Genomic DNA, 144,179 nt, shown 5'->3' with positions numbered 1-144,179 from the left:
AGATAAGAATGGAAAAGAAAAGTGGAGTCTAATCAAGAAGGGTCAGTTTGTAAGTCAAGCACTAGCCTTCACAATCTAAATATTAAAAGGCCTAAACACCATATCTTTATGGGTCAAATAAGGATAATGGGTTGTTCTATTGTAAAATGCAATGTAGAGAACACAAAAGGTTGCCAGGCAATTGAAGATATGTCTTTCAAAAGTGAAGTTATACAAACATTTTGCCTATGTATTTACACAATTCAAACAGAAATTACTAATAATTGGATCAGCTCTACAACAGAATGGAATGTCTTGTAAAGGAAGTTAGTTCTCTGTTACTTGCAGTATTATTCAAGCTGGTCTAGAAACTTATAAATAGAATTAACTGGGTTGGAATTTAGGTAACATGAACTTTAAGATATATACTATTTATTTAGCTTTCTACTATTCTTTCTATTGGTTTTGTTGCTGACATATTTGTGTCCTTAGGTAGGAAGCTCTATTGTTCATACAATACTGTCTCTTAAGATTCTGTGTCAATAGCAGCAGCCAGTGAAACTACCACTCCTCTCTCTTTTAAGGAAAATATGTTTAGGTCTCAGAAAAGAATACAGATTTGCAATCACAGTTTTAGATCAATTATTACTCCAGTGATTTTTACTTTCATTGTATTTTAATAATCAACTCCTTTCTATCTTCTCATTTTCCATAATTATTCTAACTTTGAAGGAATAAAAATCCATATATTGGTGTCTGTCCATAATTACTTTTTCCACCACAAAGTAAGTTCCTTTACCCCCCTTCAATTTTTGTCCAGTTTATTTTGACTTGCTTTCTTTCTTGCCACACCTACTCCACATCTGCATTTTCAGAATAGGCATTTTCAATCATTCTCATCATCAAATTTTGAATGAAATTACCCTACAACCAAACCCATATGGTAAATGCCCACACCTAAATTAAGCCTAAATTTTACTTTCTATACTCCTCTATCCTAACTGACAAGAAGAGTTTCTTTTCACAGGTATATCAGCTAATGCTGCAACACTTTCTGTAGTTGTCAATCTTGGCTGAATCCACATCATGGTAACTACTTAATTTTCCTTAGCCAGCTCATAGTTCCCTCAGTGGATATTCCAAAACTTCTATCTCCCCAAGACTATTTCAAATCTCACGAGATTATCTTGCCTTCTACCTCACAGGCAAGTGTGAAAGCATCTAGTACCCCTCATTTTCTTACCACAACTTTTAAAATTATTTATATTCATCTTCATTCTTCCTCTTTGCCTTTTGACTAGGCTATTCCCTTAAATTACGCTCTTAATTCCCTCCCATGTCCCATGTCATTGTGAATCTTGAATCATTAACTAACATCTCCCTACTATATCTTCTCTCTCCTCTGAGCTGAGAAATATTCTAGCAATTTTTTTTCATTTTTATATAGATCACATAATATGTTACCGATTATGAAGAGAATAGACTTGGGGATATAAAAATACAGGTAAGGGAAATTTATATTGCTTCAGGAAGAAATCATAAAGATATGAACAAGAAAACAGTAGTAGTGATAGGGAGGTTAGAAAAGTTCAATAAATAATTAGGAGATAAAGTAAGTATAGTGATTAATATTATTACATATTATAAGTACATGCTGTTACTGCCACTGAAAGTGAATGGCTCCTACTAAAACCACTGATGCTAATTATCTCAGATACCACCATACCCCCTGCAAGATTAAACCTTCACTGTCTTTTATTCCTGAGTTACTAACTTCAGATTTAAAGTCTTATACTAGCACATCTGATTGGTCAAGACAAGGTCATATATCTATTTTCGAGCTGCTCAGGAACATTGCCCCAGGAAAGCAAGTTATTTGGTATTATGAGCTTCTGTTTGGAGGAAAATGAGCTCACCATTTTGGGAGAGGGATTAGATCTCAGGGAGAAAATACAAATGCGAATTATACTCATGCTAGGGCTTTTTGAACACAAAGGCAATTTTTTCAATCAATTCCTATTCAGCAGATATTTCAGTATTTTACCCTGTTTTAACCTCTTTATCCTTCTTCACCTTAAATATGTCCCAACATTTTAGTTATCCCCCAAGATTTAAACCACTCACAGATTCAACAAAAATGCCTATCCTAACACAAGCCTCTGGCAGAATTGTGTATGGCAGAGACCAGAGCAAAGGTCTGTGAAATACCAAGATAAAGACCTTCAAATTTGAAGTTAATCAACTCCCACTGAGAGACCTGTTCAATGGGCTATAAAGATGCTTAACTGTGCTTTCCATTTTTTACGTTGTTTCTAATCACGCAACCAGAATTCTTCTGACATTGTGGCCAGCTATAATCTAAGTGCACTATGTCCACAGTATTCTCTTGAATTACCAGGATGGTGAAACTATAAAAAATGGGGAAGAGGTCATTTTATCTTAGTATTTTTTTTAATTGGTAAACCAAGGATGGAAAATAAAAATGAAAAGATGGAGAAATGTCTCCTAGGTGAAGTGGAAAATAGGAACAGTCCCAGAGTAGCTATTAAAGAACATTAGAAAGAAATTAGGTAATCCACCAATAGATAAGCAAGATGATACTGTATGATTAATGATCTATCAATTTATCTATTGGTGAAAAGTGCTATGAAAGAGGATGTGTCAAATATAAAATGTGGCTAGAAGCCGTGCAACAAAATGTCCACCATAAATAATTTGCCCCAAACTTATTGCTTTGAAAACCAACAGGTGTCAACTAATTCATAACTTCAGAGAAGAACCCAGAACTGCTGGCAAAAGGCCCTATACCTTTAGAGTCACAATTTTTCCCAACCGGGGTCCCCTGCAGCTTCAGAACTGGCACACCAGGCAACAGCTCTGTAGCAAAAGGCTTTTTCAAACTGCATTTTTTTCAGCAGTTAAATCTGAGCTGTAACATTTGGCAGGTTTCCTTGCTAACATTTGGCAATAATTGTTTATCAAATGCTAACAAGGAATGCTGCCAAATGTAACAGCTCCGACTAAACCATCTAAAATATAATACTGAGGCAAAAGTCTACAGACATGTGCTCAATTCTTTCTGACTAATCCTAGAAATAGGATCCTGTGCCCTTGGTCATCAGACCACGCTGCACCACAGCAGGGAGGCACAAGGGACCAGATTCTCTTTCCTCTGCACAGTGTATTATTTCCCTTGATTTCCAAGTGAGCTTCTGAGAGAAAGATGCCTGATAAACAGAGATGGAAATTTACAACAGGACATACAGTGTAACTTCATCAATTTGGATACAAATTTGTGAAATATCAGGCAGCAAAACAAAGGCAGAATTACCTTTGATGGACAAACCATTTTTCATTCATATTGGTCCCCCAACTATGCCTTGTTATCCACATTGAAGGCGTCATTCCTGTGCCCATTCAGTCTCCTCATTCTAGCTCTTTGGGCAGTCTAGGTCTAACCTCCCCTGCCTTTGCTGATGAAAATCTTTACAGTTCTAGCTCAAATTCCACTTTCTGTAGGAAGACTTCCCTGCTCCACCTTCCCATTATTCTTGTCCTGCCTTCTTAAGTTACTTTTGTTTTAAACCTGTATTGCCTAAAGCCTTATTTGGCCCTTGATACTATTCCTTATTACTAGCATTGTTCCCCAGGCAGTTCAGTACCTTAAGTCCTTCCTTCCCCAATAAGCTCACAGAATTTCTAACAAAGAGCTGCATACAATACTGTACTCAGGACTCTTCAGGGCACAAATTATAGATCAAATGATTTTCAAATGGTTTATAAGTACTCATTTACATAGTGATATCTGATATGCTAACTGGAAGGTATACTCAGTTATTCACCAAAATAGGTCATTTCAGATACTTTCCCAGGTAATTTTAGCTTACGTTAGCTAAATTTGGGTAGGTACATATGTTTGAAAGGAATCATACTGCTTTTCTTCAGAATTCTAATTGAAAATTTTAAACATTCAGTAATTCTTTATTGAGTCTGAACTATGTGCTACTTAGCAAGGCTCTTGGAATACAAAAACAGGAAAGATACTGCCTTATTCTTCACTGTCCCACTCCCCTCCCCTCAAAAAAACATGCTGGAAAATGTCAAAATATTATTTAAATAAAAAAATAACCCAATGTTATTTGAGGAATAAAAATAAATAACTCACCATTTGTAAATGTTGATTGAAGAAAATTTTCATTAAAGATATCGCCTATAGGCTTTTGACAATATTTCTCATTTTATATAAATACGTACTCACATGAGACATACATACAAGTCACACATAGTACTACAAGCCAAAGGATTTAAAAAGTAGTTCATGGGAATAGCACAGTTAGAAAAAGCAAAATCAAGGTTCTCATCTCTACTATAAATACATGGCAAAAGTACTTCCAAATGCAAGATTTTGATATCACAGGAAAAGTATCTAGATTCTAAGCACTCTCTGCTTTGCCATTTAACAGCCAAGAGTCATTAGATAATTTTATTAAGTTCTCAGCTATTCAAATCCCTTATATAGAAAATGAGGATAACAATGCCTTCCTTGATTTATGTCAAAGGCCTCCGCCAAATACTCTCTCTCTGAGTCTACATATAAAACCAATGAATCTCTTATTTAGGAAACTTAGATAACAAGAGTTATAAAGCAGTTAAGAGTAAACTAGAACATATAGTAATAATTTTGAGCCTTTAGATTTTTCACTTAAAATACATAATTCTACTCTAGTCTTAAATTGTGCCCAGGAATGCAATCAGATTCCCCTTAACTACATAAAAGGAGACACAGGTAGAGTTTTCCTCATAATATTCCAAAAGATTGTTGGACATGAGACACATAGAGTTACCAGCAACAGGGATGTCTGCCCTGTGCCTTCCTCAACCTTAAGTTCCAGTTAGAAGGCCCCAATATTTAAACGGTAACCAGGCAGAAGAGTGAACCTTCGCACAAAGATTTTCAACCAATAAAGCACCAAATTGGGGCAAGCCTTCTTGGATAGGTGCCAACATAGACTAATTCATAAATTCGTCAGGGCTTGGGCCTTCTCCCAGCTGTGCAAGTTAAACCTTTTTAGTGCCTCTCTATGTTATTCCTTCCTCCTGAACCTCACAATGTCCAGCTGACATTCAGGCTGTGGAAAACTGTATTGCCTTTCTTGATGGAGGAGAATGGAGTCTGCACTAACCCAAGGACACTGAGGATATGCCTTTTTGCTGTAAAAAGAGGCCATCACAGCTTACACAGTGCTTCTGCTCAGAAGAACACCTCCTCACTATTATTTCAGCAGATATCTTGGTGAAGCATATTTTACTATTTATGTTAGCCTTCTGTAAAACATCTGAGAAAATTCAGAATAACAGTAAAAAATGATTGTGTTCACAAAATCAAGTAAATCCAATAATATTTCTGACAGAATTGATTACAATAATGTCAAACGCCCCCCTCCACTCTCTTTGAAAGTTATTTCAAACATAAAGATAATGAAATATGTTGCCTGTCACTTGTAAATTGTGTGCTGAAAGTCTAAAGAGATAATTTAAAGATTTCCAGGTAGAACAATACACTTGCTTTATTTTATTTGTCAAGTAAATATATTAGTGGGAACTTTCTACTGTGGAAGTTGGAAACCCCACAAGAGAAGCAGACATTTAAATTACAATATGAAATTTTTTCACAGATCACATTCCTGAATTGTAGAGGCTTCTTTACAATTGGTGCTGGCGGTGAGTGGAGAGAGAAGCAGATACTTAGTTAATATTTCCATAAAATTTAGATATAGGTTTTGTTATGGTGGCATAGCATAGTGGTTAAATGCATGAACGTTTAGTATTAAAACACCTGGGATCAGGGTCCAATTCCATTACTCACTATCTGTGTGACCTAAGAAAATCACTTCACCTCACTGTGCTTAAATTTCCTGCTCTGTAAAAGGAGACAATACTAATTACCTCATTGGTGTATAAAGTGAACAAAATGAGATATATAAATAATTTTATGGCATGAAACACATAATAATTGCTCAATAATGATAGCTATTTTATTACTGAATGCACTGATAGCTATAGTTGTTATCAGATATAGTCCTCTATGTATATTCCTTCAGCTCTATTTCTTTCTAGTCCCCCTTTTTATTATTTTAATCTCATAATTACATCACACTTCTCATAGTCTATACCCCTTCCTCATTGATTGCTCACTAAATTTTGTAATGAGGGGCTTATGATCTTATTTCTGAACTGGTTGATTTTTTTTATTCTTTGCTTTCCCCACTATATGTAAACCCTGCACAGGTATGTCTTGATCCTCACTGGCTCCTCCAAATCTAGCACTTATCTGTCATGTGGCAAGTGCTCAACACACACAGTTAAATAAATGAGCGCATCATTGTGCTTCATTTACAGATAAGGAAAGTGAGGCCCTGAATATTTCAGGAAATTGCTTAAAATCAAAGTCAGTTCAACTAGCAAATGGAGGAGCTAAGATGTGGAGACTGGTTTTCACTATCCGAGCTCACGCTCATTTCCGTGCACTCACTGCCTTGTTGAACCTAGAGCTGCATGTGGCAGAGCTCTAGAAACCTGACTCACACGTTTTCCTAACAATTTTTCAGAGCACACTTTCCCTCTACAATATTTTTAATGGAATATCAAAGGGGGCTACTTGTAAATCTCAGTTAGTGGAGTCCTTTTGAACACCAACCACTGACATTCAAGCAGTTAGGCAATTATTGCTGCTGGAAATCCAAAGGCCCAACCTGCATGCTACCAGTACTTCCATCTCCAGTGAATTTACCACCAGGGACAATAAAAAAGAAAGTAGTGAAATGGTAAAGTAAGTGTCTGATGGTTAAATGTCACAATAACAGATTTCTACAGCTTAATTGTTGTTTGGGGGGTGAAAGGGAATGTTCCTTGGGAAACAGTAGGGAACAGTTGGTAGTAAAGCCAATTTATGCTCATATATTTTGCTGTCATCAACAAAAGACATCGCCTAGATCTGGCTGAGACAGCATTTTATTGCTTAGCTCTTTTAGATACATCAAATTTGATATTCATTTTAACACCTTTATCTCTAGATAGTAATAATAATAATACACATTTTGTAGCGTTTCAAAATTCTTCTCACTGCTAGTATACATCAATTATCTTTGATAGTTACAGTATCCTCAGGTTGGCCAAGGAAAGACTTATTTCCCCATTTTCCACATGAGGTCATTGAAACAGATCAAAAGCTAAGAGATTTCTGTGCCATCACACAGACTATGACTGACTCAGGACTAGAGCTCATCCCTGACTCGAAGTCCAATGCTCCTTCTTTAGCGAATATACAAATATGTTTGGGAGCTCCACTGACATTCTGACTTAATTCCAAGCCATTTCAGATATGTCAAAGTCTGGTATTCATCAAAGAGCGAGGAAACTGACACAATGCAGCTTTTGCATTAGCCCTTTTTTTTTTTTTTCTTTTTCTGCAGTAAATTTCAGTTTCTATCAGTACACAGGCCACTTAATATTCTTCCCATGCTTATTTGGGAGATTCCATTTTTCTCACTTTCATTAAAATCCCATAGATTTTTTAAAAAAACTTAAAACAAAACACAATAATGAGAATACTTAAGGACCGGTATCCAAATCTGATTAGCATCCCCAAAAGGGTACTTCCACTTATTTCATAGCCCAGCCTTAACTGTATTTACCTTGTTCAGAGCTAGAATGTCAACATTACTCGAGTTGCTGGTGTGTGGAGTCTGCTGTGAAATCACAGTGAACACATAAGGGACCGATTAGCATGACCTGCTATTTATTAGGCAACCATGGCATTTTGACCACATCATAAAAAATCCTTCCGAAGAAAACAGTTTTCTGGCCCTTTGCTACTTAAATCAGGAGAGGGCTTCTTAGACAAATGTGTACTTTGCCTAAATATCTACATTTCGTAGTCAGAAAGACATGATAGGCTTCTGAATTTTAAACATCAGAATGCATGGCTGTGAAACATGTAAGTAGCTCACCTTTATGACAAAGCAGGGGGTTCTATTTGGACCCTTTTGTTCCTTTCAGAGTAAGACAGCACTTGTTAACAGAACTCTTCCCTTTGTTACCAATACTTTGCTAGGCACAAGAGGGGGAAATAAGATTAAGGTTAAAAGTCTTGACCTGAAAGAAACTGCAGTGTCACCGGGAAGAAAACATCGAAACACTAAGTGCACTCAGAAGATGTTGTCAAGTTAGTAGCCACTTGATGAAATTTCTAGAAATGTCCCACCCAGCAAAGGTGCTTCCTACTTCAAGGTACATTTTGTTAATAATTCTTGGTTTTCCTGCAGCCAAGAAATTCCTTAAGGGAACCAGTATAACCCAGAGGGGAAGATCCTCTGTTATAGGGTTGAACAGCTCTAAATTTGAAACCTGATTTCCACTTTATATGCTGAGGAATCTTAAGCAATTTATTTAACCTCTCTGTGCTCAGGTACTTCGTCTTCAAAGGTGTAGACAGGAGAGTGCCACGCTGGATATACACAAACCAGAGGTGCCACAGAATGTTAATCTTCCTACTTTCTTACATCATATATTTTTGTATCCCAAGATACCTTGCACCCTGCATTTGTAATTGCTGACCTTGACGTAAAGCAAAGGAACAAGAATGCTATTAGGCATCCACAAGAGTTAAATAGCAATTTTAACCCAAGGAGGAGGCCCTAATTAGATTAATTTGTAGATATGAATGTAGACCATTCTGTTGAGATGGTCAATTAATTCAAAAGAAGATCTTCCTTTGCAGAAAGACAGAACCCTACCAGAAAACAAATCCCCTTTCATGTTGTTCTTAGCCAAGAGCAGATGTCTGGCAATATGAAAACATAGTGGTTATTTTCACAAATGAGATCTTTCTTTCTGCAGGCAGCATTGCAAAGCTAACTCTGGCTCCTATTTGAGGCTCAAAGATTACTATCTGTGCAGTGTTTATAGCAGTATTCCTGCAGCTGCATTAAAAGGTACCATGACCTCTTTAAGTACATGAATAATCTTCTTCAATGTGCAGTTGTACAGGTTCGGAATTCATTGCTCTTAAACAACCAGCAGGTTCCCAAACTTGACTCCCTTAGGAGGTTCAATTAGCCTCCGATTATTTGCATATTGATCATTTCTTTCCCTACCCCCCTTTTATTTTTAACCCTACATCCTTATTCTACTAGTGTGAAACATATATTGAGTTTGTCAAACCACTTTTCCTCCTGATACTTTACACCAGTATTTATTTGGAAGATGCCCCAGTTTACCTATGCCCACTTGCTCCTTATGATAGTAAAGGGTTGTTATATCTAGCATTAATTATATGGTAATTTCAGGAACTTTATGAACATGCATAATTCAATATTGCCTTTCTCATTGTTTTGCAGACCAAATTACTCATTGCCTAGGCTGGAGAAAACAGTTCAAAAGCACCAGCCCTGACTCAATTTAGGATGCGGCTCCAGCAAGTTCATCAACCTACTCTTTAGATATTGATCATCACTGCTGGTAGACACAATGCTGTTTTCTTTTCTTTTCTTTTCTTTTTTTCTTTCCATGTTGGGCCCAGCCTTTGGTACAGTTTGTTTACAGAAGCAAAATAATTGTGGAATAAATCAGGGAGCACAAGTTATATGGACTTCATAGAAGGATCCAGATAATTTAGATCAGAAAGCTAAGTAAACCTGAGGCAAAACCCAGTTTTTATACTCTATCCATTTTGTATTTCAGTTTCAGATCACCTCAATTTACAAATCTTGACTTTTGCCATCATATTCCCTATCCTAATCCCCAAACTTCCCAAGCTTCCACTGCCTATCTTTTCTACTTCTAGGTATAGAGCTGTGAAAATTTAAAAATTTGTAAATACTCTATGGGTTTCATCTTTACAACTTTGAAGTTAAAATAGTCTAAGGAGCTAACTCTAAAGCTAAAGCTATCTACCTCAGGAAGTGCCACCTCTATTTAAAAATATCTTCTCTAAATCACAAAAAAAAAGTTTACTTCATTCTTCATACTGCCTGAAAGCCCAACATTCATTCATTCATTCAACAAATAATATTGAAAGCTTAACATATGCCAAGCCCTATGTGAGGTGCTCTTATACATTTACACATGAAAAATTAATTTGAAATAATAAACCTTCTTTTTAAGGATGAAAATATTGGATCCCTGGCAGGCATGAACTATTTTCCAGCCATTTAAACACTTGTGTGAATTAATTCAATCAGTACACTTTCTACTATCAACAGCTTAGATCCGTGGTATTGATGTGAATTGCGGTTATGAAAAGGGAAGGTGAATTGGGAATGTAGGAAACTCAGAACAGAAAGCTTGGCTTTGGACAGAGAGAAAAATTAGAACACAGGGTCAACAAATATCTGTTGTAAAGTAAAAACAGTAAAACGATTACTATATGAAGCAAATACATCCATCATCTCATATAGTTATACATTATTTTATAATTTTGTTGCAAGAATGGCTAAAATCCAATCTACACATTTAGCATGAATCCCAAATATAATACAATTGTATTACCCTATAGTTCTCATGTTTGTCATTAGATCACTAGACTCTTCAGCCCACATGTCTGCTACTTTGTATCCTCTAACCTATAATAGCTATTTAAACATTTTGTCCAATTCAGTATAAGATAGAAACTTAAAAATCCGTCACTTCTGCCAGGATCACAGCTGTAATTTCAGCACTTTGGGAAGGGGAGGCTGGCACACCACTTGAGGCCGAGAGTTCAAGACCAGCCTGGCCAACATGGTGAAACCCTGTTTTTACTAAGAATACAAAAATTAGCCAGGCGTGATGACATACCCTGTAATCTCAGCTACTAGGGAAGATGAGGCACAAGGATCACTTGAACTCCAGAGGCAGAGGTTGAAGTGAGCTGAGATTGCCCCACCGCACTCCACCCTGGCAGCAGAGTGAGACTCTGTCTCATTAAAAAAACAAAGCCGAGCATGGTGACTCATGCCTGTAATTCCAGCACTTTGGGAGGCTGAGGTGGGTGGATCACCTAAGGTCAGGAGTTCGAGGCCACCTTGGCCAATATGATGAAACCCTGTATCTACTAAAAATACAAAAAAATAGCCAGGCGTAGAGGCAGGTGCCTGTAATCCCAGCTACTTGGGAGGCTGAGGCAGGAGGATCACTTGAACCTGAGAGACAGAGGTTGCACTGAGCCAAGATCGTGCCACTACACTCCAGCCTGGGAAACAAGCGTGAAACTTCATCTCAAAAAAACCAAAAACCAAAAACAAAAACAAATCCTCATTTTTGCCACCAAGGCCATATGTCCCGTTTGTGCTCTTGGGATTCAGATCATAGGCTAATGCTTTGAGGGACATTATTGAGTTCCTCTAGAGCTAGCCTAGATATCTAATCATGGTTTAATTCAACTATAAATCTATTGTGAACTACTGCTATGGTTTGACTATGTCTGCCAGAGTTCATGTATTGGAAACCTGATTCCCAATACAGTAGTGTGGAAAGTGGGGCCTAATAAGAAGTGATTAGCCGATGAGGGCTCTCCTCTCATAAACAGATTAATACAGAAGTGAGTTAGTTATCACAAGAGGGAACTTGTTATAAAAGCTAGTTTGCCCCCCTCTTGCTCTCACCTTATCTCTTGCCTTTCTGCCTTCCACCACGTGATGATGCTTTATGAAAGCCCTCACCAGAAGCAAGTCCGTCGGTCTTGGACTTCCCAGACTCTGGAACAATGAGAAATAAATCTCTGCTCTTTGTAAACTACCCAGTCTCATTTATTCTGTTATTGTAGCACAATACGGACAAAGCAACTATTTATAGCACTCCATAAGTAAATACCTTCCTGGTTCCAAATAAACACATACATGTATATGTTACAATCCAATCCACTTACTATCTAGAGGATTTTTGAAGAATAATTAAAATCCACACGTTCACTTCTTCACTCACTAGGCCTGTGAGTGGTTCAAGATAAGATCTACATTATAAGTATAAAGAACAATAAATTTATTTGTTACTTAGGGCCCTCTACACAGATCATTAATACTAAATTCATATGTAAAAGTCAATAACGTCTATCAGTGAAAGATAACACATTCAAGTCTCTTAATATAACCATTTTGTGAATATTTACTTTGGTAACAAGAATTTAAATCGGAAGTTTCACCAAGTCAGATACTAAGATACAACAAAGGGTGAATTCCATGCCCAGAATTTAAAAATGAATGGGTGAAAAGTGGTTATTGGACTCTTGAAAGCCTTCACCCCCACCAAGGATATAAAATGGCCAAGATTTTGAAAACTGAAAGAAGATTTGTAAGGAAAGCCATTCTTTAGAGACAGCCTTCAGTGTGCTATGAGTAGACAGGGGAGGAGATACCTTCCTCTCAGCTCAAGCTTAGACAATAGGGCTAAATGTATGCCCTGACACGTGCTAACTGGATTTTGAGGGGCACAGTGGACTGGTGTCTGGCATACGCCTGAGAAATCTAAAGGAAAAAGGCTCTGCTATCAATCTGAGGTAGCAGGCAGTGAAATAGATTGACATGGGCTACACCAGTGTGGCTACCGGGATTCAAAAGTGTGGCCCAGGGAAGCGAGAGCCAGCCTGATGTCTGTGGAAAAACTGGATAAAGAGGATGATCTGGCAGGCAAGGTAAGCCCACCTGGGGTAGATCCATCTGGGGCTGATAATGGAACAGCCAAGCAGAGGAAAATGCATCATATGAGTTCCAAATTACCCACTTCTAGGGAAGTGGGGTCAGAGAGGCTCCCATCGAGGGTCTCTGAAGAAATGACAGAAAGCTCATGAGGGAAAGAACAGATTTAAACCTCCAATGCCACTGCACAGCAGTGTAAGCCCAGTAAAACCTTCTCGGCCTCTTCCCCACCCTCTCTTCTGGAATTTCAACGCTGGTAGTATCAAATAGAACAACTTGCCAGAGAGAAGGAAGGAAGAAAGACAACAGAAAGTGCTGCTGTGCATCCAGCCCTCTGTGAGGACAAAGAATTCCTCCAACTGTGAATGAAATTACAAGTTTTGGTTATTACATAGGACCCTATGCATTTCTAATTATTCAGTGAAGGCTATGTTTTTGACTTAAAATGGCTATAGGCCTTTTTATTACCCAAGAATAAACAAAATTTTAGACTGTGTGAGTTTTTACCCAGGGTCAGAGGAGGAACTTCTCCCCACTGAATAAATTTCATTAGAGTATGGGAGAAAAAATACAGTTGCCTTTGATTACATCCCATGAGTCTTGCTCATTGAGCATATCAGTTAAACTTCTTAAGATAGAGGGAATTGCTTAAGGGAATACACGATGATTCTTCTCAGCAACTTATAAACAGACTCTAATTCATAAATTTGCTAACGGCTCTTTCCTGCTAGACATTAACAGATAAAAAAAAATATCTCTGTTTGGTCATTAGCGTTAATTTAGATATAGCCTTAGAGTTACAAGGAACATCTTGAGGACAAGCAAATGGCTCTAGACTTTATTAAAACCACACTCCAATGAAACACTCTTGAAGCAGTGCCCTTTAGAAAGGATTGCTTGAAATAGATGAAATGTAGTTCTTTGAAAATTTGTCCAATTCTGGTTGCCCTTTGTTTTCCCAGTGCGTGTGCATGATCTGCCTCTTTCCCCCTCACCAGTAGCAAGAAGTCTTCATGATCAAATTTAGGGCCACTAAACATTCTCTGATGTTCATCTCCACCATTCTTTACCCAAAATGACTTATTAAGCACATTTTTTCTTTTTAGATAGGGTCTCACTGTTTTGGCTCAGGTTAGACTCAAACTCCTGGGCTATAAGGAGTTCTTCCACCTCTGCCTCCTGAGTACCTGGGACTACAGGCATGAACCACCATACCCAGCTTATATTTCTTTTCTTCTTTCTTTCTTTCTTTCTTTCTCTCTTTCTTTCTTTCTTTCTTTCTTCCTTTCTTTCTTTCTTTCTTTCCTTCTTTCTTTCCTTCTTTCTTTCCTTCTTTCTTTCTCTCTCTCTCTTTCTTTCTTTCTCTTTCTTTCTTTCCTTCCTTCCTTCCTTCCTTCTTTCCTTCCTTCCTTCCTTCTTTCCTTTTTGTATTGTTTTGAGATGGAGTCTCACTCTGTCACCCAGACTGGAGTGCAGTGGTGTGTTCTAGGCTTACTGCAGCTTCCACGTCTTAAGTTCAACTGATTCTCATGCCTCAGCCTCCCAGGTAGCTGGGATTGCAGGTGCATGCCAACACACCTGGCTAATTTTTTTGTATTTTTAGTAGAGATAGGGTTTCGCCATGTTGGCCAGGCTGGTCTTGAATTCCTGACCCCAAGTGGTCCACCCACCTCTACCTCCCAAAGTTCTGGGATTACAGGAATGAGCCACTGCACCCAGACTTATATTTCTTAAACATCAAGTATAGACCAGGCTCCAGGTAGTGATACTAGGACGACTAGAATCTGCCATCCCAGGACTACCAATATAGAAATGGAGCTAGACAGTTAAATAAGAAAATCACTAATGGAGAACAAAAAAATACACTGTTGGAGCAGAGAAGCAGAGATGATAAACTCCACTTAGAGAGGTCGGGGAAGCCCTCCCAGAAGAGGTGACAATTTGATCTGAGTCTTGACAAGTGAGTAAGGGCTCACCAGGCAAAGAGCAGGCAGAATAGCATTTCAGGCATTACGTGAATGAGGGACAGTGAGAAGGAGCATGGATATTATGGGAATTTGATAGAATTTAGAAAGTGATGAGGGCGGAAAATGACTCTCGGTGATGGCAGGGATCAGAAGAGATTATCTGTGTGGTTTGTCTTGTTGGGTGACCTGTAAATGAAAGGGAACCAATGAAGAATATTCAAGCTACTAGATGCCTGACTGGAAGAAGACAGAAACTGAAAGAAGGAAGTTATGATGACTTTCCGTACATACACAAGAACCATATCTTTCTCTTGTTCTTCCTGAGCTAACAGATTGTGCACATGATATCAAACTGTCTGGGTATTTTAGTGAAACTGCGCAGTGGCATCCACCTCAAATTTAACTCAGAGAAAATTCTTCCAGTTTCTGAATTAAATGCAAAAGAAGATAGATGTATCATACCGCTAAAAGAATAAAGTCTTTTAAAAAGGTAACCCTGTGTTACCCCTTAGCGTTCTCATGACACTGAGACAAGGTATTGAATCAGATATATAAAATTGTTGAAAACTTTCTGTATGTGATAATAATCTGTTCAAAAATGTAAGTGAGTTATGATATGTACTTTTCTTTTTTATTGTGTTTCCTTCAGTTTGTGTCTCTCCCCACACCTCTTGCATTTTGGTACTATGAGTTATACTTTGCTGTTTTTAATGTCAATTATTGTGAATGAAGTCAAGATTAGATTCTACTCTGGATTTACAAAGTTATTATTTATTCCAGCACTATTTTCTCCAGAGAACCAAAGAACATGGTTTTAAAAATTGAAGATGAGGCCAGACGCAGTGGCTCATGCCTGCAATCCCAGAAGTTTGGGAGGCGAAGGTGGGTTCAAGACCAGCCTGGCCAACATGGCAAAACCTCGTCTCTACTACAAAAAAAAAAACCAAAAATTCGCCAGGTACGGTGGCAAGTACCTGTAGTTCCAGCTAGTTGGGAGGCTGAGACTGGAGAATCACCTTAACCCAGGAGATAGAGGTTGCAGTGAGCCAAGATTGTGCCACTGCACTCTAGCATGGGGCAATAGAACAAGACCCTGTCTCAAAAAATAAATAAATAAATAAAGATAATATTTATCACTTCTATATGAAAGTTTTGAAAGGTGAACATCAAAAAAACAACAAGAAACTTAGATGTTTGGGTTTTATTTTCAAGTTTTGTAAAACTATGATTGAGTTTAAGAATGTTAAGATTTAAATGAAGAATAAGGTAAACTGTTTTATTATATAACTAGTATCACAAAATATTGTGGGATTTTTAGCCCTATTATATTTAAAAGATATTTTATTCTGTAGTCCTTGACATTATATAATTATAAATATTATTAATACTATAAATATTATTTATAATTATTTTAACTGAATAATTTATGTGAATCAAAAGTAAATAGTTTATTCTATTCTAGTTATAGCCTTTCATAGTCCCAATTTTTGTCACTATACATGAGATCGAGTAATTCATAAAGAATAGAAATTTATTTCTTACAGTCCTGTAAGCTGGAAAGTCAAAAAGCATGGTGCCAACATCTGGTGAGGATCTTCATGCTGCATAATTCCGTGGTGGAAGGAGGAAGTGCAAGAGAGGCCATGGGAGCAAGAGAGCAAGAGGGGAATGACCTCATATTTAAAAAAAGTTCAAGCTCATGATAATGAACCCACTCCCTAGTTAATGACATTAACCCACTGATGAGGGCAGAAACCTCATGACTTAATCTCCTTTTATTAAGTCCCACCTCCTAACATTGTGGGATTGTAGATTAAGTTTCCAATGCATGAGTTTTGAGTGACACATTCAAACCACAGGACAGCCCATAGCACATTTGATTATAGCTTATTTTCTCAGTTTAGAATTTTGTTTCTACTTGTAGATAGCATTTGCCTGTTGCAACATCTCTTGTAATCATAATGATTTACTGAATCTCTTTCCCTCAAAAGACTACAGCCATTATGAGGCCAAAGGTCATATCAATCTTATTCATCCTTTTATTTCTACACCTAGATCAATGCCTAATGCAAGATAGGTGCTCAATAAACATCTGGTGAATGACATTTGAATCTGGAATGTGCCATTAGCCATTTTTAAAGCATGGACAAGATAACCTAAAGACCTGTTTCCTTAACAGGGAGTGGAAATCATAACATAAAGTTCACAGGATGGTTTTAAGATTAAATTAGATAGCTACATATAGGGTCTTACTTAGAACTCTAAGAATTCTGATCTAGTCTATCTGTTCTAATCTATCAGTACTTCCACGCAGTAGAGAAATAGTTGAAAAGGGAAGATATGTAAGGTAATGAAGAAGGTGGTTAAATATTTCTGTTGAGTGTTGCTTGACATTACTCTGAAGTATGAAAATGGAAATCCAAAAGGAATTGAGGACCAGATGCATCATCACTGTTAGGTCTTTAACCCACACGAGTAATTCTCTCCCTGTCTTTGCATCATCAATATTCCCCTCTCTAATCTGTGAGTGAATTATTAACATCAGTGCATGGTGAATTACTCATATCATTATACAACCTAACAATATTTTTTCCATTGGCCTCACATCATCTTCTAGCTACCATTCCATATATCTCCTCCCCTTTCAACACAACTTCTAGAAGATGTTGTATTTTTTTAAATCTCTCTTATGCCAAACCTAATGGGCAATTTCAGAGCTCATCTGGCAACCTATTAGCAGCATTTGAGAGAGTTGATCTGCCTCTCCTTCTTGAACCCTTTATCAAGAAAAAAGTTAACCAAATATCAAAATAATTGTTTTTTGTTTGTTTGTTTTAGACGGAGTTTCACTCTGTTGCCCAGGCTGGAGTGCAGTAGTGCGATCTTGGCTCACTGCAACCTCTGCCTCTCAGGTTCAAGCAATTCTCTGCCTTAGCTTCCCAAGTGGCTGGGATTACAGGCGCCCACCACCACACCAGGCTATTTTGTGTGTGTGTGTGTGTGTGTGTTTTTAGTAGACTCAGAGTTTCACCATTTTGGCAAGGCTGATCTTGAACTCCTGACCTTGTGATCCACTCGCCTCAGCCTCCCAAAGTGCTGGTATTGCAGGCGTGAGCCACCACGCCTGGCCTCAAAATGATTTTTAAAGTGTACATACACAAACACACACACACAACTATGGATATGTATCATTAGTCCCTCCCTTTATTATAGATAAAGTAGCATACTATACATTTTTTACTTTATAATACAACATGGAGATTTTTTCATATTAGTTCTGTAAAGAGACTCCTCACCCTTTTCTAAAACTGCATAATATTCCATCATGTGGATGCACTTTAGTTTGAGTAATCAGCTTCCTATAGATGAACATCAGGTTATATCCAATTTTTTACTGCTATATAAAATGTTTCAACGAATAGTGATATTCAGTCACAACTTCATATTAGTGCATTTTATATGCATTGTGTATGTAGTAGAAGTTTCTGGCAGTGGGATTACTGAATTATAAGGTAAATTCACTTATAATTTTTTATATATATTATCAAGTTGCTGTCCAATATAATACATGAGAAACAGTAGTTTTATGTTGCATTGCTCTTATTCAAAATCACTCCATGCTTGTCAAATATACTGTTTTCACTAGGCTTCCAGAAGACAATTTCTCTCTTGATTCTCTCCGTGGGCTAATGATTCTCTCTTTTTCTGACTTCTTTCTATGGCCCAACCTCTAAATGTGGCATGCCCTCACAGCTCAGCCTTTGTTTTCTCCAATGTAGCATCCCTAGAATCCAGAATAGCACCTGTCACAGGATATGTGTTCAATAAATATGCATGAAATAAATGTAATATTTGCAGAATTTAACTCCCACAAAACCTTACAAAGTAAATAAATAGTAATCACATTTTATAGATAAGGGCACTAAAATTTAGTAAAGTGACATAATTTTCCAAAATCACTGCTAGTAAGTGGTAGAGGCTAAGATTAAACCTAGGTCTGGTGAATCCAAAGCTAAGAGAAAGAAAAAATGATAGTTGCAAAGAAGTGTAGTTCAATATTATCTACACTTGGAAAACTGTGAAAAACATAATTGTCCTATAGTAAGGAGTGTTTAAATAAATAAATATTAACTTTATTATTATGAGTCCATTAAAATGAATATTATAGAGACTATGTGGTTACATGGGAAATTCTTCTGATATTAAAATCATGATTACAAATGTTAAATTAACTAAAAGATTTACATTTTTTGTCTAGAAGACAATGAATTTCTTTTTATCTGACTTCTGTGATTATAATGTTGCTTATTTAACTTCTAGACATATATTAAGACAATAGAAAAATCTTTATTTTAAATCTTGTATAAATATACTTATATTATGATAACATATTCTGCTGACTAGCAGTCTCTATGATATCCTGTAATTTTTAAAGAAAAGAATAAATGTTGAAATCATAATGTAAACATAACACACAATTTCATTGCATATATTGTTACAGAAAATATGCAGTAGATATTGGCTTGGGATACCTGACAATTAGCAACCTTAAAAAAAGTAGGTCATGTACTATATAAATACTATATAAATCTTCAGTAAATAACCACAATACCATGTAATAACTTCCTTTCATATCAAAACAGTTTTTTAAATCACTTATATTATCATTTAAACTATCTTTAATTTGGCATGGTTTTCTTCTTCCCTTAATAGAATCCTCTATAAAGTGTAATATTTCCAAGAACACAAAATAGAACTGCAGTTGCTATTTAACTTAATACTCTGAAGTTTTTAAACTAACAAAATAACATTTAGTTATTGGAAAATTAATGATGATATCTCATGTAAATCCACAATTTTATATGTATACTGTTCATATTGTTGTTAAAATATAGCAGAATGCAGATGGTGATAACAAAACTGATATTATCTGACATAAATATAAATTTGTCAGACAAATGTGCTATCTCGCTCTGTACTCTACGAAATATAGGGATAAACTACAGGCACTTTTAATCTAACCATTAAATTTTTTTAGAGTTATTAATCTCTGGTAGAGAATCAAATAATTCAAATATTTAAACAAGTTAAAAATTAGTATGCTTACGTGATCCAAAAGTAATCCAACGGAATTGAATATAATCCTATCTTCCCAGAACATTGTTTTTAAACACATATACACATGCAACAAACATAAAGACTCCAGATAAAAATTGATTTTGATTATGGTCAAATACTGACAAATATGTTTATCTTCCTTATTCTGCACCTCAAACCATAGTGGAAAAGAATATTAATGATGAAATGTAGAAAGTGTTTAGGTAATAACTATAGTAAAGACTGATTGAGCACCATTGCCCCGTGAATTATCCCAAATAAATGGGGTCTTGAGAAAGAGATATTTTTCTACATCTCAAAGCCATCCCCTCTACTTGGGCTCACAATACTCTCTCCTCACCTGTCGAGGGATCTGGAGAGTACATTCATAGCCTCTTTCTTTCACAGCTTCATCTCTCCTTCTCCATGGGCTTCTTCCCTTGCGTCTCCAAATATGCATGATTCTCCATTTAAAAAGCAAAACATTATTTCTTTTCATTTTTCTAATTCTTCTAACCTATTAATATATTCTTTTCCACAAATTTTCATAGGAATCATTTGCATTTTATTCTGGATGATGAAGGCTAGTAAGAATGAGCAGCATGACATGAATTCATTAACATATTTAACACTAGGCAAGGGTGGCATGAGATTCACTGAATGAGTTTAGTAGCCCACAAAACCTCTTCTTTACTTGCTTCTTTTTAAGGACTCAACCATTCTCACTTCTCATCACTGAGCTTCCATTCAAACTAAATATCCTTTGTTCATTCTTCAACTCTTCAACAGAGCACATTTCATTCTCTTTTTATAACACTGAAGCTCTGGCTGCTTCTGGCCTTTCCATACTCTCATTTGAGGTTACTTGCATTGTCCCTCTCTATAGCTTCATCTGCCTGCAAATGCCTCCTACAAGACACTCTTTTCTCCTTAGCATTTACTCTTCTGGGGAATTCATCCAGTCTCATACCTAATCACTGACTCATTTTGCAAACATTCAGAGGGTGTTTATTCTATGCATGCCAGTGTCCTGAGCACTGAGTTCACAAGTATGAGTAAGGCAACATACTTGTCCTTAGAGAGCTTAGAATTGAGTTGAGGAAAAGACAAAAAAAAAAAAAAAAAAGCAGTTATTGAGGTATAGCTAGGACAATGGGCCCAGCAGAGGAGAAGAAGCCTCCTAGATAAGGGAACATTTGGATTATAACTTAGCAGGAGATAGTCAGGTGTTTAAACATATATATACATATATACCTATATGCATATTTAATATGTGATATGTTTATATAATATTATATATACACGTATGTGTCCCACATGTCTAAAACTTACTCCTTCTCTCTTTTTTTTTTTGAGATAGTGAGATGGGATTTCCCTCTGTCACCCAGTCTGGAGTGCTGTGGCATGATCCTGGCTCACTGCAACCTCCACCTCAAGAGATTCTCACACCTCAAACTCCTGAGTAGCTGGGACCACAGATGCATGCCACCATGCCTGACTAATTTTTTGAATTTTTGGTAGAGACAGGGTTTTGCCATGCTGCCTAGGCTGGTCTGAAACTCCTGTGCTCAGGTGATCTGTCCCCTTGGCCTCCCAAAGTACTGAGCCACTTTTGGCCTTGCCACTCTCTCTTTCTTTAAAACAACTCCCCTCTTCTACTTCGCCATTTCTTTAACACTGAAATGGGGCTCTCTGGTCCACTAGACTTGAAAAACCCATATTCACATTCTATCATTCTTAGGAAAAATATATTTTGCCCACACCAATTATACTGTTACCATTTTAACTTCTGAAAATCCTGGATGGGTGTCACAGTTTGATTTAAAAACAAGTATAGATCCTAGGTTTTCTTGCAATCAGTGAATTTAATCAGTCTGAGGCAGCTTGGGAAATAGGTATTTTTTTTTAATATCACCAGGTGACTTCTAATGTGAAGCCACTTGTCTATGTTCTCATCACTACAAACCTCCATCTAATCTGTCCCTAATCTGTTTCAACAGAAAAATGTCAAATTAATCTTTCAAAAACACTGCTTTAATCACATTTCTCAGATCTAATACAACTGGAACTTTCTCACTTGATCGTTGCAATTTAAAATTCTAAAAAAATTCTGTCTTCTAACAAATATCCTTCATTCATTCATGTAATCAGCAGTTATTCAATACCTAAATGTTAGGCTCAGGGAACTGATAGTCCTCAACTCCTCACAGTCTTCATTCCAGCAAAACAGACAGACACTACATAACCACATACAATTAAGTATGATCAATCTTAAGACAAGGAAATACTAGACTCTAAAGAAACCCGTAACAGAAGAAGTCAGCTTAGTTGTCAAAGGTGATCTGCTACCCTTTAAATTGAAATATCATCAAAAATTTCTCAGGTAAAATGGAGAGGGAAAGGGAAGATTTCCAAAAGATAAGCCAGCACAAGCAGCATATGGTGGCTAAGCGAGAGATACCTCGTCATTTTTGAAATGTGGAAATAGTTTCATTTCTAAGGAGGGTAATTTTTAAGGAGAACTGTTAGATGTGAGTGAGGCCAGACCACACAGGCCCTTATAACGCATGCTAAGGAGTCTGGACTTTATCCCGAAGGAAATGGAAAATCATTGAGGACTTTTATGCAGGGAGTCATTTGCAGATTCGTGTTTTTGGAAAGATCACTCCGGCAGCAATGTAAGGAACAGATGAAGGGGAAGCAAAATTAGAGTTGGAGAGGACATCTGAGAGACTTGCAGTAATAATGAAAGAGATAGGGAATGGATGGTTTGGATTAAAGAAAAGGAGATGGATTGGGAAGGAGTTCAGATTTAGAGTCAACAGTACTTGGTGGCAGCGAATGTAAGGAACAGAGTGATACTAGGGATGACTCCCATATTGCTGGTTTGGAAAAGTTGGTGGATGGAAGCATGATTTACTAAAGCAGAGAATATGCAAGCAAAACAGTATTTTCTGTGTTGTTGGGTGGAGAAATATAATTAACTCACTTTTGGAATTTTAAGTTTAAAGTTCTTTAAAAACAAGTTGGCTCTGAGTGAATGGATATCAGAGTGGTGGGATAACAATCAGGAGTGGCCACAGATGCCAAAGGAAAGGAGGAAAGGTAATGAATGCTGCAGGAAGGGGTATTTTAGATTTGCAGACCCACCAGTTATTGGTAACCTAAGGGGGAAGGCAGATTAGAATGTGCTGAGGAGTGATTATGAAGGGAGAAAATGGACAGTCAGTGTTGAAAACTCCCCCAAAAATCTGATGAGGGAAGAAAAGAAAGATATTGAAATAATTAGAGGAAGTGCTGCGCTTTATGAAGGTTTGTTTTCCTTGCATCAATGAGTTTGGTAGGAGTTTTGTTTAGTTTTAAATTTGATAAGTAGGCATATGTTTACATTCTGAAGGAAAGGGCCAGCATAAAGAGAAACACTGAAAATCATGAGGAGACAGTATGTATAACCATGGCCCAAAGTCTATGAGACATTAAGAGCGGGTGAGATCCAGAACTGAATTGGAGCCTTTAAATACCTTTAAGTAAGAGAAGTTCATTCTCAATCTTAGGATGGAAACAACTGGCAAATAATAGCTTATTCCAATGCAATTTTAACTGTTCCAGAAAACAGTAAGGACAATAATTGTTTTAAAAAAATTAAAAAGCAATAAAAGTATTCATACTAAAACCTGAAAAAAATTCAAAAGCATCTACAGACAAATCTCACTTGTGAATATCAGTGCAAATATCCTAAGTGAGATGTTGAAAAGCAGAATCAAGAAATGGTTTAACATAACAAGAAGAAAAGAGGTGTAGTAGCTGAATATCTTCAGGACTGCCAAGATGGGAGGTTGAATGCCAGTCACTGTTGGCATTTAATAGGAAGAAGGTGGAAGAAGGAAGAGGGAGGAAATCTATGCCAGGTATTCCTCTTCTTATTAGGAAAGCAAACATTCTTCTAAGTTTCCCTGGAAGTCTGCTATTTGTCATAGGGGCCATAATTGAGTCACTTGGACTCTCATAACTAAAAACAAGGGTGTGTGGTGAGCAGTTACCTCCAAACTCAGTGTAGAAGCAGCAAGGGAGCTTGGGATTGAGGGTGGCTTGAGATACTCATCAATAATCTATGCACAGCATGCATTCATTTCTTTGTGTTTTATTCTTTACTATATGTTAATTTACATTTGCAAATCAAAGTATAAATTGATGCTGCTGTAAAAAATTTAAAGCTAAAAAAGAAGTACTTTAAAATTACAGTACATTACAAGTAAAACAATCAAATCTATTAATCTAATTCATTTAATTGACAGAAGAAAATTATATAGTCATTCCTTGGATCAGAAAAAACATATGACAACATTAAATGTCCATTCTAGACTTTTTAAAACATTCATCAAAATAAGAATATGAATACTTTCTTAACAGTGCATGTGTGTGTGTGTGCACGCACGTGTGTGTGTGTGCATTGTGTGTTTGTCTCAGAGAGACAAGAGAGAAATGTCAGCCTGCAAACCGGCATTCAACCTAATGGAGACATTTCTGCTGAAGTTTAAACAAGAAAAGGATAGTTACACTCACCACTGCTATTTAATTTTGTATTGACAAGAGAAAATAATTAGAGATATAACACTTAAAAGAGGGTGGCAAAACTCTTCCTATTTGTAGACAATTTTGTTATTGAAAAACACAAAAGAATAAAATGGAGAAAAACACTACAAAAGCAAGATAATTGAGAATGAATTAAGATAGTAAGGAAAATAATCAATTCATAAAAATTAGTAGCATTCATATGTAGACACAGCAAGTGAGAAGATAAATGGAAAAGAATATACATTTACAATAGCCACAGAAAGATAAAATATTATGAAATAAACTTTGCAAAAATGTGCCAAACCTATATAAGCAAAACCTAAAAATACTCCTAAAATACACCTAAGCATGACTGAAGAAGTAGAAAGACATATCATGTTGTTGGATAGGAAGTCTCAACATAATGAAAATATAAACTATAAGTTAATTTATAAATTATACACAATTCCAATAAAAATATCAATAGATTTGTTGTAGAAATATACACGCTAATTCTTTTTATATGGAAAAAATAAACAAGAATAAATTACCACGAAAGCTTTTTTTAAGAAAAGAACACTGATGTAGGAATAATTCTACTAGGTAATAAACATACTCAAAAGCAGTGCTATCTAATAAAAATATAATAAGAGCCACCTATACAATTTTAAAACATTTAGTAGCTACAATATAAAATGCTTTTAAAGGTAGAATTAATTTAAAAATATATTTTATTTAAGCCAGTATATCCAAAACATTATTTCAACATGTAATCAACATAAAATTTATTATTAATATATTTAAAATTCTTTACTTAAACTACATCTTTAAAATCCAGTGTGCAGTTCTCAATTACAGCACATCTCATCTCATACTAGTCACATTTCAAGTGCTCAATAACCTATGTGTTAGACAGCCTAGCTCTAACAACTAAAACAGTAAATTATTGGCACAGGAATAAGCAGACAGGTGAATGAAACCAAATAAACAATAGATCCAAATAGAAACATCAATTTATTATATTATAAGGTAGTATCTTAAATCAGTGAGACAATGATAAAGATTTTAGGAATGGTACTACAACAAACACATAAGCATCAAAAGACAAATGTTGATCCTTATCAGTAAATGCTAAGTGGACCAAAGACATAAATGTAAAAGGGAAACCATAAAAGTATTAGAAAAAAATAGATACATTTCTTCACAGCCTTGGAAGAGCAAATTATATTTGTAACTCAAAAATCCAGAAACTATGAGGGAAAAAGACTAAGAAGCGGCATTACAGTTTTTAAAGAAGTCCACAAAGCAAAATGCATCAAAATAAAATGCACACACATAAAAAGGGCGAAGCGGAAAAAACTGTCAACTGATGTCAGAAGCTCAGAACTAAATCCCTACATAAATAACAAGCTTTAAGATACGGAGAAGAAAAAGACCAGCAACACAATAAGCAATTAGAAAAGGATGGATGTGAGTAATTCTCAGGAATAAAAATACAAACTGTTTTTAAACATACGAAAAATTTCTCAGCTATCATTTCTCACCTATCATAATGACAAAAAATGCAAAATGATGTGATATATTCTGTTGTCAAACCTATGGGAAAATAGGCATCAAAATTATTAATTTTCTTTCTTCTTCTTTTTTTTTTTTTTTTTTGAGACGGAGTCTTGCTCTGTGGCCCAGACTGGAGTGCAGTGGCCGGATCTCAGCTCACTGCAAGCTCCGCCTCCCGGGTTCACGCCATTCTCCTGCCTCAGCCTCCGGAGTAGCTGGGACTACAGGCGCCCGCCACCACGCCCGGCTAGTTTTTTGTATTTTTTAGTAGAGACGGGGTTTCACCGAGCCAGGATGGTCTCGATCTCCTGACCTCATGATCCGCCCGTCTCGGCCTCCCAAAGTGCTGGGATTACAGGCTTGAGCCACCACGCCCGGCCAATTTTCTTTCTTCTTTAACCCTCTTTTAGGAACTGACTTAGATATACTTTCACATGAACAAAACGACAAGTATACCAGCGTTTCATTGTGGCACTGCTCATAAAAGCAAAAAGTTGGACACAGACAAGAGGCCTACAATAGAACTGGTGAACATAAACTATAGTACAGACATATATTAGCATGCTATGCAACTATGGTTGACCCTTGAACAATACAGGTTTTAACTGCGAAGACTTTATACACAGATTTTTTTTAATAAAAGTTACACCACGTGTACCTGCCTCTTCTGCTTCCCCTTCCACCTTCTCCATCTTTTCCACCACTGCCCTCTCTGAGACAATCAAGACCAACCCTTTCACTTCTTCCTTCTCCTCAGTCTACTCAACATGAATATGACACAAATGATGGCCTTTATGAGGATCCCCTTCTACTTAATGAATAGTAAATATATTTTATCTTCCTTATGATTTCTAATTACATTTTCTTTACTCTAGCATATTTTATCGTAAGAATACAGTGTATAATAAACATAACATATAAAATACATGGTAATCAATGTTATGTTATCAGTAAGGCTTTCAGTCAGCAGTGGGCTATCAGTAGCTAAGTTTTGGGGAGTCAAAAGTTACACATGGATTTTTGACTGTGCAGAAGTTAGCACCCTTAATGCCTAGGTTGCTCAAGAGTCAACTGTACTAAAATAGCAAATAAACAAAAAATGATGAAAACATTTTAGTGACAAATAAATACATATATACATATAATGCTGTTTTTAATAAGAAAAGTAGATATATAAAATACTTCTTTTTTATTCATATATGTTTGCACAAAGAAACACTGGAAGGGTGTCCACCTAGAGTGGATAGAAGGAAATGGGGTGGATAAGGAGGAAAGTGTTGTGCTTTTGATTTTGAACCATATGAATGAATTACCAATTAACAAAAAGAGAACATAAGGTCAAATATATATGTGCTTGTTTGTGTTTTTGCATGTCTGTGTATGTACATGCAACACTTTTTGAGGTAATGGGAAACGGAGATCATTGTTGGTAATCAAAAGACTAGTTCTAAGTCTGACTCTTCTAAAATTAGGCTATTACATTGCCTCTAATTTTTACTCTTGTTCCATAAAAATGAATGAATATCTCTCAGCATGGTCATTATGATGACATTTTAACATTTTAGTTAAATTATAATTCAAGATAAAATTAGATGTTTTAGAGTAAATTGGAATTGGAGAAAAAATGAGAAGGAAGACTTGAAGCAGGTGGAGGATATTTGGAAGAGTCGGTGTGAACAATGGGGGAGAGAGTTAAAGGGAAAAAGAGTAGATTTTGCTAAAGTTTTGAGGATCCAACTGCAGGAGGTGATCAAGAATCTACCCAGTTGTATGATTTGTCTCTGTGTTTGTTTCATCTATGTTTTAACCCATAGATGGGTTCATTCATTGTTGAGCTTACTATTGAAAGAAAAAGGAACTATTATAGGAAAGGGAATATAGGATTTGATTAGAGACTGGCTGAGGCTTTGGACCAGAGAATATCAGATTAATGGTGGGGAGTGGAGAGTGAAGATCAGCAGAAGGAGTTTCAGAGAAGGAGAAAGCTATGGGCCAACGACGTTACTGAATGAATGAGCTGCAAAGATAAAGATTAGGATAAAGACTAGGGTGCAGAAATTTTCCCAGTGACGTGCCATTCATAGTGAGTTTTCCATTCTCCAAATTTCTCCAGATTTTGAATTTTGTACCCCAAAGTCAGACTATTTTTGTTATCTCAGACTTTCTTGCTTCAAATCTTGGTTCTACCGCTTACTACCTGTGTGGCATTGGACAAGCTACTTAAATCTATGTGCTTCAGTTACCACATCTATAAAAGAGAGAAAAGAATGATGCCACCTGCCTTAGCTTGTCATTTTGAGTTGAGGACACCATCAAACAATTAAAATAAGACAAATGCTTTCTTATTACTGGCTGTAGGACAAATTCTGATTTCAGAGATGTTATAATGTAAAAACAAATACGCACCTTGAATTTGATTCTTATTGAATTAGTTTGTTCCTTCACCATAGAACCTAGGCCTTCTAAATTAATATTTTAAAGGCCAGATTAAAGATTTAATATAACAAAGTTACAGCCCATTAATGTTCATTATCAACCCACATTTCTCCCGGTGGTTCCTCTAAAACAGTGAAATAAACCAGCCCAAATTGTTAATTATCCTGAAAAGGGGGGTAAGATATTTTTGTGGCTTCTTTAGACAATGCTTATTGATAAATGTTTCTAGTAGAACAGTTATCAGATACAATGTGCCCTATATTCTTTGTGTTTATTTAATAATTACAGGTTATTGTACCTGTTTATTTATGACCCTTTATGAATGCAGAAAAATTACAGATAAAGATGTCAATATATAAATAATATTATTAATAATATTAATGTTAATAATACCATTAATAATATCATAAATATTAATAGTATTAATTAATACTATTAATATCCCCAAATCAAAAGACTATGTATAATAGGACAAAGAATATTGATTTAGATTCAAGCTAACGTGTAGCCTTCTCCCACCTCTGTTAGTTTCTGTCTGTATGAATTTGGATAAATTACTAACCTTCCCAAACCTGTTTTCTAATTTGAAAAATGGGTACATTCTAATAAGTAAAAATACATACCATGTAATAGAATTGTTGGGAAGTTTAAATAATGTACTGTCTATAAAGTACCTAGATACATGAGGTTTGAATGGTTGTCCCTAATGCCCTACATTGATTTCTGCCCTGATATCTCTAATAGTATAAGATTAAATAACAAGGGAATGCTAGGAAAGCTAGACCTATTACAAAACAGTTCATACTTACTAAGATCAGTCCCCCTCACCCAAGTCATTTAGTCACTTCCTCTCTTTTCAATATCCCATTAAAAACAGTCTTTTTCTCTTTAGTTTATGATTGATTACCTGGGAAAGGGCGGTAATGCTCTTTGTGAATAATGCTACATATTGAATTGAGAACAAAATAGCTGAAAACAGTCTGAGGCAGTTCTAGTTGGCACACAAATCAATTACAGATCATCATTTAACAGAAACCAAAACACATGCTCACTACAGGACCAATTTTGTCCTCAACATCTTTCTGAGAGAATATATACATATATATATATACACACACACATATACATATATATACACACATGTAATTGTCAGCTTTCTCCATTGACTTGTAATAAAAGAAAAACTATTTAAAATGCCAATATTGCCATTCATTTGAATCAGAAAAGGATTGTCTCTATAGTATGTAACCGTAGGAGCGAGTTACCTGCAGTAAAACAGAAATTAGATTCTCTGCATCTTAACAAAGTATTGTTTTGTATAAACACCGATGCAAAAGAATGGCAAGAACTTTTAGCATAGCCACTAATATTGATTCCAAAAAAAGGGAGAAGAGGCATAAATGCTCTCATGTCTGTGTGCACACTTCTTTGCAGTGTGACATTAATGTTCCTTTCATCAAGAGGTAGAGGCAATTTCTTTACCTGCTCATGTTTGGGTCTGCCTTGTAACTCCCCCTGATCAATGGAATGTGATGGGTGTTATTTTATCAGAGTTCCAAGTGTATGCCTCAGAGGCCTTGCAGCTTCTATTGTCAACCTCTTGGAAACCAAGTAACACTTTCTTTTATTATTATTATTATTAAATTTTATGTTCTAGGGTACATGTGCACAAGGTGCAGGTTTGTTACATACGTATACATGTGCCATGTTGGTGTGCTGCACCCATTAACTCATCATTTACATTAAAGAAACATGAGCTAGCCTTCTTTTTATTATTTTTTTTATTATTATTATACTTTAAGTTCTAGGGTACATGTGCACAACATGCAGGTTTGTTACATATATATACATGTGCCATGTTTGTGTGCTGCATCCATTAACTCATCATTTACATTAGGTATATCTCCTAATGCTATTCCTCCCCCCTACCCCCTCCCCACGTCCAAGTGATCTCATAGTTCAATTCCCACCTATGAGTGAGAACATGTGGTATTTGGTTTTCTGTTCTTGCGACAGTTTGCTGAGAATGATGGCTTCCAGCTGTATCCATGTCCCTACAAAGGACACAAACTCATCCTTTTTTATGGCTGCATAGTATTCCATGGTGAAACTGTGCCACATTTTCTTAATCCAGTCTGTCACTGTGGACATTCGGGTTGACTCCAAGCCTTTGCAATTGTGAATAGTGCTGCAATAAACATACGTGTGCATGTGTCTTTATAGCAGCACGACTTATAATCCTTTGGGTATATCCCCAGTAATGCGATGGCTGGGTTATATGGTACTTCTAGTTCTAGATCCTTGAGGAATCGCCACACTGTTTTCCACAATGGTTGAACTAGTTTACAGTCCCACCAACAGTGTAAAAGTGTTCCTATTTCCCCACATCCTCTCCAGCACCTGTTGTTTCCTGATTTTTTAATGATTGCCATTCTAACTGGTGTGAGATGGTATCTCATCTTGACAATTGGTGAGGGGTGTGGGTTTTGCCAAGAGCCAGACACGTAAGCAAGGTCATCTTAGCTTTCATCCATTAAGCCTCCAAGTTGCTGCAGTCACATAAGTGACCTCACGTGAGACTCGCAGAAAATATATCCAGCTAATCCCAGCTGAAGTAGAATTAGGAGAAATTCTACTATTCAAGAGAATTAGGAGAAAATAAAATTATTATTTTATTTTAAGCCACTTAGGTATTTTTTTCTGAAAAAAGTGGCATATTTTATTAGTGCTCAACAAAGTTTTCCAGAAGATTAGAAGATTAACAATAACAGTTTGAAACATATCATTAGAAATTGCAACTGTTGGGCCCAAAGAAAGCACTGGTTAAACCAACATGAGTTCACTTCGTTTCTTCTGATTCATTCATGCTCTACACCTCCTACCTCTACTGGAGCATGTTTTGAATTTCATGTTTCAAAGCAATGATTGGACCAGGACAGCTAGTAAAGAACCTTGGCATTTCAGCTGTACAACACCATTCTCAAATCCTCTACAGGCCATTTCTCCTTTATCTTCTCCAGAGTTGGCCATATTCTAGTTTCTAACAATTTCTTATTTTTACCATAACTTTTTTTCCAGATCTTTCTTCTCCTGAAGATGCTTCTTCAGAAACTAAGGATAAACCAGGTGCAAAGAAGTCCAAAATTGTTGCATAAATATCTGGCTTCATTAAATGTCAGTCTACATCTTCACTTTCACTTGTGAAAGCAATGAAATCTGGGCTAAAGAAGACATTTTTGACTCCTTCCATCCTAAATAACTGCTTTGCCAGAAGGGAGTAAAATGCTGCAGCTGGTGTGGGAAAATCTATGGTCCTTGTCTCTAAAATTGGTTTTCCTCTAATAAACTTCAAACTGTTGGGATTTGGGGTATGTTATGTTTGACTAAACTTATTTTATATGCAGTTACAACTAAGTGATAATCCTTGGTGAAACAGAAATTGAAACTAAATAACCATACGTTTTACTACATCATTGTCCTATACATGTATCAGTTTGTGACACAGTGACCAGGCAGGCAGTTGGAAAAGTGGTCTTAATACATATTGATAAAGAGGCTGTTTCTTAGAGATATGCAAATTTATCATATGTAACAGAATCACTAGCAGGGCTCTATAGCAATGGCTACAGTTTCCCCAGTCACTATCATATGAGGTGATTTGTCATCCAGCAGTAGATCACTAATATATCCACCAAAAACAGCAATATGTTTTGGTAAAAGAATACTGAAAAGGCAGCTGTTAATCTGGGTTCAAATCCTAATTACACCAATAGATTAACCATGTGAAATTGGATGAACCTCTTCAACTGTCTAGTACACAAATTTCTACTTGTGCAAACAGAGAAAGTTTCACTGGACAATCTTTTAAGTTACCTCAGCCATAAAGTTTATGCTTCTAACTTGCTATAGCTGACAGCAATTGTAGATCCAAATTAATTGAGTTTTAGTTTTAGAATACAGGTCATAACTGTCTAGAAAACCCAGATTCTCACCTGCTAAAAACAATGACATCTCATATCTTTCTCAGAACAATGATTCTGAAAAACATCTAAGGGAAGCTGCTAACTTGAAAGATACTTTTCTTTTACAAGTTGAATTAATACAATATGATCAGGTGAGTTGTACTGGCTTGTATGTATAAACCTAACACAAACGATGAACTTAGAGTATTTTTAAACTTTCCCCTATTTGAGAGAATATTATTTGTAAAAATCCCTAGCCTTGACAATAAATCCAAACAGAGAAATCTGCAGAAATGCAGATGGAAAGTTTTGCACCAAGTTTTCAGAATTTCCATTTCCTAATGTCTTCATATCATTTTAAGTAGCAAGAACTAAAAATGATGCATGTTGTCTAATATTCCATTCTACCATAGACATCATTGAATTTACTGATTTTGTAGCTATCTAAATGTTAACCAAGGATTTTGAATATAAACATTTCCTGAACAATCAAAATATTTGTAATTAGCCTCAGGACATGTTTGTGGGCTCTGAGAAAGCGCCCTCTATCTAGAGTCTGATATCCAGAGCATTTGCTGTCGGCTTCCTAGCCATGTGACCCTGGGCAAACCACTAACTGCTCTGAGCTGTCGTTTCCCACTCTAAAAAAAAGGGATGAGGATACCTCTCCTGACTATCTCACAATGATACTGTGAGGATCAAATTGGAGGAATCAATTGAAAGGTTTTTTACAAATGCTCAACTGGTAATATCCAGAAGAAAAGAAAAGTGAGAGGCCTAGATAATTCTCAAACCAATGCAACACCTGAAAGTTGGCTGTATGTCCATAAAGCTGTAAGGTTTGAGACAGAAATGATTAACACCACAACTAGACTTTGTGGGGTTTTGTTTGTTTGTTTGTTTGTTTTAGAATCATTTACTTTTGTCAGTTGAAAACTTTTCCATTTTTTTTTTCTTTTTTCAGCCCTTTTACTTTTTGTACCACATGCCTTTCTCATTCATGTGTTTAGTAACTCAAACAAACATTCACTGAGTTCCTAGAGAATGTGGAAGACACAGATGATCGAGACCTACTCCCTGGCCTGAGGTCCCAGAGTCATAAAGCAACAAGTCATTCCGAGGCAAGGAGAAACAGTAATAATGAAATCACAGCCAAGGTGCCAAGGAAACACAAAGGAGGAACAACTCTCTTTTCTGAAAGGCAGAAAAACATACACTGAGTGGCCTCTCCAAAGGAAGTGGTGGCATCTCATCTTGAAACATAAGAATTTTTCTAGGTAAACAAGGGGCATCTGAAGTAAATCATAAGATCACAGCATATGCAAAGCCCTTCAATAAATAATGATAACAATAATATTAAGAGTTAACATCTAGCATGCATTTGCTATGTGGTAAGAAATGAGTTTAGACTATATTTTAAAGTAGAAGGAAGAGATTTTTCATACTTCTTAGAGTATTTCACATAGCAAATATTCAATTCCTGATTTTTTTAATTTACATAATATTTTAGTGAATTAATGTATCTAATTGGCGCCTCAGTGACATGATGCCCTCCAATGAAAATTTACCTCAAGGCTATGCATTTAATAGTTTTTAAAATGCACCCTATGGTTCAGTCTTGAAGAGAGAATAATTAATCATTAACAAGTAGAAGTTCTAATAGCTTAACAATAATACATTAAGGACTCTAGTCTTTCTGTTTACAAGGTGCTCAATCTTTTAAAAAATTGCAACTAAAATGCTAGCTATTGGAAGCATTAACAATTTAACTTGCACTTTCTTTGACATCAGTGAAAGGGTATTATTTATCACACTAAGTATATATTATAATCTTCTGTTGATAGTAAAAGATCAAAGATTACCTTGCATCAAACAGAATTATGATGCCATAACATTTTATCTTGTTACAGCTGATATCAATCACTAGGCAACAGTGAGCTGCAGAGCAGATTTTTCAGTCAGTATCCCTGACATGCTCAGACATCTGAAATATAGCAACCAACTTCTATGTGCATTGGTTGTGAAAGTGAAAAATGTAGTATAAACAAATAGGTGGCTGATTGCTAATATCATACATGTTGCTAAATATCACTTGGCTTCTGAGTGAAACCAAGTGATAGTATTCTTACCAAGAACCTCATTAAAAGAGAGAAAAGACAGGTGTCAATAAAAAGAAAAGTGGAACATTGTTTTAAATGGATGGTGGTAACATCCTCAATCACAAGATTAGGGCAAAGCCCCCTCCTAATGTAACTCTCTAGAGAAATATATATTCCCTCTCTTTCATCAGAGAGCTATATAAGGCCCTGACTGAAGTCACAAATCTCCCAAGCAAATCTTCTTTCTCAGGAAGGGTCACAGCCTCTTTCTTGCGTCTATTTTGAGTTATAGCCTAGGCTCACCCAATGGGTAATCTAGACCAAGTTTTTCCCCCCTCATGGTCATGTAACTGCATAGGACTTTTCCTCCCTTCTCATTATGGTGGTGGCTTTGCTTTTTAGATAAAGACAGCAGAGTCCGTGAGTTTTTGCAGTGTTCAATGTGCATCCAGCTCTCTCAAATACTGAAGCTATAGAGAGGAAAACATTTTAGTTGGAAAATCATTAGTTCATCTTCATACGCAAATTTTACAGCATGCTGATTCATGTCAAAAACTCAGCACTATATTCATCCCTTTGTCATACCTGCATCTTTTTTGATATTTTTAAAAAGGAATTACAGATTAAAAAGAGCTTTATTATAAATCTCAAACTTTAACCTTTCCAAGGACTGAGTGAATATTAAAGTATTTGGCATTTATAAATTGTTACATTATTTATATTAACAATAACAGTCACTCACCCTGTGATTCATAAAATCATTTGCCTGAAAATTGTATTTTCTTTTTTTTCCTATATCGAGATGGTCATATATCATATTATCGAGAACACAGCAAAACGTTCCCAAACATGCAAAATTATTGGATGGGGACATTCATTTTTATGCAAACTATATGCATATTCATATAAAACAGTTTGAAAAATGTATCAGATATAATTAGCATGTTTATGAATCTATTTGCTCTGCTATTAAGTAACAAATTTGTAGTAACCATGGCAACTGCAACATCACAGGCACAAGTTCTATTTTTGTAATAACATGAGTACTTTTCTTAAAGCAACATTCATGCTCAAACCTCACATTTTTAAAGTATTAAAAGAAGAGTTTTTAAAATGGGTCATTTCATTTTTCATTAGATAAGGGCACATTTTACATTTGAGTTTAATTTATATTAAAAGCTGTTTCTTTTTTGATGTGTGTTGTATCCGTATCTGTGTGCTTGTGTTTGCCAAAAATAATATTTAAGTGTAAAGGGGAAAAAACCATGGAATATCAGGGGTATGTTAGTTGACACCTGTGGTTATGAGATTGTCAATTTTTTAAAATTCCATTTCACTTTAAACAATACAAACATACTACTTTTCCAAATTTGTATAATAAAAATAAAAGTCAAATGTGATTTCTCATTAGGTTTTCATCTAAAATTCTTCTTTAGTTGTAACCATTATGTTTTATCAAATTCAAACAATAACATTTCTCTGTGTGGTCAATTTGGGGAGGCTATGCTTTGGTTAACACTTCGTTAAAATAAATTTTTACTTATTCGTCATCTTAGCAGCACCACTTTCAGACATATCACCTGGGCATTATCCGTAACCTTTGAAAACCTGACTTTCCTTCACTGTAACCTGGAGATTGTAATAATACCATTATTAAAATATTTTGGGGAATATAAAATCAGAAAATGCCAGTTTGATAAAAACTTTCATAATCTTTTAAAAATTACAATTCTACATTCAGATGTGTTTTGCTAAAAATATCAAATCTAACCCTGAAATGAAAAATTACAAATAATACAGGTCCTACAAATATCTGATTTCTGTATTTTCTCAAAAAGCTGCAGAGGCAAAATGTGTGTCTAGGAATTGGGATGATGAGCTTGGAAAAAAGGATTTTGTAAAAACAACTTTTTTCAGTTAAAAAAAAAAAACAAGTCTGGCCTGGGTTTAAGTCCTTGAATCAGTCTCTCACTGAGCCTCATTTTCCTCAACTCCATATGGAAATAATACTAACTACCTACTTCTTTGTATTTTTCCATGAGTAAATATAAAGTAGTCATCATATCATAAGATACAGAAGAATCGCCAATAAAAGTAGTTTACTTAATTCCCATCCTCATTTTAAAACTTTATTGACTTGAGAAAGTAAAGAGAGGGCTAAAGAGAAAGTAAGATGTTCAGATGAAATTGGTCTTTTAGCTGTATGCTCCGAACCAAAGATAGGCTGGAAGGAAATTCCTCTGGACAGACCATAGGAGATGGTGTTTGAGCCAAGACTCAGTGGGCTTTGAGAAGAATGGCTTCAATCTGAGCTTAAAGGGTAAAGCTGTATGCCAGATGGAAAGGACATGCTCATCCTGAGACAGAGGAAGGGACTCTAATCAAACTAGACGGTAAACAGTAAAAGCAAACCAGTGATACCAAATTTTGGAGCTGGCAAGGTAAAGGAGAACCCGAAAAAGATGGAGAGAGTCTGTGAATCTTTAATTGTCCTCCTCTACCAATAGATTTAATATTATCTTGACCATTCAATGATAAAATTTCAGCCCCATTCAAGACACATCTATTTCCCCTTACTTTGTTTTATTCATAGCACTTATTACATTGAAATTTGATACATAATTCTCTTATTTATGTTATTTTGTGTCTGCCTCTACCTGCTAAGATGTAAACTCCAAAGACTTGCATTTCTATCTTCACTACTTTTTCCTCAGCAACTACTTTTTACATTGAAACAATAAAGGTTCTGTGTGATGTCTGGCTTCTAGTAAGTACACAGTGAAGAATATTTGTTATTAATTTTGTCTTTTTACTTTTTTCTCAGAGAATTTAAAATTAAGGTCTTCCTGAAGCTGCTGATAATGGAAATAATGATCTTTCTCATTGTCTTTGGGGAAAAGAAACTAATTTTGCCTAGATCGATCACTAGAAAGAGTTCTAAACATCTAATCTTCCAAGTGACTATAATCTGTGGCCAACTGAATACAAATTAATCCAATAGATTATTTGGTCAACCAGTTTAGTTGCTAAATCAAACAAATAATTATCAATTAAGTGATAATTTGCTAAGATAAATCTAATTTTGCCATGTGATCCATATACATCTTTATCTCCGTAAGATCTATTCTTTATTCATAAAAATAAGTAATTTGAAAAGTCTATCCCTTTGACAGTGTAATAGCCCCACGACTGAGTTGCTTACTTTAGAGTAGGTACACATTTTAACTGATTTGTTATCATTTAAAATTTTAAGAAGAAAAATAACGATGATGGTGTGATTAGGTCTAATTTATCTCAACCAATGCAGTAGACATAAATTCTCTCTAGTCAAAGTCAACATTTGTTAAGCTGACGTACCTTGTCTTATTTTGTGTGTGCATTTCAGAAGCATAGAAATAGGAGCCGTTTTCTGAGCAATAACGTTGTTAGTGATACACTAAACAGGGCTTACGAGCTTTCTAATGATAGGAGATACAAACAGTAAAAACAACAGGGAAGGAGTGTTGCCTTTGTCTTAGGAAGAACTGGAAAAGTAATGGGTTGGTCAGGTGTGCTACTAGCAGTCGGTGATGCAATCTGGATCAGATTGCAAGATAAGTGAAATGAGAGGACCATAAACCAGTCAGCTGCATTTTAGGGGACTCCTTATAGGAAATTTAGAAAGAATATTTTTACTCCAGTTCTATATATCAAACAGAACAGGGACTATCTGGACGCTCACATAACTAGTCTTATTTCAGCTGTCTCAACAGAATTGTGCGTCAGTTAAAAAGCACATATCATGATGGCTGAAAAGGATCTTACTTAGTTAAACTGTATGATCAATTGCTCTAATGAAAATATTTCAAATACATCATGTCCCCACTTGATGTTTATTCATTCATTCTAGAAAAAAAAATTGTTAAAGTTAAATTTAAAAATAATAGTACACATTGTAAATAATTAGAAGGTTCAAAAATAATATTAACCAATGAAAATCCAATTGCAAATGGCGTTAAAGACAAGGAGAAAAATTGATTTTTATTCCTTCTCATGCTGTGGTGAAGACTGTTCTACAAAATTTGCATCCCAGAAACAGAATTGTAACAAGGCCCAGCAACACTCTATTTTGTAACCTCCCTTTCCTTGCCTTTCAATGTGGCTTCATGATTTTCTCTCCAACAGAATGAGAGCAGAAGCTATTGTTATGCATAAGCTCTGTTACTTCCAAGGTTGGCCCATAGAGCTCCCTAAGCATCCCTTCAGGTTCTTCCCTCCTTAATATGAGTAACAATGATGTGTTTAAGATGGTATAGTTCTTGTCAACCCAGGTCCTCAAATGATATTCATTCATTCAACAAATACATAATGTGTGCATCACACGTTGCTAGGCACTAGGTACCATATGGTTCTAATAATTTACAAAACTGGACTTATTTTATCAAAATGATTTAAATGTTATTTCAATAAATTCAATCATGCCATTCAAATACGTGATTTCATAACATATTTAACGATGTGAGAAATGAGTGTGATATTTAAACTGAAAAATGCCAAACATAACACTATCTATATAGTATAATCCTAACTTTGTTTGACGTTGTAAGAGTTGCATAGGCTTTTCACACCCCATTCCACTCCCCTGCAGCGTCAGAGGCTCAGAAACTAAAAATGGCTTATTGTATATCCCCTTGTAGCTAGGGCTCCAGATGTGATTTGGATTCCTCTTTGATTTGGGTGGAAGTTATGCAGGGAAACAGGGAGAGAAGCAGGATGCAAGGCACCTATCCAGGTTGTTTGTGTGGATCAAGGCAGTAACAGTGAGGTGCTGGAGCCAACAGTCATGAGGAGAGACTTCTTAATTTTGCTGATTCCTGTGAGTGGCAGACACAGTAGTCCTCTTGCTTCTGCTGTGCTTTGGAGTCATTTCTGAAAGCTGAGAATAGATGCTGATTTTTCAGCCCTGCAAACAATTCTGTGATCTATCCATATTCTCTAGTAAAGTATTCTGTACTTAAACTAGCTGAAACGGTGTGTGTGTGTGTGTGTGTGTGTGTATGTACATTGTTATATCTGAATTATTGGATTAAAGATTTCTTAAATTAACTGAATCTAACCCATAAACCATTGGCAATTATTATTATTTTAATTGCATATAAAAGGCTTATTCTTCATAAGTACTTTAACTCCAAATTTAATGTTCTAGTTGCTTCTGAAATTACTCTTTAACCATATTCTTTTCTTATGTCTCTATTGTGATAATATGGAATCATAGAAACTGTAACTTCTCTAAAAGTGCTGTTACATAAGGCATTTATAGTCATAGCATTAACTATACTCCAAAACCATGTGACTAAAAGCATTTATGGTCCTTAACAAAAAACAATAGTACAAATTGTAAGCTCTGAAGATTGGGACTGGCATTAGCCCCAGTGGAGTCAAAGCAGTTGAACATTCTAAACAATTTTATAGACACTTTTTGTAAAAGCAAAATAATCCAGAAACTTTTCAAACCACATATTTAGATATTATAAATGCATAGAGCTTTTGTAATAATATTTATTATTATTAAACAGACATTTGTTTTGCCCAGATGTATAGTGTCACTCTGAATTGAAAATGTACTGGCATTTCTAGCATAATCATATGCAGACCTCTTCATGAATTTTGCATAATTATAATAGTATATTCCATTGGTATTATACAACGGAAAATACATGACCACATCTTCTTGTTGGAAATTGATAGGCCCTCAATAAAGTAAAATAATAATAATAATTGGTATCAATGCCTTTTGGATTAAAAAACAAACCCTCTGCACTACCCCTACTTCCATACTTTTGACCACAACTTCCAAGACCAGCAAATAAAAGTTGATATCACTTGGATTATGTTGCCTTTTTCATTTGTTTTCAATGCACTTCCATTGTGCTCTTGCCAGAGAACAATGTTATAATGCTTGTGACACAGTTGTAGTAATTGATTATCCAAATATTTTAAACATCACGTTGCACCAGTATTTCACAATATATCACTATCTACCTTTAGCCCAGTTTTTATTCTCTTCCTTCCCAATTGCATGTCTTTACCTTGATCAGAACTACTTAAGAAAAGAAAAAGGCTGCAGATTACTTGGGAATGTTTGAGTACACCCATTTTTGCTGAATCGGGACCTGGTCATACCCAGACCTGGTGACCATATTCTGCTAGGGAGTGCTGTCCCACAGGCTGTTCCCAGGCCAGCTACTCCTGGCTGGGGACTCACTCTCTGTGCCTCCTACCACTGCTTTTTGTCTCCCTCCCTCAAGTGTGATGTGACTAACTTTTTACACAAATATTCCTGAACGTGTACATAAAGGTATGTGTATGTATGCATGAAGAGTTAATTTAATTATAATTATAATTCACTTAATTAACATATTCCAAATTCGTTTAGAACATAATGCAGCATCTAGTGTGCTTTCTGTTATGGTAGAAATGTAAAACCTCTGTTGAATTTAATTGAATTGTGACAACTTTTTTTTTAATATTCTAAAGTAGAAATGTTTTTCTCTGTTTTTTGTGATTAAGTAATCTAAGGTTTATCATACAAAAGATTAAAAAAACACACATAATCCCCCATCCAGTTATAACTAGGGTGAATAAATTAATGTACTCAGGTTTCTCGACAATTTTTGATGCAAATATACACATTTTTAATAAAAAAGACTGTTCTATTTATACCATTATATTGCTTTCTTTTACAACTTAAAAATATTGGCCTGGCAGGGTGGTTAATGCCTGTAATCCCAGCACTTTGAGAGGCAGAGGCGGGTGTATCATGAGGTCAGGAGTTCTAGACCAGCCTGGCCAAGATGGTGAAACCCCATCTCTACTAAAAATACAAAAATTAACCAGGCACGGTGGCGGGGAACCTGTTATCCCAGCTACTCAGGAAGCTAAGGCAGGAGAATCGCTTGAACCTGGGAGGCGGAGCTTGCAGTGAGTCAAGATCACACCACTGCACTCCTGCCTGGGTGACAGAGCAAGACTCCGTCTAAAAAACAAAACAAAACAAAACAAACAAACAAACAAAAAACACACATTATTCAGGTGAGAGAGATGAGTCATGAGGATCTGTGTCAAGTTTTGCTCTATGTATCCAATATTATCTCTTCATCTCCTTTTCAAGAAAATTTCCAATAACAACCACTGATAGATTCCAAAACAAACAAAAAAGAACAAATGTGTCACAAGAGGCATTCTCAGTTCCTGTAGTATAATGTAGTTAAATCTTCATTTCTCCACACTATTTCCGTATAGAACAACAGAGTAAGTAAAACCATTCATCTCCCGGCCTACAGAATAACTAGGACAGAAGGACCACTACAAGTTTCCAATTCTGTGTAAACATGAAAATAAATACCCAAATCTAGCAGAGGAAGCTCCTGAGCCCACATCAAGCAGAGATTCTACACATGAAGACACAGAAGGAGCATTAGCTGACCAGTGTGGAACACAGTTAAAATGCCCATACCCCCATCCCCTGACCCAGAAAAAGAAAGTCCAACCTTGAGATGAGAAAATACAAAAACAAGTCTGAGATAGGATAGATCAAAGCACCATCGACTGGGAAATTAACAGGAAAGGGATAAAGTGCGTGAAACCAGGAGTAGGTCCCTGGGAAAGCACCACTTCTGGAAGGAAAATACCAACTTGCAGAAGGTGCTCTTGGAAGCTTGAGAATGCAGGAAAATATGGAAGCAAGAGATGAAACTTAAGGAACCTGCACAAACAAAAAAAGAGTCACAAAATCAAAACACGCAGGCCCCCACTATCCCCTTACCCAAGAGAAAAATAAATGCAATCAAAGAAAATCAATTTAACCATATTACAAGAAAGACTCTTGACCTAAGAAACTTAATAAGCCATGCAAACATGTCTCCTTTGTCTATATAAAGCATATTTCTAGTCTAAGAAAATTAAACGTTTAAAATTTTTTAGAAAGATAGTGTCAACATTCATACAAAACTATTTTACAAGAAAAATGGAAAATGCAAATCAAAATAGTTCAGCATATATTTTCCTTAATAAAACTACAATAAAGCATAAGGAAACTGAATTAAATATCCTTAAACAATAACTTACAGAATTTCTTTAAGAAAAACTTAAATCATAAGTTTATAAACTTCAAAACAGAAACAGACAAAAAAGCATGAAGATATGAAATAAGAATTGACAGAAACAAAAGGCTTTCTTAAAAAGACAAAAATCACTTTGGAAATAAAAACTAACTTACAAAACGCTCAAGGAAGAATTAATTCAACAACGACAAAAACAGATTATAAGAAATACTGAAAAAATGTAAGTGTAGCATTATGCCAATATAAACAAAGAGAAAAAATCATAGAAATGTAGTTGACATAGAAAGTAAATATAGAACATCTACTATAGAAATAATATAATCCCCTGAAAAATGAAAAAGCTAAACAATGAAATAGAATTAATATATAAAATTACAATCAGAGAAGAAGATCCTGGAAATAGAAAAAGACATGACTCCTGTATTTTAAAAGGCCCACATGTACCGGAGAAATCACCTAGACAAACTCTAACAAAACTAGTATTTTTTTTTAGCCGTTAGACTGTAAAGGTGAAGAAAAATCCTGTTGGTTCACTCAGAACACACACACACACACACACACACACACACACACACACAGACCCCAGTTCTATCAATCTAAACAGAAAGAGAAACAGACAAGCAGATAAAGAAAATGTCTATAAAATGTAACATTGATAAATCAAGGTGAATGGTATCTGAGTGTCCATTGAATTGTTCTTTCAACTTCTTTGTAGGCTTAATTTTTAAAATAAAAACAGAAAAATTATTACAAGCAACACACACAAAAAAAGATAATGAGCAATGTTTGTGTAAATTATTTCCTAATTTCCTATCATAATGTCATAATATTTTTGGCTGCATAATGTTCTTTGTAAAAATTTTATGCCATTTTTTAAACCAATAAACACTTCTTTGGCATTTAGGATTTGCTTTAATTATTAGAAATCTTCAAATTTTCAATATGGGTTAATTTTTTTTAATGAACCAAAATGAGAAGAAAAAGCAAACTGGCAACAAAATAATGAGACTGACTTTTGAAATGATTCCAGAAGACAATCTTAAAAAGAGTCTTAGCAATGTCAACATGAACAGAATAAATATAATCATTTTGAAAGGTGAAATGACATTTGCTGTGTAAATTTCATAGTTTGTTTCGAAAAAGAACCTTGAAGATAAGCAAAATTAAAAAGTAGATGAAAAAAGAGAAAATATATTACTTTATAGTCACACTTAAAAAATAAGAAAAAATGGTAGGGCTATGGGTATACCTCAAAAGATAACACCACTTTCCCTTGATCTTTTTTTTTCTTTCTTTCTTTTCTTTCTTACTTCCCTTCTTCCTTCCTTCCTTTCTTTCTTTCTTTCTTTCTCTCTCTCTTTTTACTTTCTTTCTTTCCTTCTTTCTTTCTCTTCTTTCTCTTTCTTTCTTTCTTTCTTTCCTTTCTTTCTTTTCCTTTCCCATCTTTTCTTTTCCCTTCTTTTCTTTTCTTCTTTTCTTACCCAAGCAGTCTAGTGTGATTAGTTGGTTGACTGATCCAACATGCATTGAAAATGTACCATGGAAAGCATAAATATGTGATCCCTTTTCTCGTACCGCTCCCAGGTTTTTAGGGTACAGATATGTACCTAAGAGCTATAATATGGTAACACAAGCATACACCTAGCATACATAATATAGGTAGTACAGGCATACAAATAACAGTTATAAAACAGGTAAAAAGCAATTTGATACGTGCCATAGCAGAGGCAGAGAAAGTGCAGGGCACCATGATAGAAAGGAGATGGTGCTTGGTTCGAATTTTTCAGAGGATGCCCAAGAACAGTAACAGAAAGTTTCACAGATGCATATGCCATGACTCAAGTGAGAAAAGGCTTTCCCAGAGAATTATGGGAAAACTCATATAGTCAGAAAAAAATAACAAGATTCAGAGATCTTTCAGAATTCTTGGGTAAATGCAGGACACAATGTATGACAGCAAATATCCATGAGCTCATTCAAAAGATACTTAATGAGGCCACGCACAGTGACTCACACCTGTCATCCCAGCACTTTGGGAGGCCGAGTCTGGTGCATCACCCGAGGTTAGGAATTCAAGACCAGTCTGATCAACATAGAGAAACCCCATCTCTAATAAAAAAAAATATATACAAAAATTAGCTGGGCACAGTGGCACGTGCATGTAATCCCAGCTTCTCAGGAGGCTGAGGCAGGAGAATCGCTTGAACCTGGGAGGCAGAAGTTGTAGTGAGTTGAGATCGTGCCACTGCACTCCAGCCTGGGCAGCAGAGCGAGACTCTGTCTCAAAAATAATAATAATAATAATAATACTTACTGAGCACTACCATGAGGAGACCTGACTGACATGCTCAGGATTTTGAAATTGGTCCTCAGAAAATACAGAGTTTTGAAGGCTTTGAAGCAGTGTGGAATGTGGTGATCATGCAAATGGTTAGTGGCATATGAGGGCCTGTCATGGTCCAACACTAGACATCATAGTCTGTCTTGACTTTGTACAACTGACATGCCCAATAAGTTTATCTATCACTCCTGTGGCAACACAGTTTCTGCCTTAAAAATACTTTATTTCCTGATCAAAATTACCAACTTTTCTATTACTTCACACAATTATCCTAATGAGCAACCCAAGGTTCTCTAGAGAAGTCATATGGCTGACACACTATAAAAATAACAGAAGAATCAGTCCTAAGCTATATCATACTATATATACACATGAATGCTGGATAAAGAAATAATTTTTCTTCTAAATAGCCAAATATGGGTATAGCACGAATTATTCATAGAGAAAGCTAAATGGCCCAGTTATTCACTTTTTTCTTCTGAATGTTTGGACATAAAATAGGTTCAGTCTAAAAGTTTCTACAAACTCCAGAAACATTCTCCGTATGCCTGGCAGAGATATCTACTTTGTCTGATGCTTCTTTGTCCCTTTCAACCACAGGGATGAAGATAATGTACTACATCAAGAATTATGACTTGATTGGAAGTAAGTGTGATTTTCTAGGTCTTCTTGGTTGTTGTGTTTACATGGTTTCAGTGTGAAGTCAACCTTTGAATAAATCTCCTTTGGCTGACCTGCTGTTAGTTTCGGCCTCATTTGCTTTAGGCAAAAAGAGTACAATCATGTGCTGAAAGATAGAGCCAAATTTCCTGCATGAGAAAGTAGAGATGTTGCCCCACTCCTCCTGAGGATTAGGTGACAAGATACAACAAACACTGGATTGGGATAGAGGACACTTGGATGCTAGGACTCAATCTGTCACATTCATTCATTCATTCATTCATGCATTCATTCAATAACTAATTATTGAGCTTCCCGTGCACCAAGCACTGAACTAGGCATTGAAAAGAAAAAGATGGCATTGACTTAGTGAAATAATCTTATTCAGAGTCAACCTTCTCAAAAACTTTCAATATTGGGCTATCTCCAACATAGTCATGAACTCAGGATGATTTTAAGAACCAAGCGGAGAGTTTGTGAAACGAGGATGAGAATTGGTAAGGGTGGCGAGGGGTCATGCTGTACTGGGTAATGTATGCCCCAGCTAAAGGCATTCAAATTCAAGTTTTTGAAATATAATATATTGATGGTGGGGAACCACATTTGTGAGCTCAATTTGGAGGGATTCCAATTTCCCATCCTTGAACTATGTAATTTATAGGACATTCTCTGTTCCTCACATCACTTTCATACTTTAAAATGAAGGAATGAGGCTGGGCCCAGTGGCTCACGCCTGTAACCCTAGCACTTTGGGAGGCTGAGGCGGGTAGATCACAAGGTCAAGAGATCGAGACCATTCTGGTCAACATAATGAAACCCCGTCTCCACTAAAAATAAAAAAATTAGCTGGGCATGGTGGTGCACACCTGTAGTCCCAGTTACTCGGGAGGCTGAGGCAGGAGAATTGCTTGAACCCAGGAAGTGAAGGTTGCAGTGAGCCAAGATCATGCCACACTGCACTCCAGCCTGGTGACAGAGCAAGACTCCGTCTCAAAAAATAAAATAAAATAAAATAAAATAAAATAATGAATGAATGCACAAATGAATCTTGTTCTTTTTTTTTTTTTTTTTTTTAGACGGTGTCTCGCTCTGTCGCCCAGGCTGGAGTGCAGTGGGGCGATCTCGGCTCACTGCAAGCTCCGCCTCCCGGGTTCATGCCATTCTCCTGCCTCAGCCTCCGGAGTAGCTGGGACTACAGGCGCCCGCCACCTCGCCCGGCTAATTTTTTTTTGTATTTTTAGTAGAGACGGGGTTTCACCGTGTTAGCCAGGATGGTCTCGATCTCCTGACCTCGTGATCCGCCCGCCTTGGCCTCCTAAAGTGCCGGGATTACAGGCGTGAGCCACCACGCCCGGCCACCTGTTCTTTAGAGCTTGACTTCTGTTTAGTTTTTCAGACATGGCTAGTCAAATACAAATTTGGTCAGGAATCACTTCTTCCATGAGTTGGTTCTATAGAAATGAGAAGCAAACTTGGGGAAAAGTATAGAAGTAGATAGGAAAAGGAGCTGATGGCACATTGGCCCACTTTGTTGTTTCATTTTAGGTTGAACCTACCTATACACCCTTCCACTTCTACACTTAGCTTAAGCTCAGCAGTGCCTTTTAGTCAAAGTCTTTGTCTCAGATCTATGATTTAGATTTGGTGTTAACAAGATAGATTTTCAACCTGTGAAGTATTAAGTACAGTATCTGACACATGGTAAGTGTTCCATAAATGAGAATTGTGAAATAGACACACCACATTGTATATGAGAGCCTTGTCTCATAAATCAGAACTTGATTTGAAACCAGGCTCTACTTTTTACTAGACGGGAGACTTTGAACAAGGCATTTCAGTCTCCATAGACTTGGTTCCCTCAGATGCAATGGGATAAGATGTGTCCCATATTCAGCACAGTGACTGGCACTTAGCAAGAACTAAAGAGGCACCGGCCATTTTGTCAGCAACAATGAAAGTTCTGCTTATTTTTAAAAATATTCTCATTTATCTTTTGGAAATTGATATATAAAATATCTTAGGAGCACATTATTAAATGTATCATAAAAATTACTCTAAAAGAAGTCTTACATATCAGTTGTAAAAATTATACACATTGGATGATTCTACAAAGAGTTTAATCATTGCTTTATCCTGTTTAAGCCTAGAGAAAACCAAGTGGCACAAGGATCAATATCAAACTTCAAATTTTTTTTCAGAAGGAAAATCTTACATCTAGAGTTCAGGCACATTTTACACATCAGTGAAAATTCCAATCAATATTTCTGAAACTTGTTGGCTGGCATAGATTTTCTATATGGTTGGGAAATTGTATCCAGTTAAATTGTGAAATGTTTAAACAAGGCAACAGAAGTTATGCTGGTATAAATGCAAATAATATTTTAAAATTTAGTGACTAACCAAAGTCCCTAATCTTTGGTCTTATCTAAATCTAGGGAAACTAGTTTGATGATTCTAAGTCCTATTTGTGTATTCATCATCCACATTCTGTTCATTTCTTTGAAATCAAAAAGGGACATCCTATTTTTCTGCATAAAGGCTTATCTTAATCAACAAACAACCATCATCCCACCGAAAATAATTAAACACCTATTTAAAACATAAAACTCAGTATTTTCGAACAGTGTACTTTTATCATTTACTTCTGTTTTTTAAAGCTTGGTTAGGATGAGGCTTTTTGTTTTTTGTTTTTGAGCAAAAGCTTTTTTCAGATGACACTAAAGGGCTGCCCTCCCTCTCTTCCACGCATATCGATACCAATAATTTCTGCGCCTCAAAGCAATTTCTGACATGAGTAGCATCTCTTCAACATGCTAGCTGCCTGAACCTTAAAAGTAAACACTAACAGTGAAAATAATCCCTCAACTTTTAAAAGGAAAATCTCAGAGGTACCATAATGCTAAGGGAAGACTTCATTTCACCCTGGATTTTATTTAACTATTATTCTGAGTTGTCTCTTTTCAAAGCAGGAAACATTTCTCCTTTGGCAATGTTCTAAGCAAATGACTTTATTTCAATTATATAAACCATAAATAAACAGAAATAAAAGAGATTAATGAGCACCGGTGCAACTGAATGACAATCGTTAACGACAATTTTGCTTTATTGAAAAACCTCTCTCTGACTTTTGTTCCATTAAGACCATATCCTAATTATCTCAGTTTCATTCTGCCATTAATAACCTTATTTTCTTAGAATTAGTACTGATAGATGGGTTTTAAACTGTACTTTCATAAGTAAGACAGAGTACAATCAAGAAAGGGGTTCCCATGTATAGTTTGTGGGAATACATTTGAAATGATCACACTTCCTAAATGGTCTTGTAAATCAGACTTCAGCTAAATGTAGTACTCCATTATAAGGGACAGGGGAAAAAATTGAATGTTGGAGTTCAAATTCATATAATAATTAGAAGGGACATTTATTTCAAAATGTGGAGGACTTGACAGTAAGAAAATGACAGAAATTCAGCTCCACTGTGAATTATAAATGTCAAATTACTGGTATGCATGTAAAAAAGTATGTAGCTATTAGAAACCATACTCTGCATTCACGTGCAGTGCTTCTGCCTTTATCAGCTTCTTATATTCCTCTAAGGTGTTCTGTCATTCACTGTCAAATTTTCAGTGTAAGATTATAAGACATATGTCAGATCAGTGTCCAAAGCTTTCCAGGTTCTGGACACACCAAGGCAGTCCCATATTTTACACAATATTAAGTATATTAAATGGGAAAAGCTGCTCAGTTATTAGAAGTCAGTTACAGAGGGTACTCTAGCATGTGATATCATCTACTCTGAGGAATGCAAAGTGCAGGGGAGGGGGGAGCAGCATGACTCTATATTGTGTGTGGACTCACGATGCTGTCAGAGTGTCAGCAGGATGAACAATGAAAAGGATGTTAACTAAATTTTGATGTGCAAGAACATGTGTTTAATTTGCAAGATGCTTTGTTTAATTAAAAGGTAAACACCATTTACAATTCCTCTTGCAGACAAATTTAGAGCAGCAACAACACTTACAGTGTTCAAATTGCCAGCAGAATTTCTTGGATGCATTTGATCAATTAAAAGGGTACACATTTGGGGGAAAATAATTATTTTTTTCCATTTGTCTTCAAATAGAAATGGCTTTATTTTGTATAAACAGATTATTCCTAGAATTTAATGCCTAGCTAAGTATGGATTTAAAGATCCAAAAACTATATTATTATGTACCTGGTGCACAGCAAATATATCTGAAGGCTAAAAGCTTCTCTTGTCCCTGAACCTCCATCTCAAATAGGATTTGTTTTCCTCTTTCTGTCTTTCTGCTTTTCCTTTTTTGGTGGGTTAGTTCCAAAAGGAATGTGGGTCACAAAGACCCTTTCACCCCTCCAGAAAGATAACCTCAATCACATTATTTGGGAGCTTCAACATAATTATTCCATAAACTCTGTCCAATCCTAAGGCAGATCGAAAAGATCTCAGATCTCACATTTTCCTTGACTTAAGATTTGCTACTTGTGACCACGGTGGGAGAGCATGCTATTACTTCTTCTGACCTCAGGGCACAAAAAGTTGAAAAAGACCCAGACTTCCTTACTTACAACTTCTAATCTCCGTAATACAGGTAGTAGAGATAACAATTCGACCATATTTCTGCAATTCAACACTTCACGTAGTTGTAGCTTGGTTTCGGATATGCTTGGAAGCAGGAAATATACCGGTGACTCTCCGGAGAATCCAACTTAATCATTTCCCTGGTTGACACTACCACATGACATCTGACAACATGAAAGTGAAATTCTGCAAAATTTCTTCAACAGTTCACATGCAGTGAATTGGACTTGGGTGGCCCCCACTATGGAACAAACATCTAATAGTTTCTTTCAACCAGTCCTGCTTACATGTTTTGTGTTACGTGACTAACATGTAAAATACTAAAATATGAAATAGTCAAACTCTTATATTATTAACATATTATATTATAAACTATATCTGTTATATTACTGTACCATCAGAACTCCGAAGAAAATAAAAACTAAACTGGCAGAAAACAGTACAAAAGAAACTTCAATGGAGTAAATGCACTTTTTCCCCTTGTAATATCAGACAAAACCCTCTCCCCGTCCCAAATTAACTAAAAGTTTCATTCTGTATATTTGCCGAGAGGGAGCTTCCTTTCATTGCCAAGTCAAATACAGTAAAACACTAGGGGGAAAAATGTGCTCCCCTCAAGTGGCAAATACGGATATAAGACAATTGGCCATTGGTCCAAACAGGCAAAAATTCTTGTAAGGGAAGTGGCAGGGAAGGGATTTAAGGAAGTTACTGTATCCTAGTCATTTGATAATTTTTCATTTCAATGTCCAGTATATGTTCCCTTTGTAATGACCAATTGTTTTCTAAAAAAGCACCATTTTTAATGAATCTCACAATCACAAAACCCAAGATTTTACAAGATTGAATTATTAATACTTTTCCCTTCTCAATTACTCCATTGATGAGGGAAGACTACCATACACCATATTCTAAAAGGGAAAAGTTGAGTTAATCACAAAAACTAATTATAATAATCCCTGAAGCTTCTGCCTTAAACTCAAGATAATGCTCTCTTGCCCTTTGGTTCATCTGCTAGGACAGTCTAATATACATTTGAAAATGTGTCAAACATCTTGTTGAATAATTTCCTCTTTGATCTCTCTCTTATTTCTTTATCCCAGCTCCTGTACAAGTCTATGTTTTCTCACAGGCATTTAATTCCCAATTCACAGAAAGACCCTGTGATGACTCTGGGAAACAATCCTCCTTGGTCCATGGATGGATCATCTGAGAGGGCTCTACTTACCCAGTTAGGGCTTGCTATGACCATTTACTACTAATTTCCAGTTGGTGATTTCATTATTTGGTGATTTCATTATTTAGTGGTTCATTACTTGGTTTCATCATAAGTTCTTCAAATTTCTTTAACAGGAAAAGCAGAAGAATATCAGCATATTTTTGTCTGCCTTGAATTTTATAATCTATTAGAGGTAATTTTTAAGAAAAATGTCTTTATGAAATGTCTTTATAGCCATTGTTAAGACTGCCATTTGATTCTGTCCCACTCCACCACCAGAATATGTTTCAACAAATGAAGGCCTTTTTTCAGGACTGTTTTATTTTTCCCTCTGTTGAATTCCTAATGCCTAGAACAGTTGCCAAGTTCATGACAATAACTAGTTGTTGAAAGACTGACTGAATCTCTGACAATGAAAGAAGTAGGGACGTGATGCTGTGAGAATGCACGGGTCTTGGAGCTTGAATACAGAAAATCTGGGTTCCAGTTCCCATTCTCCCTCTGACTAGATGGGTGACCTTGAGAACTCTGTGTTACCTCTCAGGACATCAATTTATTCATCAGTAAAATAAAAGGGTTAGACTAGATCATTCCAAAAAGCCCTTCAGGTCTAAAAATCTGTGAACAATTTATGGTATAAATTCACACAGACAAGCAAGCTTCATTATGTAACATAATAGTTCAAAAGTGATATTGATACTAAGGGTTTTAATGAGAGGTGAGAGGGACAACAATCCCAACTTGACAATAACAATCATATTAAACTAAATTAAACCTTTGGAAAAATCACAGATCCCCAACATGACAGGAGGCCATGTGGCCAAATAATCTGCACAAAAATGACTGAGAAACCTAAGACATGAGATCTGCAGCCCAGTCAGTGACTTAAGGCAGTTCATCTGGTTTTCTCTGATACTTTGAGCCTTACTGAAATTGGAGGAACCCTAAGATTGTTTTTTGAAACATATTCTGGACCTGAACTACCTTTAACGTAAAGGGTAAATCAGTTTCCACAATTTACTTCAGTACATCATAAGTGTGTCTTAAAATGTGGATGCCAGTCAAAAACCTTTGGCCAATTAATATTGTGTATATATTTTTTCTGTTACAGTGTTCATTCCAGAGGTTTGTTTTGACATTTTTACTGTAACCATTCACAGTTGCAAAGAAGAAATATATGAATGGAAATGAAAGGCACCAAAATCTTGTTAGTGTTAAACTCCTTTGTGAACAAAAGCTAGCAGAAATAAATGTAATGTGGAATGGCTTTCCTGGAGTAGGGTAGGATGGGTCTTGGGGGTTGGAGAAGACTAAATTGGTACTGAGACGAGCCTTTCAGATATCTTTTTAACTGCTTTAACTGCTTTTCAAGCTAAGCTGATGTAGTTATTTTAGTCTTTTGCCATTTTTGTCATTTAATTCACCACTGAGAATAGCCCTATTTCCACATTTGCATCTTTTCAGTATAAAAAGGTATTCACAATTAAGGTGAAAGAAAGCTTCCTCACTGAGAAATACGGGATTTGGGTTGTTAACGATCTACTGCTTAGCATTTTCAGAAAAACCAAGGATCTTTTTGTGTTTCAGCAGTATGGTTAACTGAAATGGATATAGAACCTGGACCTGCAACTCTGATTTTAAGGCCTGGCTATGCACTTTGCTATGGTAGCTAAATGGATTCATTCTCTCAGTTTTCTCATCTGTGAAATGGGGATAGGGAGTTCATAACAAACATTTAAAGAGCAAATATCTCCCTTTGATCAAATGCTTTCATTCAAGGAAAAGAAAATATTTTCGTCTTTTCTTTATGAAAAATAAGACTGAGACCTGAAAGATTAGCTTAGTTACTACCAGTCTGAATTCAATACAATAAACTTGAGTTCTCAAGATATCTCTTTTACTGCCTGCTTTCAGATCCTTGCTCTTCTGCTTACCAACTGTTATAACCTTGGTCAAGTAAATAAATCTTCCCAATCCTTACTTTCCTTCTCTGTAAAATGAGAAACTATCATAGTAGCTAATCCATAGGATTGCAGTGGAAATTAAATGAGAAAATGACGGTAAAGGTTGTAACACAGCACCTGGCAACGAGTAAGCACTCAACACATGTTAGTTTTTATTGTTATAATTGCGATTTTATCCTCAGGGGGAGCTGCAACTCTTTACGGCCTGTTCAGATCTCCTGGACTGATGAATACAGAGGAAAGATACCAGATCCCTCTTTACTTCAGCCCCATCCCCTTCCTTATTAGCAGGTCAAAGATTCTGTCATCCACCTGAAAATACCAAATAAGAAAACAGACGCCATTTTAATAGATTGTCTCGTGGATCTTTCCTAGATAGAACAAACTAATTCCAGGGACAGTTAAAAAAAAAAAAAAAAAAGTCACTTGGTTTCTTTCCCCAGAAGAATGTGAAGAAAGTAGAAGCCAATATTAATAGTGCTGATCCCTTACTGGACCTATCTATACTTATTTTTTGCCTAAGCTTATGATGTTTTTAAACTATCTTTCTCCAAAGACAGTAAACATCCAGAGGCAACAGACTTTACTAAAAGTCACAATAATCATAGCCTACTACGCCCATCTCTAACTCAAGGCTGCCTGAATATAAAGAAACATTGTGATTTCTAACAACCTTTTCCTGAGAACAGAAAAACATACAGCCTATTTCACTGTACCTCTCAAAGCATATAGCCTATTCCAAGGTTAAACTAATTTCAAAACGCCATACAAAACCAAGTCATGAATTGTCTAGATAAACAAAACAATCACTTCCCCAGTTCCACAGCGAGGGGTGGGAGTACAGGAAACCTCCCAGAAATGGATGACTCTCTCTCTCTCTCCCTCTCAGTATAAGAATGAAAACTTTTCGGCCCATGCTAGGACTTAGGACTGAAAGTAGGATTCACACTCAGATACGGGAGGAAGTGTTAAATTAAGAGGAATCTGTCTTCCTTTACCCTCCTTCTCCCCAATTCACAGAATAATTATTGGTGTCTACGACCTGAAATATTAGTAAACATTTCCTCCAATAGCTGAGGAAATGCTTCCAGAAACATGCACATTGGTATACTCTTCCAGACTGGCAAGTGTGGGTTTGAAGAGAGAGAGTGTGTGTGTGTATATGAGAGAGAGAGAGAGAGATTTTGATGCTTGGAAAACATGTTTTACAAAGCGGCCATAATTTCTTTTTCGGGGGGCCACTTTTGGCTCCTTCAGACCTCAGCCCAGAGAACCAGAAAAGGGTCAGAGACGCACGAGGGAGAGGCTGAACTCACACTTACCTTTGACCAGTAGACGAGGTGAGAGTGGGTTTTGGCGCTTTGTTTGTTTTTGTTTTGTTTTCTGTTGCTTTTAGCACGCCCCCAGCGCCAGGGCGCTGGAGGGTGGAGGCGGGTCCGGGATGGGCAGCGCCCCCGGGGCAGAAGGGACCGAGCGGGCCGCCGCGCCTGCCGCGTCCGGCCAGCAGGGGGCTCCGGCGCTCTTCTCCGGGCGCGTGGGGCTCAGCCGGCGCGGCCCGAGACTCAGGCAGGGCAGGGGAGCTGGAGAAGGGAGGACCAGGGGAGGAAGGCGAGAGCTTGAGAGAGACAGACGGGTTCAGCCGCACAGCTGGGTTTCCCAAGAACCAGCGGAGCCTTCTCGGAGCTGCTTAAGACATGACAAATCCTGGAGGCGCCAGGCGTTTTCGTGAACGGGGTCCGAGCCTCCCCCTTACCACGGCTCCAGAGTCCCGCGGGGCCGTCTCGCTCCGGCCTCTAGCCCAGGGCGCCCTTGGCCCGACGGGCAGCCGTCCTCCCGAGGGCGTTAGGGGGCGAGCCGTTGTCCCTGGCCCGAACTCGGGAGGACTGCAGAGAGTGCGGCCAGGGCTGAGGAGAGAGCGGTGACTCCCACGCCCCCGCGCCCGCACCAACCGCGCCTCGCGCTTCTGGAGCCGCAAAGCGCAGGCCCACTTAGGAGAGGCAACGGTTTGTCTATGGATGTCCTGTGTAACCACACCTTTGCTTTGGCTTCCTTTCCTCGATCTGAAATCCAATGTGGTGGTTGATTTTTTTCGCTCTCCTACTCTCCCAGAGGAGGCCCCCGTCCGAGCCGGCGCTGGCGGGCTGCGGCTGCTGAAACTAGAGTTCCTGTGGCCAGTATGGTGCCCTTTGCCCGCTCCAGGGCTTCAGAGGAGAGAGAGCCCGGCCCGGGGCCAGAGTGGCCGGTCTGCCCCGCGAAGGCGCTGTGGGCCTGGAGACTTTGCGCTCTTCACTTCGCCAGACGAGAGTTTAGCCCGGGGCCTGCCCGCGGCACCTGGCCTCCGGCGGTTTTCGGGACCCTCTCTCAAAACTGCGCGAGCGCTGAGATCGCTCTGGTATTAGCTTGCCTCCCTTTAGATGAGGAAGGCATTGTATCTTTCTAAGGGGGTCTCTCAGACCTAAGTTATTTTGGTCTGCAGTGGTAGTGATGGCCTTGAATTTGTTTAAACTTACTGCCCAGGACACCTTCTCCCCAAATCCCCCCTACCCACACAGTACACTCCATCACGGCCACCACCACTCCCACTCTATTTGCATTTGAAAACCTCTGGAAACATAAGCGCTTTCAGGATGAACTCTCTCTCTCTCTCTCTCAGTTTCTCTCTCTCTCTCTCAGTTTCTCTCTCTCTCTCTCTCTCTCTCTCACACACACACACACACACACACACACACACACAGCCCGCCAAGTGGAAACTGAGTTGAGTCATAGGATGCATATGAATAGGATTGGATGATCCTTTGCTTCTGCTGATAAGAATGTTTAATAACCCAGGATTCCAGCAATAACAGCATTACAGGGTTTCTAGAACTCTGTTCTGATCCTTTAGAAACTATTAGAACAATAGTAATGATAGTAGGAGGAGAAGTAGAATTATGTTTTTCAAGACACTTGCAAGCAATCTGCTACATCTTTTATGGGAGAACTTAAAAATATTCCCCTTGATTAAGACTCACAGGTCAAATATCATCTCTCTTTTCTGGAGGCTAATTAAAAGCAACTCTGTTCTTAGGTATTTGACAGTCATTTGAATCAAGATACTTGAAAATTTCTGACTCAATAGCAATGTGCTTCAGTACACACAATCAGGTATAATCATATATATGTGAGATATGACTTTGAAGGGGAGATTACTTTAAAAAAAAAAAAACACCTACTCGAAGACAACTAGAAATGGCTGCTGCAGGCAACCAGTCACTGTTCTGGCTACAACATATTTGTGCAATTAATAGTCTCACAGCCTAGTCCAAATTCCCTCTTTACTCGGAGCAGGAATGTTAATGAACTGTAGATGCAAAGCTCTTAATGTATAGATGTAGTTAAATTTCCTCTTGAAATTTAACAAGCTTTGAAAATGTAATAAAACAGATAGGTATTCAGGTTATTTTTATTTTGTGTTGACTTGTGTTTTTAATATTGTTTAAAATATGACACAGTTATCCCCAGTTCCTATCCCATATGTCCATTCTGGAAGACCTAGAAAACATATCAGTGGTTAGGGTAACAAAAAATCCTCCAAAATGACTCCAGTTTTGCCACTAAAAGTCTTTTTTGAGCATTTTACAACAGCTTTAAAATAGCAAAGTGCAGTTCATGTTTCTAGCTACTTTAATACAATGTTGAAATAATACTTCTATAATTTGACTAAGTAAGATTCTTATTGATGGCTAATTTGGTGTTAGAATTGATTATATTTCACATAATGATATCCCACTGCTCAATGAGATGAATATTTATATAATAGGGAAATACCATTGCTGGTTTCTTTACAACTCAGTGTGAATAGCCACATCATTGACTTCCAAAGAATAAAAGGATCTTTCCATAAACCTTCTGAAGTCATTTCTATAAACTTGCTCCACTTTGTAATATTGTGAAAGAGTTGATGTAATTTAATTTCTATTCTGTCAATTATAAATTTATTTCATCTGGGCAAGGTGCCCTATTTGGAAAAGTTGATTGTGGGAAAGGATGATGGTATAGCAGGAGTATGGAGGCTGAAATAATGTTTCATTTTATAATCAAGAGAAACGGTGTAATTGACCTCATCATATCAGAAGCAGGGAGAATCTGAAACGGTTTGATTTGCACGCACTTCATTGAGTCTACCAAGAGTATACCGACATCAATTTGCCCAGGGCTATATATTTATTACTGAGAATTCATAATTCCAGTTCTGTTATGTTCTTTTTTTTTTTAATTTTGCTGGATCTTGTGGAATAAGGATAAGGGAAGATGAAGAAAACCATACTAAGTGCATCAAAATGCTCCTTGTATCACAACAAAGTGGATGGTTTACTCCATGCAGCTAAATTCTCAGGAGAAAAACTGAAATCACGTCTTTAAAGAGCATTTTTTCTTAATGTACTACCTATCTGTAAATAAAAAGTTTAAACCATAATGAAAGCAAACTTAAAAAGTTGACTCTAGTTAAATATTGGAAGAGACTGAGTAACTTGACTACCATCAATTTCCTGAGGACTTGGCCAAATTCTGCCTGCACTTTCAGCCTAACCTGCAGGGGGCAATAGCTTGACACGAATGACAACAAAGGCTGCTGAACTATTATACTAGAATATCTGACTATGACCCTGGAATGTTGTGTAGGTTGGAAAGAGTGCTTAATTAATGTATATTGAAACAAAAGATAGGTAAATTGTTTGATTTGTCTTCAAGCTATATTTTTAGATTAATTCATAACTGTTAGTTTTTTTTTTTTTTCTTAAAGAGATTATCAAAGTTTTAGGAGACACATTCATCTTTAGAATTTTCCTGAACAAACACTAATTGTTTACTATGGAATTTGTGTAATGTATGTTACCAAAGAAAAGGCAGCAAAATCAAAATGACCATAGTTTTCAGTGTTCAAATGAATGACAAAATCAGAGGAAACATGGAATTTTTAGATATAGTTAATAAAAGATTGTCACATATCTAGATAATAAACTCTGTTTCAATATTTTTTTAAACTTATAACTATAAATGGGTGGGGGAAAGTCATCTCATTGTTTGCAATATGTCTTCTTTCCATATATCAAACCTTAATTTTTAAAACTGGTTTAAACTTAAAATCATGATCAACAATTAGTGAGTTATCTCTTTTATTGCTATATATTTTTCTATTACAAGTGGAATAGAATTTATTGGCTATTGATAATCCACACTCTCTTTCCCTCCCGCTTGATATTTCCACTCCCTCCCCCATCCCTATATTTCCCCATCAACTGATCTGCGAAGACTGGAAACAAACCAAAAGGGGTTTTGGCTAGAGAGAGTAATTACAGAATTAGAAAGGAAAACTCTTCTCATCTCCTCACTGCAATCATATTTAATGTTCATTATGTCTATTTTAAATGATACAAAATGCCTTCCCCAAAAGGCATCCTGATTTCAAGAAGTCAAAAGTGTACCTCGCATTAAACAACCTTGAGTCAATCCTGGTGGGATTAACTGGACTGAGTTTCTGTATACTGCACATGCTATGGATCTACTTTGATCACAGTAAGGAAAAAAATGATAATAGATTTTTTTTTTAAGAATTGCTGCACAGGAGTGTTCCGTTTCTTTTATATGTCAGAGTTTGATCTTGATAAAAACCTTTTAAAACATCCTTTTCCCCCCACTATGGTAAAGAGATCATATCTATTTTTGCTTTTCTTTAAGAAAAGAAAATGGGGATTGCTTACACGGGGAAAGAAAATTTTATTCTCCAACACCCCCTCCCATTCTACTAAACCATTTTAGTCGACATATGTTTGTTATCAGAGAGAGGTGCTGTGAACACACAGCCATTTTCTTAGCAGCTTTTTGACTGTATGTTACCATAGTCCCACAAGGCATTGGTCCTTTCCCATTGGGAAGTCATGAATAAGAGACTATGAAGCTTGCACGTCAGATCTTCCTCAATTAATCCACCATTAGCATGTTTGGGATCCACTACTGGATGGTTAACAGCAGCTTTTGTAACTGTACGCCGACCATATCCAATTATGCTCTGCTAAAAATGAACTCTTTGCAGACCAACCCTCTCGGCTGTCAGTGTTTTCCGTTTTCCTATTTTAACGTTTGTGTATAGTGGCAGGCGACAGATGGTGTAGATCAGATCGATTTGATTGCATTAGATGATTTTTTCCCTTCCCCACTCCTTTCTGGAAGCTCGCATCAGCTGAAGGCTATCGCCTGGGACTCCTCGGAAGCATGAGCAAGCCGCCACCACGCGAAGGCACTGGGGCACAGCCAGCGCGAGGCGCCGAGGTCCCTTCCCAGGGCTTGTTAACACTGTAACCCGGCACTCGGAGAGAAGAAGCAGCTCCCACTGCCCAGAGCCTACCTCACCGCACATCAGATGACTCCCTGGCTTCTACACACAGTTGGAGTCCCGCTTGAAACCTGGATTTAGAGGGTAAGCACTTCAATCGAGATGGATTTGTGACAGTTACTTTGCCATACAGCAAGACAAATCTCAGTAAACGTAAAGGATGTAGGATGTATGGGAGAGGGAGACTATGTTTACATCGAAAAATGTGTTTCTTTTTGTCTGAGAACGAGAGTATTATTCAGTAAAGATGTGTATACTCTTTTTCCATTGATTGTAAGAGTCGACTACCACCCTCCTCCCGATTTTTTCTCTCTCCTTGGTGTTTCCCCCTTTCTACTTGAGAGGGAAGGAGAGAGGGAGAGGGAGGGAGTCAAGGGGGAAGAGAGAGAGAGGGAGAGGAGGGGGAGAGGGGGGGAGAGAGAGAGAGAGAGAGGCATTTCAGCTTTAGCTTAATTGGCTTATTTCCTCAAACCGATTGCTTTGTCGCGTTTCTTTATGTATTTTTGGTTGCAAATTGCGAAGCGATTAACTGGAATGGGTGTTGGAGTGTGGGGGATAGCATAGGAAAGTACTGGGAACCGTCAGTCAGTCGCGGTGGCCTTGAGAGATCAAAAGGTGCTGAAAGCCCCCTGCCCGCAAAACACACCTCTAGTTATTGGGGCGCAAGAGAAATGTAGATTGTAATAAACATGGCTTGCAGGAGTCGATGAACAAAGGTACTTAATGCGGACCTAAGCCTCCGCTGATATTGTTCCGCTAGCAGTATCTAAATATTCAAAAGCGAAGTGTAAGTTGATCAACAAACGCCCTAATGGTATTGGGCTTTTTCCCTTTTCTGTTTTTGTGTGGAGGGTGGAGAAGGGGGGGAGGGTGGATGGGTGGGGGAAATCCGACAGCTTAAGGAGGCTTGAATTGAATATGCACCCAGCGGCAGTGGTCTCGTAGGAAATGGTGTTCTCGTAAGTCAGGCTGCCCCGCTCAAGCACGAGAGAGCTTTGGTTAGAGCTCAGAGCGTCAGTTCTGCTGCGAGTGCTGCCGGCAGTCGGCCCGGGTTGAGCTGTCCACTCGTCCAGGTGCTGAAGCTGGTGGAACATTGGGTAGGTAGGGAAAAGGCTGGCACTGCTACTTGGGTAGAAAGAAAGCATATCAACTGCGTTGTTCTAGTTTCTTAAAGCTTGTGAGTCTGTGGGTCAGTGTATGTATATGTTTTATTTTAATTGTGAGGAAGCAAAACTGAAGGAGACTACTTGGAAAGCATTGAAAAGCTGTGTGGGTATTTATGCTGTGATTCTGATGCCCTGTGTATTGATGTGTGTCTGTGTGTGTGTGTCTGTGTGTGTGTGTGCCTCCCTTGACCATCCTTTTGAATTTAAAAGGTTCCATTTAGTAAATCCAAGCCTATCTATATAATGTGTTTCTTGTTTTCCTTTTAATATTAGTTGAGATTTAAATAGAAGAGTGCAGAAGCAAATGTACACTTTGCTCATAGACTATTGCATTACTTTCCCTAAGGGCTTTTGTTTCTAGGAGTTCAAGCTGAAGAGAACCTGTCAGCTTTCTGAATTTTTTTTTTTTTTTGATTCTAGCCCCAGAGAAAAGCTCCACTTTATACCCATGTTAGGTAACAGCATAAAACAGTGCTTATTTATTTGTTTTATTGATATCTGTTTCTAGGAGTTCAAGCTGAAGAGAACCTGTCAGCTTTCTGAATTTTTTTTTTTTTTTTGATTCTAGCCCCAGAGAAAATCTCCACTTTATACCCATGTTAGGTAACAGCATAAAACAGTGCTTATTTATTTGTTTTATTGATATCTGTCTTTTTGTAAGTGGTGTACTTAAGAGTTATCTGAAAATAATGTAAAACAGTCTGGTAGTTGGGCTATACTGGTTTTCTTTCTAGTTATTTTAGGTTCAGACATTATATATTAAACATCTATTCATAAAACCTAGAATTCAAGTTGATTTTTCCATCTGTAAGTAACATGTCAAGAAAATGATGAGTTGGTGTGCCTGGATAAATATTATATTTTTTAAAAAAAATAAGAGCAAGCACAACCTAAGTGCCTTAAATTGCAACCAGGTCAGTTAAAGATGAGTTGTGGTAGTGGGAGAGATTCTGTTATATAATTACTCCTTGATGAAGAGCTATTTGCACTTACATAATTTGGGAAATCATAATGTCTATTGCCATGTTTCCATATTCCCCCCCATTCCCCTTACATGGATGTACTTTCATGTATTTGAGAGTAAAGGGGAAAGCAAATTGAGAACTTTCTAATGAAGCTACACCATGTCTTGGGTAGTGACGTTGCACTTGTCCATTTTATTTAGTGAACAATAAACCCCCATTATCAGAATATCCACTGCAGGATCTTAAGACAAAGCTTTTCCAGTAAGAGCCATATTGATCATCAAAGAATCACAGAGATTCTCTCTCTAAATGCCAAAATTACACTCACTTTGCAAATGAGTTTTTATTGGCTTTCTCTTCTTAAAATAATTTTTATGAACACAGAGCTTCAAAGGTTTTTCTGTAGAGGTGTCCACAACAGCTGTACAGCAATGCATTTATAGTATATATTTTAAAGGTGTGCTATGAAATCAAATATTGTGGTGATACAAAATGATACTTAAATCATAGAAACTCTACCAGCTTCTCAACTCAGTTAGTTTTGATACTATGGAAAATGGATTTAATTATTGTAAGCCTTGGAGCTTTTTTTTTCTTTAAAAATCATTATGTTGTATAGCTCTAAGGCCTTCAAAGGAAAGATGCCTATTTTTGTAAATCTATAAGTATTTGATTTCAAGTAGTAAATTGAATGAGTGTTTATTTTCTATGATCTTGGACTTGAGAAAAATGCATTTCCAAAACATACTACTGAAAATTTCACCCATGCATGACCCTATCTTTATTTAAGCCTCACTTCTTCCCAAAGCCGTCTAGGCAAATATATTTGTAATGTTTGTGGGGTAACTATTCATGTCTCTTACAGGGTTCTCTGGCTGCCATGGCACTCAATCAAACCACCTAGAGTGGACTGGCCGAGACCAGACTGGGTACCAAGCAGAGAAGTGCAGAGGAAGGCACTGGGAGAGCACCAGGTAAACTGAAGGTTACTTGTCACTCCCACTTGTGCCCAAAGATCCTTGCCACATCTTCCCTTCTCACTGGAAAGACAGCACTCTTCTGTGTTAAGTATTTGGTTTTGTGATTTGTCTTTCAGAATTGGAAATAGAGCGGCCATTTGGATTTGGGCAGGAAGCAGCCGAGCACGGCTTTGGATCCTTCTTTAGGGAAATCGAGTTATGGATTTATGGTCCCGGTCAAGCTCAGCCCATCCCCAGCCAGGGGCGGGCTCAGCGAGCAGCAAGAGTTCTGGTGGCGGCGGCGGCGGCAGTAGCAGCGGCAGCGGTAGCAGCGGCAGCGGCAGCTTGGTCCTCTGACTCTCTTCGGTGACGGGTATTCTTGGGTGGATAATACGGATTACGTTGTTATTGCTTAAGAATACGCGTAGTCGAGGAGAGTACCAGCGGCAGGGGGGCAGCGGCCGCCCTCCCCAGCCCACCAGCTGGCCACTAAACGCCCGTGGTTGCCAAGGTAGCACTTTCTTGTTCTTTTCGTTTCCTCGGGTGTTTTCGCACTGGTTCCACCGGAAAGGCTGTGCGCTGCGCCTCTGGTGACCAGGACTGGAAAATGGGTTCGCGCAGGGGGCGGGGGGCGAGGTGAAGGGGATGGGCGGTGAGAGGAAGGGGGTCCGTTCCCCCGAGCCTGTGGGGCGGTTCTGCGTCCCCTGCCCGCTCCTCTCCTCTCCACGGTGGGATGCGGCTAGGGGGAGAGACGCGTTCTGGGCAATTTTCTAAAGTTGGGAACGACTGAAAGGCCTTGAGCAGTTTGGGAGCGTCGCGAGTGAGGTGCCGCAGATGGGCAGAGGGTCGCTGGGGGCTGCCTCCGCATATAGGGCGTGTCCGTGGGCGAAGGTGCCCCCGCAAGCCTGCGGAAGCGCGTGACTTCGCGAATCCCGGGCCCGGGGCGGTGCCGGAGCCCCACCCCCGGCCGGCTGCGCCGCTCGGCAACCAGACTAGGCGGTCGAGCTGGGGAGGGGGCGGGGGTCCGGGGGCTGGGTCCCCGCGGAACTTCCAGATCGGAAGTGTGGCGGGTCTCTCAGGAACGCATATTTTCTTTTCGGATTCTCCGAGAAGGGGTGGAGAAACAGGATGGGAACCGGATTGGTTGCAGTGTGGCACAGACCTGGAACCTTCCTGAAAGAGGTTGGGGCAGGCAGTGACTGTTCAGACGTCCAATCTCTTTGGGACACCTCTTCAGCGCTGTCTTCCCTGCCTCTGCCTTTAGGACGAGTCTCAAACACCAACAAACTCAAGGCACGTGCCCTCTCTCAGGTCAGCTGCGAAGGGACGGGAGCAAGAGAGAGCCTCTCCCTCCTTCTACTTCGAGTTTTTGTTTGTTTGTTTGTTTCAAAATATTAATGGACGATAAAACAACACGGATTTGTCACCTCCTAGCGAAGAGGAAGCTACCGCCACCAACCCCCTCAAGTATGCCTGGGCACTTCTGGGGACAATCGGACGTGGTAGGAGTTGGCATGCCCAAGATGGAGCTGGGAAGGATGACCCAGAGTGGAAGGCCGGTGCTCCAGGTCTCAGCTCTCGCCGGCGTCGAACCACACAACTTTGCCAGCTTTGCACTTTGCCTTTCCCTATTGTGAAGCATCTGGGACCGTCCTATCAAGGCGCTTCAAAAGTGTTAAGGACAGGGTGCTGGAGACAAGAACGTACCAGGGGCCCAGAAGAATTCACTAGCGCGGCCAAACACTAAGACCAGTTTTCCTCCCTGCGTAGTGGTCGTTGGTTGCGCACGGGCTGCGCACGAAGACTGAATTCCTGAGAAATGGAAACTGCAGGAAAAAAATCAAATAAACTTAGAGGCCTGCGAAGCTCTCCCTCTCCTCGCTCTGGGATCGCTCTAAGCTGACCTGCAACTCAGACACCTTCTCCCCCTGGAGGATGGGCCTTTCCCAGGCACGAAGTGCGTGTGCCCCACTGGGCTGTTGCCCACAAGAGTGGTTTGAATCCTGGAGAGGCTGACACGGAAGTGTCTTGAAGGAGGCAGGCACACTCTCATGCTTCCCCACCTAGGGTTTCGCCTTTCTTCTAATATTTAGGATTCCCAGTGAAGGGTACTCCACATATACCCTCTCCCTACCCCTAATCCCACCCCATTGTGTCTGATCCCACAATTACTCCCAGGGTATCTATACTCACAGTTTTTGCGCTCAAAAAACATTGCTGTCTGCAGGGAACGGGTGGAGCCCTTCTCAGAAGCTCCCGGGGGCGAGTCCATTTTAAGAATGAGTTGAAGTAGGAAAGAAAACACAGATGCTGTCTTTGCATTCGATATTCTATCACCAGCAAGAGAATATGTAACTCCTGTTCTTTCCTTCATTATTCTATGAATTACCTTCTTTCTCTAGGGATCCACCAGTTGGTGATTTAGGGCTTTTAAATATTGTGCTTGTTATGTATTTAACAAAATGCAATATGTCTACTGGTGGCATTGTTTCATTGGGAAATTAGAAAAGTAGAAGCTACATACTTTAGCTCCTAGGTGGTCTCTAGAAAGTTGGCCTCATGCTGGTTGGCTAAATAATAAGTGTTTAGGATTTGAAAGGAAGAAAGAGAGTTGAAGGCCTGGTGACAGAGTTTGTGAGAAACCAAAGATGTAACACTCTGGCATTTGTTGAGGGGATGAGGAAGAACTTTTGAAAAATAAGCTATTCTATTTAGTTTCATGCAGATTTATTGCTGTTGCTTCATCGAAGAAGAATAATGTTTAGAGTGGAATAATTGCAGATGCTAGTGATGAAGTCTAAAGGAAATCTCTACTCATAGTTAACAAAGTATTTTTGTTGTTGTTGTTTAAATACTTATCTCATTGCTTTCTTTCCTTTGCAGAATCATTTTCCTATAAAAGCTTCCATTAGGTGTCAGTCTGACTGAACTGGTTCTTACTTAAGTTTGGGGTGAAAATGTTCCATCATCAGACCTTTTAAGATAAGAAAGTGGGAAAAATTAAAACTTTATTAAGTTGAAATTACTGGAGGTAATTTTTATTGTTACAAGGCAGCTTTTTTCTTTCCATAAAAATAATTTAAAAGTCTATCACCACTAGTCAATTACGATTTTGCCCTGTCACTGTCCAAAGCCGAGATTAAGGAAGTACAAAATGCTTGTTTGTGTTTTTTGTGCTAGATCCAAGTAGCATTAAGTAGTCATAATTTTTGGATGACTTTTCAATTGATGTCCTAATACTAGAAGGGTAAGCAGCCTTTTCTAATATTTGTTTTGCTTCACAAAGGTGATAGAAATTTTTCCTGAAAAAAGGAACATAGATTCAGCTTAAGCTGTTCATTTGAAAATACTGAGGGCACAGTAAAGGAGAAGGGAGACAAATTGTGAAAATTACTTTTATCCACTAGTTTTACTTTAATAAAGCCTGTCTAAATACTCAGAATTTATGAACACAATTTGTGATGTATAGGTGGGAGATTTTAGGTTGCCCATTTAAATTTATATAATGTCTATAAATGGTAAGAAGAAACATCAGCTTGATTGGTCGTTTGCTACCGGGTCCCAAGTAAGCAGATTGATAGAAACTGCATTTTTCAGAACATTTGCTTATTTTATTCTTTGTATTTGTGAATCTTGTTCTGATGTTGTTGCTTGAATAGAATTGTGGGGAGTAGTGATGGTATTCATGGTTAAAGATCCATAGAGCATCATAACAACCCCATGAACTTTCCCCGAGGCCATTGTGAGCCCTAGAATGATGCGGCTGTTGGTGTCAGAGCAATGGCAATCTAGAACCAGAACAGAGGTCCCAGTGAAAGTCCAAGCAAATGCAAGAAACAATGAAGTAGCATTTTGATGGAAGGAATATTCCATAAACCCTATTATCAATTTTTGTCTTATATTCCACATTAGTCATGAGAAATATTCAAATATAAAAATATACAACAAAGGTAGAGATGATGGGTATATTGGGAAACATTTTTGTGTTTTATGTAGCACAGAGGAGAAGTACTAAGGACATAGAAGGAAAGACAGCATAAGGCCATCACAGTTGTTCACCATCTTGTCAATATGTACAGGTGCAGCTACCATTGTATTACAGAAATGACAGAATGATGTTCTCACAGTGTTGGAAAGTAGTGTATTTCTGCATAGGAGACTTACTATTTAAAAGTAAATTTCTTTTGGATGTATTTTCAGTAAGAAGAAAAAATGTAATAATGACATCAGAATATTTAAAGACTTTTAAATCATTTAGCTATTGAATTTAGTTATTGATAGCTGTACAACTATAAACACGAATGCTAAATAGATTTTAAGCAAATAGCTTTGTAGTACAATTTGTTTTTTAAATGTTTTCAGATTTTTATCTTAGTGCTTATACTTTAAATCATGACTTACAAGTCTTATGTTTAAGTCTAGAAAACATTTTGCATGAGTGTATAAAATAAACATTTTAGTTGAGGAAACAATGCAGTTCATCCAAGAAAACATAAGCCAGAAAAGATATATTATAAAATTTAAAATTTCTTGAAATGTGTTTATTACCCAGTAATTAGTCGAGTTCATTGAGTGAAGCCTAGCAATAAAATCAGTATATCTGTATATTTGTATCGTTGACCAGCTTAAAAATGTATTGCCAACTATATCTTGTGAGTTCTGAGTTCTGTTGTCCTGGCTAATAATAATGTGAGCTAAGCAAGGCAGTCTGATCTTCAACACAATTAAAATATTATAATGCATATGCAAGGGTAAAGACAACACTTCATTTGCTTTGTTTGTGGAAAAGTCCTTTGAGACTCCTAGTATTTGAAAATATATACATATATAGTAGATCAAGCTAGAACCAAATGTTAAAAACCTGAGTCCTAAAGCATGCAGTTCAAAGATTTTAAATAAGGGTTATTGCCTTTATTAATATTAAACCAATACTGAATCTCATTCAGTTAAATTACAAACTAAAGAAGACATATTGCTGGAATCTGTTAATACTATGTTTTCAGTTCAAATGCAATTTATATCATAATATGCTTTTTAAAAAGTTGACAAACTAAATTACAATAGTGACATAATTGCATAATTTGAAAGTAGTGTCTATTTGTAAACTTGAATGAAATGTGTGCTTTTTGGAAACACTTTTTCTGAAAAGATTATTTTTATAAAAGTGATACGTTTTAATTGGAAAATTGACATTTCTTGCAATTTTGTTTTTAAAATTTGTATTCAATACATGAGTGAGTATTAATTGTTTGAAGCCTATTTTTGTCTCTCTAAGCTAGTGTAGTCAGTTTCAAGAACTGGTTCAAACAAGTATCAAGATAAACTAAAAATTACTCATTTAAGATAGTTTTTTATATATCTGCCAAATAGTCCGCTAGTTTTTGTACTCCTTGAAGAATGAATGAATGAATGAATGAATGAATGAATGTCATGCCTGCTATTCTGTCAGAAGCAGATATGAGAAAAAGATTTTTTCCTTTGTAATAGAAACATATCATGATAAGACTTCCAAATATCCTGGATTGTTTTACAGATAACTACACAGGAATTAAAGTTGTAGAATGATTACTTTATGGATCCAGTTTCATGTAGTTTTTTTTCATAACTGTTATTTATATAGGATTTGGTGTTTACTGAAACAAAGCAAATTAGAGAATTGAGGCCGTTACACGGAGAAATCTCAAATTTCATTTTGTCCCTCAATGACATGATACTTAAGGAGAGAGAATCTCTCCTGTGGTAGAAAGAACTTTGGAATAAGACTAGAAAATCTGATTTCGAGTACAGATTCTGTTGTGAACTATGACAATGGACCTGTCACACAGCTTGCGTGGTCTTCAGTTGTCTCATCCATAAGAAGGGCTAGATTTGGAATTGTTTAAAGCCTTTTTACGTCTTTAGGGTTCCATTTCAAAGAAAGTCTTTTTTTTTTTGGTCTGAATTCTATTCTTCATGTAAAGATGGCGTGCCAATTAATATCACAACTAAGAGAGAAGCTTTTAAAAAGTATTCACCAACAGTTTGTCTTGATATTAAATAATAACATGGTCTTTAAGATTTTTACTTAAATTCTTAAAGCATGAAACACATGGAAGTATTTGTTGCTTTTTCATACTTCATTTTTTATTTGAAGTTTTGGTGGGGAAAAAAAGCCCCCAAAGAATGCTTTACAGATTCATTCTAATGTGTTAGCATGGGAGTACATGCATATGTATATCTGTATAATAAATATGAAGCTGCTCAAACCGTAGATCTATCTTCATAAGCATTTTAGCCTAATGAGGCCAAATCACAAACAACTCTATTCAAAGTTGATTTATGTGATTGTAGCGGATAAAGAATGAACATGAACAGTTGGCCTCTAAAAACGTTTACTCCCTGTGTAAGTGTTTATACTATTAAATTCAATTACAATATTTGGAAAAGCATGAAAATTACTGTGTTTTTTTCCATTCTGTTAAAAGGACCAACAATTGTCTAGGATATTTAATTCTTCTAAAATGGTTAATCTTTTAAAATACCTAGTCCAGTGTTTGGCACATAGTAGGTGCTCAAAATATTTATGAATTTTGTGAAAGCAATGATATCCTTTTGGGGCATACGTTAATATAAATTTTACATTTTTTCATAATTATTTAAAGTCACTATTATATACAATGATTGTTGTATTGCATATATTTAAGTTTAATTTAATGTTAGACATAAATTTTAATTCTCAAATTTGTGTACTAATAGTGCAGTTCTTCTTTGCCAAGAAGGAAAATACATTGTCTCTGGTTATTTGATATAACTTTTAAATAATGGAAAAATCCATGAGAACATTGCTTTCAGGCTGGTATTCTTTATGAAACTCCAAGTAGCTGTTTAATCTACTACTGAAATAGAAAATTTTAGTCCGTGTGAATGTTACCTAATGTATTTTATTTAATATTAAATGTATACATATTTGTAAGAATTTATAAAGTTTTAAGATGTAATCAATAGAAACGTACTTTATGTAATATAATAATTACTGTGATAGGTATGTTTTCAAAGCTAAAGATCTGTGTAACTATTTTTTTAATTTTAAAAAATTATTTACTAGGAAAGCAGACTAAGTTACAATTATATTTGAAAGGTGTGACTCTCTGGGATGTTCAATGTATAGTAAATGTAAGTTGACTTTTTAATCACAAAATAATACACTCATTGTGTAAAAATTAAAATAATATGCTTTATCAGCTATTGCTTTAATCAGATAGTTTACATGCTATCCATTCTCAGTTTAATTATGGGTATAAATATTATGTCCATTGAAAACTTTGATTTGTGTGCTACATGGAATCAAGCATAAAAAGAATAGAGATTTAAAGAGAAAATATTAATTCAAAAATAAAAACTGAGAATATGTTCAATAAAAGTTCTACAAAGTTTTCAAAAGTAATTGCCTTCAAATATATATCTGGGGGTAGGAGTATGAGGTTTGGAAGTCATTTATTCAAACTTTTATTAAAATATCTCATGTTCCTTTTTGTTGTTGGATGTGGTTGTCCATAAAACAGCTTTGAGATTGTTTTAATATTATATATTAGAACAGAGTCAAAATAAGGAGATTCTTTACCACAAACAAGCAGGTTTCTGTTAGTTGTGAATGCTATGTTTATTAAAAATAGTGAGTGACGTTAAACTTTTGAGGCAGTTTCACATTTACATTTGGCGATTTGCGTAGATAACAATTGGATTTGACAAGAGAAAAGGGACAATGATAGCAAGTAACAGTATTAATGATGTGGACTGGAGTGAAGAATGTGCAGATTTTGGTGATGCATTAAGTAACAATAATGAAATTCCTGGTGTCTGGGACCAGTACATCTTGAAAAAATATCAATTTTAGAAAATGTTAGAAGAGGTCATGTTTGTTATATGGTACCCTTTGCCCTGTTGTGATGCATAGTGTTCAATATTGATTTTGTATAGTTTATCTGTGTAGAAGGATTCTTTCATTGTGGAAGGATTCTTTCATAGTATGAGTGACAAGTGTATCCAAAAGTTCTTGCTTTCAAAGTCATGCTCTGATATAGAACTTTGAATCAATTAAAATAGAAATAATCTCTGAATAAAATAAGCCTAGCCTATCTGTAGAAAATTGAGAAAGGCAAGAAATCTGGATGTTTCTCAAGTAAAAGTAAGAATATCAGTCTGAAAAGACAGAGACTTGTGAAAATTGAGCCTAGGGGGACATGGCTTAAAAGAAACAGCCTTTTTAACAGTTTTTCTATTAGAAAATATATGTATGATACTTGAATTTGTGCTCTAGAAGTAAAGTAACCTAGGAGGATTTGTTAAGACAGTATTTCCTGATATAAAATACTGATACCAAGAGTTTAGTTTTTCCCATTCACTTAATTGATTTAGATTTTAGAGAGGAAATCTATTTGTTAGTTAACCATGATAAAGACAGAGAAGATTGACATGTTTGTCTTTGTCTAACTTGGCCCTTATTTCCAAATACATAACATTTCCACCTGATCATTTGTTTGCTTTTAATATGATTATTTTCCCTTCCTATATCCACATGGAATACAAAATTTCAAAAGTCTTTGATAAGCTCATAGTAAATTCATATGATATTTAGTTGTCATTATAAATTTCTATCTCAGATCTAGTTCTTTGGTATGTAATACAATTCCCATGTTTCCCATATGAAGTCCTCACAACACAGAGAATCCAAATAACTTCTCCATGGACACCCAGATAATATTAGTAACCCATTTTCTAAGTCCTTGTTTGGTGTTTTCTTTCTAATACACCACACTAAAACTTCACTAAATGTTGAAGTTTTTCTCACAACGTTGCTCTTCCTATTGTCTGAGAATAATTCTTATTTTTTATACTATTCAGTGATATTTTACCCAATTAATCTAAACTTTTCAAAAATTCTTCTATTGTAATATATAGATGTGAATGTATCAACATATTCCAAAGGTCTCTAGTGAGCTTGTACTAATGATTTTTTAAATCTTGGAAAATGGTATAGGCTATCTTAATGTAGAAACAGAAAATGAATCATAATTAAAGGAATAACTTGATCTTTTACCCTAGTTGGAAATATTTCAGTAAAACAAGGGAAATGTTAATCACAAGTATATCAACTCAGTTTAATCAGCTTCCAAATGCAAATGTCGACTAAAAGATTGGATACAAAAATATTTGTCATGCAGTGTATTCAATGAAAAATTTAAAGTAACATTGTTAAATAACAGTGACCTCATGATGTTCTCATACCAAATAACAGAAATAAAATCACACTTTAATATACAATTTAAAATTATATTTACTTTTACTTCACTTTTTAAATGTTCAAAGCTATCTTGTTGAATAAAGAAGGACAGATTGGCTATTGGATTAGGGCAGAATCAAAGTAAAATTCTCAGTTTTGCAAAACCCTGTTCACTTCTGTTGTGCTATTTATGAAAATTGCATGGTGGTCTGCCACTGCCACATCTAGGTGACTTGTAATGCTAACCATTTAGGGGTGTGAGAAGGCGAGTTTTCACTGTGGGTTCAACCAACTTATCAATCATGAAGCATGCTCCTTATACATATGTTGCTTAATGACAAGGATACATTCTGAGAAACACATCCTTAGGCAATTGTGTCACTGTAGGAACAACATAGAATGTACTTACAGAAACCTACATGGTATAGCCTACTATACACCTAGGCAGTATGGCAGCCTACTGCTTCTAGATTAGAAACCTGTACAGCCACATGTTACTATACTGAATAATGTAGCCCATTGTAACACAATGGTATTTGTGTATCTAAACACATCTAAATATAGAAAAGGCATAGTAGGAATACAGTATTACAAGTTTATGGGACCACCATTGTATATCCAACCTGTCGCTGATAGACACATCATTATGTGCCATATGACTACCAAATCATTCCTCTATCATAGCAGTGAGGGTTCACTAGAAAAAGTGGTATAACTATCTTTGTTTCAAATTCATCAAGATAGAAAGTTGATATCCTTTTGACCATTTAATCCCATTTAATAGGTTTTCCTATTTTATTAATTATAAACAATAACTGTAAATAACTATGTTCATTCTTTTTCTCAAGTTTTTTAAAAAGGTTGTAGATATAACCCCGAGATATGTAGGTAGATAAACAGACAGATAGATAGATTGGCTCTTTAAAATCTATTTTGATGCTCAAATGAAAATAATCCCGTGGAAAAATTGGCACTGAGAAGTCGCACCTAAAATAATCAATATTTTGTCCAAAGAAAAATGTTTTATGGATTCACATAATTTGGCCAAGAACAAAATGTTTTAAATTGTGTAAAGGATAGATTTTAATCCTCATACCAGCTAATTAAGCTTCTTCTGTACAACATACAGTTTTAAGTTAACAGTAATTAATATAGCCAGCTTGGAACCTCAGGAAGCTAAAGCCAGCAAGTGCTTTTTGGTTCACTCAAGAGGATGCAGTTTGATTGCTGGCGCCAGTAAACAGGTTGGGAATTGTCAACATTGTAATTAGCAGCAAGTTTCTGGATTCTCTGCCTGCCAGACTAGTGGGTTGATGCTTGGAGCAGTTGCCCCAGTGGGGAGAGTGAAAAACAAAGGAAGGGAATTTGAGCAACCTTGGTAGGCTCTGCCAGCATATGCCACTGGACCAATGTTTTTCTTGGCAAAGGTCTATTTTAAGACATCTAGCCGTGGTTTCCATAAAATATGAAACTCACCATAGCAACCAAAATGGCAAGCGTCTCCAGGAACCTTTCCTTGATTGGGTATCAGGTCAAACTGTGTTCAGAGTGATATTGCCTTATGTGCAGTATGCTGTGTACCGTGTACAATGTGGTTATTAACAGTATGATTAAAAGGGTTAAAATCTGTTTTGGCAGCAATCCTTCAATAGTCTGCCTCTGCCAAAAAGCCTTCAAAGAATAAGGTTATGCAAACCTTATTAACCCTTCGTGTAGTGCAAATAGAAAGGAAATGTCAACCTGAATACCACCCAGCATCCAATCTTCACTACTTACTTAAATGATCGTTTCAATCTAGTTTTCTTAATTCCAAACCATGTGTTTGTTATGAGCAAAGGTTGTCATAGATTTTAAATCCAAACCTTATTGCAGTGACTATAAGTTGAGGACTACATTAGTACAGTTTATAGGTAATTTATAACCCAACTGAACAAAAGTTAGACTATCTTTTGAAACCTACTTAATAAAAGTTCATGTTATATATGTACAGACACACACATATGTAAAATTTCACTCTCTTAGAATATTTTATCTTATCTAAAATAAACAACATGTATACTCTGAGTAGTCACAGGATAAATACTAACCCACCTACCTTGTGGCAAGAGCACGATAACAAATCCTTTGGCCTTTTCTTTCTTTCTTTTTTCTTTTTATTTTTTTTAAAAAGAAAAAAAAAAAAAAAAGCAGCTCTGTAGTACATTCTTTTTTCTTTCCAGTCAAAAAAAGGTCAAGGTTGCTGGGCATTGCTAAAATACATATATTAATTTCTCCCAAATAAGTGGTTGGAGTCATATCACAGATATTCTTACTGTCACTCTCTATCTTTGCCAAAATGTGAGGAGGAGTTTCAAAAAGACAAACAGGATACAGAGAGACAAACCAAATAGCTTTCTTTACTCTTTCAGTCCTCAAATGGATCAACGTGCTATATTAAGTAATTGCCACGTGGTAATTTCTGCAGGTGGATTATCAAAAGTGCACAAAAATGGCTGTGTAGATCTGGCACTCAGGTGTCTGGTGTAGCATTATCGGACTCTTTTGTGGGGAGAAGGATTACTCATTTGTTGGAGAGAGTTCAGTTCTCTAATCCTCCTCCACAACAGAATCCATGTTGGAGTGAACAAGTAACACGATTCTTATCCACTCTCTCTAGACTCTGAGGAATGCTCCACAATTATTTATTATTTTCACTGGAATTAGATGCCTACAGGTGGTCCCATAATGTGCCTCCAGGCATACAACCTGCTGTAAATTTTTAAGTTACATTAACTCAGCAGTATGCTGTCTTATAACGACAGTTCATTCAGTTTATGGGGAAAGGGAAGGAAGCAGAAAGGCAGTCTTTCGTGTTAAGCATCATTACAGCTCTTTCCCCATTCTTCTTTGAAGTTAGTAAAGGATATTTGGCAGAAGCAACACTCCTGGTGTTTTGGTGTGAGCTGTGTCTCCTAACAGATTCAGAAAGGAGGTCACAGGCTCCAGGCCTCTGTATCATATCCAAGGGACAGATTTGTTTATGGGGTGTCAGTATTTAAAACAGAGGCAGAGCAGTAGCACTTTTTCTTTTCTCATTCTTTTTTTTCTCTTACTATTTCCCTGTTTTTTGTCTCCGTTTCTCCCTTCATCTCTCTCTTCTCTCTTTCTCTTTCTCTCTCTTTCTCTCTTTCTCTTTCTTTCTTTCTTTCTTTCTTTCTTTCTTTCTTTCTCTCTTGCTTTCATCTCTAAGTGACTTCTATTACTCAAGTGTTTTGTCATTAGTGGTCTTTCATATTATATTGAAAAAAAATTAGTTTTATCAAGACATTCGAGCTTATGATGCTATTGCAATTTCACCCCTGTCAGATATCCTATATTCTGCAATTGTTTTTTCCTGGGTGTTTGGGTTACCAATCAGTGAGAGAGGGAGGGAACTTCTTTGTAACTTTTTGGTCATTGAGTTTTATGCCCATGCTTTCTTTGTAATGGTGCAGTCGTCACTGAATGGATGCAGTTAATTCCCTTGTATATTTTGGGGTATAATTATCAGAGCTGATGAAAAACAATGATAATATCTAAATTAATATACTTCAGGAGTAGAAATTAGTAATGACATTTTTAGGGGAAACACACAGGTCGATTTAAGCCTCGGAAGTCCTAGTACTGGGTTATAAAGCTCCTTCTTGCAGCCATAACAGAGTAAAATTTGTCTCCCACCATTCTATTCTCACTAAACCTGTAGCTTATATTACAAGTAACAATGATGATGTGCATATTTTAAGCATATATTTTATGTGTACAAAGTCATATCTAAATTATTAAAAAGTACACAATAAAACTTGTTTTAGTATTAACACCTTTTTACTAAAATTCCTGTATCATAGACATAGGTAAACTTAGTAGCCTAAGGTCAATTGGACACTTGCAGAGTTATCTGCCTTAACATACAAACACCTATTCTAGCCCATCTTTTATTTTACAGCAAGGGATGAACTTGCTGAGAAAAAGCAACTTGTATATTCGAAAGAACTAGGATGTCTTTCAGAATAAATCATTAAATATCCATTATGCATGTACTATTCATGAGGTTTGTGTCCAGGTCTGTCAACATTTCTTAAGTACCTACTATGCAACTGGTATTCTTCTAACTGTTGGGGCTACTGAGGAATAATGAACAGACCTTGCCCTTGAAGCATCCATGATGTACGGGACCTCTTAACAATTCAGGCTGTTGGAGACTTGGTGGGGAAGTCAAAGGAATGTAAAGCAGCAGTATCCTTTCAAGGAGCAGACTAGGATGTGGTTAATATTAAATATTAAGCTCTATGAAAGTGATTATTTCTACAAGCCCTTGCTGGTGTCTCTTCACCACAAAATACTTACATGTCACAGATGTAGTAGTAATTTCTTTCTAGAAGTGGATTTACCTTTTCTTTTTTCCTTTAAAGTATGGAAAGTCTTTCAGAACTGAGTAGACTAAGGAAGCACCAGTTAGGATAAGGAAAACATACATACTTTTTCGCATCAAAGCAATAGTTACTGTATAACCAATTATAAGTTACATAACACCATTTATAATGACACATAATTATATTATCCCAGGACAAGTTATTTGTGTATCCATAGTTATCAGACAATATGTTTTATTGATTATAAAATGATAGTGCTCATATGTAATTCCCAAATTCATTAATATTTGATTCCAGAGTCAATAAATGTCTTTTGAGACTGTGATGACAGGCTGTGTAAAAGAAAATGCTGAACACACTATGCTGTACTTCAGAAAGTGGTTCTCAAAATGGGGCCTTCTTAGCAGTAGCCTGAGTGTCACCTGGGAACTTGTTAAAAATGCCTGTTCTCAGAACACATAACAGGCCCCCTGTATAAAAACTCTGAACCCTAATCTGAGTTTTAACAAGCCCAATTCTGATGCCTGCTAGAATTTGAGAACCACTGCTTTCTGTTGATTTTTTTAAAATCACAATTAAAGTCAGGTTCTATGCAACACTGACCCAATGCTGACCCAACTTAGGCTCTCTTTTAGATTTAAAGTTACAAGTTGTTATTATTAATTAAACCAGATATTTTAAATTAAAAATTATCACTTTACTTGTCTGGTAAATTCTACATTTGGGGAATATTTTAAGCCTCCATTTTGAGTTCTATTTATGTAAAACTTACATAGTACTCTTATTAGTGTTATATAATGCTCACATTGCTATCTTTATAATTGTAACATTAGATTGAATTTTTCCAGGACTTAAACCATTCTTTTATTTAATTTATTATTATTTTTGTAATTCCAGTAGCTGCTCAAATTTTTCACTCTGGTATTTAATTATATCCTAGTTGACAATCTAGGAGAATCAGCCTAATTTTATAAAAGGCATGCAATATTGAATAAGACCTTTAGATCCTGTGTGTGTGTGTGTGTGTGTGTGTGTGTGTGTGTGTGTGTGTGTTATTATCTCATGGATTATTAAAATTTTCTCATTCACCTATGACACAAATAATTTTTAAATTCCCGTGGAAGGGAATTGCCCTGACAAAATTATTTGAGCACTTACAAAATGTTCTAGCATTACAGTAGCATAAAATAAGTTTCCTAATATCTGTATTGGAACTGTATTTAATAAAAATTTACTTAGAACATAGGTGATTATATAATAGTAAAAATGAATGTTATTGGTTAAGCAATTAGATTATATGGGTTCTCATTACACCAACTGGAAATTGTTTTACAAAAATAATATGTTCTTACTTCAAACCACAGCTTTTTATTGAAGCTTTCACAAAAACATTAGAAATTCAAAGACTGGATTGTTTAAAATGCAGCTCTAAAACTTAGTGAATAATTTCTTGTTTAGTGCTTTAAATTAAAATGAGACCATATAACTCTGGATTGTAAGACCTAGACTAGTCCGGTGACTTTTACATATTGGCTTTTGTGTTTAACACACCAAAAAAAAATCAAACCACCTTGAATTTAACACTGAAGTAACTGGCTGACAATGTCAGTGGGCTTTTTCTCAGTCCAAAGTCTTCTTTTCATTAAGGAAACATTGTGTTTGCTTATGTCAATGCATGAATTTAGTCATACACATTATAGGATGCCAGGATACATGACAAAGAGTTAATGATAATATTTTTTAGTAAAAGTGCAGCTTTGGGGGGTTTTCTCTTTGTTCGAATTCCCCCTCCCTCTGTCTCTGTATGAGGGAGCTGTTTTCTTCTTCCTTTCTTCTTTCTTGCCTATTAAACTTTTTGCTCAAAACAAAACAAAAAAAAAGTGCAGCTTTTGCCAATATGTGAACACAAAAGGTAATGGCCTGAGTAGCCAAAAAATAACCTAAGGAAGAAGTATGTGTAACACTGATTCATAAATTCTGCGGTATTTTACTTGTATCCCTAACACATTAATGTATTCCATAATATTCTCTTTTTTCAAACAGTTACCTTTACAGTTGTTCATTATTTGACTGTGTAACAGATCTTCCCCTCACTAAAAATATATTCTGACTATAAGCATAGAAATGTAAATCCATTTCAGAATATGATCTTATTTCCTTTTCACAGTAGAAGTGAGTAACGCTGTCCAAACATACAAACTTAAGTTAAGAGAGAGTCACAGTGGTGGAACAATTTATGCACACCCAGTTTAGCTAGAATGATTGACAGGAAATATGTAAGAAATTCAAGTTATTCTTATGGAGGGAAAAAAGGTCTATTATTTTGACAGTTAACATTTAAGATTAAGCACTTTAGATTAACCAGAAAGGAAAATGAAATCATTTTAGTAGGCCTATAGTTTGATGGATTTAGTTATTAAATAGACACTAATTTAAAGGTTACTACTTCAATCCTTAAACAAAGAGAGTTTTAACTGTATAAAAAGACGCAAATAAAGCACCAAGTAGCTTATATTTGGGCAGAGAAGATACTTAAAATTCAGAAATGTCAAAAATAGCTTATTCTTCTCTTGCATTTTAATTAAACGTTTCAGTTTATTTATCTTTAGTTTATCTTAAGTTGTATGATGGATTAATTGTGCTCAATAATTGTTTTGCTGTTAATGGTTTACATGTTCTTTTTTACGTTAACAAGTGTTATTTTAAACATTTTATAAAGGAAAGTTTGAAAAGAGTTGTTTAACATCACAAAACCCATAGTGATCTTTCTCAAATGAGTTTACAGATTTGTTTTTTTGGCTACATCTTCTTTTGTCTAGTTGCGGGTCTATATCACTGATAATCCTATAATGTAAGTCATTATATTAAGAGATAGAAAACTTATCAGATGTGAGCTTATTAATTATTCACAATAAAACGTTAACAGTTTAACATTTCTCTTCTAGAAAGTTCAACGTTTTACAGAATTGATTTATTCATATTTCTTAACTATTTTATTTGCAGAGTGCTAGCTTATGCTATTTAGATTTTTTAATATGCCTATAAAAGTAGATTTATGATAGAAAAGAATTCTAAATTACTCAGTTAAAAATATGTTCTTTTATACTTATTGAACTCTAACTTTTACATAAAGTTTTGCAGTTTGTAGTATGTGAAATCTTACACTTATAAAAAACAATATTTACTCTATTTTTAATAAATTACCATTAAAAATGCATGTTGGATTGCATTAGGTTAAGAAGTATTACCAGAATTCCTATTTATATTAGAAAACTGTTGCAATTATAATTATATGCTAAATCTATATATTTATAAAATAATTATTAAGTTTAAATTTAAAATTATTTAATTTTTAGATACTTGACATAGGAACTCATAGTTCTCCTGAATTCTGAATTATACTTCATCTTCTAAAACTTTCAAATAAGATTTATATGACATAAATTTTCATTAAAAAAAAAACTTGGAATGTTTGACCATACAGGAAAAGATAATTGAAAAAAGACTTATTAAGGAAATAAAAGTGAAAGTACACTTTGGTCAGGTATTAAGTCCAGGTATTAAAATTAGCATACTAAAATAGAAAATTTTATGCATAATCTGTTTATTAAATCAAAGTATTTCTAATGCCTTTCTTTTCTGTTCTTTCATTTTGATCCATATCCACTTTAATGCCATGACTGGCTCACTAGTAAATATCAGGCAAGATCATAATTTAGCACTTACCTCAAATTACATGAAAATCAAATCCAAAAATGGCATACTGCAACCAGGTCTACTTTCATGTATCAAAATGGATTGCTGTACATTATAAATGATACTCCCTGATGTTTTTGTAATGATTCATGAAACTATGGGGCTGACATTTTAGTGCAAAGAATTCCATAAATGTTAATAAAGCAGGAAAACGAATCGCAAAGCACTTCTAGATCATGATAAAGCCAGGTATTCAAATAACTTTAATCTCTTTCTACTACTAATGCTATTTGTAATGCTTAAAAAATATCAAAATACAATACAAAAAATTTTATAGCTAAATGAATGGAAATTAAATGCTACAAATCAAAACTGAGCTCTGCTAAAAGATCATCACATAATAATTAAGCTTTTGCTTTTACATCTCTTGGTATAACATAACCACTTAGAAAATATCCAATCTTTAGGATGATTTAGCATCTTAGCCTGATGTAGAAACAATTACAAAATATTAAGAATTATCATTTATATCATTTTGAAGTTATGTGATAAATTTCTTAAAAGAAACTTTGCATCAAGTTTTAAATTCTGTACTGATTCATTAGCTTTTACCCTAGTTGATCTGGGTTTCTTAACCTTTAAAATGGAATCCCTCATCTCTCACACAGATGCCATTTCTTTAGTTATATGTATTTAGATACATTTTAAAATGTAAAGTAATGATTTTAAAATCTTTCACTTGTTAATTATATTTAATAATTTATTTGAAAAACTAGGCCAATTATGTCAAGGATGCCACTCTTTATTTTTAATCAAGAGTTAAAAATTTAGTTTGACTTAATTTTAATATGATTTCCCAAAATGATATTTGGTACATAATGATTACTGTTTTCATTTTTGTCTGTTTAACTTTGTATGTTTTTCAGTAGAAAGTACACTTATGGTAAAAAAAGATCTATTATTTTGTTTATATAAATTTTTTCTAAAAGAATTAGCTTCATTTTGATTTCTCTCCATTTTTTAATAGGAGGAACATTTATGTGAATTTTTTATTTTACCTTTATTATAATATAAAATTACACTAATTTAAGGATTAAAGTTCATATAAAGAAAGGGCATTTATTTTATTTTATTTTTATTTTGCTGTATACATAATAATTTGCTTTCTGTGTCCAGACCCAGTGGATATAGAAATTATTTTGAAATAATAACATTAATGTTTAATATTTAAATTCCTTTATTTATATATTTTACAGAATTATTTATGCATTATTAAATGCTATACATACATATATATTTGATTTACATTGATTTTTGATGATTATTATATATCCAATCGTTCTTTACTACGAATTTTTTTTCCCAGAGTATCTAGTTTTAAACAAAAAGTAATCTGTCAATGCAAATCTCTCGGTGTAGCATATTTGAAATTTTATCTACAAATAGATGTAAATGGAAGTGTATTTACTTAGCATTTATTATGGTCTCAATTTCCAGGAATTTCATGCTCACTTTTCCCCTTTATTTCTTTTTGCAAATGGCCACTTTGTCATATGTTTTAACTGTAGGAAGATGAAAAACTCTAAAAGTGCTCACCATCAGCATAAAGTGAGGCATTTTGAGCTCTACTGTGCAAAATGAAAGCATAATAGTCACTGCAAAGAAGACTTAAAGTTCTATTATCCTGTCATTTATACTTAGAGGCATTTCAGTTTCTGGAATAGGTTAAACAAAGGAAATTTGGAATAGGTGTCTCTTCAAAATTTTGAAAAACTGGAATCCTGAGGCTGGAAGACTACTGAATACCTTCGACCACCTTCCAGATAATATCTGGATGGAGGATACTTTGTGATGTAATAAGCTGTAAGTGTCAAGATATGTGAGCATTAAAAAAGGAAGCTGATTTTGTGATGCCATTTATATCACCTCCACTAAAGGAATAGGTCAGCACACTGCAATTGATTTCCCATTTCTGCGAAACAGTGCAGTTCTGCTTCAGGCTCTGAATTTGGGATTTCCTGTTGAAGTCAAAACTAGGTCTATGCTTTCCTAGGGGGTCAGGAACAAAATAGGTTGTGATTACGGAAGCAGTATCTCTAGGCTCACTGTCAAATCCTCCAATACTCCTGGGTGTTGATTTGACCTATTATAATAGAACTTCTCAGGGTGGAACATCTCCCGTCAATCCTCAGTTCTGATGGATTCTGGGTCCATATGTATGAAGGCTTTATCTTTAAATAGATATCTTTGAATCAACGATAGAATTGTTTTGAGACTTTAGTGCTGGAAGAGACTTCAGTGGTCGTTTGGCAAAATCCAACTTATTTTAAAGATGACAAACTGAGCTTAGAGATATTACAGTTTTCTTTTTCTAGTAAAAGTCCTGCTGATAGTAGTAACTCTGAAGTTATGGATCAGTTTGAGTACGCATATGGTTTAACTTATCAAGCATTTGTCACTACTCTCATGATTTTTACTACAAAAGTGATTATTATTATGAAAATATTTCTTCCTCACCTATAGTTTATCACTAATCTTCCTATTATTTAGTTGATCACTGGATATCTTACGGAATTTATTTAATTTATAAGGTATTTTAATGTCTTTATTTGAAGTAAATATATTGTTCAAATGTAACATGGCAAATATCGAATTCTTTTTCCCTTTATGAAACACAGAGGCTGGAGGAACAACTCTATGTCTAATTATTAATGCTAATATGTACACTAACATTAAAAATAACTGATTTTCACATTCAGTGCACCTACTTGTTGGCATTCAGATGATGTTACAATCCCCTTCTTTTCTGTGTAAATCTGATTAAGGGACTTCTGCCATTATCTTGCATGCAAAACTTCTGTTCCATTTTGACAACAATCCTCTTTACACAAGGACCTTAGGGTTGTATACTGAAAGTACCTAACCATTACTGTATATTGAATCATGTCTTTTCACATAAAATTGCAAATATGGTTTGAGAGCCGATTTCCAGATTACTTTGGTTGAGTAGGACTAATTACTTTTTTTTTTTTTTTTTTTGAGACGGAGTCTTGCTCTGTCCCCCGGGCTGAAGTGCAGTGGCCGGCCGGATCTCAGCTCACTGCAAGCTCCGCCTCCCGGGTTTATGACATTCTCCTGCCTCAGCCTCCCGAGTAGCTGGGACTACAGACGCCCGCCACCTCGCCCGGCTAGTTTTTTGTATTTTTAGTAGAGACGAGGTCCGTGTTAGCCAGGATGGTCTCGATCTCCTGACCTTGTGATCCGCCCATCTCAGCCTCCCAAAGTGCTGGGATTACAGGCTTGAGCCACCGCGCCCGGCTGACTAATTACTTTTAAACTCGGTGGAGCCAGGGTCTGCCAAACAGTGCTGAATTCTTCCAATGTTAGGCGAGCTCTACCCATCCTGAGATTGTCTTATCCTGAAGTGCTATAAGATTATTCATGCTTGTGGTAATGATTAACTATAAAAATAATGCCAATTGCAAATGATCATAATAGCAGCAGCTATAGTTTATTGAATGCCTACCATGGGGCAGACATGGTGTATAGTATCTATTATCTCGTTTCATTTCCTCCTGAAAACAATCTTATGTGAGGTATTATTATTATTATTTTCTAAATTTTGTTTAAAAACTGAGTTTCCAGAGATGAGCCTGAGAAAAACATCAGTTTGTGAAGTAGTAGACTTGAGTTCTCTTCCTGCTTTTACCACTAGCTGAAATGTGACTAGAGGTTCAGCACTTAGTACCTCATTTCCCTTCTCCACAGAATTAGGTCATAGAACTAGCTTTGACTTTCTGTGATTTTTAAAAAGTTCAAAGCACTTTATTTTCTTTTGAGAAAGAAAAAAATTTTAAAGCATTCATAGTAACAGTATCACTGAACAGTATTTCTCTGGTATTTCCCACATTCTCATCTGATTTCATGGCTTCAAACACAGAACAAAATGCTCATTAATATAAAAGGAAGTCCATATTCTGACCAGATCAGTGAAGCACAGAGAAAGATATGAAATTCACTTACAACAGGTCAGACTCTTACAAAGTTTGAATTTAGCAACATGCATTTATTATGCTGCGAATACAAAAAATTAAATGGATGATGTGAAGCAAGGTGGGAATCTAGTACAAGCATAAAGAATATTTACAGTATGTGTGATGAAGCATAAAAATACATTTTTCTCCTTCAAAAAGCAAAATGTTGGATATATTCATATAAAACACCTTAGGCTATATCAAGAACACTATACTTAAATACTTAAGTACATTTACATACTATTTATGTAAATATATTGACTTAATCATAGCAGCTCTAGAGATTCATGATAAGCTGTGAAAATTGTCTATAAAAGATGAGTGAATGACCCTTTAAAATAGAATAAAAATTAATTATAGCACACCAGCAATTTTAAGCACATATATGTACCATTTTGAAAATCTGTGCTTTTGCAATGTTAGCAGTTCCTTATATAGTTCTCATAGTGATGCATCCACATCACATATACAGTATCCTAAACATATTGTATTTTTCTTAGAACATCAAACACCATTATGTCCCATGTCAATTTTGTAATATTTTGAAAGAACAAAATATGGTATAGTAAGCTGACATATTTTCCTTCATTGAAATATTCTTTTGTGTGTAAACTCTTTACAGATTTTTCTCACCATTTTCTCCTTTTCTGAAGTTGACAAATATGTAAATGATGGCAAAATGGAAAGAATTATCACTTCTTTCCAAAGTTACTACTCTGTGCTCTCGTACTGCTATTGTGTAAATATTGACAAAATTTCACAATTATTGTATCTGAAATAATAATGAATAATTACTCCCACCTGGAAAATAGGATTTTTTTCACACACATATACAAATATGTCCCTTCCCCATTGTGAGCAAGTAAGCAATAAAAAGTATGGTTAAGTTTTATTTCACTCGTTTATTTATTTAACATGTATTTACTGAGCTCTACTATTTGCCAGGCACTATGCAAGGCACTGAATGGCATTGCTAAAAAAAAAAAAAAAAAAAAAAGACAAAGTTGATACCTACATGAAGCTTATAGGATGATGAGAGAGATGAAAAAAAAAACAACAACAATAAAGAGAATCAGTGATTACAAATGGTGAAAACTTTCATAGAGGAAGTTAACACCCAAGGAGATAGAGATAAATTAGGGAGGCCAATTTAGATAAGGTGGAATGAGGATCTTTCTGAGATACTAAAAGATAAAAATAAAACTAATGCTTGATGAAGAGTGTTCTAAGCCAAGGCAATTCCAAGTACAGAGACATTGAAACATATCAAAATATTTTATGAATACGTTCTCTGCTTTGTCCTTCAGTTTCATTAATTAGCATGATTCTCAGGAAAATTCAAACTCTTTGCGCAAAGATTTGCCAAAGAGATATCAGGCATTTTTGAAAAGCTGTAGTAATTTGGAAAAATAAAGAAATTACTCTTTAAAAATAGCTTTCAGAGTGGGAAAATACTTCATACTTAAAATATTATTCTTCACTGGATACAATGTTTTTAAGAAACTTCAATCACTTACAGCAATGATCTCTGGATTCCTGTGTTTGTAGGAGTATGTGAGAAAGATCAAGGTGTTTTTATACAATGTGAATCTTATTCTGATAATTTTCTGTCCTTAGCATCATAACTGTTTCTTATTTATTTCTTCTTATTCTCAATAAATGCGTTGGATTTCCAAAACATATACTATATTTGAGGAAGTCAGAAAAAATAGAAGTTATTTGTCAAAAACACCTAAAAGTATTTTTATGTGAACTCATCATTTTAGAAAAAACATACATGGACCAACTCAAAGACATGAAGTATCCTATTATTGGGTTATACATAGGTGCTAGGTAGACAGTGCTTTATTTTGTCTTGAAATATTTACATTGCAAAAATAAATTAAATAATGTTTTCTAAAGCTATTATAGCTGTTTTTATGAAAATACATTTTGATCAATTGACACAAAAATTCATGATAATAGCATCATATATCTACATAACTCCATAGCAAATAAATAAAAAATAAAAGAAATTTTGTGTGATTTTGTGTACACAATGTAAGGATTTGTCTTTTTTAACCATTCTGAAATTTCATTTGATTCAAATATTCTTAATTGACCAGTACTGAGTGACAAGAATTAAATAAAAATTGAATTAGTTTAATAACTTTGCATTTCCCTATTAAACGAGAATGCTACCAGATTTAAACTAAAACTGGTATATTCTATGAATCTTTAGCTTAGTGCTTGGAGGCAGTACCACTCAATCTTCAGAATAACTCTTACAGGTAAAGTTCTCATTTATTTATTGAGACAGGGTCTCACTCTGTCATCCAGGCTGGAGTGCAGTGGTGTGATCATAGTTCACTCCAGCCTCCAACTCTTGACAATGAGTAATCCTCCTGACTTGGCCTCCAACAACGCTAGGTTTCCAGGCATAAGCCATCATGCCTGGCCTTTAATTCTCATTCAAATACTACTCTACAGCACAAATATCAGTTAAATATCATTTTCAATCAGTTTTGAAATAAATTTAAAGCTTAATAGGAAGCCAAATCATCTCTTCTGAGACAGATGTAACACAATCCAAATCCACTTTGAAGAAGATACATTCTAGAGCAGAGATTTTGTAAAAGTTGGAGATATAAAGAATTTCTCAGGAAGCTTGTAAAATAAGACATGCAATAATAATTTAACTTAAAGACTAAAGCTTGAAAGACAGAGCTAAATTCTCATCACATGCTAGAGGTTGTAAAATAAAGCTTTGCCCAAAGAATGAATAGATGCCAGATTACAGTCATGAATGTCTCTTCCATTTTTACATAGTATTTAGAAAGAGGGAACAATTCATTCAGATACACTTTATACAGGTATTACACAAATAAGGTAAGTTGAAAATTATGTTTCAGTTTCAGTTAAGGTTTACTGTGAAGGTTTTGAGCTAGCTAGAAGTATTTCTACTTATACAATAAACGATGTCATTGAACATACCTTAGTAATTCTTGTGTGAAAGACCAAATGAAGCAGATTTTTATATGCAGATAGTAATTGAGGAAAATATGAAGGTATCATTGACATGGATCCCACCTGGCAGAGTAGGGGTCTTTCCATGGTTTCATATTTCCTTATGAATACCTTATGGTACCTATGACATCAAATGTAATTATTGATTCCAAGACCTATGGTTTCTTCATGAAGAATTCCGTGCATACACAATTTTGGATAACTAACGCTGTGAAGAGTCTCTTCTAAATCTCTGGTAGATACTCAGTAACTGTGAAATCAAAGGATAAATGAATCAATGAGAAGAGAAAATGAGGAAATGTAACCAAGATAAAATTAAAGTCAGCTACACATAAAACAGGAACTGGGTAGAGAGGGAAAAACAACCATTTTCTTTCATCCTATTTACCAAAACATGGAGAAATAGAGGCTGTTAAATGATACATTAGGAAACTATAAATTTTTGGTGCTCCAAAATTCATTAAACTTTGGCATGCTTTGGTAGGGAGGCAAAAAAAAGAGGGTGATAAACCATGATTTCCTTTAGGCATGTTTTATATATTCACATAAGGTTATACATCACCATTGTCTCACATCTATACACTCTTGCCTCAGATCACATCTATCTTGTGGTGTCATTACCATCTTATTCAATTTATACTAATTGATCCTTATAGCCATGTTGGTTTGCCTCATTTTTCTGCAGAAATTTAATCTCATATGCTTTTTAATTTCAACAGTTGTCCTTCAAGGAACAAAGATGGTCTGTATGTAAGGATGCTGTTTCCGCTAAAATGTCATCTTAGCCAATATAGAAGGGTAAAAATAGAAACAATTTTGGATAACTAACACTGTAAGAGTAGCCATCTGCTTCTTAGAAAGATATAAATGTGTTTTCTTATTTCTTTCCTCAAACTAATCCAAAAGATTTCATTCCTGAAATCTGAGATTATGTTATTTCCCCAACTGAAATTTCTGATATTTTATGACCAAATAATGAACTTGCAAATACCTTGGATGAACTTTAAATAACCCATCAAATGTTGTTGATGGATACTACATAGAATGATCCAGCAGCCATCTGGAGACCCGTTGGACGATCAAGCTACCATTTTCCAGATTGAGAAAGCAATCAAAATGAGGAAAATGGGAAGAGCACCACACCAGATGGTATTCCAGCTGAACTATACAAGTGTGGGTACACAGCAAATAGTGAATACTTTCACCACTTGTTCAAAACCATATGGACACAGATAAATGCAGATATTTGAGGGACACCTATTTCTTAAGAGAACAAAAGGGGGTATCTTAGGGTACTAAGAGCTACTATGTTAACTGACAGGAGGTAGCTGACTTAAATTTTGTTAAGTTCTCAGTTTTCTAAAATAATTTACTTTGGAATATTATAATCATCACAATGTCCTAAAACTTTGAAAAGTATAATTCATGAAATAGTAAAATAAGAGTAATTTAGAGAATATTTGAAACATACTGAGTAAATTTCAACTGAATTTCTTTTTCTTAAGTCAAAGTTAATAAAAATGCAAACACTCTAAATTGTAATGTCAATCTCACATTAGAATATTTGAAATCATGGTTACTTTTAAATTTTTCAATGGAATAAAGCAACCTAAAACACAAAATTTGTTGAAAGGCATAGTATTTAGAATTATTTGGATTATAATATTATGTAACACTCACTTATTTCTATCACTAAGAAACATTCTAATCTCATAGAAGCTTATAGGCAAGATTTTGTTTTGTTTTGTTTTGTTTTTCATGGGTTTGTTTGGCAGAATGGGGTCTCTGTAAAATATAGCAAATTATTTATTTGCTACTTATTACAGAAAGTCTTGGGCAGGCTCCAGCAAAGCAGGGAACTCTATAAAGATATATTCTTGCATGGTTTTAACCTCTGAAGCATATATCAGTACCAACTTTACTAATTGTGCACCCCATGCAAATATTAGAAAGCTCAGCTAAGACAACAGACCTCTGAAGTAGATATGAAATAAATGTATGCATGAAGAGAAGATACAGGCAGGGTGCAATGGCTCAAGCCTATAATCCCAGCACTTTGGGACGCCAAGGCAGGCAGATCACCTGAGGTCATGAGTTTGAGACCAGCCTGGCCAACATGGTGAAACTTCCGTCTCCACTAAAAATACTAAAAATTAGCCAGGCATGGTGATGGGCACCTGTGATTCCAGTTACTCGGGTGGCTGAGGCAGGAGAATCGCTTGAACCCAGGAGGCAGAGGTTACAGTGAGCTGAGATGGTGCTACTACGCTCCAGCCTGGGCGACAGAGCAGGACTCTGTCTCAAAAAAAAAAAAAGCATTTGATTGATTTTTCTTTATCTGTGTTAGTTACTTCTTCCTACTAAGAATTTTATGATGAAGCTGCTTGGAATGCTTACTATAAATGATATGTGGAGATAACTCCAATAATAATTGAGTCAATGAAACTTTTTAAACCCATGCTGTCTTTTGCAGAATATGTTATCATGCAATACTACACTTTTCTCATGTACACTGGTGTAGACTACAAGCTACAGGAAACAGATAGGAAGCTTTTAGAGATAATTTTCAGAGATAGTATCTCAGAAACATGTATAAATGGTAGTTCAAATGCTATGCAAACAACTGAAATCCCACATTTAACTTTACAGGAAAGAAAGAAGTCAGAAATATGCTCTTCCACACACATACCGTTAACATTTCTTAAAGCAAACACCCCAAACCAATTGTAAGTAAAAATTTGAAACCCTATAGTCATAAAAACTAGTTTATTTTTATATTGAGACTGCCTCAATTTTAATGGTGTTATTATTCTAATATCAAAAATGTATGGAACATTTTCCATGTGCCAGGCACAATGCTTAGCTTAAATGGAATGTTTAATTCTCAATCCACTCTGTGAGATTGGCATTATTATTTTTTTCCATTAAATATATAGAAAACAGTCTCAGTCATAAGAGAAAACATTAGAATTGTCAGAGCATGGCTTTGCAAAAAGCAATCTGACTGAAGAGCACTTTTTGAACTTCATCACCATGCTATACTGCTTCCTTTGGAATAATCCACCTAAAATATTCTAGTGCTAATTATTTTTCAAAATGAAGAAAGCACATTTAAAAGGAGTCATGTCTGTTTTTTGGTAACTAACATTGAGATTTAGTTACTACTGTATGAAAATTTGTGCAACTGATTTCTCCTAAGAGTTTGGTAAAAAATTAATGCGCCTAGAGTTCCTGGCATATGTAAATCATATTGCTCTTTCAAGAAAGTTAGCTTTAGTGTTACTTTAACTCATAAATTGATCAATACATTCCTAAGGTGTTTTATTATTTTTTTGTTTTGTTTTGTTTTTGTTTTTTATTTGTTTTTTGTTTTGTTTCTTTCTTTTTTTTTTTTTTTTGAGACAGTCTCGATCTGTCACCCAGGCTGGAGTGCAATGGCACCATCTCGGCTCACTGCAACCTCACTTTCCCGGGTTCAAGCAATTCTCCTGCCTCAGCCTCCCGAGTAGCTGGAACCACAGGCTCCCACCACGATGCCCGGCCAATTTTTTATATTTTTAGTAGAGATGGGATTTCATCAGGCCAGGATGGTCTCAAACTCCTGACCTCAGGTGATCTGCCTGTCTTGGCCTCCCAAAGTGCTGGGATTACAGGCATGAGCCACCACACCCAGCCACATTCGTAAGGTATTTTAACATTCACATGAAGATTTCTTCATCGGAGATATACTGATAGCTTCTAGGTCTATATGAATAACTTATATTACAGATGTGGAGAATCTATCAAGCATCAGAGTCAATAGAAGTCATGAAAATTAATCAAAATATTGGCAACCATGAAAATGTAGAGATTAAGACAACTTCTTCATGTTTAAATGGGTGGAATCACTTATTCAAATATTAGCTCTTCCTTTCCACCTGGAGAGCTGAATTCCAGCTATGAATGAGAAAAGCACATATGAATTAGAGTGAATACAATTAGTATTTTATGATAGGGAGATATTATTACACTGATGAACGAAAAAAAATCTACTATAACCATGAAGGGATGTGCTTTTTAATTTATAAAATCTACCTTTACCAGCTGAAAAACTGAGAAAGAAACCACTTTTGTGTCATATCTAACTATTTTGCATGCAGATGCTAAGGTCTGGGGTACTCCACTTCTCAACTTGTGACTGTGTGTATGTTGACAATTGTCATTCCTGAATGCAGTTAGGGCAGAGGTCTTAGATCTGATTCTTGCCTCATAAGTCAGTTTGTTCTTAGCATGTAAAGTTAGATAACAGGTGTGTTTAGAGATTTTTCTCTTTCTTTTTCTAAGCTTCTATTATTCATGGAAACAATATTTTCCAAGATCACATAGGGGAGAAAATTCTTATATGTTCTATGTTAATTGTAAGTAACAGTCAAATTTCCCTAACTTATGAAAACCTAAAGACTGCTTCTCTGAGCAGCCTTTTCCCTCCCACTTCTCTATTGCAAGGTTTTATAGAATTAGGCTTTCGGTGACATAAATAATATACTCTAAGTTATCCTTGACATCTACTTCCTTTAATAATTGAGTGAATGACTTTATGATGCTTGACTGCTCTGTAAGGTGCTATTTAAATGCGAAGTATTTATTTGTAAAGTATATAAACACAAACACAGACAGCCAGCATCTGCTGGTGTTATGTAGATACAGTTTGCAAAACTGTGAAATACATATTCAAATTTTGAAACATTTCCCAAATTGTTACAAGTACATATTTGGTCAGAATAATTCAAGTTCAATAACTCTTTCATATTTCTAGTATAAAAAAAACTTTCCCCCCTTTTGCTATAGTGTTAACTTAAACTAAATGACCAATTACTTCTAATAATGAAATTTTTTTTTTCAAAACCAAAAGAAAATAGCTTTGGGGTATTTTTAAAAATCAAGCCACATTGTATACATACATAAATACACACATATACATCTATTATCTTTTATTTTGTTATGGTACAAACACAATATAAGATATAACTCTTAACAAATTTTTCAGTGTATAATACAGCATTGTTAGCTATAGGCACAATGTTGTGCAACAGGTCTCCAGAATGGATTCATCTTGCATAACTGAAACTTTAGCCTATTGAGTAGCAACTTTATCCACTTTATATTGTTATTCACTTTATATCCTCAAAGTTCATCCATGATGTCACATATGTCATGATTTCCTTCTTTTTAAGGCTAATATTCCCCTTGAACCTATATACTACATATTCTTTATCCATTCATCTATTGATGGACACCTGGGTTGTTTCCATATCTTGGGTTTTTGAACAAAGCTGTGATGAACATGGAAATGCTCATATCTCTTCAAGAACCCGATTTCAACTATTTTTGATAAATTTCCAGAAGTGGAATTGCTGGCTCATATGTTAGTTCTATTTTTAATTTTTTTCGAGGAACACCTTCATACTGTTTTCCATGGCAGCTGCACCATTTTTCATTCCCACCAATAGTATACAAGAGTTCCAGTTTCTCCACACTTTTGCAAACACTTGTTGTTGTTGTTTTGCTTGTTTGATTTTATTTTTGAGATAGGGTCTCCCTTTGTCAACCAAGCTGGAGTGCAGTGGTATGGTCACGGCTCACTGCAGCCTCCACCTCCTTGACCCAAGCTATCCTTCTGTCTCTTGCCCCCAAGAACTACAGGCATGCACCACCATGCCCAGCTAATTTTTGTATTTTTTGTAGAGACAAATTTTCTCCATGTTGCCCAGGCTGGTCTCAAATGCCTGGGCTCAAGTGATCCTCCTGCCTTGGCCTCCCCAAAGTGCTGGGATTACAGGGATGCTCCAATGGGGCCAGCCTTGTTTCTTCAAAAAAATAATAGTAACCCTAAAAAGTGTGGGGTGAAAAGACTCTAGTCAGACAATCATATATGTGATCAGATACCGAGATCTTTAAATCAAGAGGGAGCAGAGTATCTCTGGAAGGAAACTTATTTGTAATAATGCTTTGTTTTAATCTCTGTAATCCCATGACATGCATAAATAAGCACTCAATGAATACTTTTTGTTTGACTAAGTGAAGATTAAATTTGCCTTTTAGCAAGCTCAATGATTTCCATTGTTGAAGTATAAGAGAACAAGTATTAAAGGGTTCCTCTGAAGGATAGTAGGCTCCTAAAATTTTCAGTTTTTGAAATTTTCAATTTCCAAGTTTACAAACATAGAAATGCTAGTGCAGCATTGGTTTGTTTGAATCAAGAAATCCTTTCACTGAAATTTAATCACTTTAGCCTCTCTCTTTTGAAGATATTTTCTTTCCACAAAGAAACTGAGTTTTCTTGTTTCTTTTAAACAATTCTAAGAGAAACGTTTTGTATGGGCAGAGATGGTTGGAGAACAACAAGCAGCATTGAGCATGATGCTCAGTAACTCACAATACTCACTAGCTAAGTGACTTCTTCACACTACCAGAGTTAAAAGAAAATAATTCAGATCTGGAGTTTTGAAAAAAATGACCATAGTTTTTAAATATCATAAACTTTTCGGAAAGCTCATGAATAGTCAGATTTCAAATGGTAAATCCATAAACGGCAAAGATCTAATATAAATGACAACTCTCATATTTCTGGAGTCTTCCTAGATAGTATTTCTCCTGTCACTGCTCACCAGAGTTATTAAATCTCTCAGCAGTCCTTAAGGACTGCTGAACCAGAAAGAAAAGTCTTGAATCAGTCGCCCTTCTATTTGAGCTACCCTTGTTCATACTTCCATTAGGCTAAATATCCTAAAATTGACTTAATTGCAATACCTAAAGGCAACTTTCCAGTATGTGAAAGTACTTTGGAAAAAAATGAAGTGCTCTAATATTAGCAGGGCTACTGAAAGATGAGTGACACATCAAAGAAATGTGAACTGGTTTTTCCATAACAATTTAAGGATTCAGAGTCCTCCTAAATCAAATCAGTTCTCCAATATATAGTCTAGTTTAAGATTCAAGCAAGCACCATGAATAAAAATTTTGTGTTATGTTGATTAGTCACTATAAACAATTAAACTGTGATATAGTTATTTTTTCTCAAGTGAATTCCTTCAAAACCTTGTAGAATTATAAGAATTAGAATAACTGGAAATACTATAACCACTAGACCATTTTAATGACGCTGTGCTCATCATCACTAGATAGAAACCAGAAAACATAGAATTATAAAATGTTTTCCCATTTGCTTTGCTTGCTTATATTATAGTTTCCTATTACGCAGTGATAACACAAATGGAATAATACCAATATGAAGAGAAGAGGAAGAAATTTGAACCCCACCTCAACCTCATCCTCTGTCTTTCTTATAGTGTAATACTAAAAGTTACAACTAATTGTAATTTAATTCACCAAAAGAATACTGTGCTTCTGGATTTGATTTCACACACATCTTAGAGTACTTGACTTCCATGCTGTTTCACTACTGTCTGCAGAACTGATTTGCCTTTTACTGATAGGCTAAAATGCAAACCTTTTGTTTCTCCCTAGTAAAATGGATATGAATCCAAATAAATAGAGGTGAAAATTTTCTATTTTCTTATTTTTTGGGATCATAACAGTCTCAGTGGCTACCTAGAAGTATATTTTTCCAGCCTACACTCTAGAAGAGGTGTTTTTTGTTTGTTTATGGTTTTTCTTTTTTTTTTTTTCTTTTTTGGCATTGCAGCACATGATGCATTATTTAAAATAGCAATTTCCTGTAAACTCTTCAAATTTTTAGGCCAGTCTTCTAGGGTTACAACTGCACAGCAGGGGACAGGCAGGTACAGTATATGTGTGATGTGGGTCTACTGGGAGCTGTGCTGTACTAGAAAGTACATGTCTTGTGTAGAGGGAACAGCTGCTTTCAGTTCTAGCCAATTGTCACCATGTGAGAATGTGGGCCCAGTATTGTTAGAGCTTCCAAATTTTCAAGCGAAAGCTGGAAACTCAGGGATTCATGTAAAAAACAAATATCCTGATGTTTAAATACTGGCTTAAATTTTTAAAAAATATTATGCTGGCCAAACAACACATTTGTAGGCCAAATTGAGTCTGTTGGCAGGCAATTTGCAGCCTCTGCTACCCATATATAATCACAACTTTGTTCATTTTATTTACTGATTAACTCATAATGCACATGGTTGAGCACTGATACAAATATGTCCAGGGGTGGTCTTAATAATCTAGATCAGCATATCTTCAGTCGTGTCAGCTATTTGCCAAAGTTACTCAGTTTTCATTACAAAAAGTAATTTGCCCTATCTACCTCAGTTGTGGAGATATATCTTACTCCACTTTTACATCCCAACCTCGTTTTAATATTCAGGTAACAGCTTGTTTGTGTAAATCATCCTTTTAAAAAGGAGATTATGGAATACAGTGATAAGTCAGGCACGGTTCATGATGCTGTCCAACCTGGAGAGAAGTAAACATTTCTTGGAGACTGAACATGTCACTACCTTAGCCCAGTGGTTTTCAAGCTTTGTTCCATAGAACCTAAAGAGTTAGAAGTTCCTTATGGGCCACTTTATGGGGATAACTGAAGGTTGGCATTTGAAATGTGGATGTTTTAGTTGACATGTAATAATTGTACATATTTATGGAATACAGAGTGATATTCTGATAAATGTATGCAATGTATATCAAATATGATATATGTATGCAGTGTATATCTGATATGCAAATCAGAGTAATTAGTCCATCCATCACCTCAAACATGTACCATTTCTTTCTGTTGTGAACATTCAGAATTTTCTCTTCTAGCTTTTTGAAAATATGCAATTAGTTATTAACCATAAATGTTATTTTCAAATAGAAAAGCTTGAGCATACTTTTTCATCAGAATACAGAATTAAAAATTTTATCTGTAAAGAAGAGTGTCCTATCTTTAGATCAATGGAATTCTAAGTGTCTATAAAAGTGTTTTAGAGGATCCATAAACTAGCTGATACATACTAAATTCTGTATGGATCTGAAACTTGCATTTTCTTTTACTTTTATTAAATTCTCTAAGGGGTTTGTGCACCAACACACGATATTGGAATCTATGATTATATATGTTTATGATTATATGTGATTATATGTGAACTGTGAAGTGAGATCTGTGTAAGTTATTCATCCGAGACTAATTACAAACTTAAAATTTTTTGATGATACATAATAGATGTAATTTGTATTGATTGCAAACTTTTAAGTTTCATTTTACTTATCTTTAAAATAGGAATAAAATAACATCTACTTCACTGTGTTGTAGTGAAGACCAAATGAGATGAGCAAGACAAATTTATTCCTTAAGATCATACATATAGTAAGCATTCTATAAATGCTAATTATTACTATTGTTGTTTAGCAAACTGAAATTCATATAGGGAAAGTCACAAGAAAGTAGTATACTATTATGTTTGCAAAGAAAGTGATACAGAAACACAAGTGGAAGGATAACTATTCCTTCTTGTATGATTCAGGGAAGACTTCCAAACGATGTGCCATTTGAGCTGGTTCTAGGAGATGAGTAGGAGTTTTACCAAGAGAAGTGGGAGAAGACCTTTCCAGGAAGTGAGTAGGAACAGTGTGAGTAAGGTGTAGAGTGTTCACAGGGATTAGAGAGCTCTGAGTGATGAGAAGGTTGGTGCAACTGAATCAAATCATGCGTGGAGTAGAGGGGTAGAAAGTGAAGTCAGAGAAGTAAATTGGCGTTAGAATATCCAGGTGAATTGTGATTTGTAGGCAATGTGAAATCATTGAAGGTTTTAAATAGGAAAATAAGTTTTTGCGGGAAGATAATTTTTGCAATGTTGTCCAGGGTAAATTGCACTGAAAAAGTAACAAATGTGTGTGTGTGTTTAATATGTGCCAGGAATTGTGCTAATCACTTTCTAGCAAGATACTGCCTAATTTTCTCAACGAATTTGAAATGCACAGATTATTACTTCATTTAATAGGTGAGAAAACTGAAGCTTAGAACGATCAGCCATCCAAAAATCACATGACCAAATCATGCACATTTAATCATTTTTGAAAGGTTCCAAAGCCCCTTATACTTCCACTACTAAACATGGTAGGAAAATAGGATATGAAACTTTTGCCATTTATCCAGGTGAAAGGTGATATAGGACCTAGATAAAAGGTGGTGATGAGAATTGATATTCAGAAACTATTTTTGAGGAAAATCAGCAAACTGGGGTAACAAATTCAATATAAAAGAGGAAATAGGAGGCACTAATCAAGGATAAATTCGAGGGCATGAAGTTGGGAAAGTGTGAAAACATGTGGCAGTGTTGCAGACTGAGAATTCAGTAGATGAACCAGGATTTTGGGGGGTGGGGGTGAAGGAGCACTGGTAGAGGGAAAATTAAATATGTAACACAATGAGTTTTAAGTGCCTAGAAGACAAGCAGGCAGAGATGTCCACGAAGGAGCTGAAAGCACAGCTCTAGATAGAAGTGTTAGGGACGGTTGCTATATACTGTGGTTGAAGTCTTGAGGATAGTGAGATTCCCCAGGCAGAACTGAAGTATAGAGAAGACGAGCATTGATATCCACTTGGGATGATTTACACGTTAAATGTCAAAATCCTCAGGACATTATCCTTGTTGTATACAGTTTTGAATCCCTCAGAGTTTTTTATACAACTTTCTTTCTGTTTTTTTTTTTGAGACGGAGTCTCGCTCTGTCGCCCAGACTGGAGTGCAGTGGCGCGATCTTGGATCACTGCAAGCTCCGCCTCCTGGGTTCACGCCATTCTCCTGCCTCAGCCTTCCGAGTAGCTGAGACTACAGCCATCCGCCACCACGCCCAGCTAATTTTTCTATTTTTAGTAGAGACGGGGTTACGCCATGTTGGTCGGGCTGGTCTGGAACTACTGGCCTCATGATCCGCCTGCCTCTGCCTCCGAACGTGCTGGGATTACAGGCATGAGTCACCATGCTCAACCAATTTTCTATATAGTAAATACTTCATAAATGTTCTATGGGTGGATAAATGAGAAGAGTACCAAAAATAGAACCTAAGAAATGGGAAATGGGAAGGGGCCCAAAAAGGAAGTTCAGAAGGATTGTTTAACAGACAACATGAGATGAGAACAAGAAGAATGGAAGCCAAAAGAGAAGAGTATTTCAAGATGTAGGAAATGGTCCTATAGATTGAAATGCTTCAGAAAGATAAGTTGGGACAAGAGCTTAAAATCAGCCATTGGGTTTGTCCATAGGAGGGTGCTAGAAAATGTGATTCTCAATTAATCACTGGAACGAATCACTGGGATTTTATAATACGTCCTTTGATGAGCTGGGAGTCAGTCTATACAAGGCAAGTGCCCAAACCCAAAACTTAGCAACATATCTGGAAGTATAAATCTAGCATGAGAGACTAGCAGGCAATGAATTGTGCTGCGTTTCATTACAGGTTTCCTAATTGAAAGTGCTTCCTGCTGATAGGGCAGGCTTAATATATATTAAAGGGAAAAAATGAAAATAAGGTATTTCCATTGTGATTCTTTACCAATTAAAAATTCCAGACACAGATGCATTTGAGAATGCATTGATTCACTTAAAGATTAACATCTTCTCTCACTGAAAATGTTAATATGAAAAAGATAAAAATTGTTTCAGATAAAAGCATGTCTTTGATATTTCTGTTTCAATATTTGATTGCTTCAAATGCTTGTATTTTTCTATGACAAGCAAATAACCATTTAAAAACTCAGTCTAATAAAAAATCTGAGCATTGTTCTTGAAAAATTGAAAACTCATAAATATACTATAACTTTCTATAAATTAAATATCCTCATTATTTTTCCTACTTAGGCGAACTTTTTGGATAAAAAATATTCAGATAAATTCAATTTTGCATGATACAGTGCTGTTATAATATTTCATTGTAATGTTTTGAGAAAAAAGGCCCTACAATCCAATAAATAAATGTATTTGAATAGTATAGTTTTATTTCTTAGAAAAATAATGATAGAAAAGTGTCGTTTCTTTTAAAAAATCAGGATGGTTGTCCTCTAGATATCAGATTCAGTGTGTTAAAATTTTATTTAGATATTGTCTTATAAAATCCAGAAAGAGCCAACTTTTTTTTTTAACCCACGAGAGAATGTGACACCTCTGAATTACTGAGCAATCATTGATTAGCACCTAGCATGCACTCTTAAAGCTCATAATAGCTAACAGGAAGTACTGCTATAGGCTATAGAGTTAGGAATTTAAAAATGTCAGGCAACACTAATAATTCATGCATCCGGGGACCATAAAGCCAGTAGCATGTCAATAATAATGGCATGCTCTTTGGAAAACAGGTAAAATTAAGATGCTAATGTTTTACCTTAAGAGAATACCATAGAACTTTGGTAAAAGAAATCATTTTTCTCTGGCATAGGAGATTCTTATTTGTGTTCTATGGATTTCTACTACTTATTATGCCTCCTAGATATGTATCCAAATACAAGGCTACATATACTGTCAATTGACAAAGTGCCTGACATGGCATAATAGCAAAATGTGTAGGCAATAAAAAGAAATGCACAAAATAAATATCGATAACTGAAGAAATCAAGCATGCCAGAGGATACAAGAGACTTCACGTTTAGGAAACATTTAAGAAAAGAGGTGACAGACAATGAAGGATACCTTTAGGGAGACCACTCTTTTGTTAAATTTTGATTAGACTTTTTATTTTTATTTTTATTATTGCAGGATTGCCTATTTTAGAAATAATGCTTAAAAGCAAGGCTTCAGTTCAAGGCTTAAAAAGCTACCGGGCTCTTCAGAAACTGTTTTGTTTTGCTTTGTTTTGTTTTTCTCATGGTCTTCATATTTGAAAGAAGCTTTAAGAAAACAGCTGCATTTGAAGAGAAACAGAATACCGGAAACAGAGAAAAGGGAAATTGTGTTTTATTGAGCGATTTCTTTATTACCACTCTGGGAACCCAAAAGTGACTATGGCTATCAAATAAGTCTACCTTAAAAAACTCTTCAGATCAATCTTTAATGAGAAAGAAAGAAAGAAAGAAAGAAAGAAAGATTGTTCACCCAGGTCTTGCTTTATCCACACAATTCTGTCTTTTCCTAACTCATCAATATGCTTGTGGTTCTTAATTTAGTATTTGAATTAAATGCTCAAGAGCCTTGAATGACATTCACCCACCCATTAAAAGATATATAGGTCAATTATATGGCATTGATAAAATCCTTGATATGATTTGTGTCCCTTTAACTAATGACATTTCCTCTAACGTGACAAAATCACAACAAAACATAAGAAAAGATCACCTCATTACAAAGGAACCCACCATACATTATTTAAATCTTTCCCTCTGAGATAGCAAGAGCTAGAATGCATACCGAGTAACTGCTTCTCAACAGGAAATTATTCTTTTTCGTGCAGTTCAGACAACTGATTTCTGACTGGTCATTACAAGAAAAACAAATACCATCTGCAAATAATAATTAGAATGTAATACTATTTAAGCTACTGAAAAGAATATAAAATATGTATATAGAAGCTCTGAAGCTAATACAAATATAACGCAGATTACTTCAAAGCATTTCACGTTTATGTTGCTCAACCACTAATAAAATGAAACAATGTTAAATCAATTTTCTTAAGTCCTATTTAAAAAAAAAATCTCTCAGTTGCATCAAGAATAGTTCAGCTCACTTGAAGTTACAACCTGGTTTAGGAAAATTGCATTTTACTGCTCTTCTATTGATTTTTAGCAAATTTAAAACTGTCACTATCCGCTGATTCTGCTTATCTTTGAATTTAAAATGTCCACAGTATTTACATAGCATTGAAAAATTACTGTTTCAATGTATTGTATTTTTAATGCAGCTCTCTTTTTGTGGTTTATATAGCTAGCTTGCTACCAAGAGGACACTTTGATGTCATCCTCCTTTGTAGCATACAATGAAATCACATTTTTCTTTAATCGGCAATGGCATACTGACTGAAAAGTAAAACCATTTCTCATTTCCTTCCTCTTTTTAAAAAATGATCATTATCTCACTTGTTTTACATTTTTAGTTTTCAATAAAGCCTATACGTAGTATTAGTGGGTACTTCATTACTTTAAAAATTATTTTCAAACAAACACAACATCATCTTCAAATTAGCCCAAGCAGAGATATCAATTTCTAGTTTCTTAGCTTACTGATGACTGTCCTACCCCAAGATAAATATATTATTCAGTTTCTGTTACCCATAAAACCACATGACTCAAATGCACATAAAACTCAAATTATAAGCATTTGTTGAACTTCAGTCCCTTCAGTTATGCTTTGTATCCCTATGATTTAGCAAATTATTTATTCAAAAGATGGTCTTGGGAAATGTTTAAATATCTTAGTAAACAATTAATGTGCATCAATCAATATAAAAACAAGCATTTTTCTTAGTTCCGGTTGAATATGCTTCTTTTCCTAAATAGACATTACCAAACACTATAGATTCAGTTACTAAGCATCTATTAAAACTATAACAACCACGTGTGATGAAAGTCATATAACTCTGGCAAAAATGAAATTTGTATTCTTTGTGCAAATTCATTGTGATTGCAGCTCTCAGTAGTGTAACTGTAGGGGCCTGTAAGTAATTTTATTGTAACCATGAAAATATATATTATAGGGTTATTATCTAGGCACACGTAAGAATTTCCACTTCCCCTGGAACTTGAATTCAACAAACGGGCATTGTGCCTACTAACTGAATTTGTTTTACTCAGAAAGTTTTAAAATTATGTTAAACAAAATAAATGTATTTTGTTTGCTTGTTTTGTATTATTTTAAACATGAAATCTTCCAGGTCACAGTGCAGATTTGAATTTTTGACTTAGCTATCAATTAAGGAATCAACAGAGATGAAAAGCAAGGAAACTGGAGTTCATTAAAGGCCTTTCATTTACTCATTTATTCCACATTCTTTTCAACTTGTTCATATTATGTGCAGAACACTGTACTACCTTGTGTCTGGTGTTGAACAAACTTCATACATATTAAGTCAATACAATTAATTAATAAACATTTTCCATACCTATATTTACTCAGTTAAAAAGCATTGAAATAAATATCTTAGATGTGGTGTTTACCATCATGAACATAATCACCCCATAGAAACCATTTACCTTCCACAAACCTTAGTTATTTGGACAAAATTGAGCAGTTAGGCCTGCTTCCAAGTTTTGCTTATCCTAAGACCATTCTTCCATTTTCATAGTTACCAGCTTGATGACAATAAAAAAAAACATAGTAATTGCTAGGATGAAAGCAAAGATCTTTTAACAACTCCAAGACTTTGTTTGAAAGACTCTAAGTGAAACTAATAAACTCCTATTTAGTTTCCAAACATTACAGATTCAAGTTCTCCAAAGTCAATATTGTTTGTAAGAAGGCACGTAAAATGTACATTGAAAAAAATTCACAGAAAAAAATTGTTTTTACTATATTTGATGAATTATAAAGGTCTACTTCTGCATGATTTTATAATTATTTCTTAATTATAATTTTCATACCTTCTTTGAGATTTTTTTAAACTCTCAACTTACCCACATCATTTTACACTCGACAAAAATGAAATATTGGAAATGTTATTATACATTAATCTAGTGACTCAATTATTGATAATACTTACATGAATCAAGTTATCAAATGTATCAAAATTTGTCAGCCAGGAGTAAGAGATGGAATGTTCTAGTATATGGGAGCAGTTTGATAGTGTTTTTTTTGTGCATTTCAGACAGGATACATTTGTTAATGAAGGATACTCCTTTTTCCACTACCAAGGGCTGAGTTTATTTTTTCATAATAAGATTCTTGTAATTATAAATATAATATAATATAATTTTATGCAATTTTGAAAAATTTTAGAAGTGTAAAGAAATGTACAAGAACAGACTGGTCATAGTCTCTCCTTGATAGCTGTTATGCATTTTAAATACAGTTAGATGGAAAAATAGAAATAGCTACAAATACAGATATGCACACATACAGAGATACAATTCTTCCTAAAATTATGTTATTCTTTTTTAAAGATTATTTTCAATGGTCAGTTTTCATTGATTTAATTTCCGATGATTTCCCATGTTATGAATAATCTCATAATTTTTAATTATTTGTAATATCTTTTCCTCATACAGGTATACTACAAATTATTTACCCGGTTCCATTTTGTTAGTTATTCCCATATTTTAATATTGCAGATGTCACTGTCATCAACACCTTTCAATACACTTTTAGTCAGTATTCTAGTTTTTCGTTATGATATATTCCCAGAAATGAAATGTATTGTCTCAGATGATGCAAATGTTTTAAGCTTTTCAGTGCATCTTGCCAAGATGATTTTTAGAGAGTTTATCAATTAATTGCCACTATTCATATTTTAAAGTGTTGGTTGTATTGTATTTATATCAACTGTGTGTTCCAATTTCAGCAAAATATTGCTAACTTGATAGCTGGGAAATGGCATCACGTGTTGTTTAAATGTGCAACGCCCATCAGCTAGGGAGGAAATCAGAGCTACATTAAAGATAGGGACTCACAGCAGATGGTGGGGTCTTGCAGGTGACCTGGCCTGGCTATAATTTCTCACTTATAAATGTATAACTAGACTTCCAGAGGGAGCTCAGGGCAACTCTGGGAATTTTACAGAGCACATGCTTTGGACTTGACCTCCAAAACCCATGAACTCTCTTGGGATAGAAAAAAGAGCTTCCCACATGCATAGACCAGGACAGAATTCTTTTCTGTCCACATCTTTAAAATATAGACATTATATTAAAATATACTCATAAGTTTATAGATGAAGAAGATTCCTCAGTAGACAACTAGAGACATAGTCTATTCATATTGTAGAAATCATTTTTAGATGTAATAGTGATAATTATCTTTGCAACATGACATTCAATCAAACTAGTAGTTTTCTGAGTAATTGCTGAATTATTTGGAAGGAATTTCAGGCAATAGTTTAAAAGAAAAAGCCTTATCTTAATATGACTTTGCTTTATGTCACTTTCTGTGTAGAAACTAGTAAAAGCTTATAGCAATATTACTAACCATTAGATCAGAAAATTATTTTGACTTTTCTACTTTTTATTGAACAATAATTTGGTTATTATTCCATATGTTGAGGTATTAGCAGAAGTTAATTGATGAATGGATCTACATTCCTGACATTAAATTTTGTGATTTAAACGGATATCACCTTAATGAAAGATCATTTACACTAATTCCATATGATGCCAAAATAAATTAATTCAAATTGGTTATCAAGTTACAGAGAAAACCTTGGACCTACAAAGTTCATGGGAAATGTAGTGTTGTAATTAGCTGATATTTGAAATCAAGAATCTAGAAAAAATTAGCAAGTTCTAATTGAAAAAATAAATAGACTGTAATTCAGAAAATGTATGTAATTACTACTTGGTAAGAGACTATTGCAAAAAGAATCATAAATCACAAGCAATGTAAATAATATAATTTATTTCAACTCAAAATTATAAAATGGCTTGGTAATAAACATTATTTGCAAATGTTATGAAAAAACTATTTTATAAATTTATTCATAGGTAAAATTTTTTGTGCATGTATGGCATCTGGAAATTTATTCTCTAGACAGACTTTCAGGGATTGCACATAAACAGAAAGGCTTTTCTCCCAAATCTACTGCTCAGGATTTATTTAATTATTAATTTGGACAGATCTGTGGGTCCTGGTGGCTTACACCTGTATTTCTAGCTCTCTGGGAGGCTGAGGTCGGAGGATTGCTTGAGGCCAGGAGTTCAAGGCTACAGTGAGCTATGATCGTATCTTTGTACCCCAGCCTAGGTGACAGAGTAAAACATAAAAATCTGAGAAGAATAATTTCCAGTTAATAAGTGACGTAGCAACAATGTGCCTTATTTATTTTCCCCAAAACTTGGAATAATAATAGTGTATATTTCCTACGTTTTTAATAATTTCTAGACGTTTTTCTATGCTTGAATCAATTCAATGTTTGCAATAAAAGTCTCATAAATAGTGAACACGTTGATATATTTAAAATCTCTGTACAATTATTGAGGATCATTAGAAATGTCATGTGAGAGACAACACATACTTGGAACCAGCAGTTTCTCTAAAACTTCCTAGGACTTTTAAGAGAACGATAAACTTGAAATGTACTTCAATAAGTTCCTCAGAAAAGATCTGATGTTGAACAGTCTTCTCTAACTCATTTCAAGTACAAGAGCTACCATTAAGAAGTCTGAGACAAATAGTTACAGACTGGTTATTTTTCTGTAATTGTGATCCAATTTACATTGCTTTTAAGGCCACAAAAACTCAAAGGGTATTCCTGATACATGATCTCAGTCTCCAACAGATGAGACTGGCCCTCATGAGTTCATACTGTAATGAGACTATCTTCAAAATTGAAGTGATTGTGAAAGTATGAACAGGATAATGTGTCAGAAAATATACAAAAGGATTATTAATAAAGCAAAATGAAAATAGGAATCAATTGCTTAAGTGTCACAGGTTACTGACATCACAATGATGACATAAAACTTCTTCTAGGCTTCATTTTTGTTTTTAAAATATTTTGAAAGAAATACAATTGATCTAATCTATCATGGCAAGACAGACTCATGATCCTTTTCCTCTGGAAAACAAGGCAGGCTTTTTTTTCCCTTTTTTAAATTTTCCACTATTGGACACTATTTCCAAAGTTTAAGGGTGATAGAACAAGTGGAATAGCTTTCATTTTATAGTCGTGTCAACACTACCCAATCGTGGTTGTAGAGCTGGTTATTCTTTAACTTCTCTTACACTCTTGGGGCCCTCTGCCTTCCAAGACATAAAAAGAGAAAATGAAGTCGCATTGTAGTAGAAAGATTAAAGCTACAGATAACAATTTCTAGACAGGAAGAATTGTTAAATTTTGAACACACTAAGGGAGACTAAGAAATCAATCTCTTTTTCTCCTTCTTGCCTTTCTAATTCCTTTAAAGACATTCCTTTCCAAATTTAAATTGCTTGACATGCTGCATTCTGTTTTAGTGATTGTCATTATTATGCCCAACTTAGATGAGAAACATTAAGCATTATAATTTAAACTCTAAAAGAAAACATGCTTAAGACAAAATTTATCAGTTACATAGGTATGCAATCTTATTCTTTTCCCTCAAACCATGAATAATTAGTTTACATAGGTAAAATTGCTCAGGAATTTAATTTGCTACTTGCAACCCCAAATTTTTCATCGACAATTTCAGGTAAAAGGAAAAACCCAACTCAGTACAAACAGGTTCACATTTGCTAATTGCTTTTACTTGAGACTTAAAGCTCAAATACTTGCCTGACATCAACATAGACATTGAAAACAATCTATTACAATAGAAAGCTAAGATACAATATAAACTACGGAAATACTTTCTGCTAAACTTTAGGCTCAAGGAAACTTCAAAACAAAAAACAAAAAACAAAAAAACACACAGCATTGTGTGTGTGTGCATGTGTGTGCAAATATATCACAATTTATTTGTCCATTTTCCTGTCAATGAGCATTAGAGTTGGCATTATTTTGCTATTACAAGTAGTATTGCTAAAAATATTATTGTACATATCTTCTGGTGCATGTCTTCTTATACATGCACATGCATACACATACATATGCACATATCTTGAGGAGGAATTTCTGAATTGTAGAATGTGTGAAAATTTGGCTTTACAAGATAATATTGAATTATTTTTGAAAACACTTGTGTCAATTTACACTACCGCTAACAATTTGTAGTAGAATTATTTATCCACATTGTCTCTACCACTTGCTATTGTCAGCCTTCTTTTTGGGATGGGAGGAAGGGTATTATTCTCTCTTTATTACTAATATGCGTTATTTGAAATCAAACACAGAGCTTTCCAATTGGCATGCTAATATACCCCAATGTTTCCAAACAGGCTGCAGGTTTGCCAACAACAGTGATGCCTGTAGTCCTCAGAGCTTAGGCATGGGGCCCTGCCTTTTGCTTTCAATGTCTGCTGGGCAAACCATTCTCTTTTACCCCAGTGTGTACACAAATACTATTTTCAATGAGTGCCATAATATGGAAATATTTAAGAAAACCTACTGTACAATATACATGTTGGATGGTAGTGTTGATGGTAGTGTTGGCAATTATCCAAATTACAGTGATAAATACATAAATGTGGGGCTCATAAAACCCCTGGAAGCAAAAGAGATAACTTCTCTTTTTAATCTACCAGTTTAAAAAATCTGTTTGTGTTTGATGAAGTCATTTTCCAAGGATACCAGGGAAATGTGACCAATAAAAGAAACTGTAAGATGCTCTAAGTCTCTTAAATTTATAGTATGGTGATTAGTGAGAATATCCCTCTCTCCAATAAATAAGGGACAAAGGATATTTATTTTGATATACCAGCTTTCTATTTTTAAAAGTCAATTGCACCACCCCAGGGACATTTAAACCACTGTTAATAAAGACCATTTTTCTCTGTTTTATTTTGCAACTATAGGTATGGGTGAAATTTTGGACCCAAAATTAAGATAGTTTTTTCTTTTGCTTTTCTTTAGGGCTGTTGTGTATGTAAGAGTTCATATTTCCTAATTCACATTTAGCGACCAGTGTGTTTCTTGTAGTCCTTGGAAACAATCTCACAGAAATCACCATGGCATTCTTGGCTCTTGAAAATTCTTCAGTTTTCTAACGCATATACACTTATAAAACTTTTTTACTGAAAAGAAAAAACAGAATAAAAAACAAAACAAATAAAAAACCTAACACACATGCTTATTATTTTGTTTTCAGTTTGCATGTGCAAAGTTCTATTTTTAAATGTAGCTTATTTCAATATGGTCTTGTCCTGTCCTCGGATTTAATTTAGTAGACTTTGCCTTTGAATGAATTCTCTTATGAAAATGTAGCAATTTTATTGTATGTATGCACAAAATCTGTTCTTTAAAATGGGAATAGTTTTATATAGAAATGAAATATCAAGAAATCTAATTCCTGACCTTATGATGAAGGATTTTTTATAAAAAGTAGTAGTAGAAAACATTGCCTTTCTCGGGGTCATCATTTTCACTCACCACATTTCATAAAAATATTAGGTGTTCTAAAAAGTTGACAAAGTTTAAAAAATTCTCTATTACCATAAGTGCATATTTATAAGTTATCTTAGTTATCTCAGAACTCTCTCTCTTAGTGTGCTGTTTGATGCAGATAAATTGCACAGTAATTTTAATGTGTAAGTATTAAATACCAGGCACTATAATATATAACACTGTCTTATATGTCATTTTTTCACAACCTGTGGGATAGGGACTATTATCCCAATTTTACAGCTGATAAAATTGAGTCTCAGGTAGGTTAAGTAATTTATTCATGGTTCAATAGTTAGTAAATGGAGCTAAAATTTAGTTAATCTGATTTCCAAAGCCCACAATTATCCCCACTTGACCATCTTACTTCCAGAGCTTGAAATACAAGTGGGTTTCTCAAAATGAGCACAAGAATGCCCAGTTCAAAAGATAAAAATAAGAAATACAATGTCATTATACTTAAAATGATGCGGACATTTCGGTCAGAGACTCAAGGCTAGATCTAGAACGAACCTTAGCCAATGACATATATGGATCTCACAAGGTAAGAAGTAGTGTCTGATAATCTGAACTCACCTGTTACACCTTCAGAGGACATAGGATACTTTTGGAGTTTCCAGCCAGACTGAAAAACTCAGACACTTTTTTTTTTCTTTTGAGACAGGGTCTTGCTCTGTTTCCTAGGCTGAAGTGCAGTGGCACAATCATAGCTCACTGTAACCTCTAATTCCTGGGCTCAAGTGATCTTCCTGCCTCAGCCTCCTGAGTAGCAGGGACTACAGGCGTGTGCCAGCACATACCCAGCTAAAATTTTTATTTTTTGTAGAGATGAGGTCTTCCTATGCTGCCCAGGCTGACACTTATTTTTTAACAAGGATAATGATGGGACTTTGAAGATGATCATTTTCAGTTTGCATAAGAATCAAGTGGCTATGAAAATAACTCTTAACCACCGGAGAGTCCTAGAGACAAGTGTGGTGAGTATAGACAAACCAATTGAACAAAAGCAGAGATTATGTGTGTTTAGCCATTGCTATCTCCCCAACACCTAGAACTGTACCTGACACATAGTAGGTATTCAATAAATAGTTGTTAAAAGATTAAACTCGGGGATTAGAGCAAGATTTTCATTACAATACTTAAAAATTGGTCATAACTCTCTAGATCTGATGACACTTGGACTCAGTCATTTACCCCCAAATCCCTCCTATCTGCACTAGTTAAATCTCAAATCACTCACCTGCTTCTACACATTTATAAACTATGACCTCCACTAGAATCATAGCACCCAAAACTTCATGGAAGGGAATTTAGGGTCACATAGTCCAGCCTCCCACATTGAGTAGCCATTTAGCCTCCAAATATTAACTACTACTCTAAGAGCTCTTTTTCAAATCTCCCTGAAGAAATTATAGCAATTATTTTAGAAAAGAAAGATTCTCAGGACTTCCTTTGGAAATTCTGACTCCAAAAATCTTTTATTTCAAAAACACATCTCAGGTAATTTTTATGCACAGGCATCTGTGAGAAATGCTTTTCTATACTACCCATCTCCATTTTCAGAGAGCTCCAATAGAAATTTCTATGAACGAATTCCCCTGCATATACTTTGGTACAAGTGGGCTACTGGAGCCACCTTCCTTTGTTCAATCAAACAGCATTTATTCAGCTTATCATACTAATGAACACTATCCAAGATACTTGGGGGACAGAAATGAAAAGATGGGGAGACCTATCATATATATGGTACTATGTCTATGCAAAATGACATTGGAATATAGATTCACGGTGGAATGCAGGGCAGGCATGGGAGAATTCTGAGAATGAGTGTGACATAAGCAGATTTGAGTCTGGAAAGATCACTGAGGAGTGATGTCGGCATAGTGAGGTGGTGATTTTTATGTCAAGTAGCTAGTACGAAGGCTATATTTGTTGTCCAATCAAGAAAGAATGAAAACATGCACCAGGACAAAACAAGTGAGATAGAGAGAAGAATTACTCAAGATCCTTTTCATCCAGTTTCAACAAATGAGGATATTCAACTAAGACAATTAAATTGAAAGATATATTTACCAGAAAATAAGTAGATGTCAGCAAGTATGAAACATTGGTCAGTCATCCCATTCACTCCTTCAAAAATATTAATCAAGCACATGTATTTGTTTGGTGCTGAGTTAGAGATACAAAAATGTACACAATGAATAAGATACAATTCCTGCTTGCTAGGGGTCCACTTTTAGCAAGAGAATTAGAATTATGCAGGGACAATTATTATAATATAGTATTTAAAAGAAAGGCTATAATATTGCTATTAAAATGCACCATCAAATTAGAGAGGGGGTGCACTTAATGTTTTAGAGAACATTTATGTGGGAACATAATGAATAAGTAATCTTTTAGAAATAACAGTAATTTATTGAAGTCTCATGTAAATTATGGGATGTTTTCATATACTGATTCACAGTTTCTTTTTGAAAAGGAATTACGGGTCGCAGGGAGATATTATTGGTCACAAAAGACAGGAGGAAAAGGCATGCAACTTCAACAGTAAAATTAAAATTAAATTCATAAAAAACACAGAAGACCTCCCAGAATATTATTTATAAAAATCATCATGTTGTGAATCAAACTGCTATTTAAATTGCTTTTCCATATTACCCTAGTGAGACTTCCTACTTAATGAAATATCTGGCAAGGAAGATTTGGGGAACATTTATCCAAAATGCCAGAACTGCTTTCCACTTTGCTCAGATGTTAGCAAGAATCTTTGAAAGTGGCAACACATTTTCCAGACATCATTGTCAAATTTCCCCTAAAGGAGCAATGTGAGTAGATAGTAAGAGAACCATGAATCAGATTGTTAATGCCAGGCTTATGCTACTAAGTTTCCAGGAACACGGTTCTAACTTTGCAGTCACTTTTCCATTTTAGGATTGAGTTCTATTTTTCAAATTAATTTTTTACAAATGTTAATCTTATGTGACCCTTTCATTCATCAAAGTGTATCATTCATTCTACCTCTTAATTGTATGTGTATGAGGAATTAAAGTAATTTAAATATTAGCCAATTTAACACAAAAGTTAACAAAACAAAATTACTTGTCAACAATTAGAATGGATTCCAAATCAAAACAGAAATAACATACATTGTCTGCCAGATTGTATTATTCATAGGCTAGATGGTCTCTCAGTGACTCTACATACCTCTATAATAGATCTGACCACATTGTATTGTTGATATTCTTTTCCACATTTACATAGCACCTTTCTTGCTATAATAGGTGTTTTTGGAGGGGATGTACTATGACTTATTCATCTTTGTAGCTAAAGAAATTCCTGGCACAAAGTAGGCTTTCAATAATTGTATGATAGATGACTAATCGACAGCGTAACTAAATTAACAAATTATCTCTGTCTTACTGTTTTGTGTTGGGCCTATAATCTTTTGTTTATATCAGTTATTCATTTTCTAGACTGGCATAAGATTTGATTTGAAATTCTCTTTTGAAGTTGTATATTAACTAAAAGCCATAAATATAAAAATAAATACTGTATTAGATATTTTTCTTTTTAAATGAATGAGCAAATTTATTAATAGGTTTTTAAATTAATGAGTTTGCTAATAAATAATATTTTTGTGAGCACTTGCACACTCCCAGAATTTTTTTTATACAGAGAAAATGACCAACTATAAGCTTGAAAACCTGTCAGGAAAAAAATAGTAACCTAGAGGAAAAATATGTAAAGGTAAAAAGAGAATAAATCAATCACTGAGGCTTCCAGAAAGACAGAATTATCCAGTAATCCTTTTCTAGTATTTATCCATTTTCTCAACAGTGTTGTCTTCCAATGTTCTCTGAAGGATAATTAGGTAAATACTTAGCATTCTCGAAATAATGATAAAAAGGTATTCTGCCCCTCAGAAAAAATTAACAATTTAACAAGAGAAAGAATATTAAAGAAAAGAATAGACGTGCCAGATCTAAGGGGAGAATGAACGTAAAAGAAACAAGTAACTTAATTAACTAAGATGTCAGAAGGTAAATCACTGAAAAACATAATTGTACTTTAATCTATAAATAAGACAATGGCCCAAGATAATTTGTACTGTCTCCTCATGATCTCTGCTATCATTTACACTGAAAATAGTGCCATGTGAAATGTTGTTGTTTGTATATGAAGATGGTGCTATGACTCATCAGTAACAAATCTACAGAATTGCTTTGTTTTAGGAGTAGGAAAGGGCTGGCAATAAATTCATTCACACACTCAGCTGGTCCTCTTGTGAGCAATGGTGTACATTGGCAAGTTGAAGTTACAGCTGCAGTCAGTCAGTGAGCCTAAAACAAAACAAAACAAAAAACCCAGTGAGTGAAAAATCAATCAGATTGTAATTGGTGAAGGGGGGAAAGTGAATCTCAGACCTGATATCTCAACACCAATCTCTGACCAACTAAGCTAAGCTATCCATGTGATATCAAACAATGAATCTATATTTAATCCATTTTTTAACATCAGATGCTTTTATATTTTAATGAATTTGAGAAAAAATTACATTAAGCAATTCCTGCTTAATGTACTGACTCCAGCATGTGCATTACAAATAGAATGTGCGACATCACTCAATTCTATAACTATGAGAAAATATGCAAAAATGAGTGGTCAGTCTCAACTTTTCATGGAAAAACACAATCCATGTAATATTTTGAGTGGTCTCTTCACATGGACCAGCCCAATGGCTGGCAGGTGAGTTTGATATCCCCAGAAATTAAGTAAGCCGAACAGGAATCATTAAGCTTTTTGACTCAATGCCTCTGGTGGAATGTCATGAAAAGATTTTTTTTAATGTTTAATGCTTTTATGAAAGCATGATCTAGCATAGGGTTTGTAGTCAATCATGAAGAGGAACTATCATTGATGTTGAAGTTATGCTGTGTTAGGTACTATACCAGCTCCTCATGTTGGACTCAATTCTAACAGTAGAACTATGTGGTAGTATCATCTTTATTTTCTAGACAACAAATTAAATCTTGGAGTAAAAATTCATCCAGGGTCAAAGATGGCAAAGATTGAATTTAGTTACAAAGACTTACTCTGAAGTCCACAATCATTTTTATTTAAAATAAAGACAACAAAAATATAACCAAACAGCTTGGCTAGAATTTATATAATTTGTATTATGTATATTAATCAATGGGCATAAATACTTGACCTAAAAACTCAAGGGGCAGAACATGGATTTTTATATGACCATGTTTTTTGACCAAGAGCTTTATACATTCAGAACATATTGTCAGAAATATTCTGTTTTCTCAGTTATTTTAGCTTTATCTTAAAGACTTTACTAAACTGGCAGAATTCATAGGTAGTTACAGCCTTCCAGTCATGCTAATGTTTTAAGAGATGGTCATAACCCAGAAAGTAAGTATCTGTTCGGTTAAAAAGTAAAGTATTTCTTTCATTAATTTGTCCAAGAATTTTTAAACGCGATTCTCAGCATGGCTTATCATTAAAGATAGTCCAATATCTATTAAGTTAAACTACATACTCCAAGACCAATCAAAGCACTTCTAATTTACCATTCTTTATGGGGATTCTCTGTTTAAACAAATTGGGAATGTTATTTTAAAAAGTGTGTGGCAACCAAGAAAGATTACAGCTGCATACATACATAGATACTTTCAATCACTGATATTCATGCATGTAAATGAATCACGGTGAAACAATCATTTCAAAAGATAAGTGAAAGGTTGCCTTAAAGTATCTTCTTCCACATTCCCATGGCCTACTAAAAATTCTGTTTTATTGACCATGTTGTATTGTCAATGCTTTCTTGCCCAACCAGAGTATGATCAAAGACTATATTTTTTTCTCAATGACATCAGTGCATAACACAGTTCTGGCACTCACAGATTACTTTTTGAAGAAATAATTGAATGATGTAAAGTAAAATATCAAATTACATAATGGCATCATAGGTTACAATCCACGTTTGTATCCATGAGTGGATCTGATTTCTTCCTGCATACTCTTGAATGCTTGAAAATGCATCTTTGGTTCATCCAGGCACAAATTTTATAGAAGAGAGTTCTATTTAATCATGTATAGATGAAATAGAATTATTACTCAAAAGCAACAGGAGCCACCTATAGTGCCCATGACAGAAGCTGAAAGGAGTTGACTTTCCTTGAATTCTAAGCAATTGTTGCATGCTGGTCCCCGGACAATAATAAAAAGCTGGTAAAGTTTGTATTTGAGATGACCTTCCACCTCCATTTTTTGAACTTGCTTGACCTTTTGCCTCTGTTCCCAGGCATCCAAAGCCTCTGGGATGTGTTCTGACTGTAAAAACTCTGATGTTGTGAAAAAAGCTGACGCTTTGCCTCCACTCAAACCAGGTAACTGGCTTGGATGTGAGTTAATTTCTCTACACTTAGTCCTCTCGGTGTAAGTTTAGAATAATAGTGATCTTCCTCTGAAAGGAATGGTGTAGGCCTATATGAAAGGTTGCAAGTCAGAATACTCAATAAACTGTGCAACTTTAAACAGATATTTGATGTCACTCAAAAGAGACCTAAAATGAGGAAACTTCTAAGGCCCTCTCTCCCCTGATGTATTTATGACCCAAATAACTCCATTTTCTCTCTTCTATAAATTCCCATCTCTTGTTGCAATTGTTGGGACAGAAAATTATCTGACTGTTCCCTAAATTTATTCACCTTAAGTAAGAATGCCTGATAAGGCCAGGTACATTGGCTCATGCCTATAATCCCAGCAAAGGTGGGCTGATGGCCTGAGCGCAGGAGTTTGAGTCCAGCCTGGGCAATGTGTGAAACCCTGACTCTACAAAAAACTACAAAAATTAGCAGGGCATGGTGTTGCAGGCCCGTAGTCCCAGCTACTTGCTATTTGGGATGCTGAAGTGGGAGGATAGCTTTAGCCTGGGAGGCAGAGGTTGCAGTGAATGGAGATCAAGCCACTGTTCTCCAGCCCAGGCAACAGAGAGAGACCCCATCTCAAAAAAAAAAAAGAAAGAAAGAAAGAAAAGAAAATGCCTTATAAACATAAAACCACCTTAGTTGGGGACAAGTCCTTCTTTTGTCTAATCTGTTCATCTCTACCCTAAGAAACACAAGAGTCAGAAAGGTGGCATCCCAGAAACAAAAGCCTATTCATCTCAATGTTAAGGCTCTGATACATAAAGGATGGTAATTTAACTTCCTGACATTTGTTAGTCTGAAAGTATAATTAAGAGAAACCAAGACACTAAAATAGTTTTGCATCAAATATGTCAAATATGTAGAATAATGGGACTTAACTACTAGATGACTTATGTTTCCATACTGATTGTTAAAATGATATTTATGAAAGAAACCAAGTGTAACCATTTTAGCAATTCTAGGCATACTCTAAGAGGTAAAATTAAAATTAGGGAAAATGAGACCATTTATAATGGGCCATTATGACTCTGAATAACGATGATTATTGGTTCTGCTTAATAAAACTGTCATCTAACACAAAATAGATATTAAGCTAAATTACATTACATTATCATTCTATTATCCCACAGAATTAAATGCAAATCTTAAAAAATAGATCCACAAGGAAACAGACCCAATATTAACCTTTTCTACCTATTTCCAATTATCTTTAATTAGTAAAAGAACCCATGTGAAGAATTAAAAAAAAAAAAGTATATGCTGCAAAATGCATACAATTTACTAGAGCAAATGACTAAATATTTATTACTTGTGTATTTTTAAAACAAGGTAGCTTTGTTTTAGAACAGGAGGATTCCAAGACAGCATCAAAACTTCTCAAACTTCCTCCTAATATTTAACTTTTGCTACTTCATTCCAAAGCTTTTCCTTCCTGGCAGTCTCTTCCTGTCCCATCTGCTGACCAAGTCATGTAGAAGAATCTTTGCTTTACCTTTCTATCATTGCCATTTCTAAATCTGGTTGCACTCAGACAGTATTTCTTTCAAGGTACTTCTTTGGTTCTCAGAATCAAAATTTATAGTGTACGTGACTTCACATGTTGTGAAAATACAGATTTTTAGGTCTCAGACCTAATTAATCAGAAACTCTATGGTGGGACCTATGGATCTACACTTCAATGTTCTCCAGAGGTGATTTTTAATATCTCTGGTTTGAGAATTACTGTATTTGAACAACTGACAATTATTAAAGGCAACATATTAATATTAAGGTATATTGTTGTAACGTTTAACATTTACTTGGTTTATATTTAAACCATTACTGAAAACATTTATTGAGAACATACTATTTGCCAGGCTGTTTACTGGGTAGTAGGGCTACCTAGATAATGAAACATCCTTTCTCTCATGCATCTTACAGTCTTATCAGAGGCATTTGCTCTTTTGAATCACTTATAGCATTATCTCATCAGAACACTATAGAATCCTGTGTTCCCTGCTCCCACTAGTGTAAACCAAAAGGAGATTTCAATCAAATAAAACCATAAATAATTGAAATAAAACAATAATAGAGAGTATGTAGACTAGATGTAGATGAAGAGAAAAATAAGTGAATAGGTAGATCGAAGCATACAAAAATGCAATAGAGAGAGAGAAAGAAAAGAAAAATATTAAAGAAAATAGAAAAGGCAAGGAAAAAAATATCAAGAAGCCCTGGCATATGTCTAATAAGAATTCCAGTAACAAATGTGGCCATTTCTCAAAGATCTAGAATAAGAAATATCATTTGACCCAGCCATCCCATTACTGGGTATATACCCAAAGGATTATTAATCATGCTGCTATAAAGACACATGCACACGTATGTTTATTGTGGCACTATTCACAATGGCAAAGACTTGGAACCAACCCAAATCTCCATCAATGATAGACTGGATTAAGAAAATGTGGCACATATACACCATGAAATACTATGCAACCATAAAAAAGGATAAGTTCATGTCCTTTGTGGGGACATTGATGAAGCTGGAAACCATCCTTCTCAGCAAACTATTGCAAGGACAAAAAACCAAACACCGCATGTTGTCACTCATAGGTGGGAATTGGATAATGAGAACATTTGGACACAGGAAGGGGAACATCATATACCGGGGCCTGTCGTGGGGTGGGGGGAGTGGGGAGGGATAGCATTAGGAGACATACCTCATGTAAATGATGAGTTAATGAGTTAATGGGTGCAGCACACCAACATGGCACTTGAATACATATGTAACAAACCTGAACGTTGTGCACTTGTACCCTAGAACTTAAAGTATAATAAAATAATAATAATAATAACAGTATTGATAGGGAAGAGGAAATCTTTGAAATGATGGCTGAAACATTTATTGAAAACTGAGGAAAACAATGAGTAATTATATTGAAAATTTAAATAGACAAAAAAAAAAAATTATACCTAGTAGTCACTTTGTAGTGGAATGGCAGAACATGAAGGACAAAGAGAGAATTTTGAAATCAAACAGAGATAAAAGGTAATTTACAAAGGAATAATCAGGCTGATAGAAGTCCTCATCAGCACTAGGAAAGACCAAAAGAGAATGAAAGAGTAACTTCAATATGCTGACAAGATAAATTTCAATGAAAAGTTAAACATTTAAGAGAGAAGGTGGAATAAAGAAGTTTAAAGATACACAATGACACAGAATTTCCCACCTTCACTTGAAAAAAACACTAAAGGACATATTTCATTAAGAAATAAATAAATCCAGAAAGAAAGAATATGATGCAAGAAGAAACAGTGAGCAAATAAATCAGTAAAGAATATTTTTAAATCTAAGTAAGTTTTGGATATAAATGACATTTATACTACAAACACTATTTGTTATGGCTTAAGTAAAAACTACAGTTAAATTATAGATAACCTCAATGTTTATAAAAATAGATTGTCAACAGGCAATTTTACTTTTAACAAACTAATTTGGGGAGATATCAAGAGGCACTTGAATTAACACTAAACATGTAATCAAAATCAGTTTATTTTCCCTCTATTATTATCACGTTAATGGCAACTTAAACTTAGTTAACATGAAAATGGATCTTATTTCCCCTAGAAGAGGTTTACCAATTTCCCCTAAAAGGATGTTTTGTGTTGTTTTAAGCAACAGTCAATTTCATTGTCTAGTTTTAGCTTGTCAAACTTGTCAAACATTTAATTGTTGAATGATTAGCTCTTCACAAACAATGAAGGCCCCACCTTAAAAACTTTTTTGTTTTTCAGAGACATCCTAACCTTGTATGCCTCATTTTTCAAGTTATAGATATTAGCAGTATTACAATGGTTTTAACAAAGAGAGGAGGCTATATGTGACAGAAAACGAGCAATCTGTTTGTTATGTAATTTAGGATTTGGATTGGTGTGCTGCAGATTAATAACTCTCATTTATATTGTAGCAATACTTAAAAAACATCATGCAGTCTTTTAATTTTTTCACTGTTTAGGTTGGTGGGTTTTTCCCTGAAAACAAAACAAAACAAAAACAAAAACAACTTTTGAATAACACAGCATCTGGTAAAGTCGAAGTAAATTTGTTTTTTCTTCCTCTTCAAGAGAGAGTTGGCGTAGTTTGTAAGGATATTTTCAAGAAACAACAAGGAAATAAGTATGCACTTTCATATTTAATGAAAAATTGAAAGGTGAGTTCATAATAATATCAGTTCAACATTTTATCAAAAGTGTTGTCATTAGTAATATCAATATATTGCCAACGTCTGCTAAAAGTGATCAAACACCTGGTCAGTTTATGCAATCAGGCAAAAAAAAGCTGTTTGATTCACTAAAAGAAAAAATGAAATCATTTAAGTGTAGATAAAGTTTTTTGAATCTTTTGGGAATGTGTGAAAATAAACTGATGAATGGTTTAAAAACTGTCATGTAAAGTGTTACAGAAATATAAATCTTGGTCATTTTTTAAGATTTTTTTCTTACTACATTTCCATGCAATTAAGAAAATGATATTATTTCTTTTTTTTTTTTAACTTTTATTTTAAGTTCAAGGGTACAAGTACAGGTTTGCTGCATAGGTAAACTTGTTTCATGAGGGCTTGTTGTACAGATTATTTCATCACCCAGGTATTAAGTCTAGTACTCATTAGTTATTTTTCCTGATCCTCAGCCTCCTCCCACCCTCCACCCTCTTAAAGGACCCAGTGTGTGTTCCCCTCTATGTGTCCATGTGTTCTCAGCATTTACCTCCCACCTGTAAGAGAGAATATGTGGCTTTTGGTTTTCTGTTCCTGAATTTGTTTGCTAAGGATAATGGCCTCCAGCTCCATCCATGTCCCTGCAAAGGACATGATCATGTTCTTTTCTATGCTGACCCACAATTAACCAGAGCATTCTTCCCTTGGATTCCCTAAACTTGTGTGCCTGATAAGCTGCTCTCCAGTTATGCCACCATGATTTCCATTCCTGAGGGGAGGCTGTGACAAAGAACCAGGAAAATAGGAACACTCCTCCTACTCTTATACAACAGTGGTTAAGGATCCTTTATTTTATACAATTTTAAAACTGGAAATACACAAAATGCGCCAACATAATTAAAGGTAAAACTACCATGAAATAGCACAAATATTCTGCACATGAAATGTTAAGAACTAAAACAAAAAAAATCTGCTTTTAACAGGACTACATAAAACTGAAGATAACCAGTCAATACAGAATTGGGCCTATGCACAATTATTCTTGTAGTAATCCAAACACATTAAGTACTCTAATATGTCTAAAATAATCTATGACGAAGGAAATAGTCTGAAGGAAAGAAAGAAAAGATAATTGTGGGAAAATCTTATGTGTTCTATTTTTATGTGGAGATAAGCTGAATGGAAAAAGACTTACTGTAAAATATTGAGAAAAGATTAGAAAATATGGCATAATTAAGAAAAAGAAAATAGGTAAAAGGAGCCCATGGTGATGAAAAGGTACTGCTCATTTTCTTTTTAAAAAATTTCCGGCCGGGCGCGGTGGCTCAAGCCTGTAATCCCAGCACTTTGGGAGGCCGAGGCGGGCGGATCACGAGGTCAGGAGATCGAGACCATCCTGGCGAACACGGTGAAACCCCGTCTCTACTAAAAAATACAAAAAATTAGCCGGGCGAGGTGGCGGGCGCCTGTAGTCCCAGCTACTCAGGAGGCTGAGGCAGGAGAATGGCGTGAACCCGGGAGGCGGAGCTTGCAGTGAGCTGAGATCCGGCCTCTGCACTCCAGCCTGGGCGACAGAGTGAGACTCCGTCTCAGAAAATAAATAAATAAATAAATAAATAAATAAATAAATAAATAAATAATTTCCTCAAATTATTAAATCTAGGCATTCCCAACTTTTTCTTTGAGATGGTGTTTCACTCTTATTGCCCACGCTGGAGTGCAATGACATGATCTTGGTTCACCACAGCCTCTGCGTCCAGGGTTCAAGCTATTCCCCTGCCTCCGCCTCCCAAAATGCTAGGATTATAGGCATGAGCCACCACATCCGGCCGGCATTCCCAAAATTTAAAAATGAATGATTGGCACAAATCTTAGAAAGCCATTTTCTGTAGATTTGAAAGTAATGCTATTTACAATGTTAATACCTTCTTGCTAAATCTTGCATGTCTGCAGCATGTGTTGTAATAGAAACCTAAGATCATGGTCTGCCATATTCATATTTTAAAAAGAAAATTTCAGACTGTATAATCAACTAATTGATTATTAATATTTGCTTGTACAAAGTTAGTAGTGTAACTTGTCAGAAAGAAGGAAGCCTGAGAAGTATTTTAAGTACATTAATAAGGGGGGGTTCTACGTGAATTAATTTTTGTTTTACCATCTACAGAGTTCCTGCCACATTCTAGGCACTTCATATTTGCTGCAACATTTATTCTGACATAGACAGAATAAGAGAAAAGAAGTTAAATTTTAGGTACCATGGATTTAAGTTAAACACAAGGAAGATATTTTATAGGATCAATTGTTAATCTGTATTTAACAGGATATTCATTTATTTTGGGTGACTTAAGGATGGTCCCTTCTGGAAACAGGATTACCAACATATGGACCTATTTAGGTCAATTTCAACCTTGTGATTTTGAATCTGACAGGTTCTCAGCTGCTTTTATTAAATAACAGATTTTCTTAATAATTATAGTACTCAAACTCAGCAAAAAGCTATCACTTTTTATAGCCCAGTTTTTTAGTCACACAGTATTGTGTCTTGTCAAATTGAAATCATATACTATACTCTTTACTTATTAAGATGATCTTTTCTTTGTACTAATTTTGGAGTAAATAGTTTACTTATCTAAACATCTGATTTCTGATTTAATAGATTTCTGAAGCATTTATTTTCCTTATAATACATAAAAATTTTCAGTTGAGGACAAGGAAGGAATAACCTGGACTACAGCAAATAATTGTGTAGGTTGCTTACTGTGTAACTCCAGAGGAGCTGGAGACTTTGCTCCTGGAGACTTTGCACATGGTAGACTTTGCAGATTTAGGTATTACTACAACAATTTTCTGGCAGATAGCAGTGGAACACCTTGTTCTATTAAAATTAGTTTATTATGACAAATTGCCTACAGATGGACATAAAGTGTCTTGAGGAAGGCACCTCCTTTGAACTGAATTGTGTCCCCTAAAAATCATATGTTGAAGCCTAATCTCCAATGTGATGGTATTTGGGGATGGGGCCTTTGGGAGATAACTAGGTTTAGATGAGGTCGTGACTGTGGGGACTTCCTGATTAGTACCCTGAAAAGAGAAGACACTAGAGAGCTGGCCCTCTGTCTCTCTTACCCCACAGGCACACAAAGAGTTCATGTGAGTATGCAGTGAGATAACAACCATCTGTGAGAAAACAGAAGAGGCTTCAGAATGAAATCTACTTTGCTGGTACTGTAGTCTTGGACATTATCCTCTAGAACTGTGAGATAATGAAATTTATCTTATTTAAGCCACTCAGTCTATGATATTTTGTTATGGCACCCTGAACTAAGACAAATTTTGGTACCAAGAAATGGGGGTGCTACAGTAACTAATACCTAAACATGGGAAAATGGCTTTGGAATTGGGTAGTGAGTAGAGGCTGGAAGAATTTTCAGGTGCATCCTAAACATATAAACAGTAAAGGTGATTCTGGTGAGGGCTTAGATGGAATTGAGGAATATGTTATTGGAAACTGGAAGAAAAGTGATCCTTGTTATAAAATGGCAAAGAACTTAGCTGCACTGTATTCTAGTGTTTTGGGGAGGGTAGAACTTGTGAGTGATGAAATTAAATGTTTGACATTTCTAAGCACTCTGACTAAGGAGCAGCTGGTTTGGTCCTGACCTTTTCTGCTGAAATAAAAAAAAAAAAAGATAAGTTGAAGAAGAAATTGTTCAGGAAAAAGGAGCCAGAACTTGAAGATTTGGGAAATTCTCAGCTTATCCATATTATTAAAAAATGAAAAAAACTTGTTCTGAAAAGAACACTAAGAGTGTGACTGGACAACCATTTGATAAGAATTTATGAGATTATGTGAGCAGATATTCTGCCAGCTTGAACTGAAGGGGATGAAGATGGGACAAAAAGAATGAAGGCTTCGAGACTTCTTGGGTTAGACATGATGGGCTGGTTTGCTTATTTGACTGAGAACCTGAACTATTTTTCAAGGAGAGGGAAAAATGATCCCTAAGGCAATTCAGAGATAGCCAGAGCCACAGCCTCAGTTTCAACAGGTTGGACAGTCTCCACTCAGCTCTTTGGAGGCAGAACCACTCAGAGGACTCAAGCCTGTCAGAGCTAGGGGGTGGGGCCGGTAACCCCACAGGGTGGAAAGGGTGGGGCTATCCTGCAAATCCATATGGGTGATGGTTTGGGTGGAATGCTCTGGACTGAACTGTCCTCGCATCCCCTGCTCAGATTCTGTGTTGAAGCCCTTCCCTCCAGTGTTACGGTATTTGGAGATGGGGCCTCTGTAAGATAACTGGGTTTAGATGAGATCATGAGAGCGAGGCCCTCAGGATTAGTGCCCTTATAAGAAACCTCAGAAAGCTTGCAAGTTCTCTCTTTCTCTCTCTTTCTTTCTTTTTCTTTCTCTCTCTCTCTCCGTGTGTGTGCATGTGTGTGTGTCTGTGTGTATGTGTGCGTGATGTGGAAACACAGCACAAAGGCAGCCTCTGCAAGCCAGGAAGAGGGCTCGCCAGAACCCAATCAAGCTGGCACCCTGATCCCAAACTTCCACCCTCCAAAACTGTGAGAAAATAAATTTCTGTTGTTTATGCTACCTAGTCTATGATATTTTGTGCGGAGCTGACTAACACAGCTCCTTTCCAGAGTATACAAAGATGCCACATGAATCAGAGCTCACCAGCTCTGGTAGGTATGATTTTTCAGTGCTCAGCATGTAGGAAACACCGGGGAAAGGCTCATATATTCAATGAAGAAAATATGCATGACAAGCGATTTAACAATAGTGTAATAATTCATTGGATTACTCTAAGAAATATGAGTTTTTTCATGGCAAACTCTCCACAACACACTTGATAATAGATTGAGAGGGAAATGGCTGTGTAAATCATTAAGCTGAAAAAATAAGTTACATTTGCTGTCACAGATCAGTGGTCAAGGAGAGACAAAATGTTGAGGGTGGGGTGGGGTGAACAGGACACTGAGGATCAAAAGCACTTGGAATCAGCTTCAAACTGAAGGTAATAACTGGAATCTTAAACATGGGTTTCTCCAGAAAAACAAAATGAGAGAAGTTAGATCAAGCAGAGGAAGTTGTATGAACAATCACTAAACTTCCTGACTTATTCTCCAAGTTTCTTATTCCTAAACTACAAGTATCTTGATGGCATTCTGAGAACATGCTGTACCTCCCTCTATCTTAGCATTCACTACTTTATATTAAAATATATTTTGATGCTTTCCTTTCCCATAGAGTCTCCAAGTTATAAACAATATCCCCAGCACCTACCACGAACCGGGTACCATGTTGTTTGTTAAATTAGACTGAGCTCTGATATTGCCTTCTTCACCTCCATAATCTCTTCTACCTTCCCTTAACACATTCGCCTATGTTTTGTAAGCCCTCGCCATATTGTATTCAATTGTTTGTTAATGTTTTTGTCTTCCTAATTGGACTGTGAAATTCCTGAAGGCAGAGATTAGGTCCTGTTCATCTTTGCACCATCAGTGTCTTGCCTAGCATATAGTAGGGTTCCCTTAGGGTTCCTTTTTTTTTTTTTTTTCAATGAAATGAACTAACATTAAATATTTCAAAATTACTGGAAATGAGTGTGCTTTAGGTAAGGGTGAGAGGAAGGAAGATGGATAAGATATAAGGCTGGGAAAATATGGGGAAAATCCATCTTTGAGGTTAATTGATTAAAAAGGAGGAGTCTTGAGTGACTTCAGTGCTTGGCGTGATGGTGATATTCACCAAGGTAAGTTATACTAGAATAATAAGTTAGGGAGATAATAGTAAGTTGAGACATTTGTAAAATATGCAGGCATCTAGTAGAGTTGGATAAATAGGCCTGGAGTTTGAGAAATTTGGAACAAAGATAGTGATTTGGACATGATGAGAGGCAGTACACAGTAGTAATAATACTAATAACTAGGCTGGACATGGTGGCTCAGGCCTGTAATACCAGCACTTTGAGAGGCCAAGGCAGGCCGATTGCCTGAGCTCAGGAGTTCAAGACAAGCCTGGGCAACATTGCGAAACCCCTTCTCTACAAAAAATACAAAAAATTAGCCCGGCATGGTGGCACACGCCTGTGGTCCCAGCTACTTGGGAGGCTGAGGTGGAAGGATCGCTTGAGCCTGGGAAGTTGAGGCTTCAGTGAGCTCAGATCATGCCACTGCACTCTAGCCTGGGTGACAGAGGGAGATCCTGTCTCAAAAAAGAAAAGAAAACAAAATAATAATAATAATAATAATAACTAGCTATTAGAGCACTTTCTAAGTGCTGGGCACTAATTGCTCAGCACATGCTAGTACCCTTAATACTCACTTAAACAAACTTTTGGAGATATGCATAATTATCCCCATTTTACAAACTAGAAACCAAGTCACAGACCTGCTAAACAGTTTACCTTAGGTCATGCAGATCCCAAACCAAGCAGGATTCCCATCTAGACAGTGACTCTGCTTCTAAAATTCGTACTCAGTATACACCCAGCATAGGGACTGGGACTGTCAGTCTTTCCTTTGCTTTGTGACTTGATTACGTTACCCACCACTTCTGTGAGGAAAATAATACTGTCTCAAAACAGTGCTTGGTATATGGTAGTACTCAATCAACCTTAAATCATTATTTCCATTAGCCTATCTATGAATGTTGAAATCATGGAGAGAAAGGAGATTGGGTGAATGTGGGGAATAAGAGAACCAGAGGGTCTTTGATCCTTTAAGCAGTGCTCGACTAGAAAGAAATCTAGTATGGAGGCTGGTTGATCATTCCAAGAGGAAAAGTGAGGCTTCCAGACCTGGGGCCTGGGCAGAATCTGAGATGCCTAGTCCAGTGCAGAGGGCTGAGTAGCAGCCATCCACAGCAAGCACTGCAGTGCTAGAATGATAAACTGAGAAGAAATATGCCAAATCAAAAGCCTGTTGGGCCATCCAAGTGTAAGTTGGTAAGGTTCATCTAAAGGGACTGCGCAAAGAAACATTAAAAAAAAAAAAATCAGCATAGACTGTAGAAGACAAAGCTTGAAGTTTCTTAAGCAGGTGGTAGGGACTTCATAGGATGCCATGACATTGAGAGTTGTCCAGAAGACAGCTCTTAAAAACAGTAGTCTTGCGCAAGCTGAGTTTGAAGAATGATCAAAGTGGTAGTAGGGAATAAAGATGAGGCAGCATCATAGAAGCCCAGGGAGGAAAAAAATGTGAAGGATGTGGGGAGACAGGAGATTTGACAAGATTCCATTTCTTGCCAGCACCCACAACTTAGTTAATCCATACAACAGTTTAATGAGGTGGGCAGTCCATTTATTGCCATTTTTATAGTTTAGGCTACAAAGACAATAATAACTGACTTTGGGTTACACATCTGGTGAGTGTCAGAGCTGGGATTTTAACCCAGGCTTCCTGGCTCCCACGTCCATGTCTTCTGCACTGGACCAGGCATCCCACATTCTGCCCAGGCCCCAGGTCTGGAAGCCTCACTTTTCCCCTTGAGATGATCACACAGTCTCCATACTAGATTTCCTTCTAGCCAACCACTGCCAGGCTGCCTGGCTTCTACGCCCATGCTTGCAACCATCTATTGCATAGTTCTTATTCCTGGCTGATTTCCTCTTTGTCATGGCTCATTTTACTCCATCCCTTGTATGTTTCTAAAGAGAGAAAACTTGTTTATGGCATTTTCCATTTACCTACTACACACTCAGCAAGCCTGGGCGGTGGCTGGGGAGTGGTACACGGTTAGATTTTAAGGAATTGCCCTCTCAAATATTTAAGTATAGTCTGAATCCTCTCCATTCCCAGAAGGCTTCAGATTTTTTGAGACAGATTTTAGGAAAAAAACTTATATATTTTCTTGTTTCACTTCAGGAACCTATGAAGGAAAAAAATCTGTTAATATTTCAAAATGAATTAATGGATTGCTGAGTCAGCAATGTGTTATTAAAAACATTCAATTATTTTCTAAAACAAGAAAGATTAGTTAATATTCATTGGCTGTTTGGTGAGATGTAAAATGTAAAAAGTGGTTCAAAATACGTGTTATATCTGTGTTTAAAGAGAGAGCAAGACAAAATACTAAGAACATTAAAAAGTTAGAAATGTCTACTTCAATTGGATCCGCTCCCTCAGTAAGTGCAGTGTAATGCTCTTTAAAGCATAGTTCAAGGATTCAAAATCCATAATGACCTTGAAGGTCTTACCAGGGTTCCAGATAATCAATACTGTTAATAATCACATAATGTGTATTAAGGACCAATACATTCTAAAATTTAAAATAGCCTGATTTGAAATCATGTTGGTACTAATTAAAATTCCAATTTTAACCAATAAAAACATAATGGAATATAAATGTTGGTTAAATGAATAGATAACTGCATGAATAGAATAAAAAATCCAGGCATAAATTGTGCTGGTTTGCTTTCTGGTCCTGTAACATATTCTTTTTGAATATTCTAATCTCAGATAATTACATACAGATTTTAAAAGTCAAGTTTTCTATTAAGATCAGTTCTTTCTTCTATATACATTATCTATTAGGTATTAAATTCCATTGCATAGCGACAGTGAGAAGATTAATTTGGGTGGATTTGATTGTTGGGGTAAATATAGTATATGAAAATTAATCTTAAACTAAATTAAAAATTCAAGTTTCCCCAGCCTACACTTACTCTGTAGCTCAAAAGTTTTTAACTTTGGGTGTACTTCAAATTGTCTGGGGGAACATTTAAAAATACCATTTAGTGAATCCCACCCAGGGCAATTAAATCAGAATCTCTGTAGGTGGAGCATTAGTGTTTCTCAAAATCCTCCCAGTGATTCCAGTGTGCATCCAGGGCTGAGAACCAACATTGTCGTCTTTTTATTAGCTTTATTAGCATTGATCTTAAGATCCCCTACTCTGGGATGTCAGAATTTCAGGGATAAAGAGATGTCAGTAAAAGCTACCTTAGTCATTTGTTCATTCGCCCTGACAACGTATATATTGAGATGATAGAATGAAGTGTTATATGAAGATCTCGGGAACACCAACCAATAACACAAAGTCCTAGTTCTCCAGTGACTGAGAGTCTAGTATAAGGGGGAAAAGACAGGTGAAGTGCTATCTTAAAAGATATACAAGAAAAAAATAAGACCAACCTGATATCCCACCATCACCTCAAAAGCAACATATCCAAAAGCTTCTCTCTTCTCTGCACACTTTTTCCTAGTCCTTGAATATTAGGACCACAATCTTAGAAAACCAGGCTTGGATATTAGCCTGGCTCTGACTCCTTCCCACATGTCTTGAGTTGACAAATTGTGTGGGTTTTCCTTCAACAGTATTCCTTACGTCCTTATCCTCCTCTGGATTCTCACTTTGTGTCTATAGTCTCTTATTTAATGTTGGTCTAGAATATAAATACATTGATATAACTTGACACTCTGTACATACTTCCTTCATGCAAAACATAACTCTGGTCATGTCCAAAAACCTCCAGTGAATTTTTTTATTTGTAAGAATTTTAAATTACTGATTTTTCAAATTCTAATAACCTACATTATTTGTCCAAACCATGTAAGTATATATTCTTGTAGTTTATATGAATATTATTAAGAAGCAATGAAAAAAAACTAAATAAATATTTCACAGGAACAGAAAACCAAACACTACATGTTCTCACTTATAAGTGGGAGTTGAACAAGGAGAACACATGAATACAGGGAGGGAAACATCACACACCAGGGCCTGTTGGAGGGTGAGGGGCTAGGGGAGGGATAGCATTAGGAGAAATACCTAACGTAGATGATGGGTTGGTGGGTGCAGCAAACCACCATGGCGTGTGTGTACCTATGTAACAAACCTGCACTTTCTGCACAGATATCCGAGAACTTAAAGTATAATAAAAAATAAAAATAAATAAATACTTCATGCATGTCAAATGCAAACGTTTATGAATACATTACAAGGAGGAATGCAAAAAGCAAAAATGTAAATTTATAGTACATAGTATGGGAATATTAAATGTCATTCCAGTATAAATTATCCATAGATTCAATTAAAGTATTATTAAAATAGCAAACAAAATACTAGATTAAGTGGAAAAAACAAGATAATTGAAAGCAAAATAATATTTTTTTGGTTTTATAGATTTGTGATGTAAAGAAGCAAAGCTTCATTTGATCCATTTTGTTGTAATTTTTCTAACTGCTCCAAAAATTCTTTTCACATCTACACTGCTCAGAGAAATGCTGTAGAGCACACTGTAAACTATTTCTGCATATTTTCCTTTGATTCCTTCGTCTTCAGATAATCCTACTTTTTTCATAAATGCAAGATCTTTGTTACTACCTTTTTTCTTTTCAAGAACTGCAATATTTTTAATTAAGTTGGACCTATAATTTTTATTTCTATATTTTTTAACATTTCCAGTTTGTACTTAACATCTTTTGTTTTGTATACTTAGAGATACCTACGCAGAGTTACCGCTTTCCTTATCAACACTGCCTTACACATGTGCCATCAGAGTAGGATTATTCCTGCAAAACAAGTTTGCAGCACCATAGTATGTTTGCTTATTATGTGTGGACCATTTGTCTACTTGCCTTTTTTGTATAAACTGAACAATTAAATCATTGATTTTACTTGTATGTTGTAATAAAAGTCAGAATAATAAAACAATATACTAACAAAATTACCAGTACTTTGGTACTTCAAATTAATATGACATGATTGAGCGCTGAAATACTGAAAGCCTGTATTGAAATCACTAGATTGCATTATTAATATCACAGTACTTCTTAAAATAATGATATTTTTACTAGGTGGACTTTTCTAAGAGGCACTGTAGGTACAGTGGCCCAAATTTACATAAACTTCTGTAATATTCTGTAATTTAATTATTGTGACTCTATTGTAAAGTAATAAAATTGCTAAGGTTATATAGTTGCCCATCAGAAGAAGCAATTCCTGTTATTTAGTTAGTGTTTTTGCATTAGACTGCAATGTTGGAAGGTCACTGGAAAGTTTGCTAATATTTTTTAAATTGTGTTTTTATTCTTTGCATTGTTTCTGAGATTTAAAAAAAATCATTTAGCATAATGTACTGTGTTTTATTTGGAGAAAATTCTTTGTTACATTACTTTTCATTTGTAACATTTACATTTCACATATATGACAGCAAATTATACATATATGCAAAAGGAATTTTATTTCAAGGAGCCCAGTTTTAATAACTTACTATCATACCATCGGTGGCAAAAAATAAAAAAAAATACATTTGCAGTTTACAATTTGATTTTTAGGATTTTAAAATTTATTTATATTTCTAATTTCATATATTTTCTGACATTTCTCTGTGAGAACACACACAGACATATTCACACATATGTTTACATAGATATTCTGACTTTTGCTTGAAAGTTTTGTTCTACCCAGAATAACCTCATTCATCCTTTCCATCCTTCTAAATCTTATCCAGTCTTCAAAACACTGTATAAATCCTGCCTGTGCTTCTCTGGCCACAGTAGCATGAAATCCTCTCTCCTTCCTCTGGGTATCTTTGGTCTTTAATATTTGTATTATTATTTTATTTAATATGTCAATTCTCTTAATAGTTATTAGAGTTATGCTGCTTAATATTTTTTATTTAACTTTTATATGCAATAATCTAAACTGTAAACTTTTTGAGAACAGAGTGCTAAGTTCATCTTTATCAATTTGCTCTCTAATTGCCTTCTGTAAAAACTAGTAAATACAACAGAAACAAGCAATAAAATCCACACTGTGCATATCTTACATTTCATATGGGAAAGCGATAAGATTTAAAGTAAATATATTTATTATGATAAAGATGAGTATGGATGTTAATTCTCCCATGTGACATGTATATGGATGTATATGTATGCTTGTATTTATAAAGAAACTTTATTATAACTTAATTCTGATTAGCCTCTTACAGCTTTCCAAAATTCATTCTACTGTGTCTTCTCATGACTGATAACTTGGAAAGGTGAGTGACTGCCATTATAGTCCTTGTTTATTTAGGAGGAAACTGGTGTTCAGAGAATTATAATTTGATAATAAAGATTTGATCATTATTAATTGGTTAAGAAGGCGCCATAATTAGAGTCTAGGAGTCTTCTAATCCGGTTTCTCTCAAAATATCTGCAGTGAAAGACCAGCTTCCCACCCACCCCCAGTATGCTGCCAACCATTATCTTTTAGTAATATAATTGAATTACTAGAAAAATAAAAAATAAGTTAAACAAAACACAAGTCCAAATATTTTGTTACTAGATTAGACCTCTATTTCATTACTTTAACAAATAGCTCTAAGAGTTCCTAAATTGTTAATCTCAATGTGCTTATTGTTTTGGATGGATAACAAATAGCACATGGAACAGCTCCAGTCTCTGGATCACACTTTGAGTATTATTTGTGTCAATCATGACATATCCCTTCTAAAAGAATCATCCTTATCCAGAACATCTGCCATCTAAATTGCTATGTTTACTCACACAGGATCTAACCCTAATGCTAACCCAACCCAAACACTAACTCTTTAAATTTACAGCTGAATGGAGTGGGGCCAAAAAATAGATTGGCCAGCAATTTATGAATTGTGTGGTCAGGCTGCAAAAGATGAGCTGGGCTCATCAATATTTTGGTCTCTGGACTTAGACACAATATGTGAAGAAAAAAATTTGTATGAAATGCCGAGGTTTGGGACATAGTTAAAATAGGAATGAGCAGAAACTTTGAGTCGTCCGTGAAAGCTGGATTGGGGCAGGGCAAGAAGAGGAATATGTGCAATGCAGCTGAGTCATATTAATAGTAGATCACTTAAGATTAAAGAACTGTTGGGCAAGGCGCACTGGCTCATGCCTGTAATCCCAGCACTTTGGGAGGCCAAGGCGGGTAGGTCACGAGGTCAGGAGTTCGAGACCAACCTGGCCAACATGGTGAAACCCCATCTCTACTAAAAATACAAAGATTAACTGGGCGTGGAGGCGCATGCCTGTAATCCCAGCTACTCGGAAGGCTGAGGCAGGAGAATCGCTTGAACTCCGGAGGCGGAGTTTGCAGTGAGCTGAGATCACGCCATTGCACTCCAGTCTGGGCAACAGGGCGAGACTCCATCTAAAATGACAACAACAAAAAGATTAAAGAACTGTGCTGAGGCTGAAATACATAAATCTGCTAGAATTCTAGAATTATCCCCAGTACCCTTTAGCCCAAGACATGAAACATCATTTTCTTTGAATGTCTTAAGATACAGATCCCACACTTCTTACAATGTACATCTATATCCTAGGTGGCACAAATAAGTCTCTGAATTATTCAAGAAGCTTGGCTTAACCAGGACATAGTCCCAGGCTTTTCCTGTTATACCAAACAAGCTTATTTCAGAATCAATAGAAGCTATATTTGAAAGACAAGTTATTGGCATCCACATCTCTGCAATGAGATTGTAAACCAAACTGTGTTGATCTGGTGGGACTATCTGTTTGCTACTAGAATCTATCTCCTACAAACCTACTTTTCTATTTCTTTGTTTCTAACTTAGTCACAAAAAATAATAATTACAACATTTTTAATAGTTAATTATAGTCTGATTTTGCTCAAGGAGGAAATATCTTGAAATTTATACCAAATTATCTCAATAATGGATGAGCTCCCACAATTCATCTGCCCTCTGTATGTTCTCTGATTTGCAGAGCTTTTTAGAACCAAACCCCACTCTTTAATGGGCCAGACATGTGCTTTTAGTTGTACTAACCCAGACACGTATCATATATTAATGGCTTCTGGAATCACACCAGAAATCAAAGGTGTAGGTATGAGATTGAGTGCACAGTGATTTTCAAAACATGTTTTATTGCCTTGATCTTTTTATTTAAAAGGAAAATGTTCAGATAGATTTTAACTCCTTAGCTATATTAAAATAGCATATTTGCTTCACAGTCAAAACGTTTCTTTTAGTACAAAAATGAAATCATAGCTTCTTTTTTTATTCTTCAGTAAATTCTAAATTTTAAATTACTGCTAAATTAAATGGTTTGTGTCAGATGTTAACAATATGTGGCTTTAGATTAAAACAAGCTCCATGTAATCTTTCTGAGCCAGTAGGTCATAGAAATAAAAGAAAATGTGCTTGAATCACAGGAGAGAAGGGGTGTTGGATAGATCTGTGAAATCTTTATGTTGTAGTATCAGCTGATGGATAGCAGTGATTCTCAGAAGGGTTCCAATATTATGCCTTTTAAAAGCTGGAGATTAGTGCAACCATGGTGAACACAGTGACATTCTGGCAAAGAAAAAAGGGTCAGGGCTGGCAAAATGTGGCAGGTGTCAAAATAAAAGGTTAGGCTCTATGCCTGGGGACCCATCTGTCGGATAAAAGTATGACAAGGCAATTAATGTGTTTATTTATGTTGCTTATGACAAACCATGCATTCCCTAAAAATGATCAATTTAAACATTATCAACTGTTTTCTGGAAATTAAAATTAATATAAAAATAAAATGCTTAAAATAAAAAGCATGGTCAAATGTTGAAATGGATTGTTCATATAAACAAATAAAGTTAACTTTGGGGAATTATAGTAGTGTTCATTGAAGGATTAAAACTATTAAATATAACATCTTGACAATATAGAGGTTATATTAAGGACCTACAAAACTCATGTTTATGTTGCAAGATCATCTTGGTATCACTCCTCGTAAGTTCAGCATGTTTTATATTCATTGAACTAAATTTGATAATTTCATAATAAAATGAAGCCCAGAAAATTATGAAGAAATGGAATTTAGATATCCAAGCTATGTGTCTTGCATTTTCTTTAAATGTTTTGTTCACAACCTTGTCATTATTAGAGCTTTCATTTTCACTTCGTGACTAATCCTGACTTCTCTTTAATTTATTTATTATTTATTTAGCTTTCTCACTACTTCTGTTTTACCATCTGTTTAAACTAGAATATGTTTAGATTTAATATTCGTCGGTGATACATTTTCCTACAGATACTATAAATTACTACAAGCTCCTAAAATGTCATGTGTTTTACAGGTCAATAAAATCTAACCCAGAATTATGAGAGAAACAGGATTTACTGCAGCCTAAAGTTTTATGCAAAAACTGATCATTCCCATACTTTCCTTGATAAAAAGCTGTCGATTACCATGTATTAATAAGTGAGGCTCACACCTTATAGTAACAACAAAATTTGAAGAGAAATAACATGTATGTCTAGTGTAATGTGATATGCAGAAGAAACATTTAAATTCTTTAATTGTAAAGGAAAAAAGCCAATATGACGATGTTATTGCCAAGGTGCACTTTCTGTCTGCTGAGCGATGAAATTAACAAGTAAAGCCATTGGAATAGTAAATAAAATCACTTGGCTTTGGAAAGAACAGAAGTATTTTGTTCAATAGCTTTATTTTCTTTAGGTTGAGGCAGCAATTATGCCATCATCATCACTTTTCATCTTTTAGAAAGACACTGGTTAAATTTTGAGTTAATGATTTTTTTTTCTCCCCAAGATTCCTTTCTAGCCCCTAACATTACTATAGTCTTAAACTATCTTCTGTTTGTCATACGAAATGGCTTCTCATAGGACAACACCAATGTCAGGATGGGAGCTGAGAAAGAAAAAGTAAATAAAAAGACACAAAATCCAAACTTTGTTATATGTTCCATTCAGTGGCCTTATACATGATTCACAAATTTTGTTTGAAGTTTAATTGTAATTAACCACTATTTAAAGCGAATTCACTCCTGGCTGTATTTCCTGATTCAGAGTTCCATATTGCTTCTATTGTTGGTTTTAATATATTTGAAACTCAATCTTCTAAATTGTCTCTATTTTCTATCCATTTTTTTTTTCATTTGCCTGGAGGTACTCGAAAATGCATTAGGCAAAAAAAATTCTTGCTCACCATTTTGTAAAACTCTTTAAAACTCTAAGATACACTACATAATCTACATAATAAAGGTAGTAATTTCAACAGAAAATCAAGATGCCACTCGATTTTGCCATGGATTTATAAAAATAACACATCAGACAACAGGTAAGTTTTTTTTTTAACTTATTGACTGTGATAATAATCCATTATCAACTAGCTATTTCACAGGATATATTCTGTCTTTACAGTGGAAAAAAATATACAATGAAACTCATTTTATAAAAAGAAGAACCCACTTAATTCATACCTTTATATTTTCACAGAAGCATATGAGAAAAATTTGCTGGATATCTACTCACTTCAATTCAAACGTTTGAAGAAATTATGAAAATTCCGATGAGTTTTAAAACTCTTGGCTTGCTCTGGTGTAGTGTAACCATGCATTGATCTATCATCACAGGTATGCTTTCATGAATTTCCCCTCAACCAATCAGATAGAAATTCATACCAATTTGCAAAATTGTTTTTCTTATTTTTTAAAGCTTAACACATATAAGATAATTTGGGAAAAATAGATTTTCTCATTTATCATTCTTTCAATCCATGATAATGTCAAATTGTATTTTTGAGTACCTTTATTACTCTAACAAAGGATAAAAATTTTTGGTGTAAAATAGGTTAAATGAAGAAAGTACCCAAGTAAAATTTTATTTATGTTGTGAAAAAAATACTATCAGTTTGAAAAGTTCAATTATTTCCAAATTGTTAAAATGAGTCCCTATCTATCATCAAATGATTTTTTTGTATCTGCATCAAATAATTTTGGATCTCATTCATTCTCAAGGCATCATCCCTATCTCAGGGTTTCCATATTTGTTTCTTGTATAGTCTATTGTTTTGTTTTATTTTAGTTAATCAACCACTCATATAGCACAAGGTAAGTATTATGTCATCCCCATTTGCAGATGAAAAATCTCTGATACAGAGTGGGTAAACAATTTTTAAAATGTAAGCCCACCTTATTTTAGTAAGAGGACTTCCTATCCATCTTCTTACTTGCTCAAACCAGAATGTTGAAGAATCAACAAGTCAAAGTGTGAAAGTTGTGCCATAAGGTAAGAAAAAAATAAATAAATATGTGATGAAAATGAAAAAAGGAAAGAAACAGCAGCAGCCAACCGTCTAAAACAGCAAAGAAATTTGTTGGGGGCCAAACATAAGAATTTTAAGATGAAATGTGGCAACAAAATGCAAATAAGAAATAACACACATAAATTGTGAAAGCTTAAGGAAAAAAGAGGATAATGGAATGAAGGAAGCATAAAACTTTTCCTTGACCTCTATCATATAACTTGTATAATTCTGAAAAACCATTTCCTGTATTAATTTCCAAAATAGTGTGAAAAGATATCTGTGTTTCTGAAATTTAAAATGCTATTGATATCATAATTTTTATGATTTGTCAGGTGAGTAGTTTATTATGTTGGGAAGCCATCACTGTATGATGACTTAGACGATGGGCTTTGTAGACTACTGGTAGCGCAAATCCTGGCTCTCCTATTTCCTATTATATCTGTGATCTTGGCAGTCGTGTGTTAGAGCCACCTCCTACTGGTTTATGATAGCTGATTGTGTGCATCTCTTCCCAACATTGTGCTCAGTGACATAATTGGTAGTTTGAAATCAGCCAAGATGAGATTATTTACACCTCTAAAATTGGCACCCTAAATCAGACAATCATGTTTTATTCCCTATGTGCCAGCTTACCAGAACACTACTGGACCTTGGACAAGTTTCCTAACCTTTATGAATCTACAGGCTTTTTTTTTTCTTTTTTTCATCTGAAACGGAAAATTAAATATGACAAGTTCACTTAAGATTCTGAAAACCTTTCATTGGATGATATATTTCATATGATTCCTGGTACATAGTAAACATCAATAATGGTAGCACTGTAGTATTTTAACTCAGCCTATTGTATATAGAACATAAAACACTTTCACATTTCTAACATCCTAGAAAGCATTTCAAATAGTTCATCAAAATTCCAGGAGAGGAGGACTTGTAAAAATTAGTTTACTGACTTTATAGATGAAATGGTTTCTCCTAAATATTGTTAGATTTTTGTATAGAAGATAAACAGTTACTGATACTTGAATAGTAAATTTCTTCTGTGTGATTAGTTTAGAAAAAACTCCGTTTCCTACAGTGATATATATAAGCTTCTCTCTGTCTCTCTCTCTATATATATATATAATAGAATATATATAATATATATAGAAGCTCTCTGTCTCTCTCTGTATATATATATGCATATATATATATATATACACACACACACATATAGAGAGAGAGAAGCTTAAGGGCACTTCTTGAAGTTTTAACCCACTCCCCTGAATTAGATTAAATTTGTGGCTTCAGTTCTTCAAAACTTCTTGATAAGTTAATATGAGGACTGATGCTAGCTATACGCCCCACTGTTCAGAAAGCTCTCATAGAAAATTCTGTGCCAGAGGCCACTGTGTCTATCATGATGACAGACAGTATGTGTAACTTGAAACTTTAAAGGTAGGCACTGCAGGAAATAAATTTAAGGAAAGATTAAACAGTCTAGAGATAACCCTGCTTAGTTGCCTACTTCAAAACTCTCATCTAGGTAGTCTTCAATATGAATTATTCTTAAGATCCTTTTTTCATTTCTGGCCTTGGAATTTAATTATTTGTAATATTTTAAAATGTCATACATATGCATTTTCTGATACAGCTTATAAATGGTAAAGATCATGTTATTGTTAAAAATATTTTAAGAATCTAAGTAATTTTCTAGTAGAGAAAAAGAACTACTGAAGCTGAATTGAAATGTAAGTCCTTCATTACTTCAAAAACTTTATGGTAGGTTGTTTAGAAAGATAATTGAAACAATTTCTTCTATCCCTATATGAACACATCTTTGCAATATGACTTTGCTGTTCCTCTCATCAAGAGCTAATCTTTATTTCCCTCCCCCTTCAATCTGGCTTTGCCAGCTGACTTGCTTTGGCCAATATGACATTAGCAAACCCGATGAGAGCAGAACTTTGACAAACACGTGCACATTAGGGCTTGCTGTCCTTGCTGCCCCGAGACTGCCATGTGAAAAAGCTTGAGCTAGCTGCTGGGAGGAGAGACCACATTGGGTGTAGATGAACCATACCAGCTGAGGCTCCCTGGACCAAACACCAGACATATGAGCAAGGTCACTGTAGACCATTCAGCCCTAGATGATCTGTCTGCTAACTGGAGTACCAATTTATCACCCACAGACTCATGAGCAAAAATAAAATAAAAATTTTGTTTGGAACTGCGGATTGGCCGCCCATGGACAAAATCCAGTCCACTAAATGATTTTGTGTATTGTCTAAGATTGCTTTCACACTACAGTGGCGGAGTTGAATAGTTACAACAGAGACCATACGGCCTGGAAAGACTAAAATATTTACTTTCTTCCCCTTTACAGAAAATGTTTGCTGATCTCTGTTTTAAGTCACTAAGATTTGAGGTGATTTATTAAGCAGCAATAGATAAATGGCACAGAACTATTTTACAGAAGGGAATATGTCCCATTTTTTATTAAATGAATTAATTTCTATGCTCTTAAAAACATACAAGCCGCACCCCCTCTACCCCTCGCAGGGCCAGTAATCCCCTCTATGGCGAAAGGATAACGATTCAGTTTGCATCCCTAAACTACAGTTATGCAGATTGCTAGTTTTTTTGGTTTTTTTGTTTTTTGTTTTTTTTTTTTTTGAGACGGAGTCTCGCTCTGTCCCCGGGCTGGAGTGCAGTGGCCGATCTCAGCTCACTGCAAGCTCCACCTCCCGGGTTCACGCCATTCTCCTGCCTCAGCCTCCCGAGTAGCTGGGACTACAGGCACCCGCCACCACGCCCGGCTAGTTTTTTGTGCGGGGTTTCACCGTGTTAGCCAGGATGGTCTCGATCTCCTGACCTCGTGATCCGCCCGTCTCGGCCTCCCAAAGTGCTGGGATTACAGGCTTGAGCCACAGCGCCCGGCCGGAGATTGCTAGTTTTATACCACTATCTGTTTCTTCCCTTTTTCCACAATTGGAGCTGGTCATCCACCCAACCAGTCAGGGATTACATTTCTGAGCTTCTATGTCAATTACATATGACCACAAGACTAGGCTTTCACTTCTAGAGTATGAATGGAAATAATGTATGGATTTATTGGGCTTTCTCCATGCTCTTCTTCCCCTCCCCACTAACTGGAATCGATAGCAACCTGACTTACAATTTAGAGAATTACAATATCCCAGAGAAAGGAGGAGCACCAATGAGAGGAACCTTGATCACTTAAAAATTATATAGAGCAGGGACTCTCCCCAACTTAAAACACTGTAATGTTGAATCTTCCTTAAGTCACTGAATTGTCAATGGATGCCATTTTCATAGCAGGCTACTCTTATCCTAACTAAAGTAATGGTTTTATACAATATACTTTGGCATCAGAATGATTTAGTTGGTAAACTATTGGATCTTGGATCAAAAACTCTAGGGTACTTTGATAAACTTTGCCCCAATTTTCTGATTTGGCCAGAGGCTTGTTACTTAGCATAACTGTGATTTTATTTTCCTAGATAAAAATATACAACTCCAGGTAGGCGAAACAGGAATTTCGAACACTGATCTTTCTAGTTCCTACTTCTTCCAAGTGAGAGGGCTGCAATAACTGGTGATTGCCCTAGGCATATGTCATTTTAGTCCCAAGAAATGCTCATATACCAACATAGTGCCTTAGGGTAATGCAATGGGAAAATAATCAAGGTGAATTTTTTGGCATTTGGACAGCCAGAGATAGCTTTCCCATGAAAGGACAAATACACTCCATTTTGAGACAATTAGAAGAAAATTGGGGAAGAGGATTTTAGTTACATTCTGTATATACATTCAATGATGGCAGCCAATAAGTCTTAAACTTCAGTGTGTATGAATGGAATTTGTTAATCATGCAAATTTGAGGACTCTCCCACGTCCCCCAGGGATTATACTTCAGTGGAACTAGAGTGGACCCTATAATCTCAAAGTTAGATACTACTTTAAGTGATTCTTTTTCTTTTTCTTTGAGACGGGGTGTCTGTCTCCCAGGCCGGAGTGCAGCGGCGCGATCTCAGCTCACTGCAATCTCCGCCTCCCGGGTTCAAGCGATTCTCCTGCCTCAACCTCCTGAGTAGCTGGGACTACAGGTTCGTGCCACCACGCCAGGCTAATTTTTTGTATTTTCAGTAGAGGCAAGGTTTCATTGTGTTAGTCAGAATGGTGTCGATCTCTTGACCTCGTGATCCGCCCGCCTTGGCCTCCCAAAGTGTTGGGATTACAGGCGTGAGCCACCGTGCCTGGCCTAAGTGAATTTTAGATAGTGAATCTTCTTTGAGAAACCACAGCCACAGCAGAAATGGAATTCAGATATTAAGATTCAGTTCTAGGAAATGCAGAAATCAAGATGTGGCAGCAAAATCCTGGTGCAAAAGACTTAACAGAGTTTCCAAATGAAAAGCTTTTAGATTTTAAAATATTATTTTAGGAATGATTTTATTGAAAAATAAAGAAGTTCAAAACAAAATTGTGAAAATGAAATTGGCCTGTTTTGCCTGTGAACTCCCTACTCAGCCTTCAGTATCCAATTTAAAAGTAACTTCCTCTGGAAGTTGTATTAGGTGTCACTGTTATGTGCTCCCATCATACTCCATAATTTCTGGTTCAGAGCAAATAGCACGTTGAGCTTAGTTATCTAATTGCCTGCCTTCCCTGTTGAACTAAATACTCTGTAAGGAAAGAAATTGTGTCTTTCTTGCTCACCAAAATATCCCCAGAGCTTATTAGGCTGCCAGGAATACACCAGGTGTTCAACAAATATTTGTTGAAGGAATGAATCACTGAATGGGAAATAGCTAGTTGATTTTACCAGCATAGGAAATGGACATGAACAGTAATGAGACAAAGTGGAAACTGCCTAAGCTTATATCAAGCAGATGACTTAAGCAGTGTAGACCCAGAGGTGTATTCAGAAGATAATGTTGGGCCATGTCCCCTTGTGGGCATTTTACTTTGAAGGAAAGAGAAGTGGTCGATTTCAGTGCAGGGACAAGGATTGGAAGGTAAGGTCTTTATTCAGACCAATCTTCCTGCAGGGACTATACACAGCTTTGGGAAAGGGACTTTGAAACACTTTGATTTTCTTTTCAGTAATATAATTACGGTACTCATTCTTTTATGATGTTAAATATTCCTTTGGATAACACTGAGGAAGGGGTGCTTGTGAGAAACAGCACTGCTGTTTAGATTTCCCAGCTATGGGGGAAATACTCTTCACAGGTATTAGAGAACAAGTGAAACATGATAACTGAAACAAAACTCATCTCTCCATGGTTATGTTTCTATAAGAAGTTGTTTAAATTTAAGTAAAATATAAATATATTTGTTATTTATCTGACATTGAAAGAGAAAAAAAATCAAGAGCAATAACACATTAGAGAAGAAAATAGAAAAATCCTGTGAAAAAGGTCCGAATGCAGGCTGCAAAGAGGGGAAGCCAGTCCTAGCAAGCAGCTAACCAGCTAAATGACCTGAAAAAAAAGTCTCTCAACCTCTATCTACCTGGATCTCATTAGTAAAATTAGGAGGTAGGATGAAATAATTTATAAGGTTGCTATTAGCTTTAAAATTTTTATGAGTTCAGAGCCTTTAAAACATGGTGTCTTCAGCAGAAAACACCACTGTGAATTTTTTTTCAATATTCCTTTTAACTATAATGGAAACAAGTTAAAAATAATAGGTCTAATGTTCACAAATCCATTAAATATTTACCGGTCACTCTCTTGATGACTATTTTGATTTAATACATGGTATATATAAATCATCAATATTTTCAAGTTCAAAAATGCACAGGCAGGAATTTTATGGCTTCTGTGATGGCTTTGAACTAAAGTGTAATTTGCCTCCTTGTTTGTGTAAGTGTTTGCATACTTATCATTTGTCAGTAAGCCTAAGAATGTAAGCACAATATTATATATGCATGCTAAGTGCTTAGTTTATCATTATGATTTTCCTCTTGAATTTCAAATTGTGTAATGCAGATAATTTAACTTTTCTAGGGTTCCCGTTTATTTTTAAAATGTTAGTGTCCAGGTAGCAACCAGAAAAAACAAACAAACAAACAAACAAAAGCCTCTAAGCCATGTGGTATGCTAATACTGAAAATAAAATGAGTGCTATTTCCCTTGAGGGAAATGTAATTAAAGCTAAAGGGGAGAGATGCATAGAATAATGACATTCACTATACCTAACTAATAAGATAATATTGTTTTAAAATTCTGTAAATTTTTCTTATTTTACTTAATTCTATGTCTCTGTTGGCATTTTTGCTTTTTTCATAAAAATTATCATTTATTTTTCTTAACTGCATATTGCCATCTTCATTTTTTAATTTTCTCAAATATTCATAGAACTGTTCCCCGTAATAGATGCTGTACAGTAATTATTTGTTAATCGATTAACCTTTCCAATGCTACTTCCAACACCTACTTCTCATCTTCTGTGTAACAGATACTGTCAGTTACCTACCCTTAACAGCCTTTCCACTCCCAACTTCTGTGAATGGACAAGAGATGCAGTTGTGATCACTGAACATGAGGCAACATCTTCTAGGAAGACATTCCCATAGTCTTCAGACATAAGGAAGAGATATCTTTTCAGCCAATCTTTGAACAATCTTATACGAAGCTTACCTGAAGTTGCTGTAGCCATTTGGCAAGTCTGGGGAGACTAACAGACACATTGAGGATAGCAGAAAATAAAGATAGAAACAGCCTAGGTTTTTGGTGAAATTCATGAGCTTCTGAATAATGAACCCCGTACCACCCTACCTCTATAAAAGAATTCTTAATATGTGAAATAATAAAATTTCTTTATTATTTAAGGCACTTTTAGTTGGGTCTTCTGTTTCTTGTAGCTGAAACTCATACACTCATCATTCTTTTATTTATAATCTCTCTGTATATGAACTCTATATTCTTGTAGAGTCTGGCTAGTCCAAAGTCGTAGGAAAAATAACATACCAACACTGTTTCTTTTGAGCTAGAAGCTAGTCACGGATGTGAGCACTAACCCAAGCTTGTAATGATGATGACAACAGCTTACTATTATTGAGTGCTCACAATGAATGAAAAGGACATCGTGCTATGAATTTTACATATATTACTTTATTTGATCTTCACTACAGACCTCTAAATTGGGGAGTCATAATATCACTTTTGTTAAAATGCAGAAAATATGTCAGAGCAATAATAAAACTGCCATGGTCCTAGAGGTAGTAAGTGAATAAATTCAAGTCTGTTGGGAACAAGCTAGTAATCACTATAGGTCTCTATAGTGGATAACTGAGATATAGACTATATATGGACATTTCGCTGTATGTAGCATTAAAATGAACAGAGGAGCAATTTATGTTCTCTAGGGTTATCACTTATATTGTCACTCTGTGCGCTAACTATACTAACGGTTTGCAGGTTGGGGACTGGGGTATGTAACAGTATACAGTATATATACATAGCATATGGTAATTCAAGCAAGAATATTTAAATGACATCAAGTAATGCTGGCATTCCTCTACACTGATACATTTTTAGCACATTTTCACTGGTAGTTTCAAAATTATAGTTACATTTCTGAACACAATTAAATAAAACATGCCGAATTTCCCTGGACATTACCATACAGCCCTTCCATATTGAAAAAAATCATGTAGTAAAATTGGAAAGCAGCTCATTAAATTGAATCAATGTTTATGCTTTTTAAAATTACGGTTCTTTTGATGGAGAATCTAAGAGACTCAGTGTAGTATGATCTCTAGACCAAATTCAAGATCTGTAGTAAGTAAAGCTTGGTAGCAAAATTGGTAAAACTCATTTTTTTGTGAATAACTTTTTCAGTAATTAATGGTATACCTTGCTCTACTTACTAGACATATACTTTAAAATCAATTTTTAAATTTTACATACTATTTTATTTTATAATATTTGATACATAAAAATAATACATGCAACTTACATAAAAGTAAAGAAGCATGAAAATGAAATAGTCACTAACCCTCCAACCAGCTTATGAGGTAGATATTACCATTTATCACTGAGGCTGTATCTATACTTTTCTCCAAATCCCATCCCTCTGCCAACCCCAAAACAAAATTAGTATCCTAGATGTTAGGTTTATTGTTCCTTTGCTTTTGGAAATAGTTTCTATTACAAATGCATTTATCTCTAGATTTTGCACTTCTTAGTTTGGTATCATAGTCAACGTGTTCTGCAACATGCTTTTCTCACTCAAGGCTGTGTTTCTTAGGTTCATCATGTTGTTGCACACAGCTGTAATTTGTTCGTTTACATGGCTACATAATATTTCTCTGAGTGACTATACAACTTCTTTTCAAGTCATCAGTCAAATGATATTT

At 35.5% G+C, this 144,179-nt stretch overlaps 1 long non-coding RNA gene and 1 pseudogene across 2 annotated transcripts; both read left to right on the top strand.

Moving 5' to 3' along the window:
• The first annotated feature begins 59,179 nt into the window (after positions 1-59,179).
• On the top strand, positions 59,180-122,067 carry LOC105524221. The gene is made up of 5 exons (XR_001003719.1): positions 59,180-59,665; positions 62,578-62,686; positions 62,809-63,182; positions 114,458-114,542; positions 120,470-122,067. It is a non-coding gene; the product is annotated as an uncharacterized LOC105524221 (long non-coding RNA).
• LOC105524220 lies at positions 63,738-64,499 on the top strand (annotated as a pseudogene). The gene has a single exon (XR_001003718.1). The product of XR_001003718.1 is annotated as an uncharacterized LOC105524220 (transcript).
• Positions 122,068-144,179: the final 22,112 nt, after the last annotated feature.

The sequence above is a fragment of the Colobus angolensis genome, unplaced genomic scaffold (assembly GCF_000951035.1).
Source record: "Colobus angolensis palliatus isolate OR3802 unplaced genomic scaffold, Cang.pa_1.0 Scaffold491, whole genome shotgun sequence".
Lineage (NCBI taxonomy): Eukaryota > Metazoa > Chordata > Mammalia > Primates > Cercopithecidae > Colobus > Colobus angolensis.
The sequence above is the reverse complement of the archived record's forward strand: the minus strand, read 5'-3'. Positions and strand labels throughout refer to the sequence as shown.